Genomic DNA, 144179 nt, shown 5'->3' with positions numbered 1-144179 from the left:
TGTTGGACACATCTCGATCACTTCCCGAAGTTCAAATTATGCATGCAATGTCTCGTTTAAAAGCTTGGAAAGTCAGGAGTCCATAGATTCAAACGGTGCTTGATTTGGATTTGAAACGGAAAAGTTATGGCTATTTGAAGATGACTGTGCAAACCATGAGCGGAAATGCCGCACCTCCATTTCGCTACTGTTGGACACATTTTTGAAGCACTTCTTGGAGCTCAAATTATGCATACCATATCTCGTTTCAAATCTTGGGAAGTCAGGAGTCCAGCGCTTCAAACAGTATGTGATTTGGATGTGAAATGAAGAAGTTATGGTCGTTTGAAGACAAGCGCGCAAAGCTGAACTGGAATTTCGCAACCGAGACACCATTTGGAAGGGTGTTTCGCAGCTGCGAAACCACTTTTGGCACACGAGTGCCATTTTGCAGCATAGTTCCCCTCATTTTGAAGCTGCGATACACCTACGAAATCACTTTTGAGCTTTGAAATGGCTATGAAATGATCTCCAAGCTTCGAAATGGTTGCGAAATCACCTCCAAGCTTAGAAATGGCCTGCAAATTGCGAAATTGACTTGCGAAATGGAGGAAGGTTTGCAAAAACACCTTGCAAAGCCAAGGGAAGTTGCTAAAATGCCAATAGAGCCCTGCAACCATGCATCTGAAGAGGAGAGCCCCGTGCACCCTAGGATCACAGACACCATGCCTCTCACTCCATTTCTGACCTCCTAAAACCATCACAGCCCATAGCTTCAGCTGAGGAGACTATGCCATCTAAGGAGACTACCAGAACAGAGGCTAAAGTCCTGATCCAACCCACTCAAGAGGCCACCACAGACGCATCAGTTCCACATGACCCTACCATTACTTGATCATCTCTTTACTTGTTGTCTTTACATATTATATTAGTATAGATAATTCCATGTTTTGATGTCTTACATTTTGGGATTGGATGTATTACTGATGATGCATCATACATAGACATCATTTTTTGTTTAAACTTGACATTTTTTATTTCCTCTACTCACTAACTCTTATGTTTTCTTTGAAACATGTGGTTTCTCCTATACGACTCAAACTCCATGTCACTAAGGAGGTACCACTTCCTCCCTATTTTTTAATCGCTTTTGTCACATTGAGGACAATGTTCAGCTTGGTTGGGGGGAGAGTTGAGGAAGTAAGTATTGTTAATAATGATAAGTTATTTTGGTAATTTAGTTGCTTTTTGCTTAATTTTAAAAAATTTTGCTTTAAACTCCATGGATATTAAGGATTAACTCTCAAAATTAAATGATAGAAGTCGAGTTTCAACTTGATTACATGAGTCTTAGAGTTTGTATTATGCTTTTCTAAAAGTTGATGAATTGTTGAAACTCCAATTGCATGAAAACTTATCTCTTCCACCTTAAGCTATTCGCACACACATACATTAGATTCCGGTTATAAGATGTGAAACTATCTCACCCTCTAAGCTTGAGAAATCATAATTTGACACCTTTAACCTCTCTTTAATAGTGTTGGGACACCTCATAAAGATCAATGAGTCTTTGTAGAAAAAAAAAAAAAAAAAAAAATAGAATAAACTTCTTTACTTGCCTTGAAACCTGAGCATGGTCCGAAGGGGTGGCGAAAGCCTTTAAAGCCTGGTGCCCTAAGCCTTTATTGGTTGGGAGTCACTGATCCTCTACTTGTTACATGGGTGAATTGGTTAAGTTTAGTAAGTGAAAAGAATTGTGAATAAGAGGTGCGTTCCTAGCCTATAAAGAGATGGTTAATTTTGCTAAGCTTAAAGAAAGACTTAGGTTGGGGGGAGATGATAGTTATCCATACTATACTCGGAAGCTAATCACATTAACACTTAGCTTTTAGTGGAAGAATTTGATTTGGATCTTTTGAGAGTGGAAATTCTTTTGATGCTTAAACTTGCATAATATCCATTCTTTGTACTCTAAGATCAAGTGAATGCTTTGACAACTCTTATTATAGGTTGAGTTTCACATCTTTATTGATCCATGGATGTCCATCATGCCACTCATATCATTTTTTGGAGTGATTTGCATGATCCCTTTTATGTATATTATTATAGTTACTTAGTTTTTATCTCCTCCATTGCTAAGGGACTAGCAATATGTCGGTTGGGGGGAGTGATTACTACTCAAAAAGTGCTATTTGATAGAGTACTCAAGGAACCAAGGGTTACAAGGGATTTTACATGAACTAATGAAGCATGAAAACCACTTTGAAACTGCAAAAATGCATAGCTCTCCCAAATGTTGCCCTAACATTAAGGCCCATGGAGACATCATGAGGAACCACAAAAGATCCAAGAGCTAGGAGGAAAAGTGTAAAAAAGTGAACCTAGACACAAACAACTTTTCTAGCATGGAGCTAGGGTTCAAAATGAAAATGTGCAAGGATGAGGGCTCCAGGTTTGGTGCCACTCTTTGAGCAAAAGTTAAATCAAAGAGATAAATTTGTGCAGTATAGAGAAGAATCTTCAATGCAGAGGTGCCGTGGGCGTACTCGCACTACTAGGAGGAAGCTAACAGAGGAAGCACATTTCGCAATGTTCTACATAATGGAGGCAAGCATACAAACCAAGATTGACACGTTAACTGCTCGCATAGACTTTCTACCTTAACCACCAAATGGCTCTACAAGTAGGAGTTAACTGGGTTGAAGAGACCATGTAACTGGTCATTATCTGTCTATTGTCTTACTATGTATAAGACAAGAGTAAAAATATTAGTTTTTACCAAAATAGAGATGATTGGATTTCGTTTGTCTTACCATCGAAATTTGTTTAGATATGTAGAATTTAAGAAAAAGAAAGGTTGTTTTACATCCCAAAGTAAAGAATAGTTGAAAACAGAAGAATGGAGGATTTGCCAAAATAATAGAGGAATTTTGGTGCGTATTTCGATGCTTAAAAGTTCGTGTCGAAGTGTGAAGACAACAGAATCCATGCATCGAAGCTAAGTAATTGATGTTTAAGTAGATAGAATAAGAAGCTTTAATCAAAAAAACTATTCCGCTATAAGCTAGCGTTGTTGTTCCGACAAATGGATGAAGTTTCTACCTTGGAAGTTTTGTTTTTATTTCGATGCAATGCACAAGACAAGACTCGTGTCTCATGTATTGAATCCTTTCATTGATAATTTTGATATGGTGTTGAGTAGATAAGGAAATAAGTGTTTGGATTTGGCATATTTGTTTCTTCCTTGACATGTGGGAATGCTTCCTAACTAGTTAAATTCTTCATGATTCATATTAGATAAGTATAGGTGATCAATCATATGAGGGGACTATAGATGATCTAGGACTTGGATGGAAAGAGGATTCATTTTCTGAACAGTGCATAGCTGATCACTCTATTTTCGATCCTATCTTGTAGATGCTAATGCTTTAATATGAGTTTCTTTCCAAATGTATGATGGTACATTGTAGATTGTTGCTTTGTTTCATTCATTCGCCTTGAATCAAATCCATAATTCACATCACAACACTTGAATCAAATCAGTTTCATCAGTTTTTTGTGAAAGCTCATAGTAACTTTGTAATTTTCATAATTAAAGAGGAAACTCAAGTTCTCTTCACTGGATTCCAATGGAGACATGTTAGTTGCTATACTATCCATTTGAATTCTAATTTTAGTTTAATTGTAAATTAAATAACTCAAAATAGTTGAACTAATAAGGTAAGAAAAATAAAAAAAGATACAACTTATATAAAGTTCTTGATTCAATCAAAGCCCAAAAGTTTCTTATACTGCTTTTAAAAAAAATTAAAATGTTTATATTAATTATGTATCCTTTGAATTTGAATTTGACAAACAATTATAAAAATAAAAAAGATATAACTTAGACAAAAAAAAAATCCATAATTCACTTAGGCTATGTTTTGTTCTTGGAAAATACTAAGAAAAGAAAAAATGTGCTAAGGAAAATGGTTTTTTTTTATATATATTTGGTTTCACCATAAAAATATAAAAGAAAATTAAATATAATTAAAATTTGTCAAAATTTTATATGCTTTTAAATTATTTAATCTTTATATAATAGAGGGAAATAAGTATAAATGAGTTTGAAGAAGTATATAAAAATAATTTATTGAGTTTAAATCTTATTTTTATTTTTATTCATTTTTTCTTTCATTCTACTTTTTATCTCTTTTTTTTTTTCCTCACATTTTTTCTCAAATTTTTCAAGAACCAAGCATAACCTTAAAAGGAACAATTAATTATATTAATCAAAAGATTAAAAAAATAAAAAAATTATCATAGTAATTTTTTTCTCTTTCATTTTATACTAAATCAATCTTTCTAAGAACTTATTTGGTGTAATTTTAGTTAAAACCCTCTTATTTGTAGTGTTTTATTAATAGCTCTTTCATTAGAAGCACTTTTAATTATTTGGATACAAATAAAAAAAGTAATTTGATAATCTTTTTCATAATGTATCATATAATAAAATTAAAAAATGGAAGTCACTTGGATTTTGAAAAGTGATTTTTTTTAAATTTTTTTAAATAACTAAGTTTAATAAAATAAAATAAAAAGAATGTTTTCAAACATTAGAAAACACTTATCAAAATCACTTTCTAAGGAATTCTAAAAGCCTACTTAGGAATAACTCTAGTATTTTATAATATTATTTTATTAGAAATAATTTTAATAATTGCAAAAGGAGGGAATCTCTATAATCTTTTGAATTCCCTCCCTTTTTGGCTTTTTCTAAAATTCAAAACCTCCCTCTTGGTCCCTCTCTCCAATTTAAATTTGAGCTACGCCTCAAAATTCAAACCTAAAACCAAGTACCCACATGTGAAAACTGAAAACAGTTCTCCCCCTCCTATTCTCTCTAGACCCAAATGGGAAAATACTCAAAATTTAGGAAAAATGGAAGCATCACCTTTCAAATCATCCCTCCAATAGCATTACAAATACCTCAATCCCTAGCAGTCCCTTTTCATCAACTCTCCTTCTCCAAGCTCCAAACACAATCACCATAATCAGAAATGGAGACCATGGCTCTCTGTGAAGGCAAGAACAAGGAGAACATCCCTCCTTTCTCTTCAAAGCAAACCCACCCTGTTCCTGGACTCACCCCATCTTCCACCAAAACTATCAGGAGAAAATTTAGGAAGCCTCTTGCTGACATTACCAACCTCTTCAACTCCTCACCGCAATCAGCTTCAGCTTCAGCTTCCCACGATGGCCCTCAACTTCCCCCATCTGTTGCAGTTTCTGCACCAAGTTCCCGAAAGAGAAAAGCAGCTGGAGATACTGATTCGATGCAATCTACACTTTTCAAGGCATTGAGGAGGGACTTCAGATAGTTCTAACTGTTGAACCAATCAATCTCTCCTTTCTTTTCTGAAATTTCTTCCCCGTGTTTCCTATAAATTGTTATGTGAAATGGGTTCGAGGAGTTTATCTCTTGCTCTTCACCCATATACAATTGTACTAATTTATTGTATCGTCCAAGATTGGATTCCATCCAAAAAATACACAATTTATTTGTTTTACTCCATCTCTGGATCTATCTTTTAGTTTTCTTTTTTGGAATAGGAAATAGTTCTCTACTTGGAAGAACACTTGAGAATTTTGTTCTTTATAAAAATATATGTACTTTTATCATTTGTTCTAGGAATAAGTTATTTTAAAAAAAAAACAAATTTAAGTTGTTTTCAAATATTTTTTTTATAAGATATTATGATAAATAATTAAAAATATAAAGAATATTTAAAAAAAAAAATTGTATTTCTACTACTATTAAAACCATGTAGTGTTTGTTCATAATTTTCTTTCACAAATACTCAAATTGAATTGAACAATCCTAAAAATACCTTTACTCAATTGAATGATCCAAGTCCAAAAACTATCCAAAATCTAATAAACCCAACATAAATATAAATAAACAAACAAAGAACCCACCACTAGCTCCTATACTACAACTTTAGTCCAAAAACGATTTCAAGCCCAATAAACCCAATATACATATAATAAATCTAAATAAGAAATCCAAGACTAGTCCACACAATTACATATAATAAACTCTTTTGAGTGCTTCTTCATCTACTCTAAAAGGATAAAGTAGAGCAAGGAAGGGTGTTCCTAAGATTATCTCTTTATTCATGTCTTTGACAAGTAAAAGAGAAGTCTTGAAACAAATATGTTTATTACAAATATGAACATTTGAAACTTTGTAATATATCTGTAAAGATTTAGTGTTTGCACTTATAGCACCTTGAAAAGTTTTTTCAAAGTATACAGTAGGAATTAATTATTTCTGCACACAATTTATATCAACACCAAAATCAACTACTGCAACAAATTCTTTTGAAAAATCAGGGAGAGGCACCATCACCAATGAGAGCAACTTGTCATTACTGTATCTCTCTATTTTATGCTTCACTGCCACCAATCCAATTAGGACGTTAGCTTAGAAAAACAAGTCAAGCTTCCACCTCTTGGCTTAGTTTCTTAAATCATTGAGGTCAAGCTCCCTCCTTGAGAGAAGATTACTAAAAACCTCAATTTGCAAAGAGGTTACAATCCCCCATGAAGAAGTTGTAGAGGATCCCAAGAAAGAAGAATCACCTTTGGAACTACCTCCTCCTCAACAAGTGCAAGGTGAATCAAGCCAAGACCTCCCTAAAGATTGGAAGTTTGTCATCAACCACTCACAAGATCAAATTATAGGTAATCCATCTAATGGGGTAAGAACTAGATCATCTCTTAGAAATATTTGCAATAATCTTGCTTTTATCTCTCAAATTGAACCTAAAAATTTAAAAGATGCTCTAATTGATGAAAATTGGATGATTGCTATGCAAGAAGAGTTAAACCAATTTGAAAGAAGTGAAGCATGGGAATTAGTGTCAAGACCTCAAAATCAAAGTGTTATTGGAACTAGATGGGTTTTTAGAAACAAAATGGATGAAAATGGCATAATTATAAGGAATAAAGCAAGATTGGTTGCTCAAGGTTTTAATCAAGAAGAAGAGATAGATTATGAAGAAACCTTTGCTCCCGTAGCTAGATTGGAAGCCATTAGGATGCTACTTGCCTTTTCATTTTTTAAAGACTTTGTTTTATATCAAATGGATGTGAAAAGTGCTTTCTTAAATGACTTTATAAATGAAGAGGTATATGTTGAACAACCACCCGGTTTTCAAAGTTTTAACTTTCCTAATCATGTTTTTAGACTTTAAAAGACACTTTATGGTTTGAAACAAGCACCTAGAGCATGGTATGAAAGATTGAGTAAATTCCTTTTGAAAAAGGGTTTTAAAATGGGAAAAATTGACACAACTCTGTTCATAAAAACCAAAGAAAATGACATGCTCTTAGTACAAATATACGTTGATGATATCATTTTTAAAGCTACTAATGTCTCTCTTTGTGAAGAATTCTCTAAATGCATGCATAGTGAGTTCGAAATGAGCATGATGGGAAAACTTAACTTCTTCCTTGGACTTCAAATCAAGCAACTAAAGGAAAGAACCTTCATCAATCAAGCAAAGTATATAAGAGATCTCCTTAAAAGGTTCAATATGGAGGAAGCTAAAACAATGAAGACTCCAATGAGTTCATCCATCAAGCTTGACATGGATGAGAAAGGTAAGCCCGTCAACTCAACTATGTATAGAAGCATGATAGGTTATTTGCTATATTTGACCGCTAGTAGACCCGACATCATGTATAGTGTATGCTTGTGTGCTAGATTTCAATCTTGTCCTAAGGAATCTCATTTAAGTGTTGTAAAACGAATTCTTAGATATTTAAAAGGGACTATAGACATAGGCCTATGGTATCCTAAGGGTGATAACTTTGAATTAATTGGATATTCGGATGCCGACTTTGTCGGTTGTAAAGTTGAGAGGAAAAGCACTAGAGGCACTTGTCATTTCCTAGGACACTCACTTGTTTCATGGCAAAATTCGATAGCTTTGTTTACTGCAGAAGCCGAATACATAGCAGTCGGTTTATGTTGTGCACAAATCCTTTGGATGAAACAAACACTTAGTGATTTCAATTTTATTTTTGAGCATGTTCCTATAAAATGTGATAACACTAGTGCCATAAACATTTCAAAAAATCTGGTACAACACTCTAAGACTAAGCATATAGAGATAAGACATCATTTTCTTAGAGACCATGCACAAAAGGGTGACATTACACTTGAATTTGTAAGCACAAAAGATCAACTTGCCGATATTTTTACAAAACCCCTAAGTGAATAGCAATTTGTTGATATTAGAAGACAACTAAGGGTGATTTCTTTATGATCAATTGATTGCTTGATGAATTCTTGTTGATATTACACTTGAATATACCCTATGATTGCGTGAAATTCATATCATATGTATTATATAGAAATAATCCTAGGAAAAAACTCAAATTTTGACCAAACATCAAAATTCTTGTGGCATTGGACATAAAAAATTGGGGATTTCAATTGAAAAGGGCAGGTGGAGGATCACGAGACAAGAAAATGCAACAAAATTTGGAAAAATTGACTGTTGACCAGGCGGTCGACTGGTTAAGGAACCGGTTGACCGGTTCATCGGGGCTGGGAATTTAAAAAACGCCCCCCTCCCCCCTTCATTTCTCACCTATTCTCCTCCATAGATTGACACCCCTTCACATACCTGCTTCCAGAGGCCATTTTGGGTTGGATTTTGGACTGATTGAAGGCTTTGAGTGGATTTTGGGACGCATTTGAGCTAGGGTTTTGATTTGAAACCCAGGGTTTCAGCTTTTGGGAGCGTCTTCTCTCTACACCGCATGCCTCAGGGTCTGTTCAGCTTTATCTCCGTGTGCCTAGGGTTTCGGGTTGGTGGTTGCTCCTTCCTATTTGTTTTCATTCTCGTTTTAGCTCTCTTTCTCCCTTTAGTTCGTTGGATGGATCCTAGGCGAGAAACGGGCACCTCTAGGGCTCATGGAAAGCACCCTGCTGAGCCATCTCAGCCCGAGCAGACGGTGGCTCGCCAAAAGGCGAGGTATGACATGGCCCTCTTCAGTTTGATTAAAGACTATCGGCGCTACAAGCAAAAGTTCGCCCAGAGGAAAGTCGTCCCAGGGAGAAGTGTCAATTTCTCCCAACTTCAGCACTTCGGGTTTGAGGGACTATTCGGTCGGATGGGATGGCTGTCAGTTGTGACGATTTATGAGTCGATCTTCCTGACTCTGGCGCAAGCTTTTTATTCCCGGGCGACCTATGGGCTTGGAGGACCCGTATTGTCCACTGTGAGGAGAGTTGAGATCAGATTGAGTCCCGAGAGTATCTATCGCATTCTCGACATCCCTTCAGTTGGACTCCGAGTGTATGAGACCAAGGCGTGGCCCACTGTGCCGGGATTTGAGCCTAAAGAGGTTGTTCAGAGGTTGTGCGGACTCGTAGATGCCCAGGGGATGGGCAAACCATCGGCACACAATTTGACCGTGCCTAACCGAGTCATTCACCACATGATATGCTCCATTTTATTGCCATGTGGAGGACATCAAAACGAGGTCTCCTACCTTGAGGCATTTATTGTGAACTCAATCCTCACCGGGAGACAGATTCACGTGGGATATCTGATTATGATGCATATGATCTCCTGTGTTGAGAGCACGACATGAGTACTCCCCTACGGTCGTTTCCTTACCCGAGTATTCAAAGATGCCGAGGTCGACTTGAGTAGAGAGACGGATTTCGAGGCCCCCACTAGTTATGACATGTATGATGAGTAGTCTTTGGGGCGCATGAAGTTCGAGAAAGCACCCAATGGCTCCTGGGTTAGGAAAGCTAAGCGACAAGCCCGAGGACAGGATCAGATGCATCCCGGAGCAGAGAAGGAGGGCTAAGATCAGAGAGATGGAGGATGGGCTATACCCTCAAAGAGACTTTGAGCAGAGAGGGCTCGAGCTTGACATTTCGCCTCCACCTCAGTTAGAGGGCATTCATGTTGAGGCTACCTTCTCAGAGCCTATGATGACTGAGTCGTCTTTCATAGTAGGACCATCATCTCAGCCATCATTTACAGAGCTACCATCTCAGGCACCTCACGCTCCTGATCATGCGCCTTGGATGGATGTCTCCGCTCAGATCAGCTCCCTTGGGACTCGTATGGAGGAGCTTGCCTTAGTTCATGACTCTCACTTCTACTCTATGGAGGAGCACATGGATCAGTATCAGACTGGAGTCACTTCTCGGTTTGATCACTTCCAGCAACGATTTGAGCGCATAAAGGAGCATATGGAGCAGCAGCAGGCTACATTCGAGCATCTCCAGCAAAGCATTGATCATATTGAGAATCGTCAGGTGAGTCAACATCAGGAGATGATGGTCGGCTTACATCCACTCTGTGTTTCCTCCTCCACCCTCTCAGCCTTGAGACTATCTAGACATCCCCCTCCGTTTCTTTTTTATGTTGCCAAAGGGGGAGAAATTTATAGGATCTAGGAGACCCTCATGCATGTCATTGTCATCATTTTGTACATGTGAGGTTTCGTTTCCATATATATATGATATGATATTTTTATGATCCATTGTTCATTTTCGTGTTTTACATTGCTTTCTATTAAAAATTGTCATTGTCATCATAGTCATATCTATCTTGTTTGTACATGTGAGGTTTCGTTTCCATATATATATGATATGATATTTTTATGATCTATTGTTCATTTTCGTGGTTTACATTGTTTCCTATTAAAAATCGTTTGATTGATCCATGATTGGTTTGAGGGGGAGATTTTTTCTCTCCTAGATAACCAAGGTTTGTCATCATAAAAAAGGGGGAGATTGTTAGCCCAAGGGTTCTCCTAATCGGGTTTTGATGATAACAAACCATGGTTAAGTGACTAATTGGTTTAAATGTTTAAGAATCTCATGTATAAACTCGAAAATTCATCAAATGACCAAATGGATACAAGATCGAGACGCTTAGAAGACTTGTGATCATAGGAAACTAATGTAAGATGAATGCATGAGTGCACTTAGGATTTTCATACATTTCATGCATCTTAGAAAATTCGGTTTATTCTTTAAAACTTCGATTTCATTAAAACCTGAGTTTCTAACTAATGTACCTTAGGCAAAATGTTTTGTAATTGGCTTAATAATTTAACTAAAGACCTTGCCTAAGTGTTAGAAAAGAAAGGAATAAAAAAAATAGGTTTTCAAGGCCAAAAAAGCTCAACTGGTCGAGGCTATGGCCAACCGATTCAATCGGTTGAGGAACCGGTCAACCGGTTAAGGAACCAATCGATCGGTTGTGCTCGTCCGGTCAAGGACCAATCGAGAGAGGTCAAAAACCTTCTCTCTCTCCCAGTAGCCTTCTCTTCCCGATCGAGGTGTTTCTCTTACCGATCGAGGTCCAGTCGAGGACTGGTCGAGGTCCGATTGAGGCAACGATAACCTGTCATGCATTAAATGCTCCAACGACTAGTGAACCGGTCAACCCCTAGCTTGACCGGACGAGGTTACCTTTTGTTGTTTTTGACTCCCGAGCTTAGAAACCTATAAATTGAGAGCTCTACTTCATTTATTGACAAGAGAACACTTGCATTCAATAGCCTACCTACCTATTCTTGATCAAAAAGCTCTCATTTCTTTCATAGTGCATTAAATCACCACTTGCATATCCTTTAGTGCACTCTTGTGTGTCATCCTAGCCTTGTCTTGTATTTGAGCTCTCCTTAAGCTAGGTTGAGGGATTGTATCTTGTAAAAATCTGAGTGTTAAAGCCTTCAAGAGGGTTGAATCTTGAAGAGGTTGTCTAAGAGCCCATTGGAGCCGAAATCCAAGTGTAAGAAGATTGGAAGCTTGGTTGAAGCTTCAAGTTAGTGGAACCCTCACTCGGTTAGGAGGTTGAGGAGAGTGGATGTAGGCAAGGAAGTGTCGAACCACTATAAACCCGAGTTTAAATTCTCTAAACTCTATCTCTTTACTTTGCTTATATTTTGTTTGAATTTGTTGTGATTGAAAATATTTTAAAAACTCAATTCACCTCCCCCCCCCCCTCCCCCCCCCCCCCCCCCCCCTTTTTGGGTGTTTTTCTTAACTAAGCATAGCCTTTGTTTTCTCACAATGAATAGTCAAGTACAAGCTAAAACAGGTTTATTTTTTTACAATCTAGGAATGATTCTGAGTGCAGTGCCTTGAGTTGTCTATTATATGAGCTAAGGTTTATAGAGATTATGAAGTCATTCAACTTCCTCAATCTTGAAACCGGAAGTGCAACGATGAGACACACAAAAAGCCTTTTTAGAAAATGAACTGGTTTTAATCTCAGAATTATAAGGCCCTTAAGAAAACTGTTTCTTAACCCAAGAGTGTCCACAGATGCCTCAATGGTCTATCATGTTTTTAGATTTTTTTTTTTTAGTAAAGCAATGTCTTTCTCACAACAATCAACCTATAATGAGTCTAATAACTAAAGGGATAGCACAGTTGAAGATATGGGCAGAATTTAAAATGGAAAATTCAATGAAATGATTGGTCGTAGAAAACTCAGGAAACACATTTGAAGATGGGTCCCATCATTATTAGCTCATTTCTATCATTTCCCATGTGCATGATATTCACATGTATGGCCACTTCAGTCTACATGTGACGAAGTCTTATCTACTTTCAGCCTTGTCGCCCTTCATACCCACCACCATCAGCACCTACCCATCATCCTCCTTCCTAACCTGTGACAACCCGCACAATCACCACTTTCTCTTACCCATCCCACCATAGCTGTGGTTTCTCTTCGATAGCTCGATATACAGCCACCATGTGCTATATACCCCATTATTTTCCTATGCTCGCAAGTCTACGTGCCACTATCAACATCTCTAACTCCACCATTTTATTTCCAGGTCATCCTTCTTCCATCTTGATAGCCATCACCATAGTCGGTGATCGTCAACTCCTCCACAATGCACCATTGCAACGTTGTTCATCCACTCAAGACCGTTATGCTTCTCTCCCTCATCACCATCGTCCATCACCCACCATCACCACCTCCATCACCAAATCATTTCCATTATTCAAGAAAACACTTTCCACAGCCATGGAAATCCATGTGGTTGGTTTGCACCAGGTTGCCACAATGAGGTGTATGGTGAACCAGAGAAGAGTGAAAATGGTGGCCAAATAGATAAGAAGAGAGTTTTTCGACATGCTTCTCACCGACAAGGTTTTGCAGTTTTCTATTCTTCTAGAGGCGGCTCTCGGAGTCGATTACTATCTCTCCTCTCTCACCACTATCATCCATGTTGAAGTCTCCGCTAATTTGCAGGTGGTTAAATTTTATGTATCTATTTTTTTAGGATAGGAAAAGAAATGAGGTAGCCATTGCTGGTTCGAAGTCAAAGGTTGAATATATTCGAAGTGAGTTGAGGAGGCATATGAAGCTACGGCTAACTCAAGAGATACGCTTCATAGAGGATGAGTCTCTAGAGCAAGGAAGCTGGGTGATTGCAATATTGGATAGGATGAAGAATGAGAAAAAGATGGAAGAAAGCCAAGATCAATCGTCTAAATCATCTTATTTATCTCAAGATGATGACTGGGAGGGTGATGGTGATGACCCTAATGAGAACATTATTCATATAAAATAGTTGCCTTTCCAGCTGCTTAAATGATCATGCACCATATTGGAGTCCGCACGAAAGAACAGGAAGTGATACAATTCTAAAAGGAAGGATCATCTTCAGTACACAATCCCAGACCAAGCATTACTCTACTCCCTACATGTATAGTAGTGCATGGCCACCTTTTGGTGGGCCTTTTTTTAACTCAATGCCCTCATTTTTTCTTAATTCCCTATTCATGCTTGAAAATATTAATTTTCAAAACTTCGGTTTTCAAATAATTTTAATTCTACTACAAGCCACTTCCGCATGAGAATGCATGACCATCCTTCGGTACACCACCTAAAGGCCACGTGTCATCCCCTTTGATCCTTCATCCTCACATGTCTAGATTTAATTTTCAAAACTCCAATTTTCAAATAATTTTCAAAACTCCAATTTTCAAATTTTGATTTTCAAAACTCTAGTTTATCAAATAATTTTAATTCCACTCCGGTTTTCGAAATATTTTTCATACAACCCCGTTTTTCCAAATAATTTTAAGTCCTCAATTTTCCTTCCCTCCTTAAGGATTAGGGTCACCAAAATCCTCATTTCTTAATAAACTTGTTGTCGTTTTCTTTCAGGAAAGCATCTTCACAAATTTTCTTTAATCTTTAAATAATTTTCAATTTTCTCGATTTTTAATAAGCATGAATGCAATTTTCATAATTCCAAAATAATAGAATTTGTGGAATCAATTCATGCAAAATCAATTGGGTTTGGTGGTGCCCAACATCCATGATTTTATTTTCTTTAAAAATTATTTGAGTGTAGTGTTTAAATTGATATTGATCAGTTTCACTCCATTTTGTGACACATGTGATATATTTTATACTCATTATTGTGCACTAACTCTGTTTTATGATAGCGTATTATTGCTTGCTACAAAGGTATGCTCTCACACTCACTTTGTTTATTTATTTTCCATACATGACTTGTTTTCATCATGAGATTAATTGTTAGTATTCATTGATTTCCTTACCAATTGTCATGTTTACATCATCTTATTTAGTAGAGACCCATTTTTTTTAGGGACTTAAAGGGGTGTTACAATCTTTTACCATACCTTCCTAATAAGTAACCTGATCCCCGAACTCATTTCTATTTTCATAGACCGTATTTTCCAAATAAGGAGTTACACTTAGGGGTTTCTTTCTTATTTTATTTTCCCTTGAAAAAAAAAATAATAAGTGGTGATTTCAAGTTTTTTTCTAAAAAAATAAAATTTTTAAATAAATAAATAAGTGAATTCTCCATCGAGTGGGAACGCATGGAACAAAATACGAGGTCCACAATATGTGTGTGGATTTGAATAAATTTAATTTTATAAATATTAAATTAAATTAAAAAAAAAAACAAAAACAAACTAATATTTTATAAGTCTATTTATTATCCATACACTATACTTATCTAATTTTTTTTTAACACACAAAATTAGTTTTACTCTTTTTCTTTTTCTTTTTTTCCTTTTTCTCATAATCCAAAAGAGTTTCCTTCCATTTGGTTTTCCTCTTATTTTTCTTCTTAATTACATTTTTCCTTTTCATGACTCAAATGAGAAGTAAGGTGACTAATGCTATATTCTGAAAAGGCAAAAAAAAAAAAAATACTATTACGTGACAGCTTATTTGCTTATTATGATCTTTATTTATGTATCAAGTTCACATGACATCATGTGTCCCTGTGTGTCTAGATAAGTAGCTCAATAAGATACTTGGAAAAACAAATTATAATTTATTTTTTAAAATTTCTGCTCTCCTTTTCGGAAGCATTGAAGCTTCTAGGCCTAGTCTTGGAATAGTTCAAAACAAAAGCAATTTCCTTCCATGAATTTACCGACTCTTTGCAATGTTATTTTAAAAATAGGATGATTCATGCATGAAGTGACCTAACAACTAAGGATGGCAACTATTAGACAAACCACAAAAGTATCAATTATATTCCAATCTCTTATATGATCATTTCTCACAAGCAAAATTTAGGAATGCAATCTGTATTGTTTGGCTCGACCTAATTTGATCGTTAGGTGAATTTAAACAATCATTTTTAATATTTGGATTACACTTGCGTTAGACTTTTTCAACTTAAGCTTAATTTAGGTTAGACTCGAGTCAAGATTTGGATGATCCAAGCCCAATGCAAACTCAATTTAATGTTTTTATAATATTTATAATGTATTTTACTTTATATAATAATGTTTTTTTAGAATTTTTTTAAAAAATATTAAATTATATTATATCATATACTTTTTCCTTTTTAAAAAATATATGTAAATTTACTTTTACTTTTTTATTGCTATCTTAAAATTTTGTTATATTTATTTCTTAAATTTTCATATAATTATATATTAAAAAAAATTAAAAACATCATAAATGGATTTTGAATTAAGTAACCCAACTAACTTAAACTTAACCCGAATTTAGATAAATGAGATTGAATTAGGTTTGAATTGAGCACCTTGAGTTAGATGTCAAGTTATATTAGACTCGATTAATTGTTCCTTACTTTGAATTGAGTTTGGGTTAACCATCAAACCACCCAAATTACAACTCAATACAATGCTAAGCCTTCGTATAACTAACATTCAACATTGAATTCACATTGTTTGGGCACTACTTTGAATTTTTTTTAATTTTTTTCGGCATATCATAATTACTTTGTTTTTTAAAATAAAAAAAATCTAGTTACCTTTTAACCCTCTTGGATTATTATGTTTCTAAAGGTGACTAGGATGTTATTTAGTATTTGTGCAAGGAGGCACCAAAAGCAATCCCTCGGAAGGAAGGATGACCTAGGATTTTAGACACAATGCCAAGTTTTAGTATTTGAGAAATTTTTTACTAGCAACCGTATTTACCCATCCCAAATTTTTGGTTTTTTAGTCCTTAGGAGGCACTATATTTATCCATCTTGATTATTTACCCAAATTTGTGATTAATTGTTGGAATATTCTTTACACCAATTATCAACAAATTAATTGATAAGGTTTTGGGGCCCAAATATGCATCGAGCATTATCACCACCTCTAGGACCTAAGACATAATTCTCAGCAAGCTTCTAGGTTTTGGGCCCAAAAGGTTTTTGGGGCCCAAATATGCATCTTTTGTGAATGTTTGGCCCATTATCATGAGCTCAAGGCCCTAATACATATTGACCCAATGAAATTTTCCATCTCTTTAATATTAATTAATTAATTAACTAATTTTTTTATAAATTTTTGTTTTCTATTCTTTTACTACTTGTATTTCTATTTTACATGTGTTTTATAAATTTGCCATCCCTATCGCAAGGAGCCTTGCCTAAAACCCTTTTTAGATTTATCTTAAAAAAATAATAATTTTATTAATAAATTAAAATAAATTAAATGAGCTTAAAATAACATATAAAAATAATTTATCAAATTTAAATTTATTTTCATTTTTTCATATTTTCTCTTCTTCTACTTTTTTTCTCTATTTTCTTTCTCTTACTGTTTTTTTTTCTCAAATTTTCCATGAAACAAACACTAACCTTAATCTTTTTTTATCTTTGAAAAAGGGTTAGGGGCATGACATATAAAGGTAAAGACTAAAGAGATTGTGAGTGGTAAAGGTATGTTATTATGGTTTACATGAGGTAAGTGGTGGGCCAAGGACCCACACTCCCATTAACATCTGCCCTTTTAACTAAATCTAAGTATAGCAAATCCATGAAGGAGAGAGAGAGAGAGAGAGAGAGAGAGAGAGAGAGGTCAGTGATTCACCCTCCAATAGAGCCACAAGTTTTGAATCCATAGATGTTCACTCATCAATCAATGTATTGAATTGGTTGCAAAATATTTTTATTTTAATCCTGGTGGTTCTGACACCAACTAGTATCTTATTCATTGATCTACTGAAGATGCAAGTAAGAAAAGGACTATATGGATACTTGGGTTGGAATATTCTTGGATTATTTTATTTTATTTTATTTTATTTTATTTTATTGAATTTTTTTCATTAAAATTTTAATAGACTTTAATATTTATAATAATATTACCATAATCAAAAGAAGTCACTTTCAAATAAAAATAAAAATTAATAAAAATATTTTTATTAGACCTATTGACTGTCCACGACTATCCTTTTCTTTCCCCTTAATTTCGCATCAAAGCACTTTTATAAAAGGGATATTTTTTTTATACATTTGATGTATTCAACATTTGTTTTTTTTTTTTTTTTTTTGAACAAATTTTAATTTTTTTTCTTAAAAAATTTTAATTTTTTTCTTAAAATAATTGTTTCAAAAATTTTAATTGCATTAAAATATATATTTTTTTATTAAAATTAAAATATTATAATTTTTATAACTTATTTTATTGAAAAGTATTTTCTTATTATTATAATTATTTGTATATATTAAAAATAGGAAAATAAAAATTAAATTAAATTAAATTAATTTTATATATAATCCGGGTAGGACGAGGCAGGACAAAGCAATTACCGAACCCACCTCAAACTCATCTAAGGTTTTTAAAAAAATTTCAGACCCATCTCAAACCTATTTATTTAAATTTCAAACTCATCCTATTAAGGGTCGGGAGAGGTGAGTACTAAAAAAAAAATCATCCCATTGCCAATCTTAGACAAGTGCATTGAATGTTCGAGGATTATAAGCAATAACACTATCGATATTATAAGACTGTATTTGTCAATATTTTTATTCGAATTGTTTCTAATGGATTTTTTTTTTTTAAGAGAATTATATCACATGTTTCTTAAAAAAACACTACAAGTCATTCTAATACTATAAGTCATTTTTCAGATTTTTAAAAATGTTTCTTAAATTTTATCAAACACTTAATCTTTTTTTTCAAAAACACTTTTTAAACTAAAACCACATTCAATCTCAAAAAGTTTCTAAATTATCTATATGGTTATTATTATTATTCTTTCTAAATCATCCTTTTTTTAGTCTTTTATGTAAAATAAAAATTCAAGTGAAATGATGAAAAGAGAAAACTGATATTGCCTTCAGGTGGATGAAAAATGAAAAAGGGTGTGTGTATGATTTTAAGTTTGGTAACAAGTCTTGTAAAGGAAAAGTGCATTAGCCATGAAACCTTCTTTTCCTTGGATTTGGTCCATTGGTATCATAACTAGTATGTGGTCCTCTCATTCCCCATCATGTTTTTTCTTTTTTCTTCACTCTTTCGAATTTGAAGTTGTCTTGTCATATTTCTTTTACATGGCCTTGATTTTAACTTTACATGAAACTCAATCATGCATTTAACAAACTTTTCACATATACGTTAAAATTGGGATTCAGTGAAGTCTTCACTGATCTCAATCATATAGATATTAAAGAGTTCATACATATATAATATTAAGAACTTTTTTTCTTATACGATATGAGAATTTTTTCCCTTATCCCATATCTCATGACGTCACATAGGATTGCAAGATCAAATCAATAGGCATCCTTTATGGAACCAAACAAAATCCCACATCGGTACTAAGGATTGACTTAATATTATTTGTAACGATTGACTTCCAATCATATAAATATCATCTATTCTAAGGATAGACTCTCATAATTTTAAAACATGTTCATATGATTAAGAGAAATTCATACATATATAATACTAAAAACTGTTTCCCAACCCCCACAATTGTTGTTACTAAAGCTCCTCCCTTGAATCAATGAAGCATGCAACTTAAGGGTTTGCAGGTGATGTCCAACAATGAATGAAACTCCTGAGCACAGGTACTTTTTGCCCATTGGCAGCTAGAACACAAGAAACCACTCCCAAAAAAAAAAAAAATTACACCAGTGGGGTTTAGGAATTAGGTGTGAAACTATTCTCAACTCCTACCTAAAATTCAAACAACAAACAGAAATAATTGGCCAGTTTCTGCGTGAACCATCCTTCTGGATGTGTGATCCCTTTACTGATAAAATGGGTGAAAAATGTACATATAGATAGGTAGAATCAAATACGTGACTCACTTTTCCTTCAATTTACAAACTAACTATGAAGAAGGTTAAAAAGCACCCTCTCCCATCTTTAAACATACAAGATCTTCGCCCCATCTGATAATCAGAGGCGGTGAACCTAGGCTGCTCATAAACATTGAGAATATCACACATTCAATACAAGCTAATTATAACTCTTCAGAGAAATCACACTTCAAGCGGTACTGGAGATCTTGATGTTGGCCCTCCTTGCCGTCTTGATTCTGCGATCTTGGCAGCCACCTCGGCCACAACAAGCCTAGTTAAAAGTAGGCCTGCCACCAGAGCAGATGCCATCAACATTGTAAAAACTGCACTCCAGCTCTTGGCAGAGATGTAGCCGGTTAGTAATGGGCCTAGAGCAGCCCCAACAGAACCTGTGCCATCTATAATTGCTGTTACGGTTGCCAATGCCCTTGAATCTCCTTCCAGTGAACTGTGGGTACCCAGATCAGCCGAGACGGCTGTTGTTATAAGAGCATAGGGGCCATTCACAAACAATCCAGTGATGAACATGAGCACTACATTTACAGGCACGGAAATGCTTCCATAGCTTCGGTAGAAGAAGAGGGCAGGGATAGCACAGTACATAAAACTTGCTGCTGTTATGGCTCTGGCACCTAGGCGGTCTGAAATATGGCCAGCTAGAATTCCTCCAACCACCCCTCCAACATCAAAGACTGTAGATAAGTTTCCAGCTGCCTCACTGGATAAGTACTTGCCATCTATATCTGGAAGAAAATGAATGGCAATGGAACCAATCAGAATCTAGGGACTGCTTTACAGAAGGATTCAACTACACATTTCATAATTCAAAGGCATGTATGTACTGAAGGTAACAGGCGAAGAACGAAGTGATATAAAAACCGATATCAATGTGATACAATGAAATATTTTATTTAAAAGTTCACAGAGGACCTTTGGAAATACATGATCCACTAGTATGAAAAGCAACTTGAAAATTTTATTCAAGACTAATGATGCATTCTCACTTCCAATGTGATGGGATTGAAGGATAAAACATTATATGAACATAAAATCAGAATTATCCATTTTGAAAAGCTTCTGTTGTTTGACCATGAAAGACTTCATAAGAAGTAGATGAAGCCAAGACTCTTCAAAAGGTCAATCATGAGAGGAATTGGACACATGTATATAGAAACTCAAAGCTTGAATATCTTTTTAGTTGGTTTCTCGTAAATACATCAAAGAAAGATTTTAATTTATCCAATTTAAGAAAAATCATAAGTGATGAAGTTAAGGTACCTGTGTGGCTAATGTAGAAAGGAAGCCAATAAAGAAATGTATAAGCAACCAATTTGGCGAAGAAAAGGCAAAGAGCAAAAGGAGCAACTCCAGGAATTTTCCATGCTTCAATGAACCCTATGGCTTTCTTCTTAACCTCTGTATCCGACTGCAATAGAGGTTCAGTTACCTCCTCCCCATTTTTCCTGGGAGAGTGTACTTGATCTTCCTCTGCAACAGCTCCAACAGATTCAGGACTAACAGGCAATAAGAGGAAAACCACCAGACCAACAAAAGCAATCATGAGGCCGGGAACAACAAAGGACCATCCCCACCCATAGGCTAATAGGACTGAAGCAATCACAGAACCTGCAATGTTCCCCACCGAAGTGTGAGCATTCCATATCCCCATAATTAGTCCTCTCTTGCTCTTTCCAAACCAGTTGCCTACCACAGCAACTACTGAGGGCCATCCAGTTGATTGGAACAAACCAGCAAACATCTGATCTATCAAGAAATAGTAAAAAATATGGATATTTGCCCAGTAACCCACACCATACAGCGAAGTGAACAAACCAGTTCCTACCATTCCCACTGTCAAAAAGATTCTTAAGTTTAACCTATCGCCCAAGTGCCCGGAAAAGTACATTCCAATGGCATATACTCCAAGGAATGCAACATCGATATCACCAAGCAAAGCTGTACCATCTGCTCCATCAAATGGAGCCCATCCACTTCCCAGTGCCCATGAAACTGGTCTGCCAAGATTCTTTCTCCACCATGGGCTAAACTTCAAGCTTACATCAGATTCAGGATCAAGCGCACTTTTGACAACGCTTGTGGTTTTTCGAGTAGCATGGTAGCTTGCATATGCAAAAAATGTCACAATTAGGACAATGGCCTGGTAGGCTTTGTAGGACAGGGTTTTCTTCTTAATGTGCTCTAAGAATCTAATTCCCAGTGGCTTCCTATAATTTGTTGCTGGTAATGGTTCTAACATTGAACCCATGTATGTATGCCTAATCCAAATTAACGATCAACTAGAACGAAAAGCTTCAATTTCCTCCTCCAAAACTGATAACTGCAAACAGAAGAGAGGGGGGGAAAAGTGAGAAAGAAGACATGAGATTGCAATTAGGCAAGGAAGTCTACTCAGATTTATACTACTACAAGCAATAGATTCCAATGGAGGAATCATATATTGTTTCGTATAAGGATAATCTTCAATATAATAAGCTTTGATCATTGAGTCAAAAACTGTAAATTTGAAGGAATTGACGGAACACGTTTAATTCAAATTACTTATTTAACAATTCATTAGCTTGCCCAACAATTTTCCACCTCCTAAATTGTTCGCCAAATCAGTTTTGGAAGATCGAATCGAAAGTCTGATAAATCGAATCAGATTCCAATGGTTTAGAGAAAGCAAAATAGAATAAGTGCTTGAAAACAGTAAAAGAGATGCCACTATTCCCAGGAAAATCTTCCAGTTTTCCAGGAAAAATTATCCAATGCTCTAACTGCGTTTGTCAAACACAGAACAGCACAACACATAAATATGATCAGACCGCCCAAACAGCCGCAGAATCTCCCATAAAAGTTCGAAACTTCAATTCATTCGACAAAAACACAAAAATACAGAATCATCTATCATCGGAAAAATTAAAATATATATATACATATATATATATATATATATAAACAAGAAGTTCCTGCTTCATCAAAGAACTACGGAAAAGCTAAAAGTTTGAACAATCTGAGACAAACCCAGTATTTTTAACCCCATAATTGAAATTTCAACGAACACCCACCAAAAAAAAATTTCCTCTGAACGATCTTCAGCCAATGTTCTCAACCATAAGTTCTTTTACCCAAAAAAATAAACAAATAAACTTCAAAAAAAATTTAAAAATAAAAAACAAAATTGACGAATGAAAGAGACTAAATGCAAGATTCATGAAGACGAAGACTGAGAATCAGACCTCTCTTTGAACTGAATCAAACACCGTATGTGGAGACACTGCTCTGGTTTTTCCAGCAGCTAACCCAACGAGCAGGGAGGCTTTCAACCTTGAGTAGGAAACGGGCGGGTTGGATGCTTAATAAGATAGGAAAATATTATTTATAGAGTTATGAAATGACCTTAACGCCCTGCTTGCCCTTTTTGACTAAGATTGGGTTCTCTTAATCTTTTGACGAAAACACCCTTGGTACGATAATCAAGAAATTACTCAGGATAATAAATTATTATTTTTTTAAAAAAAAAAGAATAAATAAATTCTTGAATGCGCGACTTGATGGCTTAAAAAACCCGCCCCGTCCATTAAATTATTTCGCACGTGTTACGCGGTTCCGTGAAGAAATTGTAAGCTGAGGCCCAAATAATTGGTGATATTTAACTAATTTAACCTTCAGTACGACACCTTGTAATTTCCGAAAAAAGTATTTCTTGTTTTACAATTTATTTAATTTTTTTAACAAAAATAAATTTATTTTTATTATTAAAAAAATTATAAACACTTTTTAAAGTCATTATTAAATACACTTTAAATATATATATATATATATATATATATATATATATATATATATATATATATATAAACAATTATGATTCCTCCGGATTTCTAGTTTTCTAATGTATAAATGTATTATTTAATTAATGTATAGTGGAAGAAATTATTATTATTTCCTATTTATGAAATTCATCTCTTTTAACTTTTTTTTCCTTTAGGTTATGTTTGGTTCCCAGAAAATACTAAGGCTATGTTTGGTTCCCGGAAAGTACAAAGGAAAGAAAAAAAATGCTAAGGAAAATGATTTTCTCATGTTTGGTTGTCCTATGAAAAATATTAAAGAAAATCAAATATAATTAAAACTAATTAAAAACTTATGTATTTTTAAATTATTTAATCTTTATATTGATGAATTAAAATAAATAAAATGAGTTTGAAGTAACAAAAAAAAATTTTATCAACTTTTAATCTATTTTTTTATTTTCCTTCACTTTTTCTTTCCTTCTACTTTTCCTTTGTATTTTCTTTCCCTCGCATTTTCCCTCAAATTTTCCGGGAACCAAACATAGCCTAAAGAAAAAAAAAATGTAAAGGAAAATGATTTTTTTATGTTTGGTTGTCCTATGAAAAATATCAAAGAAAATCAAATATGATTAAAACTAATTAAAAATTTATGTATTTTTAAATTATTTAATCCTTATATTGATAAGTTAAAATAAATAAAATGAGTTTGAAGTAACAAAAAAAATAATTTATCAACTTTTAATCTATTTTTTTATTTTCCTTCACTTTTTCTTTCCCTCTGCTTTTCCTTTGTATTTTCTTTCCCTTGCATTTTCCTTCAAATTTTCTGGGAACCAAACATAAAATTTTGTTTGGAGGAAAAGTAGGGCTTGTTTAGAAACTGTTTTTGGAGAATAGTGTTTTGTTCTTCAAAATAAAAACATATTTGACAATCAAAAATTATTTTCTATTTTATGTTTTTAAAAACAAAAAATATAGTGTTATCAAAAAATATTTATTAGTTGTTTTTTATTATTTTCACTTATTTTTTAAGAGTTATTTTAATAAATAATTATATAAACACGTATTATTAAAAATAAAACACTAGATATAAAAATTATTTTTAAAATATTAAAAATAAGTTAAAAATATTTTAAGTTTCCCCAAACAGAATTTTATTCTACAAAAATTAGAGAATAGTTTTTAAAAATTCTCCTTTCCTTTAAAAGGGATAAATTAAAAACTCAAATTTTAAATAAAAATAATAATTAAACGTGCATTTATAGACTGTTTTAAAAATTATGTATAACTTTCAAAAAATGAAAAGGAAAAAACAAATAAATTTACAAGAAATTTTCCATATTTTGAAAAAAAAAATCCAAAAGATTTGGTTTGGTAGTAATTTTAGAAAGCGAATTAGGTGGAATTAGGTGTTTGAAAAAAAAATGGAAATTACTTTTTAAATTTTAAAAAATTACTTATAATATTGAAAAGACACTTAAAAAAATATTTCAAGTAAAAATTGTCAAACATAATCTAGAAGTTTCTTTAATAGTGATTTTAGAGTGTGTTTGACACCATTTCTACTTGAAATAATTTTAATGAAAGTGTTTTTAGCAAAATCATTTATCAAGTGTTTATCTATAAAACACTACAATTGATTTTCCAATATTATAAATGATTTTTTATATTTTTAAAAGTGTTTCTTAAATTTTGTCAAACATCTAATTTTTTTTTAACACACTTTGTAAAATCATTGTCAAACAAACTCTTAGTTTTTAACCTAAAAAATATTTTTTTAAAAAAATATAATGTGTTTAGTAAAATTTAGAAAACAATTTTAAAAATCTAAAAAATCGTTTATAATATTAGAAAATCACTTATAGTGTTTTTTGAAAAAACACTTTATAGGTGATTCTTATAAAACCACTTTACTAAAAAATACTTCGAGTAAAAAGTCATGTCAAACGTAATCTAAAGAGTCTTTTGTTGTAAAACAAGGATAAATACAATGCAAGTCAAAGTAGTAGAGATAAAATATATATTACTTTGATAATATATATAATGGGAAGAAGGAATCAGAGAAGAGTGTTGAGAGAATGAAAGAAAGAGAGAATTTATTTCTTGCTTAGGGATGCATATTACAAGAGATGGGAAGCCCTTTTATAGGCTTTCCAATTGGCTTCCATTAATATTCTCATTAATGAATATTAATGAAACTCATAAATAACATTAATGGTTTCCATTAATGAGTATTAATGGAAATCATAAATAATAATTAATATTTATTATAATTAATGTGGTGGCATTCATTACTTCATTTATAACACTCCCCATTGGATGTCCACCACATTGAAGAATATATCTCATTAAAACCTTGCAAGTAAAAAACCTTAAGGGAAAAACCTAGCAAAGAAAAAAAAGTACAATATTCTTATAATTCTTTAAGTTTCTCTTGGTATGTTAGGACTATCTCGTTAAAAACCTTGCCAGTAAAACCCAGTAGTACAAAACCCGGATAAAGGAAAAAAAGAATACAATACACTAACACCCTTTTACAAGCATACTCTCTCTCATGTTGATATCCTTGAGTTGACGCATTCCAATCATGTGTATTAACTTTTTGAATGTTGAGGTTGACAAAGATTTTGTGAATAAATCTGCTAGATTATCACTTGAGCGTATTTGTTGCACATCAATTTCACAACTCTTCTAGAGTTCATGTATATAAAAGAATTTTGGTGAAATGTGTTTAGTTCTATCTTCTTTAATATAACCCCCTATTATTTGTGCAATGCATGCAACATTATCTTCAAATAATATTGTTGGGTCACCTTTGATAAAGGAGAGTCCATATGATTCCCGAAGATGTTGGATCATAGATCTTAGCCATATAGATTCACGACTTGCTTTATGAATTGCCAGTATTTCTAAATGATTTGATGATGTGACCACCATTGTTTGTTTGACAGATCTCCATGAAATAGCAGTACCATCGCAATTAAACACATACCCTATTTGTGACTTACCTTTATGTGAATCTGATAGATATCCTGCATCTGCATATCCAAGCAATTGTTGTTTTGATTCTCTTGAGTAAAATAGACTCATATCAATAGTTCCGCGAAAATAACGCAATATATGTTTGACACCATTCCAATGTCTTCGAGTTGGAGCGGAACTATATTTTGCTAATAAATTGACAGAAAAAGCAATGTCTAGACGTGTACAATTGGCAAGATACATAAGTGCACCAATACCACTAAGATATGGTATTTTAGGACCAAGTAATTCTTCATTTTTTTCGCAAGAACGAAATGAGTCCTTTTTCATATCAAGTGATCGAACAACTATTGGAGAACTTAAAGGATGCACTTTATCCATATAAAAACACTTCAAAACTTTCTTAATGTATGTTGATTGATGTACTAAAACTCCATTTGGAAAATGCTCGATCTGCAGGCCAAGACAAAATTTTATTTTTCCAAGATATTTCACCTCAAATTCCTTTTTTCAAGAAATTTGTTGTTCTTGTGAGCTCTTTAGGAGTTCTAACAAGATTTAATTCATCAACATATACTACAATAATTGCAAATCCGGTTTCTGATTTCTTAATAAAAATGTATGGGCATATAGGGTTATTGACATACCCTTATTTTAGCAAGTATTCACTATGGCGATTGTACCACATGCGTCCAAATTGGTTTAATCCATACAAGGATCGTTGTAACTTAATTTAGTACATGTTACGTGGCTTTGTACTATTTGCTTCAAGCAATTTAAATCCTTCAGGGATTTTCATGTATATATCATTATCCATGGATCCATATAAATATGATGTAATAACATCCATGAGACGTATATCCAATTCTTCTGAGACTGCCAAACTAATTAAGAAACAAAATGTGATTGCGTCCATGATGGGAGAATATGTTTCCTCATGGTCAACACCAAGTTTCTACGAGAAACCTTGTGCTACTAATCGCGCTTTATATCTTATGATCTCATTATTCTCATTGCACTTTCATACAAATACCCATTTGTACCCAACAAGCTTTACATCTTCAGGTGTTTGGACTACAGGTCCAAAAACTTTTCGTTTTGTTAATGAGTTTAACTCTGCCTATATAGCTTCTTTCCATTTTGGCCAATCATTTCTATGTCGACATTCTTCCACATTTCGTGGTTCGGGATCTTCATCATTTCTCATGATATCGGAGGTCACTTGGAAAGCGAAAATATTGTTAATAACAATATTATTTCGATCCCATTTTTTTTCCGTGTGTACATAACTTACTGAGATCTCACAATTTTCAGGTATCTGTGTCTCTTTAAGGGTTTCTCGTTCAATATGTGCCTTTTCAGGGGCTTCTTGTTCAATATGTGCCTTTTCGGGGGCTTTCTGTATTATTTGTGTCTTTTCTAAGGTTATAGATTTATCAATTTTAAATTGATCAGTCGTTTTAATGGCCTCTTCTAGAGTGTCAAGTTTTTCTTGGGTTCTCCTCTTCCAAGGAGTTACATCCTTTGAGTCGACAGGTCTACCACGCTTCAGGCGTATTTTAGATTCATTTGTTAACTAACCTACAAGGACATCAATTCGTGTTGGAGTATTTGCAGCCAGGATATGTGACTTTGTCACTTTCTTTGTATCAATGAATGCATCTGGTAATTGACTTGCAAAATTTTGCAAATGAATGATTCTTTGAACTTCTAGTTCACATTGACTTGTACAAGGATCAAGATGGGTCATAGTAGATGTCTTCCAACTAATTTCTCATCATTCTTCAAGAATCGACTTTTCTCCCCCTAATGATGGAAAAACCACTCTCATTAAAATGACAATCCACAAAGCGGGCTGTAAAAACATTGTCTATCAAAGGTTCAAGATATCTTATGATAGATGGAGAATCAAAACTTATATAAATCCCAAGTCTTCGTTGGGGACCCATTTTAGTGTGTTGTGTAGGTGCAATTGGTACATATATTGCATAACCAAAGATTCGTAAGTGATAGATATTTGGTTGTTTTCCAAGCACAAGTTGTGAAGGGGAGTATTCATGGTAAGTTGTAGGTCAAATACGGACTAAAGTTCCAACATACATAATAGCACGTCCCCAAGTAGAAGTAGGTAATTTGGTTTTCATTAGTAATGGTCAAGCTATTAATTGGAGACGTTTGATGAAGGATTCTACTAAACCATTTTGGGTATGAGTATAAGAAATATGATGCTCAATATTTATCCCTACTGACATGGAATAGTCAATGAATGTTTGAGAAGTAAATTCGCCAACATTATCAAGATGTATTGTCTTAATTATATAATCTGAAAATTGTATTCGTAATCTGATTATTTGTGCAAGGAGTCTAGCAAAGGCAACGTTACGTGTAGAAATGAGACAAACATGTGACCACCTAGTAGAAGCATCTATTAAGATCATAAAAAAACAGAATGGTCCACATGGTGGATGGATAGGCCCACATATGTCCCCATGTATTCTTTCTAAAAAGACTAGTGACTCAAATATGACTTTAGTAAAAGATGGTTTGACTATCAATTTACCTTGTGAGCAGGCAGCACATGAGTATTCATTGGGCAAAAGAATCTTCTAGTTCTTTAGTGGATGCCCATGTGAGTGTTCAATTATTCGACGCATCATTGAAGACCCTGGGTAACCTAGCCTATCATGCCAAAGGACAAAAACTTTTGGGTTGTTGAACTTCTGGTTCACGACAACATATGATTTAATATGCTTTATAATTATATGATACAACTCATATGAGAAAGCTGGGAGTTTTTCCATTATAAGCTTCTGGTCAAATATAATGGAAGTAATGTAAAGATATTCTACATTATCTTCCTTCATAGTTTCAATATGATATCCATTTCTATGGATATCTTTAAAATTGAGCAAATTTCTTCTGGATTTGCTAGAATATAAAGCGTCATTTATATGGAATCTAATTCCATTTGGTAACGTTATGTTTGCTATTCCAGAGCCTTCAACTAAGTTTGTAGTACCAGATATGGTTACTTACATTAGCTTTTATTAATGTCAATTCGAGGAAATATCTTTTATCTCAAAGAATTGTGTGCGTGGTTGCACAGTTTGCGAGACATACATCATCCTCATTCATCTTAAGACCAAATAACACATGGATTTCAGATATGACTAATATTTAAAAAAACAAAACATAATGTAAATAACAAAAGAAAATCAAATGTAAATATAAGACATAATACTATATTATTGATATATAAAGTAACATCAATCAATGCTAATTTTCTTATCATTTATTAAATGGTCTGTTTTTTCACTAAGGCCTCCAAAGAAATCAATGTCATAGTAGGTTAGGTCAAATCCATCACTATCGGTAAAGTTGATCTCTATCTCTTTTCCTTTTGCTTTTATTGATGTTTGGTAAAGTTCGACCAAATGTTTGGGCGTACGACAGGTATGCGACCAATGCCCCTTCATACCACATCTATAACAATTATTCTCATGGTTTTTAAGAGGTTTATCTTGTAAACACTTCCCATTTTCTTGTTTTGCCTCGGTATTATTCCACTTCTAGTGGTGCAATGAAGCTTTCATTTTCTGAGAATTTGGTGAATTATTACTACAAGAACCATGGTATCGAGGATTTCTTCCACGACCACGACCATGTCCTCGTCATCGTCCACGAGTTTGGAACAATATTGCATTCACTTCAAGGAATGATTCAAATCTAGTTGGATGAGATTAGTGATTTTTCATCAAAAACTCATTTTTTGTTAAACCTTTATGGAAATGACGACGAAGGAAAATCAGTGTTTTTGCGCAATCCTATAGGGATGCTTGATTTCCTTCTTTGATCATAGCTCCAAGATTCATTGCATCAAGATGTATTTTAGCATCAAGGATCCAAGATAGATAGTTCTTTCCTGAAATGTCAAGTGTCATTAATTCGAGTTTTGTGAGATTCAACATTGTCAAATAATTTCAAATATATGACAAAACAATATTATTATAATCAATTATAATGAATTGATAGCATTGATATAACTTTGATTATAAACAAAATCAAATAATTTGTTTATAACTTTTAACAATATATAACAAAACAAATCAACTATAATATAAATATGTAAAATTTTACTCTATATAAATAACTTCAAGTTTAAGATACGAGAATTACCTTCAGAGCAATTTATGTTGATAACGTATTGTAAAACGGAGATAAATGCAATGCAAATCAAAGTAGTAGAGATAAAATATATATTACTTTGATAATATATATAATGGGAAGAAGGAATCAGAGAAGAGAATTGAGAGAATGAAAGACAGAAAAAATGAGAAAAAGAGAGAAATAGGGAATGGGAAACCCTTTTATAGGCTTTTCAATTGGCTTCCATTAATATTCTCTAATGAGAATATTAATGGAACTCATAAATAACATTAATGGTTTCCATTAATGAGTATTAATGAAAGTCATAGATAATACTTAATTAACATTTATTATAATTAATGTGGTGGTATTCATTACTTCATTTATAACATCTTTTTAATAGTGATTCTAGTTTTTTAACTAAAAATGTGTTTTTTTAAAAAATATAAGGTGTTTAGTAAAATTTAAAAAATAATTTTAAAATTTTGAAAAATCATAATATTAAAAAAATCACTTATAACGTTCTTTTAGAGATGTGATTCCCCTAAATATACTTTCACTAAATTTCATAAAAACATTTTATGTAAAAACTCTAACTACCTAAAATGTATTTGGTAGTGATCTTTAAAAAATATTTTAAATATTTTTTATTCTTGAAAAATAAAAAATTTTAAATATTAAAAAAGTTAAAAATACTTTTTAAAATTAGTATAAGATGCATGCGGAATCTAAAATTTACATAAATTTTATGTAGAAGTTAAAATTGAAATCAATGTACATAATTAAAAATTAAAAGTAGAGTGTTAAATATATGTGGGTAGGAATACAAGTCCTTTCATATTCACTGGGCCCAATATAGAGGACAATGGACGGTACAAAGAAACCGAGCAACTTTCCAAAGGACCAACAAAATTAAAGCATCTTCTACCTTTAATGTCATAGTCTAGAGCCTAGAGGGAGTGAACAAGGACCAATTAACCCTTCCTTAATGCTTGAAATATAAAGAAAATACATTTAGTTTGTGATGTATATTTTTGTAGCGGTCCATTTTACTCAATTTCCAACTACTCCTTAGAAAATTTAGTCCAAGTATTCATAAGTTGTTTTGTAGAGTAAACATATGCATCTGAAATTTGGAATATGCTTATATTTTGTGGCTCACGGGCTTTTGTTTGAAGCTTTGTGAAAACAGTCAAAGAATTTGGATAATTTGTCGCCTTTCACTTGTCTTTTTTAAGGATTTGTTTGTTATAAATGAATATGAATAAATGGGATTCGTTATGCTATGGATAGAGCACCAGAAGTCATAAATATGCCATGGTGTGTGCCTAAAGAGGTTTATTGATAGTTGAATGCTAGTGAGCAAGTTGTAGGGGTGGAGGGCTGCCTGTTCGGAAAGTCCAAGTTGATGGACGCTGGACTCCCACTGTGTGGCAATGGAGAGAACGTAGGCACATGTGAGCTTTGACTGGGACGCCACTTGTGTCTGCCCTTTATGAGAATCTCTTCTCTTCAACCTCAACCTTCCTTTCCTTCTGATGCTATCATGCTGTTTCTTCTTTTATGCTCTATCTTTCCATTTTTCACTTCTTTTGTGACCAGAAAACCTTTTTGTTGGATAGGATAGGACTTCTGTTGGTCTCCTTCTCTGACGGATATACATCACACACCAGTCCACGTATAGTACTAACTAAATAAGAAACATTAGTAAAGCAGTTCCCAGATAGATTCAATAATACTATTACTTTAATGTATAGTGTTTTTGTATTCAAACGCATTCACAATATACATATAGAATTCAGGTGGCATAAATAATATGGTTGGGTGGATGGAATCGCAATAGTCCAAATGGGTAATTATAAAATGGAAATGCAAGATCCAATGGACCACCAAGAGGACAATGGATGAAGAAGACCTTCCAATTTGCCTACTTGCTTACCTAAGAAGTAAGCAGTGAGGGGCTTCCAAATTGATGGCTTTATGTCTGCCACAACTTATAGTAAAGTTATATAGGATAAGTTGGTGGGCCGCCCACATCATATCCCCTTTAACCTTCCTCTTCAATCCTCCTCCCCTCCCATTTCCTTTCTCTTTCTCTTTTTCTCTTTTCACTTTCTACCATATACACCAAAATCTATATATTCTCCTTTCTTTCTTTATGCCATTCTCTTTTGCTTCCTCCACTTAATAACATAAAATTAAAGCTATTTATTCTTTTTAATTTCATATTATTATATAGAGAAAAAAAATATATTTTTCCTTAAAATAAAGGCAAAAAAGAAAAAAGAAAAAAAATCAAGGCAATGTCGTTAATGGTAATATTCAACTTATTATTTATTATTCTCATAAATAATTCTGTAAATATAGAAAACTCTGGCTTTGGCACGCAACCTTGCGCTTTTTGAGGATTCACTACGGGTCCCACCATAGCCCATTCAATACAACCCCACGATTACAGCCGTCGGATCCATCAAATAATAAAGAAGGGCAATCTCGGCAAGTGAATAAAAACACCCAAAAATACAATCGCGACGCTGGGGGGCATTACGGTCAGGCCACTGACCGGCTCTAATGGGCATTTGGAAGAGGATGGGCGGATATAATAAAGGATATTCGAATATCCGAAAGGAATGATTCGCGGCGTTCACGGGTATATTCGCACAATTTGACAGCGCCGCAGTATGCCACCTGGTTAAAATCAGTGACGTGGGAAAAACATTGGCGCAATTAGATTATTCAAGGGATCAAATGATCCGATGACAGGTCAGCAGTATGGAAGGGGCTGAGTTTTAAGCGAGAGTCGGTGTCAGCCAGATTCGAGAGAGTCGGGAAGCCATACAGAAGGTTCTCGCTTTGGCGTTTTTGGGGTTAAGGTATTGGGCATCCGGTGTCGGACGCACATTATTGCTCTTTGTTTTAGAGCTCAAGAGTTGACGTGTCATTGGGAATGATGAATTCTTTGGCCTTTATTTGCCAGCGGTGTGCGGCAATGACACGTGGCTAAAAATGTTTATAAAAGATAAAACTCTACATCGGTTTGATATCTTTTCGTTATTTGTTTAGTAAGAAAATTAGTCAAAGACAAAGCTACATTTTCACGTGCACGCGTATATCAATGTCAAGTAGCTTCTTGTATAAGTTCAAATCAAACTTCTATCACAAGTTTTATTTTTCCAATCCACTTTATATATATATATTGAAAATTAAAATATTATTTTAAATTCATGAGAAAAAGAGAAATTGAAAGGAATAGGAAACATGGCCACAAAAAAATAATAAAAAAATAAAAAATAAAATAAAATTAAAATTGAAAATTAAAAATAAATAAATAAAAGGGGATTTCAAACCCAAAAAGGAGTGGATGTTTTGAAACTTAGGTCCACCCTTGCATTGGATTGTTCATTAGGGACATGCGTCTAAATTGCTGACATTTGGATTGAAAATGAAGCGGATGACCAATGGACCCCACTATTCTAAATTGATGGGACAAGTAAAGAGATCGTAGCCGAAAAAAAGTGTGAAAGTTGAGGCCTTTTGCTCGTTGTTTTGGATAACAAATTTTTCTTGTATAAAATAAAATAGAAAAAACACTTTATTAATTAATTTTTTTTTAAAATTTTAATATTAATAATTAAAAAATATATTTTTAATTAATTTTTATTATTTTTATTTATTTTTTAAAATTATTTAAAAAAATAATTATATAAGTACACTAAAATGATTAAAGATAAAATATTAAATATAAAAATTATTTTAAAAATATATTTAAATATATTAAAAATATTTCAAATTCTTAAATAAATTTTTATTTTATAAAATATTATATAATAGTTTTCAAAAACTATTTTTAATTTTTTAAAAATAATTACCAAATAAAATCTAAGTTGGGACATGCTTCTGTTTTTTTTAATATTTTTTTATATAAAAATTTAAATTTATTTTTTATTTTCAATATTTAAAATTTTAGAAAATAATTTTTTTAATATTTTAATTTTTATACCGTTTTTAAAACTTTAGATTTACTTCATATTCTTAAAATCTATTTTCAAAAATTTTTAAATTTTAGGTAATAAATTTTTTAATATTCAATTTTTACACAATTTTTAAAACTTTTTTTTTTTTTCAAATCCACTAAAAATATGGTCAAACGGGGTCCTTAATACCCATGATTTTTTTATATATAAAAAAAAAATTACTATTTTTGAAGATAAGCCTCTACTATTTCTAATAAAAAAAAATTCATTTTTTTATTATATACTTAAATTTTGTAGAAAATTTCCCATTTGAAAATAAATCCTTGGATCCTTTTTTCCAACTTGGAATTCAAAAATATGACTCAAGAAAGTTTTGTTGGTTGATCAACTTTCCTACTACACACCCAAATGTGAAAGGATGAAATTTGTTGTGTGTACTTATCGATAAATGGTGATAAGTTGGCATTTGTCAAGTCTAAAGGAACTTGCCCTAACCCCACCTAATTTTATTTTTTTCACACGGTTGACAACTTATAAAAATGATAATGATATAACTTTAATTTATTTGATCTTATATCATTTAATGAAAATATATTTTTTTTTCTTTTTTAAAGGTAAGGTTTATTAAAAATGACAAAAGAAAAAAAAAAAAAACTTACACTATAGATTTTATTTTAAGGTGGTGCGTAGGCAATTAAGGATGTAGTCCGTGGAAGGATTTTTTGGTCACACCCATAATTTTTTAGACCGTATAATTAAAAAGAGAAAGAAAAAAAATATCAACGAAAGGGAATGAGTTCAAAACCCAATAAGAAATATTAATATAATATCACGGATCAAATATTTTCAATTATGATTACAAATCTACACACAAGTTAATCGAGAAGAATATCTGGCAATGATAGTATGCTCCATGATAATTAAAATAATATACAACCAAATGAATCAATCATGTCAAAGTGAATGAGATAAGCAACAAGAATAATGTACATGTCAAGGTGAGCAGAGTGATCATACAACAAGGAGAATCAATATGTGAGGATAATCGAAAGGATCAATCAATATAATCGACATGCCAATGCCTCAAACAAATACAATAACCAAGCATGCATCAAGGATAATGATACCAAGAGGTCTCAATGTGTAATCAACAGTCAAGCAAACACACGCACAAAGAAAGGTGGGTACCCACTGATCGACCAATCAAACGCCACATTTGCCCTATCTTAAGTTCAAGCTTGACCCTCTAGTGATCCCCAATGGAGTTGCCATTTTGTGGACCCCGCATTTCCGCTCATGCGTTTTCACTCGATGGCGAACTCGATTTTTATTGAAAAATGATTTATTGTTTAGAAAATGACTTGGAGTCGCCACTTATTTTTGTTTTATTTTTAAAGGGTAAACAAAATAAGAAAGAAAACCCTAAGTGTGACTCCTTATTTGGAAAAATGGATTTTTGGTGACCTAAAATTCTGAGGAATGAGAGTTGTGAATTGGATCATTTGAAAACCGGATTTTTTTTTCAAAAATTAGTTTTGAAGACATGCATGCAAGTATGGGCTGTGAAGATGGGTCTTGCTTTAGGGTTCTGGTTCAAGCAATAGTATACCAAACTGCATAGTTTCTATGCTACCCTTACAGAAGGCTGATTCTCCAATCTAGGGTTTACTATTTGAAGCAACTTTCATGGTTATTCAGTCTAGACCAAACCCCAAATCAACCAAGCTCTACTCCTTATTAAGCTGGGTCTTGTTGATTACTACCAAAAAGTGTTATTTTGTAGACCTAATTATAATGGTTTTAAGCACCTTTGAGTAGTAATCATATTCATTTAACCCAATTAATTCATTAAGGTCCTTAGCAATTGGTTTTAACCATTTTGTGGCAAGTTTACATGTTTTTATCAGCTTATGAATCAATTCAAGCATGCCAAATGATGGAGGAGCTACTTGGACAAGTTATGGCAAAGCTTTTGGAAGCTCAAATTCATGAAGAACCAAGCTTTGGAGCTCCATAGCCCTTTGCCAAAGTCGTTCAAAGTATGCAAGGAAAGAACAATAGAGAAGCAAAGAGGAAAAGCAAGCAAAGTGAAGAGAAGCAAAGAGGACAGCAGCTGCAGTCTTCTTTTGCACTTTTGGAGCACTTCCTGAAGTCCATTTTTTACATTCTATATACCATTTCAAAGCTCTGGAAGTCAAGAATCCAACGCTTTAAACCGTGTACGATTTGGAGCTGAAATGAGGAAGATATGGCCTTCGTAAGCCAACTGCTCCAGGTTGTGCGAAAATTTCGCACGACACAAGGTGTTATGCGAAATTCGCATAACACCTTCAAAATTCGCATAACCCATGCGTGGTGCGAATTTTCCTCTGTTTTTGCCGACTCCACTTTAGATATTTTCCTTTGTATTTTGTGATGTAATTTCCTTTCTTGTCCTTGTAACTAACCAATCACAAGCTTTTGCTTTTGTAAAGACTATATAAGGGGTGGAAATCAACTCTTGGACATGAGATGTGTTACGTTTTACACTTAGAAATATATAAAGCTCCATTCTTCTCTCTTCTCCTGTTCTTCCCCATTTCTATTTTCTTAGTAGCCAAACAGCCTCTGAGGGCTTTTTCTCAGAGGATGATTGGCTAAAACTTTTAGTTTCTCAAAGTATGGATGTTATGTGATGGCTTGGATGCAATCCCATGGAAATTTCTCGCACTTGGAAGGTAAGGTAGTCGTTTTTCATTAAAGGTTCATTAATGCAAAGTTTGGTTTTTATTTCCTTTGGACAACTTCCAACGGCCAATACTTGATAAGCTTTTGGATTTCTATCCATTAGTTATCTCCTACGAGCTATTGGAAGGTGAGGTTTTCAATTCCAAGTTTTGCATTAATCCGTTAAAACCAATTTCAATGGCCATTGAAAGGTGAGTTTATCACCTGGAATGACTTTGAGTTGCCAATATTTGGTAAGCTTTTGGCTTTAGACCATTAGTTATCTCTTACGAGTCATTCAAAGGAAGTCTAAGGTGAATAACCATTGATGAAATTCACTATCATCTGTTTTGCCATTTTAAAGGATTAAAACTTGATTTGCTAAATCCATACCGGTTCGGGAAGTAAGCATCACCATAGTTGCAACCCCAACGCGAGGAGCCTATCCTGAGATTTCCAATTTGCATAAGAGCCAGAGCATAGCTATCCTATCTTTGAGAAACTTGTTTTTACACCCTTTTATTTTAGTCTTTAATGTTAGCTTAGATTAGTTTAAATCTTTCTAAAACATTTACATCTTCTTTTAAAGCTAACATCCATAAGAAAATCACATATTTTCCTAATTTGAATATCACTTGTGTTTGCGAAAACCCTTCCCAGTGAACGATCCTAGAACCACTATGCTATAGTAGCTTGGCTACTTTAGTAATAGTATTTAAGGTATAAATTTTGTTGATACGCCTTTAAAGCTAAGCTACCATGAGTCGAATCACTTGTCAACTGATCTCCTTCACGTCAACAACTCTAGAATGACAACTCCAAAGCTGTACACGTTGCTCCCGGCAGTCAGACGACCAATCATTCCATATTAGGGTGCGACATAACCATAGGTATACACAGGCTACCAGCCATTTGTTCATTATTTTAACTCAGGTACTCATTCAACCCATGTCAATTATCCACTTTCTTATGAAATGATGAGTAATCTAGTCAATCAATAGCATTGAAAAATGCATGGCTCCCATGGCACAAACAAAGTAGAAGAAGTTGTAACCATAAGAAACATCATCTTTAGCTTGTGAGTCATCCTTCCTAGACTGAAAGCATTTGGAATCAATGTCTGTTGAAAGTATTACAATGATCACAGCAAGCAGCGCAACAACAAAGCTTATGATGGTAAGCCAATCTGCTTTGGTCGCTGATTCCGCCTCTTGATTGCATCTGTTTTCTTGTTGTTCACTTCTAATGGCACACCAGCAGAGGAACACAACATACATGCCCATAAGCTCTGGAGTCAAGAGACTTTCATCTATCTTTGGATGGAGAGAGACATTAGTCATGAGCTGAAAGAGCACTAATGTCCAAGCGATGAAGAAAATGTCAAGAAGGTATGACGGTTCTGGTACACACCAAATATACATTAAAATGATTCCCATTATGCATGTGACATATGTTGTAGTTACAAATAACATCACATGGACATGGCCTCTCCCTGCATATTTGTCGGAGCGACAACAATCATTCAACCATTTAACGAAGTTGATTATGATTATTAGCTGAATTAAGAGAAAGATCCCAATACCGAAACGTGCAATATCCCCATAGAAATGAATAAAAACATAAGGAACTAAGAAAGGGAGTATCATTACGGCTACCCACAAGATAATCTCTGGAGACCATCAACCAAAATGCCACAATTCTCTAAGCTTGAGCAACTTGGATGTACTGGCTATTGAAAGAAACATTATGGAAAAGAGAGTAAAACATCCCAAGCTATCATACTGATTCATTCCCAGCAGCGGCACGACAACGACACCATTTGATTCGGGTTCGATCCCTGGCAACGGCGCCATTTGATTCATGCCCAGTCGGTGTATCAGCTGATTCATGTCCAGCTGGTGTCCCTTGATTTTGGTCCTCAGGGAGTAATCAACAAAATTTATAACCTATTACACCATGAACTAAGGTAGCAAAGACAAAGCTACTATAGAATAATGGCTCTAGGATTGTTCACTAGGATGAGTTTTCACTTCATAATTGATATTAATTCAAAGATGAATTGGTGCCTTTTCATTTCCAGGTTAGCTTTAAAAGAAAACATAAACTTTAGTTGAAAAAGTTTGGTTTTAAGCTAACAAAAAATAATAACTGATTTTAATTATAAAGAAAAGTGTTTCTTGGAGTTTAGATCATTGGGTTTAGATTCCTTGAACAAAAAGGGAGTTCCAGTCACTTATTTCTTTTCCTCGCATTGGAGAATTAACATATAGTTAATTTTCTAACCGGTTTTGTACAGATGCTTCCCATTAATGGGTTCAAACACTAAATCCCTCTCACTGATGCACCTTGCAATGGCTCATACCTCTCACCTAGCACTTGCCATTCAAGGTGATCTTTAACCTTGGATTTCCCGTCAAAAGCTCGCAAGAGATAACTAATGGATGTCTCCGTGGAGTCCAAAAGCTTACCAAGTGTTGGTTATTCTAGAAAATCCTACCTTCAAAACACCTCCCAAAGGCTCGCAAGAGATAAACTAGTGCATCTCTATGGATGGAGATCACTTGCCTTACCAAGTGTTGGCCCAGGTGATTTAAAGGCGTTTTAAGTTAACTAAAAAGATAAAAACCATTAACGGGTCACACTTTCTCTTCATTAAAAACTAAAACAACAAAACTTCCAATTTATGCATGTGGAAACTTTACTCGGTTTTCTTCACTTCAAGAGACAAAGAGCCTAACCTCTCATCCTCTGAGGAAAAATCCTTAGAGTTTGATTAGGTAGAAAGAAAATAACAAGAAAACAAAAGCAGAGCAAGTGCTCTGTATTTTACTTCCTTCCCAAAACTGTACAAAGGATGCGTCTCTGAGAACAAGCTCCTAGATCCTCTTCTGAGAACAAGCTCCCGAGAGAGCATTCTGATCGATCTATCATTGATATCTTCTGTAAAGGAAATTACAAACTATTTATAAGAGGTTATTCACCCCTTTGTTTTTACTTAAGGACTAAGGAATCCTATAATAGGTGGGTTACAAGGAGAGTTTGGGGATTTAGACATCAAATATCTAAAGCAAAATATCTAAAGAAAACTATCTAAAGATAAAGATCTAAAAAAAAATATCTAAAGATGTCGGTCGCACATATCGGGAAGCTTCAGGAGAACACCGCAGCATTGTGCAAAAAATGGCTGCGAAATTCTCCGGGTGAACGCTATCAGCACTGTGCAAAATGGCTGCGAAACTCTCTGGGTGAGCGCTATTAGAGGATCCGAATATGTATATCCGGAGAAGTTGAAACGCCCTCCTCTCCCATCCGGCTCATGAATTCAGAATGTAAGACATCCGGATGGAATGGCGGCGACAACAGAATTCCGGATGTCATCCGGGTGGAATGGCGGCAGCCGGATGTAAAGTAGCGGTAGCCGGATGGAATGAGCAGGATCCCATACTCCTTGTATTATGGATTTGCTTATGGATTCCAAAGAACTCTCCTCAATCTCGGATTGCTTTGGTGATCAAAAAGCTATCAAAACACCAAAACTTAACACAATTTGATTAGAATTGATTGCAAGGATCTTTAACATGCCAATTGGGTTAAAAGGTAATAACTACTACTCAAAAGTGTTTAAAAGAGTTTATTACAAGCTATGAAATAACACTTTTTGAGTAGTAATCACATACAGAATTCCTTTTACTCCCGAACAGTCTCGCACGCCCTTATGCTCCAAGCAAAAGCTTTCATTAATTACTTAAATTCAACAATTTGTTGTTTACTAAGTCATGCCGCATCGACAGAATCAACCAGTCCTTCTCACGCCATCTCAATGAATTCCGACTGATTAATCTGATCAATGTTAACATAGGACGAGTAAAACTTGCGGCCGAACCCATCACCAACAAGATTATTCACCGACTTCACAAACATAGGCTTCTCTGGCGATCCAAGAATCTCTGGAACTAAGTTTTGGTGGTGGCGTTGTCCTTCTCCATCCCGAAGAAATCGAGTTCCATGGCGATTCTCGACATTTCTGATTTTTCACGTGAGGAATGGGTGAGCTTGAAAAGTGGAGATGGGGAAGAATCTTGTTGCATGCATGAGATTAAGAAAATAGGTATGAATGGAAGAGAGATTGTAAAGATAGATGGAGATATTGGTATGTGGTGGGTATGGAAAAATGATTTAGAGAGAGAAACGGGTTTAAGGGTTGGTTAAATGGGTATATGCATGAGAGGTATAAAATATGTGTAAGATCATGGGTATGAGGATGTAGAGAGATGAGGAGAGATAGGTGGTTTAATGGGTATGGAAAATGGGTGTATACATGGGTATTATGGAGGATGTGGGAAGTCGTGAGATGGATAACGAGATGAAGTTGAAAGTGGTGGATATAAGGGTAGAAGAAGCAGTTAGCCGTGGATACCATGAGCATGAAGAATGGTAAAATGGGTATGAAGATAAAGAGAAATGAGATGAAGATGGCTATGTGTATGAGACTTCATGCACGTGGAAAATGATAGAGATGAAATGAAGGTGGATCGGATGGATGGTGGGGATGATAGGAGGGATATGTACATGAAGGGTACATGATGTAGAGAGATAAATGGGTATGATGAGTATGAAGAAGAAGATTTCAAGGGTGATAGATATGTTGGAGTATGAAGAATAGGTTAGGTTAGTTAAGGTGAGCATAGATGAGATTGAATGTAGAGAGAAAAATGGGTATGAAATATGCCGTGTATGTATGAGGATTGATGAATGGGTATCGGTTGTGGGCAATGGGTTTGGGAAGATGAGTAAAAGAAATGATGAGAGAAGTGGGTTAGTGAGTAAGAAAAATGTGATATACATGGGCGTATGTAGGAAGAATAAGGAATGGGATGCATGCACTTTTGAGATGGCCATGCAAGGCCTATGAAGAAAGACACGTGGGAATGGGATGGTTAAATGCTAGAAGTGAATACTGGGGGTTTAATTGAATGTAGATTTCTAATCTCGACACTGATCCCGTCATTTGCAAGGATATTAGTAGCCTTGAGCGCGAGGTCTCCCATTCTCTTGAGAAGGCTACTATAGTCACATACTTTTCTTCTCTCTCAATCTCGGATTTCTCTATTCAGATGAATATATGGACCACCTTTTAACCTGGAACAGGAGCCATACCAGACTGTATAACTCATGGAATGTTGAGCGTCAACTCTAGCCATAGCATCACTTAGTTTTCTGAAAACGATAGGTACAGACATCTCATCAGCGGGCATGTAGCTTGATTTTTGCAGTAGAATCATGTTTGCTCCCAACTTTCTAGGTTAGAGCTCTTCTCCGAGGCAGGGGTATATTCAATAACAACCTCATATGCTTTATGCTGGATAGAAAGGCAGAGTTTTTCCTTCCACTTAAACCTCATTTTGAAATAATATTACTGGTAACTAACTAGGTTCAAGGTGTGTCAATATCAAACCTACTAAGCATTAATTGGAGGAAGAGCTATGGAAGATATTGACCCCACTACCAGATTAGAAATCAATGACATCCACAACTCATCATATTTTCTGGCAGACCCGATGATCCATTACAGACCATAAGCTTAAAACAATCATACAAAAAAAAAAAAACGGAAATATGGACATGAACAACATGTATGAGCATGGGGTGAGGCAAATGCAAATACCACCATTTGCTAAATCATGATGATACCATATAACTTCTAATCATCCGTGTAGATTAGGCAGGAATTAATAAACCCTTCTTCTCCATGCTATCAGAAATATCATTGAGAGCTTGTCAGATGCCAACAAACTGTTGATCCTACTATTGTAACTCCTCAGTGTCATCCTTAAAATATACAACAGATTCCACCTTATCAATAAATATAGAAGGCATGGACTCTTCTCAACATTCCAAATCTCATATTCTATTTGGGAATCAGCCGAACTAGTAAGTATCAATCCTGTAACATCGGACTAGTCGGTGGTAGGATTTATATAAAAAAAAAACCGTGTGGCTAGCTATGCTGTCTTCCTCACATAGTTGGGACACTTCTCCATTTTGAGACGAGCAAATTGAAGAGCTGATTGTCCACTTCTCCCAATGCCTTAATCAACTTCTTGATCTTCCAGATCTCAATGCTTTATCAGTTTCATGAGTATCTTCCATTACAAGGTACTTTCCCCAAAACATTTGCCCTATTACTCCACTACTTGTAGTCTGATATTTAAACGTCCTGGAGTTGGCCTCCCACTACCCAATTCAATGATCCAGAAATCTCCTCCATTGTTCATCCTTTCATTGACCAACTCTGGTTAGGAGTCCATACGTCGAATCTGAATACCACTTCTGGTCCAAAGGCCGCTTGGATGGATGTACAAAACATCACTCAAAAGTCCACCTCTCTTCTCGCTATTATAAGCCAAACAAGCTCCCAAACTTGGTGGAGAGAACACAGTCAAAATCATGATGGGTGATGATGAGACTCGGGTCAGAATGGTATTGAGGGAAGCTTCAGCATAGAACCACCATTCTCAGGGAACATCATTCCCATGAAGCCACCAGTGCTGCTGGTCTCAAGTGGTAATACACGGATCAAAGCTTTCCACAACTAGTTCCATGGGAGCAAAAAGGTGTGGATAACGAAGTTGCTTAAAAACAAAGCCAAAATGAGAGACCTAAGAAGTTATTAGGCAAAGCCTAGTTTCATGAAAATTAAATAGGCTCCAAACTGGTGGGATAAACTGTAAGGCCTCGATATAACTATCAAACATCAAACTCAAAGAAGAATCCGCCTATTTATAGAAAAAGAAAAATAAAAACAAGAGTATCAAAGACAACCAAAACAGGGCATTATATGTAAATAATCATGTTCAACCAAAACAACCCTGTGGCCCTTGATGTCCACAACAAACAATAAAACCATGTTCATAGATCAGCAGAGAATGAAGCAGGACATTAAGAGACGAAAACATACCAAACTCAAGGTGGTTTTACCTGAAAGTCCACAGAACCACCTTCCTCTACTTCTCCTTTTTCACTGGCAAGCTTTCTTTCCCAAGCTAGCTTCGCTCTTTGCTCTTCCTCAAGCAGCTCTCAAAATCTCTCTCTAACCAGCTGAAAATATCTCTCTTCAAGCCAAAGAACACACTCAAAATCTCTTTTTTCCCCCCAAAACTGAATACGTTCCTCCCCTCTACCCCTCTAGCTTGCTCCCCAAGTTAAAAACTCAAAAAATATATCCGAAACCCAGCAAAAAAATCACCCCCATCTCACTAACGGCCTGCAGCTTTTCATAACAGGCACGCTCCTCCTGAATATTCCTTGACAGGTGTCAAATTCCCATTGTATCTCCAATCCACTACCTGATTATCCACCAGCCAATCGGGAGGCAGCACGTGGGCTACTAAGAGCCCTCCACCTGGCAAAAAAAAAAATATGTGCAAGAATGCACCCCAAAATGGGGGTCTACAAATCTGAAAAGTGATATAGAGATCATTGGCTTGTTTCATGTTGTCCTCATTGCATACTGGGGTATAGCCACATAGTTGGATGTTTTGAAATCGAGACTTGACTTTCTGTTTGTGATTGTTGCTTTCGATGGATTATGGAGCTATTGACACCTTGGGTTTAGTCTTCTCGGCATACTTAGATGATCTCAGATACCTACATACCTTTCAGTTCGTACTCAGACATTTTACCTTTGATACTTTCATGCTTTCTATTTTTCCAGAGCCTGATCATCACCTTCTGTTATCCTAGACATCTTACCATGACACATGACCTCACACATCACTCTTGATTAGGAGGAGATGTAGATCAGTCCTTGATTACTTTGGTTGTGCTTTCATACATCTTTTGGACTTTAGGTTCGACATCTTCCATGATGACAGGGCCTTACAGATTGCTGATTTATTAATGACGATGTTTTCACTTTGATAGTTGGCATGTTGAGTGTTGATTTGCTTGCTCTTTGTATTTCAAGCACTGGTCATCACTGTTTTTATTCATTAGTTAGTTTTGTTTTGTCAACATGGTATCACGATACATGGTCCTGTTTGGCATTACTTATTTGAGGTTGGACATTTTCATTACATAATGGATGAGCATATTTTAGAGCACAGTAGTTTTGAGGCATTGTGTATCCCAGTTTGTTCACCTTCACATACTGGGGTATACCCTTATTCCTTGGGATCATCGTACCTTCCACAGGTTACATTTCACCTCTTGATCTAGTTGTTGACCTCCGCGAGTTGCATACTAGGGCATACCTCATTACCAGAGAGCGCCAAACCTTTCAGCAGGTTTCATTCACCTCTTGATCTAGTTGTTGACCCTTGCGAGTTGCATACTGGGGCATACCCTCCTTCCCTGGGATCATCAGACCTTTCACAGGCTTTATTATCTTTGGACCTAGTTGTCGATCCTCATGAGTTGTCATACTGGGGTATATCCCCTCCGACCGAGTTTGTTTGCATCATTATCTTAGCATTTCTCTGGCTTTGGGCCACTCGATCGGTCATTCATCATGTCAGTTCAGTTTGAGTCAAGGTCGCACCCATATTGATGGTCATATTCCTATCAGTTCATTTTCAGTTTGAGTTAAGGTCGCACCTATATCGATTGGTCATCTTCCGTGTCTGTTTGAGTTTTCGAGGCCGCACATATATTAATCGACCATCTTCCTTGTCAATTTGCATTTCGGGACCACACCTATATCGATTGGTCATCTTCTGTGTCTGTTTGAGTTTTCGAGGCCGCACCTATATTAATCGACCATCTTCCTTGTCAGTTTGAGTTTGAGTCTTGGCATTCATACCTATATCGATCGACCATCTTCCATGTCAGTTTGTGTTCAGTTTGAGTCAGGGTCGCACCCATATCGATCGACCATATTCCTATCAGTTCATTTTTAGTTTGAGTTAGGGCTGCACCTATATCGATCGATCATCTTCCGTGTTTGTTTGATTTTTCGAGGCCGCACCTATATTGATTGATCATCATCTTGTCAGTTTGAGTTTGAGTCTTGGGGGTCGCACCTATATCGATCAACCATCTTCCATGTCAGTTTGTGTTCAGTTTGAGTCAGGGTCACACCCATATCGATCGGTCATATTCCTATCAGTTCATTTTTAGTTTGAGTTAGGGTCGCACCTATATCGATTAACCATTTTCCCATCAGTTTAGTTTGAGTTTTCTGGGCCGCACCTATATCGATCGGTCATTCATTCGTATTGTCAGTTCAATTTGAGTTTTTGGGGCCGCACCTATATCGATCGACCATTTTCCCATCAATTTAGTTTGAGTTTTCAGGACTGCACCTATATCGATCGGTCATCATTCATCTTGTTGGTTTGTGTTTGAGTTTTTGGGGTCGCACCTATATCGATCGACCATCTTCCATGTCAGTTTGAGTTGAGTTTGAGTTTTTGAGACTACACCTATATCGATCAGTCATTCATCTTATTAGTTTAGTTTTCGATGTCGCACCTATATCAATATACCATCTTCCTTGTCAATTTGAGTTTTCGAGTCGCACCTATATTGATTGGTCATCTTTCATATTAGTTTGTGTTCAGTTTGAGTCAAGTCGCACCCATATCGATCGGTCATATTCCTATCAATTCATTTTCAGTTTGAGTTAAGGTCGTACCTATATCGATTGGTCATTTTCCCATCAGTTCAGTTCAATTTAGTTTGAGTTTCCGGAACCACACCTATATTAATCGATCATCATTCATCTTGTTGGTTTGTGTTTGAGTTTTTGGGGTCGCACCTATATCGATCGACCATCTTCCATGTCAGTTTGAGTTGAGTTTGAGTTTTTGAGACTACACCTATATCGATCAGTCATTCATCTTATTAGTTTAGTTTTCGATGTCGCACCTATATTAATCGACCATCTTCCTTGTCAGTTTGAGTTTTCGAGTCGCACCTATATTGATTGGTCATCTTTCATATTAGTTTGTGTTCAGTTTGAGTCAGGGTCGCACCCATATCGATCGGTCATATTCCTATCAATTCATTTTCAGTTTGAGTTAAGGTCGTACCTATATCGATTGGTCATTTTCCCATCAGTTCAGTTCAATTTAGTTTGAGTTTCCGGAACCACACCTATATTAATCGGTCATCATTCATCTTGTTGGTTTGTGTTTGAGTTTTTGGGGTCGCACCTATATCGATCTGCCATTTTCCCATCAGTTTAGTTTGAGTTTCCGGGACCGCACCTATATCAATTGGTCATTCATTCGTTTTATCGGTTTGAGTTTGCATTTAGGGACCGCACCCATATCGATCGGTCATTTTCCATGTCAGTTTGAGTTTGAGTTTTTTTAGGACCGCGCCTATATCAATCGGTCATTCATCTTGTCAGTTTAGTTTGAGTCAGGGCCACACCTATATCGATCGACCATCTTCCTATCAGTTTAATTTTGGCGTTCAGGGCCGTTGTGCATAGTCATCCAAGCATTTTGAGTCACCCTTGTTCCTCCATTTTGGGTGTTCAGAGTCATTCTCCTCACTTGCTTACCTGGTGCTTATTGCTTGTTCATCATGCTCTTCTAAACTTCCCCTTCCACTACACATGACACAGTCCTTTGAGTTCACGAAACATATTTCGGTCATGTTGTTGGGCACCCTACGCCTAGCATTCTCAGGTAGTACACGTATAGTCGTTCTCTTCGGGCGCATTCTTTCCTGTACTCTAAGGTGGTTTGACTATTACTCATCTTTGACATTGATCTACGAGTCACTTTTAGAGACGTCTTAGAGGGAGCCTGAGTCCTAGGTGCAGCTTTAGAGGCACTTTGAGATATGTTTTTCTTTTAGGATTAGAACATTTTTGTTCATCTATTGGCCTAAGTGAGTTCGTGTTTTACTAGTGTCCCTTTGGGGGTCTCATTTGTTCTTTGGTAGAGTTCACTTCATTCCACTCATCATTCACACTTTCTTTTCACTTTAGTGTTCACATTCCTTGCACTTGTGAGCTCTACCGAAGAGGGGCATATTTGAAGACCCCCATTTTGGGGTGCATTCTTGCACATATTTTTTTTGCTAGGTGGAGGGCTCTTAGTAGCCCACGTGCTGCCTCCCGATTGGCTGGTGGAAAATCAAGTAGTGGATTGGAGATACAATGGGAATTTGACACCTGGCAAGGAATATTCAGGAGGAGTGTGTCGTTATGAAAAGCTGCAGGCTGTTAGTGAGATGGGGTGATTTTGTTGCTGGGTTTTGGAGATATTTTTTGAGTTTTTAACTTGGGGAGCAAGCCAGAGGGGTAGAGGAGAGGAGCGTATTTAGTTTTGGGGGGAGGGGAGAGATTTTGAGTGTGTTCTTTGGCTTGAGGAGAGATATTTGCAGCTGGTTAGAGAGAGATTTTGAGAGCTGCTTAAGGAAAACCAGAGAGCGAAGCTAGCTTGGGAGAGAGCTTGCTGGTGAAGAAAGAGAAGCAGAGGAAGGTCGTGCTGTGGACTTTCAGGTAAAACCACCTTGAGCTTGGTATGTTTTCATCTCTTAATGTCATGCTTCATTCTCTACTGATCTATGAACATGGTTTTATTGTTTGTTGTGGACATCAAGGGCCACAAGGTTGTTTTGATTGAACATGATTATTTACATATAATGCCATGTTTTGGTTATCTTTGATACTCTTGTTTTTTTTTTTCTATAAATGGGCGGATTCTTCTTTGAGTTTAATGTTTGATAGTTATATCGAGGCCTTCCAGTTTATCCCACCAGTTTGGAGCCTGTTTAATTTTCATGAAACTAGGCTTTGCCTAATAACTTCTTGGGTCTCTCATTCTGGCTCTGTTTTTAAGTAACTTTGTTATCCACACCTCTCTACTCCCATGGAACTAGTTGTGGAAAGCTTTGATCCGTGTATTACCACCTAAGACTAGCAGCACCGATGGCTTCATGGGAATGATGTTCCCTGAGAATGGTGGTTCTATGCTGAAGCTTCGCTCAATACCATTCTAACCTGAGTCTCATCATCACCCATTCTGATTCTGACTGTGTTCTCTCCATCGAGTTTGGGAGATTGTTTGGCTTATAATAGAGAGAAGAGAGGTGGCTTCTGAGTGATGTTTTGTACATCCATCCAAGCGGCCTTTAAACCAGAAGTGGTATTCATATTCGACGTATGGACTCCTAACCAGAGTTAGTCAATGAAATGATGAACAATGGAGGAGATTTCTGAATCATTGAATTGGGTGGTGAGAGGCCAACTCCAAGACGTTTAAATATCATACTACAAGTGGTGGAGTAATAGGGCAAATGTTTTGGGGAAAGTACCTTGCAATGGAAGATACTCATGAAACTGATAAAGCATTGAGATCTGGAAGATCAAGAAGTTGATTAAGGCATTAGGAGGGGTGGACAATCAACGCTTCAATTTGCTCGTCTCAAAATGGAGAAGGGTCCCAACTATGTGAGGAAGACAGCAAAGCTAGCCACATAGTTTTTTTTTTATATAAATCCTACCACCAACTAGTCTGATGTTGTAGAATTGATACTTACTAGTTCGGCTGATTCCCAAACAGAATATGAGATTTGAAATGTTGAGAAGAGTCCATGCCTTCTAAATCTATTGATAAGGTGGAATCTGTTGTATATTTTGAGGATGACACTAAGGAGTTACAATAATAGGATCAACAGTTTGTTGGCCTCTAACAAGCTCTCAATGATATTTCTAATAGCATGGAGAAGAAGGGCTTATTAATTCCGACCAGATCTATGCGGATGATCAGAAGTTATATGGAATCATCATGATTTAGCAAATGGTGACATTTGCATTTGCCTCACCCCATGCTCGTACAATTTATGTCTATATTTCCATTTTTTTTGTATGATTGTTTTAAGCTTATGGTTTGTAAGGGCTCATCGAGTCTACCAGAAAATATGATGAGTTGTGGATGTCACTGATTTCTAATCTGGTAGCGGGGTCAATATCTTCCATAGCTCTTCCTCCAATTGATGCTCAGTAGGTTTGATATTGACACACCTTGAACCCGGTTAGTTACCAGTAATATTATTTCAAAATGAGGTTCAAGTGGAAGGAAAAACTTTGTCTTCCTATCCAGCATGAAGCATATGAGGCTGTTGCTGAATATACCCCTGCCTCGGTGAAGACCTCTAACCTAGAAAGCTGGGAGCAAACATGATTCTGCTACAAAAATCAAGCTACATGCCCGCTGATGAGATGTCTGTACGTATCGTTTTCAGAAAACTAAGTGATGCTACGGCTAGAGTTGACGCTCAACATTCCATGAGTTATACAGTCTGGTATGGCTTCTGTTCCAGGTTAAAAGGTTGTCCATATATTCATCTGAAGAGAGAAAACCGAGATTGAGATAGAAGAAAAGTATGTGACTATAGCAACCTTCTCAAGAGAATGGGAGACCTCACGCTCAAGGTTGCTGATATTCTTGCAAAGGACGGAGTCGATGCCGAGATTAGAAATCCGCATCAATTAAACCCTTAGTATTCACTTCTAGCATTTGACCATTGATTACTACTCAAAAAGTGCTATTTTATAGCTTGTAATTAACTCTTTTAAACACTTTTGAGTAGTAGTTATTACCTTTTAACTCAATTGGCATGTTAAGGACCCTTGCAATCGTTTCTAATCAAATTGTGTTAAGTTTTGGTGTTTTTGATAGCTTTTTTATCACTAAAGCAAGCTAAGAATGAGGGAGAGCTTTGTATAGTCCATGGAAAACCAAGTTGAAGCTCAAATACATGAAGAATCCAAGCTTTGGAGCTTCGTAACCCTTTGCCAAAGCCAAATCAAGAATGCAAGGAGGAAATCAGAGAAAGGAATCTAACATGAACCAAGGAGAGCAGTCGTAGGACACATTTAGAGTACTTTCTAGAGTCCATTTTATACATACCATATATCGTTTCAAAGCTTGGGAAGTCAGAAGTCCAACGCTTCAAACGGTGTGCAAATCGGAGCTGAAATGAAGAAGTTATGGCCATTGGAAGACAACCGCACCAAGCTAAAAGACAATTTCGCAAGTTGCGAAATCACAAATTCAACTTGCGAAATCAAAGTTCAACTTGCGAAATGGACAATTTCAACTTGCGAAATTTTTGCAAGTCATGTTTGAACTTGCGAAATCCACCTGTTTAATCTCAGATATTTGCGACCGACTCTGTTAGATTTTTTATCTTCAGATATTTTTGTATAAATCTCTATTTTCTCCTTGGAATCCACCAATCATAGGTTTTCTTGGTTATGAAGTTAGAAGGAGGGGTAAATAGCCTCTCTAGAAATATCTTTTTGTAATATATAAGATCTGGGGAGTTTTTCTCAGAGACGACACTTTATATAGTTTTGGAAGAAAGTAATACACAAAGCTTTGCTCTACCTTACCTACTCATTTTGTTTTCTCTTTTATTTTTATTTCTAGCAAATCAAACTCTGAGGATGTTTTCCCAGAGGATGAGTGGCTAGGCTTTTTGTTTTCTTGGAGTGAAAGAAGCTGGGTAAGGTTCCGAATGCAAAATTGGAAGTTTTGTTGTTTCAGTTTTTAATGAAGAGAAAGTGTGACCCGTTAATGGTTTTTATCATTTTAGTTAACTTAAAATTCCTTAAAATCACCTGAGCCAACACTTGGTAAGGCAAGTGGTCTCTGTCCATTGAGATACACTAGGTTATCTCTTGCGAGCCTCTAGGAGGTGGTTTAAAGGTATGATTTTCTAGAATAGCCAACACTTGGTAAGCTTTTGGACTCCCAAGAGACATCCATTAGTTATCTCTTGCGAGCTTTTGACGGGTAATCCAAGGTTAAGGATCACCCTGAATGGCCAATACTAGGTGAGAGGTATGAACCATTGCAAGATGATTCAGTAACAGAGATTTAGTGTTTGAACCCATTAAGGGAAAGCATCTGTATCATACCGGTTCGGGAAATAACTATATGTTAAATCCCCAATGCGAGGAAAAGATTCAAGTGACCGGAACTCCCTTTTTGTATGACGAACCTGAGCCTAGTGATCTAAAACTCTAAGAAGCACTTTTCTTTGTAAGTAATTTCAGTTACTTTATTTTTGGTTTCATTTAAAACCAACCTTTTTTTCATACAAATTTATGTTTTCTTTTAAAGCTAACCCTAAAAAGAAAAAGCACCAATTCAGTTCTTTAACTAATATCAATTGTGAAGTGAAAACCCATCCTAGTGAACAATCCTAGAGCCACTATGCTATGCATCCCATTCCCACGTGTCTTTCTTCATAGGCCTTGCATGGCCACCTCAAAAGTGCATGCATCCCATTCCTTATTCTTCCTACATACCCTCATGTATATCACCTTTTTCTTACTCACTAACCCACTTCTCTCATCATTTCTTTTACTCATCTTCCGAAACCCATTACCCACAACCAATACCCATTCATCAATCCTCATACATACACGACCATATTTCATACCCATTTCTCTCTCTATATTCAATCTCATCTATGCTCACCTTAACTAACTTAACCTATTCTTCATACTCCAACATATCTATCACCCTTCAAATCTTCTTCTTCATACTCATCATACCCATTTATCTCTCTACATCATGTACCCTTCATGTACATATCCCACCTATCATCCCCACCATCCATCTGATCCACCTTCATTTCATCTCTATCATTTTCCATGTGCATGAAGTCTCATACACATAGCCATCTCCATCTCATTTCTCTTTATCTTCATACCCATTTTACCATTCTTCATGCTCATGGTATCCACGGCTAACTACTTCTTCTACCCTCATATCCACCACTTTCAACTTCATCCCGTTATCCATCTCGCGACTCCCCACATCCTCCATAATACCGATGCATACACCCATTTTCCATACCCATTAAACCACCTATCTCTCATCATCTCTCTACATCCTCATACCCATGATCTTACACATATTTTATACCTCTCATGCATATACCCATTTAACCAACCCTTAAACTCGTTTCTCTCTCTAAATCATTTTTCCATACCCACCACATACCAATATCTCCATCTATCTTTACAATCTCTCTTCCATTCATACCCATTTTCTTAATCCCATGCATGCAACCCTCACTTCTTCCCCACCTCCATTTTTCAAGCTCACCCATTCTTCACGTGAAAAATCAGAAAATGTCGAGAATCACCATGGAACTCAATTTCTTCGGGATGGAGAAGGACAGCGCCACCACCAAAACTCAGTTCCAAAGATTCTTGGATCACCATAGAAGCCTATGTTTGTGAAGTCGGTGAATAATCTCATTGGTAATGGGTTCGGTCGCAAGTTTTACTCGTTTTATGTTAACACTGATCAGATTAATCAGTCGGAATTGACTGAGATGGCGTGAGAAGGACTAGTTGATTCTATTGATGCGGCATGACTTAGTAAACAACAAATTGTTGAATCTGAGTAATTAATGAAAGCTCTTTATTGGAGCATAAGGGCGTGCGAGACTATTTGGGAGCAAAAGGAATTATGTATGATAGCTTGGGATGTTTTACTCTCTTTTCCATAATGTTTCTTTCAATAGCCGGTATATCTAAGTTGCTCAAGCTTAGAGAATTGTGGCATTCTTGTTGATGGTCTGCAGAGATTATCTTGTGGGTAGCCGTAATGATACTCCCTTTCTTGGTTCCTTTTGTTTTTCTTCATTTCTATGGGGAGGTTGCACATTTTGGTATCGGGATCTTTCTCTTAATTCAGCTAATAATCATAATCAACTTCATTAAATGGATGAATGATTGTTGTCACTTAGGCAAATATGCAGGCAGAGGCCATGTCCATGTGATGTTACTTGTAACTACAACATATGTCACATGCATAATGGGAATCATTTTAATGTATATTTGGTGTGTACCAGAACCGTCATACCTTCTTGACATTTTCTTCATCGCTTGGACATTAGTGCTCTTTCAGCTCATGACTAATGTCTCTCTCCATCCAAAGATAGATGAAGGTCTCTTGACTCCAGAGCTTATGGGCCTGTATGTTGTGTTTCTCTGTTGGTGTGCCATTCGAAGTGAACCACCAGAAAACAGATGCAATCAAGAGGCGGAGTCAATGACCAAAGCTGATTGGCTTACCATCATAAGATTTATTATTGCACTGCTTGCCGTGATCAATGTAATACTTTCAACAGACATTGATTCCAGATGCTTTCAGTTCAGGAAGGATGACTCACAAGCTGAAGATGATGTTTCCTATGGTTATGACTTCTTCTACTTTGTTTGTGCCATGGGAGCCATGCATTTTTCAATGCTATTGATTGACTAGATTACTCATCATTTCATAAGAAAGTTGATAATTGACGTGGGTTGAATGAGTACCTAGGTTAAAATAATGAACGAATGGCTAGTAGCCTATGTATACCTATGGTTTTGTCACACCCTAATATGGAATGACTGGTCGTCTGACTACCGGGAGCAACGTGTACAGTTTTGGAGTTATCATTCTGGAGTTGTTGACGTGAAGGAGATCAGTTGACAAGACCCGACTTAACAAGGAGTAGAGCTTGGTTGATTTGGGGTCTGGTCTAAACTTAATAACCAATGAAAGTTGCTTCAAATAGTAAACCCTAGATTGGAGAATCAGCCTTCTGTAAGGGGAGCAAAGAAAGCATGCAATTTGGTATACTATTGTTTGAACCAGAACCCTAAAGCAAGGCCTATCTTCACAGCCCATACCTACATGCATGTCTTCAAAACTGATTTTTGAAAAAAATCCGGTTTTCAAATGATTCAATTCACAACTCTCATTCCTCTTTAGAATTTTAGGTCACCAAAAATCCATTTTTAATAAAATTGGTTGCAATTTTCTCTTCGGAAAGCCATGTTCACATCTTCCATGCTTTTAAAAATGTTTTACAATAAGTGTGAATTTATTTTTGTAATTCCAAGTAATGGAATTTACGGAATTGATTCACGCAAAAATAAATTGGGATATGGTGGGGACCTAACATCAGTGAACGTTTCCCCTGAAAATAAATTTGAGTGAAGTGTTATGTGATGTCTGATGATTTATTACTCGGTTTAGTGACATGTGTGCTATATTTTATATTCATTCTTGTGTACTAATCCCATTTTTTGATAGCGCATTGTCGTTCGCTGCCAAAGTACACATCCTCTCTCACTTTGATCGCTCTCAATGCATGTTTTAGCTCCCAATGTATGATCATGTCTTGGTATCCATGTTTAATCAATTAATTGTCACACGTGCTTCATTTTATTAGCAGAGACCCGTCTTTTAGGGACTTAGAGGGGTGTTACGGTCTTTACCGTACCTTCCTAATAAGTAACCTGACCCCCGAGCTCGATCCGGTTTTTCACATACCACATTTTCCAAATAAGAGGTCACACTTAGGGTTTTCTTTCTTAGTTTGTTTACCCTTTAAAAATAAAACAAAAATAAGTGGCGACTTCAAGTCATTTTTTAAACAATAAATCATTTTTCAAATAAAAATCGAGCTCGTCATTGAGTGGAAATGCATAAGCGGAAATGCGGGGTCCAAGAATTCAAAACCCAATAAGAAATATTAATATAATATCATAAATCAGACATTTTCAATTATGATTACAAATAGAAGATATAATTTATAATCATTTTCATAAAAACTTTTAAGTTCAAACATATTAAAACGTTCAAAACTTTTCAACCAAATATTTTCATATTTGTGTCAAAATAATTTCATATCAAATCAAATTAAATGCGTTCAAAATATTTTTACTTTGATTATCGAATAATAAATCATGTCTAGTTAAGTGGGACTTTACAAATGGATGTTTAACGTTAAATTTATTTCTTTTAAAGTGGACAGAATTAAACCTTACTAGTATTTGTAACCTTTAACCAAACCCCTAAAAGCTAAGGTTCAAAGCAATTACATTCCCCATCAAGAAATGTGAAGGTCAGTTATTATATCTCATAAACTAAGGTCAAATAAACTAGAATCAAACACTTTGTTTCATTTATTCAAACTTACAAAACATATTTTTCTATTATGAATTAAAAAAATGTTCTAATGTATTTTCATGTCAAATATCTCTCTCTCTCTCTCCTAGTGGTCACACAATTACCATTCCCGACCTTTAATTTTTTTTTTTCTCATCATGTAGTTGTGATATGGCTATCAACCTCAATCCTTTTTTTTCTTTTTAATAGCTTAAGTTCAAGCATAACAATTTTTTTTTTTCATGTCCAAAATTTAAGATTTATTTTTATTTTCTTGTTTGGATCTACTCAATGAATATTCACAATTTTTTTCAACTTTCATTAATATTTAAGTTCATAAATTTTCAATCTTTTTTTATCTAAAAATTAAATAAACAAACTCTAATCTAGATTAAAATCTTCCAAAAATTTTTTAAAGTATTCCAAATTATTTAAGGAATCTAAAATACTAATTTAAGGGTTAAGATCTTACATAAAAAATTGATCTTTAAACCCTAAACTTCTAAATATTTAGTCTCATATTGTTTTACATTCTCTATTGATCCTTTTATAAAAAGACTTTCCATATAGAAAAGTAAAAAAAAAAAATACAATTTATATTTAGGTTTTTAATACAAAAAGACTTGTCTACCCTTTTTAATTTATTTTTTATTTCTAATTTATTATTTTACCCCTAAAATTGAGCTTGGATGTTACATGTCGTGTTATAAAAATTAAAGTTTGAAAAGATAAAAGAGAAAAAGTAGGCTTTTTTTTATTATTAAAACAAAAGTAAAAGAATTGAACTTTTTGGTGAAGACAAAACTGTCTCGAAATAAGGGATAATTAAAAAAAAAATTTAAATCATTTTAAGCCACAAATTGTAAGTTTTGAAAAAAAAAATTAAAACAAAGCCTTTGTTGAATTTTTTTCTTTTTTTCTTTTTTTTTTTTACACTTTTTAAGGTATGTTAGTAAGAAAGTTTGTTTAGCTACATCTAAAGTTCTTTTGTTATTTATATTATGTCAATTATACTAGTAATATCACTAATAAGCTTTAAATCTTATGATCATTTTATTATATTATATTTACCCTTTAATTAGTTTAATGACCCACCCCATTAATGCATTTCATTCCTAATGCAATTGTTTAGTGAGTACAATATCTAATTATTCCCTATAAAATGGCCGGGAAAAAAAGCATATGGATTCTTTGTTCATTACATTTTTGAAAAAAGTTGATTTGTTTTCTCATCTTAAAAACCATAGTTTAATTTGGATATCATGCTATAAACCCTTTTGATTGTTTGATATAAGTGACCAATATTCCATCATTACTCACATCACTTGAGGATAATTATTTCGTTGATGACAAATTTAATCATACCTAAGGAAGAAAGAAATGTCCTTTCAATCTAGTTGAGAATAATTTATGAAATATGATGTAGTTGCATACATAAAAGCTACATACTATCCTTTTGTAACACTAAAAGATTTCTCAACCTTTAGTCGAGTATTCAAACATGACTAAAAATATTACTATAACTAGAAGTTGTTATTAGTGTCTATCTTAAAGTGCAAAATGACTAAAACAACTAATTAAAGATTGACATTCATGTTACCCTATAATATTTTGAACATCCCCTAACTCTTGATTAGAACAACGTCACATCCTATTTATAAATTATCATTGAAGTTTGCCATTAGAAATAAAACGAATATCACACAAAATTGAAGTACTATTTTTGAATCTCCCTTACCAAATCCACCCACATTAGGATTACTCGTTAATGGTTGATCAACTTCAATAGATTCACCCTCTGAAACAAGAAGTTTTGGTCTTAGAGGGGTAATATCAACCGCTTGATGTCCATCCGATGCATCTACTATGGTTATTTCATACTCCCTTTTTCTTTTCGTATGAGGTCATAACTAATGTACTAATATTATATCATCGCACACACGGAGGAAAAACAAGATAATAATTCTATAAAATAAAAATGCCCTATAGATAGGTCAAGCTTCGATCATCATGTGTTTCAAAGGCTTGTGTTATAAATTGCTATGGTGAATATTAGTGTGATCGGGAAAAAAAATATTTTGGTTAAACTTGATAGAAAAATAAATGTCTAGTAGAGGATAACAAATCATGAATATTCTTCGGACATTGAAATGTCGTTTCAAGTTTATATAATATGTAGTAATACTTCTTAATTTCCTCTCTGATTTGAAGTGAGAAGACAAATAGAAAATACCGATTTTCTTCGATGTGGGCTCTACAGAAGTGAAGTTTTCTACGTGGACAAATTTCCCTCTTGTCTTCCTTGAATTTGAAGTCGTGAAATATACTTTTTGTCCTTTGAGATGTAGGTGGGTCATAGGGTGCCATTTGACAAATTATTGAATTAATGTGCTTATGTAACCTACGGGGCGGTTTTAGTTAGTGGATTGTAACTCTTTTTAAGTGTCTCAAGTGACTTTTTAAAAGCAAAAATATTATTTTTCAAGTTAAATAAGAGTTTATCCACGTGTTTAAATAATTTTATTAATTAAAAAAAAAACTTTTGACTTAATGAAGAGTTTATTAGGAAAAAAAAATATTTTCAAATGCTATTTTGTTTTTAAAATTTAGGTAACAACCTCATTTATATTTAATAATTTTTTATAACATTAAAATTATCCTTTTTAAACAATGTCTTAAATTGACAAAGGAATTTTTTTTTTTTTTAAATGGTAATAAGTTTTTTTCTTCTCTCAACAAGGAAATGAGTAATTTTATGACATGATCCTATTTTTTTCTTTTCTTTTTTTTTCCTGTTTTTCCAACATACATTTGGGGTAACCCACATTGAAATTTAAATATGATTTTTCAGAAATATTTTTATTTTTTGAAAATAAAAATAATGAATATACACTTTTTTTTTCATGGGTGAACTGCTCATACATTAAAAAATAATATTTTAAAATAAAATTTAATTTAATTAAAATAAGTATTGAGTTTGAGGTAATATATCAAAATAATTTAGTAACTTTAAATTTATTTATTTTTTTAAAAATCTAAATATTAATTGATTTTGTATTTTAAAAAATACATTTTAGATGGAGGTTTTTCAAACAAAATTGGGATATATTAAAAGTACTTTTTTCTATAATTTCTTTCAAAACACATCTTGGGGAAATTTAAAATAATTATTGAATAATTTAGTTTGGAGTTTTCATTATATTTGAAAACTTCAAACCCTTCAGCAACATATTTAATATAGGGATGTAGATTCAGCCCGTAAGCCCAAAGGCCCCAGCCCAGCCCATTTCAAAATTTCTAGCATAGCTAGGCCTGGCCCGTATCCTATAGCCGGGCTCGGGGTGACTTGTTGATCATCTAAGCCTATTACCAATATTAAAGCCCAAAAGTATAAGGCTATGTTTGTTTTTGGAAAATTTAAGGGAAAATATTAGAAAAAAAAATAGAGAGGAAAATAAGAAGAAAAGATCAACGGGTTTAAGAGATGACATATTAGCTGTCAAGAACAATAGGTTCTTTAACCCACTGATTAAGGGTGATTCAAGAATAGTTATAAATTGTTATAATAAAAATAATAATATTTCTAATTCTATTATGTTATTAATGTAGGATATTTGAAAGTTATCTCACGATCTAAATATTTATGATTCTCTTTATATTTATAGATAAACAAATAGAATAGCAGATTGTTTAGCTAAGAAAGACATTTGTAATTTAGAATCAATCATTTGATATTCAAATTTCCCTAAAGATGTTAGAAAGTTTAGTTTTAAAGATTATTGTAACTTATCTTTCAATTATATTTGTAGGTATTATGCTTTGTAGTCTCCTTTAATCAAAAGAAAAAAAAAAGTGAAAAAAATATAAATTAGATTTAAAATCAATAAATTATTTTTATATGTTATTTCGAATTCGTTTCACATTTTTTTCTCTTATATGTAAAATTAAATAATTAAAAAAATGTATACATTTCTAACTAATTCTAATCATATTTATTTTATTTTATTTATAAATAAACTAAACATGAGAAAATTACCTTAATATTTTTTCTTTCCTTATTGTTTTCCAAGAATCAAACATGACCTAACGGTTACGTTCCTAAGGATCAAAAAAATGTGTCATATCACGTTAATAGAGCAAATCTTTGCTTCTCTCTATTATTATCAATAAAAATTATTATTATTATTATTATTATTATTATTATCATTATTTTCTATTCTAAAAAACAAAAATATAGGTTTTTTTAATTTATTTTGAAAATTTATTGTTTTTATAACAAATTTTGATATCTTCAATTGTATTTTTAAAGAGTGCTTTAAGTAATAACAAAAAATAAAAACATTTTAAAACTTTTATATTGTACTTAAGTGTATGTCACGAAAAATGAGTCGTGAAAATCAGTTTTTCATGTGTTTTATCAAACAAAATTTTGTTTCTTAAAAAAAAAAAAAAAATCATTTTTACTAACTATTTAAAAAAATTTGTCAATCAAACCCAAATTTCTAATTTGACCCCGGCATGAGCCTGGCTAGGGGTGGCCTATGCTAGGCCCAAACCCATACCAAGAGGGGCCGGCCCTAGCGCTAGGCCCAGCCTGACCGACTCGTTTACATGCCCACATTTATGTACATGCAGCTTTCAATTTGCTTGCACTGAAAGGAGGGCTGTGTTTTCATATGTTATATTATGAGAGAAACAAAGCTGACTGAACAAGTGGCGTGAATCATTGGAGAGAAATTGCTACCATTAGACAACATTTTCACCTCAAAATTACACAGCATTTAAGACTCATTAATATCAACTTATTTAAAAATTAAATTATTCAAGCTGTGTTTGTTTTTTTATTTAATTATAAATATAACTTAAAGCTAATTAATATTTAATAATATTAAGTATTAAATTGTTTGTCTTTCAATATTTTATTTCTAAAAAGTTACTAAAAAGTAAAGAAAAATAATATTTTTAGCATTAAAAAAAGTCAAAGTATTTGACTTTTTCTATTTAGTAAAATTATTTAAGAAATAAATAATAAATTAACAAAAAGTTAAAAACCAAACTATCTAAAACCTAAAAACAAGTTATTTTCAACAAAAAGTTAAAAAATAAACAATACTTAAAAACTCGTTTGTGTTATAAAATATGAGATTCTGTACCACTATGGTAACTTATGGATGATCATTCACAAATATCTTTTGTAACTCCCTATAAAAGGGAGAGACCCCTAATAAAATTCAATAGAGTTTTCCCATGTATTATATCTTCTTCTCTCACTTTGTTTTACAATACGTTATCAGCACGAATAGTCTCTACAAAAGAAATATAAAGATTTTTCTCTATTTAAAGAAATAAGAAAGTGTAGACCCCCTTTGCGGACGACCTAGGGAATGGAATTTTTTTCCATTTCTTTGAAGTAGGGGGGGACCTCTTTCTGGAAAAAAAAGAGAGAAACCGGCTGCATGGAACATGTGGCAAAGATGGCATGGTGGTAGTAGGGAGCAGGTGAAGACTTGTGGGAGAAGAAAACCAGGAGGGGAGAGGTATCTGGATGGGAGGAGGGAGCAAGCTGACTGTGGAGGAGCAGAGAAAAATGAGAGAAGCCACTGCGGAATCGTTTTGAAAGAAGGTGACACGGGTATTGTTTCTGTAAGTTGTGGATTCTTTTGTGTTCATGGCATTTTGCGGTATTTTCTGGCTGTTATGAGATTCTATCTTGACGTCTGAATGTGAGCCAGGGTTCAAAAAATCGGCCGAGTCGTAGCCGCCTCGAAGCTAACCATGATGAGTCCGATACCAGATACCTAGACTAGGCCTGAATCAATTGGACTCGGATGAGTCGACTGATATTCCGAGTTAACTCGATCAACTCGAGGAAAAAATTCAATAGATTCTCTATAAAAAAGCCCCATCACAACAAGTCTTGATTTTTTAGAGAAATCAAAGATTCCTCTACAAAAGAAAACCTATGAAAATTTGAAACAAACCCGTGACTCTTTCAAAAGCCTTTAAAAAGAGCCTTGGTTGAAGAATAACTTACCTAACCCTAAATCACTACTACAAAAATAGTTTATGGTGTCACTATTTATGGTGTCACTTTTAAAATAATGACACCATAGGGTTTATAATTAATAAAGGTGACACATCATATAAAAAATCTTCAATTGAAGTAGTTAGATGATATTAGTTTTATATTTATAGTGTCATTTTTTGGGAAGTGACATCATATAAAATAAATTTTTTTAAAGTATTATAACTTAATGAGCCCACTTTTAGAATTAATAATGATGGATAATATATAAAAAGCCCATTGTTTCCATATCTCACCCATAATCCAAAAAATCTCAATATATAAACCCTATATATAAAATCATGGTCTTCTTCTACCTTTTCTCTCACCCATAGTCAACACGCTCACAATCGACATTCTTCACTTTGTGGACTCATAGGTAACCCAAAATCTCTTAAATCTATCATTTTTTTTTTCTTTTAGTAATGTTATTATATTAATTGTTTCAACATCTTTGTATTATGATTTTTGTGAATTGTGTTTTCTTAAGTTGTAGGGAAGAAAAACTTAGGTTTAATCTTCTAGCATAGAAGAAAAAACTATAGATTAATTGATTTTTTAATCTAAATCAAACACATGATCAAGTCCTTAAAAGAAAGTGAAAAACTGGAAAAAGTGAATAATTTTTAATAAGTAATTGTGTGAAAATCGAAACCCTCTTAGATTCGTCGGATCCGAATTCAAACTCGTTGGTGTTGGGATTATTGGTATCCGACACAGGTTCGTTTTGCAGCCTCTTGATTCAGCCTTCGTGAAGGTCATGGATCTTGATTTCTTGATTTCGTGATTTGTTGATTTGTTGATTTTGTGATTTCGTAATAAGAATGAAAGGTAAAGGTATGAAAATTATTACATCATCCCAAATCAAAGCAATGTCCTTGGATGAGCGATCTTTTACCCTTTCGATATCAAGAATTGAACCCAAGGGCTTTGGTTGCAACGGCGTGAACCCAGAAGCGAAACCTAAGGTCCGGCAGAACCCAAGTGAACCCCATTTTGGAAAATCACTTGGAATACCTTGTTGTTGCAGTTTCCGAAAATTTGGTTACATAGATAGGGTACCAAACTTCTGGGTGGATGAAGCATGGGCGAGGAGACTTGCCACTGAAGAGGTTATGATCCTAGACACTCTTCCTGATACTCGTTGCATTGTATGAGTCCAAAAAATCTGAACACGTGGGAAGGGGATTCACAAAATTTCACCTTTCTGATGCTTCACTGCTAGAAAGTGAGTGAACCCAGATGACACGGTCTACTCACTCCTTCAACCCGCTCTTTTTGGGTTTACATAAATGGGCTTCTGTTTGGAGCCCTGGCCTTTGATTGGTATGGGCTTCCCTTGAGTCCTACAAAGGTTTCGGCCCACTTTTGAGAGTCAAGTGGATCCATTGAGAGCCCTTATTCCATCCAATCAAACCAAGTATTTTGATCATTTGGCACAGTATAATGTCTCGAAGAGGCAGCATGTACTTGCAGCTCATGTACTATTAAGACTGGTAGAGAGGTGCTCAACGGATGCGGGAGATGTCCCTACTTTAGAGCAGAGGCTCCATTACCATAAGTAATGCAGTTCTGCAGGCAGAGAATGCAAGCAATAGTGACAGCCTAGTAGGTCCTGTCCGGGGAACCTCAGACAATAGACGGCTGGATTTGCTTGAAGGGAAGCTTGTTGTTCTCCAATTTCAAATATAGATCAAAGGGGAACTGGAGGCTATAACTTCTAGGTTAGAATCTTCCAACGTTACATCTGAATCTGTCTAGAATGAACCATGCTCTGAGAGCAACCTGAATAATGATACCAATTTAGCAAACACTGTACGGGAAAAGGTCAGAGGGGTATCATTGGTTTTGAAGAGTATTACTCAATTATATAATGAGTATGCTGTTCCATTTGAGCTTTGGGAGATACACCTGGAAATGCTGTATTTTGCTGACTATTCTGGTGATGCTGATAGTAGCATTATAGGAGAGACCTGAGCTAAACTTATTGATCAAGCTCTTTCAAACGGCGGTGTTGCTGAAGCTTGTCCAGTTCCGAAGAGGGTTGGTTCTTGCATTTATCCTGGAAATGCTGCATTCAACACTAAAAAGGTCATGTCTTTCCTTGCTTCAAACTGAAAATCGGGGAAAATCGCCTAAAAAAAAAATAGTGTCTCTGGAATGGGTTCAATCTCTCCTGAATATGCATCAGGTGGTAATGAGTATCTTACCCTTGCAAAAGGTCTGATTTCCAGTTTATTAAAGGTTGGGCAAGTTGCCAAAGTCTCAAGGATATTGATTGTTACATTGGTGAGCATCAGCCTGAAATTTGAAGTACTTGTCAAGTGAGTTTTGTTAAATTTTTAGTATCACATGATGTGTTTGGATGGGTTGAATTTATCTACGTGTTTATCATATAGATTTCTCCATTCAATTTTAATGAAAAATCTTAAACCCAATGAGATTGGTGGACTACTCAATCACAAAGGAAGATGACCAATCCTTGGCCCTTGAACTGGTGCATGTCCAATGCTTTTAGGCTTGTAGCCAACATCGTACACACCATAGTGCTTTACCGTGACATGCTAGGAAGCTAGTTCAAATGTTCTCACTAGAAAGATACGAGACTCCCAAGCACATCGTACTTTGCCTAAGAGGAATTTTATTATTTGGGGGTGGTGACTACTTCTTCAAAAACAAAATTAGACCGTTATTATTGGGAATTAGGTTGTTTCAACATGCTTACACGTCAAACCAAGACATTCAGTTAAGTGCTCATTACCAGAAGGTGAGAGATTTTGGCCGTGGGTATAAAGTTTTGATTTCTAGATGAATGTGCTTTTGTGTAAACTGCTAGTTCAGTAAGCTCAAACCCCAATATTTGTAGTGGATTGAATGGGTTCCCACGCTACACCCTGCCACATCTGCCCCAATAGAGTCTTCCACCGCCCTATCCAAGAAAGAGATATTCAAGAGTTGAATACTAAACTGGCCTCTCTTTCTGCTGCATGGAGGCCACCACCACCATGGGTGGGCCTCTCTGGCATGCGGTGCCTTCTCTTCATAGTGATTTATGTCTTCATATCTTAAACACGAACATGTAAATATAAATGTCAGAAAATGAAACAAAACAAATGACTGCCGTTGCTTCAATGCATAGGAGCAACTCTATTTTATGTTGCTTGATTTTATGGCAAAGAATAGCGTATATATATAGTAATTGAATGATTACCTTCCATCAAGGAGAGCTTCTTTCAACCAGGTATCAAATTGATCATATGCCCAAGGCACAACCGATTCACTATTGGGATTGAGGGCCCTCAGATTGTGAGTGGCACTTCCAGAACCAATGATGAGGACGCCTTTTTTAAAGTCTTCCAGACCTACTTGTCCTCCTTATCCACCCCAACATCTTTTGCTAAAATGCTTGATACGAAATCTATAACCAGCTTAAGCTCCTAGCAACAGAACCTTGCAAGAAACCTTAGGTTTCAATGACCTCTCCCTCCATCTGAACCACAAAAAAACCCCACTTCTCTGGCTACTGCCACGCTAAAGAAGACCTAAAAATGATCCTTTGAATGACACTTCCCATGCCTAACATCAAACCAAACTTGGTTCTAAGCCCCTCTTTTGTCGTTTGTGGTACAAGTAAGACAATAAAATACATTCTCTCCATTTCTGATTGCTTTTGAAATATCATTTCCCATCAATCCACCCCAACCTTCACCCACCCAAAAAAGGGGAAAAATCTCCACCTCTAGACCCTCTAGATCAGTTCCCTAGCAAAGCCTTATTAAGGAAGAGCAAGCTTTGGATTCCAAGATTCCCTCACAAAGCACACAATCAACCATAAAATTCTTCCCACTTCCTCCACTATCATCATGAAAAAGGATTCCAAACCCATGCTTATAGATACACATGTAATATATATTTAAACTACTGGGGAGCATATTTAAACTACTTTTACATAATTTAAGTGCTTCTATTTATCAAGAATTGTTTTAAATAAAAAAAAAGGTATATATATGATTCTTGGGGGTTTGATGTATATAGTGGATTAAGGAATACATTGATTAGCATGGGTGACATAAGAATATGCTTATAGATACACATGTAATATATATTTGTAAGTCATATGAATGACTTGAAGCATGTAATATATATAAATACACATGTTCATACTTGAAATATTGCATTTTTTTGGATTATTAGTTTAATTTAATGGAGATGAATATTTAGTTGAAAAGTTACAATGTATTATTGAAAATATGACTTGATAGTTGATTATGGATATGTGTCATTTCTAGTATAAAAAAAAAGAATAATTTAAATCTGTAACATTTTATATTGATAATCTATTATTCTTGTAACAGGTTCAAAGAGTAAACAAGTCAGTATCAAAGAAGTTATTACAAGTGTAAGTGTATGTTTATTTATTGCATACTCTTATATAGTATCAATTGTAAGGAAGATAAAATTACCTCGTAAAGGTAATTAAATCTTTATATATTTTAAACTTTTTTTCTATATATTATGCTTTTGAAGCTTGTTTAATTAAACATATGTTATTTGACAAACTTTTCACAAATGTTTTGTATACTTATGTGTTTTATTTTGTTCCAAAGTTTTATTGCATAATACTGATGTATATTATCTCACAAACTTTTGACAACTATGTTGTGTACTAATGCATATTAAGTTTTGTTCTTGCCTATTTAAGTTTATACATTTAGTTATTTAAATATATCCAATATTATGTTGAAAAAAGATGTACTTAAATTTTTTTGTTCTTAATATTAACAAGTTTTGCAGTTCTCTTGTATAGGATATATATTCCATTATTTTAATTGAAATGGAAAATCGAGATTGGATGTCAAAAGATAGAAGGTCAGTTGAGTATGATGAAGGAGTTGAAAACTTTATCAATTTCGCATTAGCACATTCAACCAACCATACCTCTATAAAATGCCCATGCTTACGTTGTGGAAATCTGTTATGTCAAACTCCTCAAGTCATTAGAGAGCATTTGTTCTTTAATGGAATAGATATGAGTTATCTAAGAGGGAGCCATCTTGGCAACTAGTGCAGGTGACATCCAAAAAACTTTCTTTACACATTAGCTTATGCATTTGCACCATTTATATATATGAGTACTAATGTTATTTTATAATTGATCGATTAGTGTCCAAGGCAAGAAGGAGGGTTCGAATGTGGCTACTTTGTTATGAGATTCATAAAAGAGATAATTTTTTATCCTACAATTATTGCTTCAAAGGTATTACAAATTTAATGAATTGTACATAGTTTTAGGCTTCCAAATGTTATGCATTTTAATGTTATTTTCTTATTTGATTTCAGTTTGGTGGTAAAAAAACATATTCTCAAGTAGAGTTCGATGAAATTAGAGGAGAATGGGCTACTTTTGTGCTACAACTAATCATGAATCATGTTGATGCATCATGATCACCATGCATGGTGAGTCCTTTAGCTACTACATGAATTTTTCCATAGGTACTCTTTGAATAATGTTTCTATTTGAAAAAAAAAAAAATAGTTCTTAGATTTGTTCATTTATGATAACATCGATCCATGTTTATTTTCTTCAATACAAATCTATAAAACTCATTAAACTATGTAATGCAGGTATACACTTTTGGGATGGTGGAATGGAGAATAAAAAGAAAGAAGAAGGCAACAAGATTTTGGGTTTTTAAATGCAACTCTTATGTCATACGTTGTAGGACATAAATGTTACTTTAATTAGTACTGAGAAATTTAGATTTTTAGATGGGACTTTTATGTCATTTTATAGTTAGCCGGTTTTATGCTTATGAAATGGAGGTATACATGAATCTTGGGATCTTTAACATTTGTAAATCATGTTTTGGTATGTATTCACTCTTCTTTTTTTAGTTTTGATGGGTTTGATATGTTGGATGTACTATCTTTTTGTGAACATTTGATATACAAATATTATTAGATGATCAATGTATTATGAGTTATTCCAGAAACATTACAGAAAAATGAGTTAAATATAATATGATTGTTATATTTATGGACAAAATATAAACAGGTTAATCTTACTTATTAATTCATAAGCATTACAAAAATCTATAACTAAAAGCAATCATATCTTCCACAATAATTTACAATGATGTGACACCATTACTCAAAGGTGATGCATTTAATATGACATCATAACTCAAAGATGATGCATTTAATGCGACACCCTATCATCACTAGAAATATATGGTGTCACTTCCGAATGGGTCACCATTTATCTACTTTGGTGTCACTTCCAAATACGTCACCAATTGGTACCCTCTATGGTGTCAGTGGAGAAGGTGACGCTATGTTGTAATGACACCTTATGTTTATGGTGACTCGTTATAAATGACACCATATATCTTTTTCCTTGTAGTGAATCCACCATTGCCAGAGTCTAGAATCTTCATCTTTGGTGCGGTGCCTGGTGGGAAGGTAGCAGATCATGGTCCAATAGTCTGAGAGTGAGAGGCTGCGTCTTCCTGGTGTTGGGGAAGAAGACAGAGGGTTGCATCTTCGTGATGTTGCTGTGTTGGGGAAGAAGAAGAAGACAAAGGGCAAAATTTCTTCGTGGTGTTGCTGTGTTGGGGAAAAAGAAGAAGACAGAGGGCAAAACGTCTTCATGGTGTTGCTATGTTGGGGAAGAAGAAGAAGACGGATTGATAGAGGGCAAGGGGTTTGAAAGTAACCGGCATGTAATAAATTAATAAAGGAATTCATTTTCAAATATTGTTGCTATATATAATATGTTATTCCTTTTCAATTTAATATATGTATTCTTTGTATATGGTTTAATATTGTTGCTATATATAATATGTTATTCCTTTTCAAATATTGTTGCTATATGTCTTATAAACTAAATAAGACATAATTAATAATTTTAAATTATTTCATGAATTTTTTAATTTTTAAAAATAATTTTGAATTCAAAAAACCAATCTAATTAATTACATATAAAATAAAAAATTTTATAATATTATGTTCATAATTCAATTCTAAATAAGTACATGAAATGAAAATTTTGACTCATATTTAAAAAGTTAAACTTTATTAATTATTCAATTTAAATAAAATATTATGAAAAATTATTACTTTAAATATTTATTATTAATTTTTAACCCAAAAAATGATGAAGATGTTAATATTTTTATGTTTCTAACATATACTAAAATAATATTTTTTTTTTATAAAAATAAAATAAAATTAACCTATGATTTTATTATAATATCATATATATAATCTGTTATTCATTTTTAAATTAATATATATACTCTCTGTATATGGTTTAATATTGTTGCTATATATAATCTGTGATTCCTTTTCAAATATTGTTGTTATATGTCTTATAAACTAAATAAGACGTAATTAATAATTTTAAATTATTTCATGAATTTTTTAATTTTTAAAAATAATTTTGAATTCAAAAAACCAATCTAATTAATTACATATAAAATCAAAAATTTTATAATATTATGTTCATAATTCAATTCTAAATGAGTACATGGAATGAAAATTTTGACTCTTATTTAAAAAGTCAAACTTTATTAATTATTCAATTTAAATAAAATATTATGAAAAATTATTACTTTAAATATTTATTATTAATTTTTAACCCAAAAAATGATGAAGATGTTAATATTTTTATGTTTCTAACATATACTAAAATAGTATTTTTTTTATAAAAATAAAATAAAATTAAGCTATGATTTTATTATAATATCATATATAAGTAAAAAAATTATAAATACTTTTTTGTAATAGATATTAAACCTTCGTTTAGGTTATATTTGATTCCCAAAAAATTATTAAGAAAATTTATTTATTTATTTATTTTTCACTATTTTTATCATAAAAAATATAAAAGAGAATCAACTACAATTAAAAATTAGCTAAACATTTATATATTTTTAAATTATATAATCTTTATATAGAAAAATAAATAAATAAAATGAATTACAAGAGCCATAAAAAAATAATTTATTAACCTTAAATTTGTTTAGTTTTCTTTTTTTTTTTTCCTCTAATATTCATAAACCAAATATAGCATTAGTAAATGACTTATTTAATTAAAAAGGTTATTGAAAACCCAATTTTGTAAATCTAACCCTTCATTATTTTTTTGGCATCATTTTAAAAAAACACTCTCATTTTTTCCTTATAAAAATAATTATTTCTTTTAAAGCATTCATGTAAATACTTAAAATAATTAAGGGTATTTATATATATGAAAAAAATGAGTTACTCTTCAAATATAAGGATTATTTTCACCATTTTTAACTAATTAGGTTTTAATAAATTGAGTTACTCTTCAAGTATAAGGATTATATAAAATTTTGTATAATGGTACAAAATATAATGTACAAGAAATTGTCTTGAATACTTTAAAAATATCACTCAATTTTCTATTAGTATAAATAAATTTACATTATATTAGTGACAAAAAATTTCCCTATTACTCAATTACATTGATACTATATTGCAAAATTAAATTACTATAGAAAATTAATAATTATTGAATTTTTTTTTTTCAAATAATCATAAATGATTTAATAATACGGAATGAAGGGTATGTATTTACATGGTCAATTACATTTATTTTAATTAAAAAAACATATAAATAAGTGGAAAACAAAAAATGATGAACTTAGGTGAGATCGTGTTTATTGTTTTTTTAGTACAATTTATTTTTATATGGTAACAATATGAAACATATAAGTGAGTGGAAAATTGAATATTATAATTCTTATATAAATGTGTTTATATATATATTTAATTTGAAAAGTAAATTGTTTTCCTTTTATACATGGTTAGGTTAAAATTTCAAAATGGCTTCAAAACATGATATTGGTTGGGAACATGCAGAACCTGTTGGTGGTAGTAGAAGAACCACAAAGTGTAAATATTGTGGGAAAGTTATACATGGCGGTATAACAAGATTAAAGCAACACATCGCACATATATCTGGACAAGTGGAAGGATGTCCATGTGTACTGGTAGAAGTGTCACATAGTGTTAGACAACATATGTTTAATACTTCGAAAGAAAAAGCACAGTTAAAGAAAAAAAAATGACTTTTGAATTCCTTAAATAGAGAAAATTTCTATGAAATCGATGAGGGTGATTCTGATGATGAAATTGAGGAAGTTGCTATGGTTGATTTTGAAAGAAGACAAATGAAACAAGCAATGAAAGAAAGTCGTCGAATTTTTGAAGAAGGTGAACAAGAGCATCAAAAGGGTGGTAGTTCCTCACAACCTTCTAATGCTAGGATTAAGCACGGACTGACACGTAACTTCAATGTAAGAGAAGGAGCTAGCATACCTCCAAAAGGAATTGATCCCTACATGTTCCCATCAAAGCATAAATCAATAAAAAGTTTGTTTTCTACTGAAGGCGTGAAGAAAGTGGGTAAAACTATTTTTAAATTATTTCTCTTTAATGCAATACCCTTTAATGCAGCTGACAGTGGGCCTTACCATCAATCAATGATTGATACCATAATAGAAGCAGGTCCAGGCATCAAGGGTCCCATAGGATACCAAATTGGAAATACATATTTGGAAAAGGAAGTGCAAGAGCTTGAGGTATACATAACAACATTGAAGGCTAAATGGCCTATATATGGGTGCACATCATTTGTGATGGTTGGAGTTCTAGGACTAGAAAGCCTATCATCAATTTCATGATTTATTGTGATAGAAGTATGATATACCATTCTTTAGTTGACATTACCAACATACCTAAGACAGCAGACTACATCTTTTCCCTTATGGATAAAGTTGTAGAGGAGGTTGGGAAGGAAAATGTTGTTCAAGTAGTCACTGATAATGAGGCAAGTTTGAAAGCAGCCGGTATGTTGTTGATGGAGAAGCGGAAGCATTTGTTTTGGTCTCCTTGTGCAGCCCACTGTATTGATTTAATGCTTGAAGATATTGGAAGCATGAAGCAGATTAAGGAGACATTAGATCAAGCTAAGATGATCACATGATTTATTTATAATAGCTTGAAAGTAGTGAATTTGATGAAAGTGTTCACCAAGGATAGAGATCTGTTAAGGCCAGGAATAACCCGTTTTGCCACTGAATTCATTTCACTTGAGAGTCTTATACGTTATGAGGCTGATTTGAAGAGAATGTGCACAACAAATGAGTGGCGTGGATTCAATAAAGATAGGAGCAGAAAAAGTGTAAGAGAAAAGGTATCCAACCTTATCTTAACTGATCGATTTTGGAAGAAGGCAGGGGAAGTTCAAACGATCATGGAACCTCTCGTCAAAGAATTGAAATTGGTTGATCAAGATAAAAAGCCCACACTATCAATCATTTATGAAGCAATGGATAGAGCTAAATTGGCTATCAAGGCATCGGTCAAGCAATGGGAAAAGTATTGGGAAGTCATTGATAAAAGGTGGGAAGGTTAATTGCATAGACATTTGCATGCTGCAGGTAATAAAAAAATTCTTTATATATTTTTTATTATTTTTTTTAACTACAAATTATTATAAACTGATCATTATTTAACTTATGACAACATATTTTTTAAATCCAATGTTCCAATATTCAAAGCATTTCTCCAACCATTAGGAAATTAAAGTTGGATTAAAGGAGGTTATTAAGAGATTAGAGCCAGATTTTGATAGACAAGCAAAAGCTATTAACGAGGTATAATAATAGTTTGTGACCTTTATATAATGCATTTTGTATATGTAATGTGCATTAACAAAAAAAAAATGTTAATGATGTAGGTGAAATTATTTGTTGACGGTTAAGGAGAATTTGGAAGTGCACTTACAAAGAAAGCAATAAATCAATCTCTTCCAGGTACTCAATACATTTATGTCTATTACAAATAAGAAATTATCATCATTTTTTGTTAAATATATCATAATGATTAATAGGTATGCATTTTCTTTATTATAGCTGAATGGTGGAACAACTATGGCGACGAAGGTAAACATCTACAAAAGATTGCTGTTAAAATTTTAAGCCAAACTTGTTCTTCATCAGGTTGTGAAAGAAATTGGAGCACATGGTCATTGATTCACACAAAGTTGCTCAACCGTTTGGCAATGAAAAAGTTGCATAAGTTAGTTTATGTGCACTACAATATGCGACTTCGAGTTAAAAATTTGATGCAAGAGCGAAGCAATGAAGATTTATACAATCCAATTGATCTAAATCATATCTTTAATGATGATGATATATTAGATGAGTGGATACGAGAAGGAGAGGAGCCTATTTTATCATCTGATAATTTGGATTGGTTGGATAAATGTCTTCCCACTAATGAAGAAGGTAGAGAAAGATATGTTGATTCCTATCGTAAAGGTAAGGTTTCTAGAACAATTTCTTCAAGTTCTACTAGTGATGATGGTGACAATAGGGGCAGTAGGCGGGGTGGTGGCACTAGCGGGGGCAATAGAGTGGTTGGTGGCACTAGTGAGGGTACTGGAGGAGATGGTAGCACTAGGCGCGGTTATGTTAATCAAGTAGATCCCGACATGTCATGAACACAAGGAGGTGAAAATTACTATGCCACACAATATACAAATCACGGATATCGACCAGGGATATGGGAACAACGAAAGCATTTGGAAAGACTAACTACATTTCCCAGCGATGATGATTATTCTAGTGGGCATGATTATCATAAATCAAATCATCATCGTATTGATGAGCACTTACAAAATTTGGGTATAGAATTAAGGTCGTATTTTAGAGGGGTAGATGATAGATCATATCACAGCTTTAGAGACCGTGATAGCTCTTCTAATACTTTTAGTAGAAATGATTTTAATCGATTTCCAATGATGCATCCAGAGGGATATTCAAATACTGGAACACGAGCTAGTGACTCATATGGATATGATCAATCTTCTAGTAGCAGTAGCATTGCTTATCGAGGTTTTGGATACTATCAATCTGGTGTTGATCCCGAACAGCCTTCGAAACCATATTTTCCTGATTATGGATCATCAAGCCAATCATCTCACCCAACATATTCGAGTTATGAACAACTCTTTCAACCATATCCTCACTACGGGAATTGCCACCCCAATTTGTATGCTCGCCGTAGGACTGATGATGATGATTTTGAACCCCCTCTTCATTCAACATGGAATTGATTATTGTATTGTATGTGTTGTTAGTAAAAATGTTATTATATTTGAAATAAAATAACTTTCTTTTATTAGCATTATCATAAATAATTTTGAGCAGATACTTTTATAACTATTTAAATAATGTTAAATGTGAGACAATTTTATTTTATTAATTTTTTGAGCTTATTTAATTGTATATATTTTTCTGATGATTTACATAATATTTTTATATTTTTTTTGAATTTTCTAATTAGCTTATTTTACGTATCTCCCGATACCAAACCGATACGCCTCGAGACCCTCCGAGTCAGTGACCGATACCGCGACTTTGAACCATGATGTGAGCATATAAGGCTCTTACGATTTTTTTTTTTTTTTTTTTTTATGGTATTTGAGTTTGCTCATCCTCATTTGGTCTTGGATTTCTAACCCGTCTTCTAGACCCTGTTTTGAGACTTTTATATGAGATAATAGCATTCATGTCTTGATTTTTTTCTTTTTTCTTTTTTCCTTTAAAACCTATTTGAAATCTATTTTGGCTCACTTCTTTATTAGAGCTCATCGATTGATGCATGAAATGAGGCTCGTATGGGGTTCATTTTGGTTCTTTTTTTTGTGCCCTGTTTTGTCTTTCCCCTGTTCTTGGTACTCCGTCCATGGTGCGTATCAGTTTTTTTTTTTTTTTTTTACCTCCGCCTGAGGGGGTGGGGAATTACAAGGGTTGTATTCTCATTCCGAGGGAAATTGGTTCAATGGTTTGTAAGAGGGAATAGCTAGTGCTGGGAGGCATGTCCTTCGTGCTTTTTCGGTATATCTTGAACCTATTGTGATTGAAGAAGCTGTAAGGCGGGAACAGATTAAAGAATCTGATAGGACGGATGTGGACAATGAAGCTCAGAAAGAGTCTCAACCGATAGAGATGCCCCACAGCCCCTCGATATCGTTTCGAATGAAATCATTTTATCATCTCTCTGGAACTCTGGAAAAGTAGCAATCATGGCTTTAGAAGAAGATGATTTTCCGGTTTGGATAAGTGATGATGGCCCATTTGTGGTGGTCACAGATCCTCTTGATGGTTCCCGAAATATTGATGCATCCATTCCTACTGGAACAATTTTTAGGATCCATAACCGCCTTGTTGAACTAGATCATTTGCCCTAGGGAGAGAAGACAATGCTGAATTCATTTCAGAGTGGATTGAAGCTTGTAGCTGCGGTCCATGTTCTCTATTCATCGGCCTCAATACTATGCACCAGTTTTGGTTCAGGGACTCACGCATTCACCCTTGATCATTCAACAGGAGACTTTGTTCTCACGCATCCAAACATTAAAATTCCTCCATGAGGGCAAATCTATTTTGTAAATGATGCACGACCTTATTTTTGCATGACCTCCTTTGGGCCAATCCCAACTGCCACCCTTTTTTTTTTTATTCATTTATTTAGGTAGTCATTCATTCATTTATCTATCTTTGCTGTACTTCATACTTCAGTATCCAAGATCAATTTCCCGAAATTCCAGTTCCCCAATTTTTTATTTTTTTAAAAAAATACCATTCTCATGTAATTCTTCCAAATCCCGGTTCTCAAATTTAATTTCTAATTTCAAAATTTTGTAATATCCACGTTCATATCTTTAATTATTATGTTCATTATTATTATCATGTTGATTTATTTATTTAATTATTTTAAATTTCCATCTTCAAACAATTTTTCAAAATCCTGACTTCTGAATTTAATTTCCCATTACAAAAAATTCTAATATTCACGTTCTTTTCTTTAATTATTATTTTCGTTATTGTTATTATTATATTTATTTATTCATTTTTAAAATTCCATCTTTAAACAGGTTTTCAAAATCCCGACTTCCGAATTTAATTTCCCGTTACAAAAAATTATAATATTCACGTTCTTTTCTTTAATTATTTATTTTCGTTATTATTATTCTATTTATTTTAAAATTTCATCTTTAAACAATTTTTCAAAATCCCGACTTTCGAATTTAATTTCCCGTTTAAAAAATTCTAATATTCATGTTCTTTTCTTTAATTACTTATTTTTGTTATTATTATTCTATTTATTTATTCACTTATTTATTTTTAAATTCCATCTTTAAACAATTTTTCAAAATTTCGACCTCCGAATTTAATTTCCTATTTCAAAATTTCAATATTTACGTTCATTTCTTTAATTATTTATTTTTGTTATTATTATTCTATTTATTTATTCATTTATTTATTTTAAAATTCTATCCTTAAACAATTTTTCAAAATCTCGACTCCCGAATTTAATTTCCCCTTTAAAAAATTCTAATATTCATGTTAATTCATTTAAATATTATTTTCGTTATTATTATTATTATTTCGTATTTATTTATTTATTTCTTTTAAAAATTTCAATCATTAAAGTTCAATTCTTCAAAAATCTAAGTTCCAAATTTAATTTTCAATCTCAAAAGTTCCACTATTCACGTTCATTTGTTTAAATATTATTTTTGTTATCATTATTATTATTCCATATTTATTTATTTATTCATTTTAAAAATTCAATCATTAAAGTTCAATTCTTCAAAAATCTGACTTTCAAATTTAGTTTTCAATATAAAAAATTCAATTATTCACGTTCATTCGTTTAAATATTATTTTCGTTATTATTATTATTATTATTATTATTCTGTATTTATTTATTTATTTCTTTTAAAAATTTCAATCATTAAAGTTCAATTCTTCAAAAATCTAAGTTCCAAATTTAATTTTCAATCTAAAAAATTCCACTATTCACGTTCATTCGTTTAAATATTATTTTCGTTATCATTATTATTATTCCATATTTATTTATTTATTTTAAAATTTTCAATCATTAAAGTTCAATTCTTCAAAAATCTAACTCCCAAATTTAGTTTTCAATCTCAAAAATTCCACTATTCACGTTCATTCATTTAAATATTATTTTCATTATTATTATCATTATTTCATTTGGTTATTTCCTTTAAAAATTTCAATCATTAAAGTTCAATTTTTCAAAATCCCGTTTTCTAAATTTAATTTTCAATATAAAAAATCTCTATTCACGGTTCATTCGTTTAAGTATTATTTTCGTTATTATTATTATTATCCATTTATTTATTTACTTATTTCTTCTAAAAAAATTCCGCCTTTAAACAATGCTTCAAAAATCTGACTTCCAAATCTAATTTCTAATCTCAAAAAATTCCATTATTCACATTCATTTATTTAATGATTATTTTCGTTATTATTATTATTTCATTCATTTATTTATTCACTTATTCATTTATTTAAAATTATGTCTTTAAATAATTCTTCAAAATTCCGATTTCCAAATTTAGTTCTCTGAAATTCTAATTTTCCTATCTCTGAATTTAATTTTCAGTTTCCAATATTCCAATTCTCGCATTTATTCAGTTACTAATTTATTATTATCATTATTATTATTATTATTATCATTTTATTTATTTATTTCTAAAAATTCCGCCTTCAAATGATTTTCAAGTTTTCTATTTTCATAATTTAATTTTCAAAACTCCAATTCTCAAATAATTTGCTAATTTCTTTCAAATTTAATTTTCAAAACTCTAATTCTCAAATGATTTTTAAAAATTCCAATTTCTTTCAAATTTAATTTTCAAAATTCCAATTCTTAAATTTAATTCCCAAGACTCCAATTTTCAAAAAAATTTCAAAAATCCAATTTTCTCTCGAACGATTTTAATTCCACTCCAGTTCTCACATAATCTTCTGTTCCTCTTAATTTTACATAAGCTAGAATGAATTCTTCATAATTCTAAAACAACGGAATTTGTGAGACTAATTCATGAAAGATAAATTAGGCTTTGGTGGGGGCCCTACATATGATCTCTTTTGATTGTCAACTGTTATGTTTAATGTATATTGCTTGATATTTGTTTTGCACTTTGATATGCATGTGATGTATTTTGTATTCATTATTGTGCACTAACTCTATTTCATGATAGCGCTTCATTACCTGCTGTTGAAGTACGCTCTCACTCTCTCTTTGTTCATTTATTCATTATCATGACTTGCTTTTAATCTATGATCTCTTTGGTATCCATTGATCTCCTAGTTAATTATCATGCATGCCTCACCTTATTTAGTAGAGACCCATTTTTAGGGGCTTAGAGGGGTGTTTTCGGTCTTTTATTGTACCTTCCCAATAAGTAACCTGACCCCCGGACCCAAACTTGGTTTTGCACAAACCTGTTTTTCCTTCAAAAGTCACACTTAGGGTTTTTCTTTCTTATTTTGTTTTCCCTTTAAAAATAAAACAAAAATAAGTGGCGACTCCAAGTCATTTTCTAAAGAAATAAATCATTTTCAAATAAAAATCGAGCTTGCCATTGAGTGGAAGTGCATGAGCCGAAATGCGGGGTCCATAGAAAGACGTTCTTCTCTTTAAAGAAATAGAAAGATGTTCTTCGCTTCAGAGAAATAAAAAGACTCTTCTCTCTTCTTTCTCACAAAAAGGTATGTGATAAACTTATATCATGATTTTCTACTTTATTCTTTGTCTCTCTATTTTCACTTATTTTATTCGAATGCATAAATATGTACAATCCCTATAACTAGAAGTTATGAGATAAATTATAAATTATAAGGTAAATTCATAACCAGAAGTTATGAAAAATATGTACAATCCCTATAACCAGAAGTTATGGGATAAATTATAAATTATAGGGTAAATTCATAACCAAAAGTTATGAAAAATATGTGCAATCCATATAACCAAAAGTTATAGGAAAAATTATAAAATTACAAATGCATGACTAGAAGTTATGTATATGATCCTTAATTATTTATTTTTAATTATACGGTATAATTGGAAGTTATACCGAATAATATTATATAGCTAGAGACCATAAAATAAATAAATAAATAAATGTTCATAGCTTGAAGTTATATACAAATCTACATAATGAAAGTTCATAACTAGAAGCTATGCACAAATTTACATAAAATAATTCATAGCCTAAAGCTATGTATTAATTTGCACATTTTTGTTATGATAAAATAATCATAGCCCAAAGCTATGAAAAGGAACATATATACATATATATATATATATATATATATATATATATATATATATATATATATATATATATATTAAAATTACTTATCTTGGGTTATGGATGTTGAAATTCATCTAGATTCGATGACTCTTAGAAATACCATTAAAGAAGGAAATGACACATCCCTACAAGATCGCGCCAGAGCTTTGATATTCTTTCGCCATCACATTGATGAAGGATTAAAAGGTGAATAGCTTACGGTTAAAGATCCTTCATCCTTTGGAATAATCTAAGGGAAAGATATGACCACCAAAAAATCGTAATCCTTCCAAAGGCATACTATGATTGGATGCACTTGAGATTACAAGATTTCAAGTCTGTTAGTGACTACAACCCGACCTTATTCAAAATTAGCTCACAATTAAAATTATGTGGAGAAAAAGTCACTGAAGAAGATATGTTTGAAAAAACATTTACGACTTTTTATGCCTCGAATGTGCTCCTGCGACAACAATATCAAGAGCATCGTTTCACTAAATATTCATAATTAATCTCATATCTTCTTGTGGTTGAAAAAAATAATGAGCTTTTATTGAAAAACCATCAATCTCGTCCTATTGGGTCTATGTCATTGCCTGAAGCCAATGCTACATCTGTTCAAACCCTTGGACATGAACAAGGACAAGGCCGAGGTAGAGGACGTGGTCGTGGTCGAGGTCATGGTAAACACAATTCTTCTCATCATAGTGGTTCTCAAAGTAAATAGAACAACTCAAACCACCAGAAGTGGAATAATTCAAAGGCACAACCTAGAAAAGGGATAGAACCACAAAGTAAACATGCTGATGAGAATAAGTGTCATAGATGTGGCATGAAAGGACATTGGTCATGTACTTGTCGTACTTCAAAACATTTTGTTGATCTTTATCAAGCCTCAATAAAAGCAAAAGGAAAGGAAGTTGAAATGAACTTCATTGATAGTAATGGCCAAATGGATCTAACCCATTTAGATGTTTTAGATTTCTTTGAGAATCCTAATGGGAAAATTGACCATCTAATTGGTGATGGAAATGTTTGTTATGATTAAACGTTATGTTTTTATTTAGTTCTTTGCAAATAGGTTTATTTTGTTATCATCTTTGAACACATTGTTTATTATTCATCTTTTATAGTTTATTTCAGATTTTTATTATTTATCATTTAAATTCTTTTCTTTATTTATACTTGAAAATACATGAATCTCTCTCATACGTTGATCCATCACTACAATTAGTTTGATTATTGAAATACTTCGTAGTTATTTCATGTATAAATTTCTCCACACTTACAAAATCAAATGTGTGAGATATTTAAGAAATATATAACTTTAAATTATCTTTTCATTTTTTTTTATTATGTTATATATGCTCTCATTGCTTTTACACAACTTATTAAGTTAAGTCATCATCGATGACTAATATTTTTCCATTGATTTAAAATCTTTTTCTATGATAATATTTCTTCAACTCTATAAAGACGAGGTCTTTATAACAATGTTTTATGACTTTTTATTTTGATGAAACTATTGTCTCATTAATTGCACAACATTGATGACAGATAATGTTAATACTATATCAGGTGATAAAAACCTGATTAAACACTCCAGAAGAGCTTATACTATGTCACTAGTAGTATTTGATTCCATGTGAATGACACTTTATACGATACTAGATCCAAAAGAATCTTGTAAGACCAACTTGGTCCCCAGGGGTAAAAGGTCATATAGATGTACATTACAAAACTAGAAGTTTTTATTTAGTGACTAGTCTACCTATACACTTAAAAGGTAGAATGATATGTTGTGCAGATTATCATTTTAATGAGATAATTTTCTCGTTGTTAGGAAGAGAAGAGCCAATTCTAGAAGAATGGTGTGAAATTATTTGGAATGCATTGACTTTGACTCATCTTGATTCTCATACAAATCAATGTGAACTAGAAGTTCAAAGAATCATTCATTTGAAAAATCTTGCAAATCAATTACCAGATGCTTTTATTGATACAAAGAAAGTGACAAAGTCATATATCTTGGCTGCAAATACTCCAACACGGATTAATGTCCCTGTAGAACAGTTAACAAATGAATCTAAGATACGCCTGAAGTGTGGTAGACCTATCGACTCAAAGGATGTAACTCCCCGGAAGAGGAGAACCGAAGAAAAACTTGACACTCTAAAAGAGGCCATCAAAATGACTGATCAGTTTTAAATTCATAAATCTATAGCCCCAGAAGAGGCACAAATAATGCTTAAAGCCCTTGAAGAGGCACATATTGAGCAAGAAGCCCATGAAGAGGCACATATTGAACAAGAAACCCCTAAAAAGGCACAAGTACCTGAAAATTGTGAGATCTCAATAAGTTATGTATACACGGGAGAAAAATGGGATCGAAATAATATTATTATTAACAATATTTTCGCTTTCCAAGTGGACTCTGATATCATAAGAAATGATGAAGATCCTGAACCACGAAATGTGGAAGAATGCCAACATAGAAATGATTAGCCAAAATGTAAAGAAGTTATACAGGCAAAGTTAAACTCATTAACAAAATGAGAAGTTTTTGGACTTATAGTCCAAACACTTGAAGATGTAAAGCCTGTTGTGTACAAATGGGTATTTGTACGAAAATACAATGAGAATAATGAAATCATAAGATATAAAGTGTGATTAGTAGCACAAGGTTTTTCGTAGAGACCTAGTATTGACTACAAGGAAACATACTCTCTTATCATGGACACAATCACATTTCGTTTCTTAATTAGTTTGACAGTCCCATAAGGACTAGATATGTGTCTCATGGATGTTATTTTTATACGGATCCATGGATAATGATCTATACATGAAAGTCCCTAAAGGATTTAAATTGCCTGAAGCAAATTGTACAAAGCCTCGTAGCATGTACTCAATCAAGTTATAATGATCCTTGTATGGATTAAAGCAATCTGAACGCATGTGGTATAATCACCTTAGCGAATATTTGCTAAAAGAAGGGTATATGAATAACCTTATATGCCCATGCATCTTCATTAAGAAAACAGAAACCGGATTTGCAATTATTGCAGTGTATGTTGATGACTTAAATTTTGTTGGAACTCGTGAAGAGCTCACAAGAACAAATTATTTGAAAAAAGAAATTTGAGATGAAAGATTTTGGAAAAACAAAATTTTGTTTCGACCTACAGATTGAGCCTTTTCCAAATGGAGTTTTAGTACATCAATCAACATACATTAAGAAATTTTTGAAGCATTTTTATATGGATAAAGCGCATCATTTAAGTTCTCCAATGGTTGTCCGATCACTTGATGTGAAAAATGACTCATTTAGTCCTTGCGAAAAAGATGAAGAATTACTTGGTCCTAAAGTATCATATCTTAGTGTTATTGGTGCACTTATGTATCTTGCCAATTGTACACGTTTAGACATTGTTTTTTTTGTCAATTTATTAGCAAGATACAATTCTGCTCCAACTCAAAGGCGTTGGAATGGTATCAAACATATATTGCGTTATCTTCGTGGAACTACTGATATGGGTCTATTTTACTCAAGGGAATCAAAACAACAATTGCTTGGATCTGCAAATGTAGGATATCTTTCAGATCCACATAAAGGTAGGTCACAAATAGGGTGTGTGTTTAATTGCAATGGTACTGCTATTTCATGGAGATCTGTCAAACAAATAATGGTGGCCACATCATCAAATCATTCAGAAATACTGGCAATTCATGAAGCAAGTTGTGAATGTATATGGCTAAGATCTATGATCCAGAATATTCGGGAATCATGTGGACTCTCCTCTATCAAAGGTGACCTGACAATATTATTTGAAGATAATGTTGCATGCATTACACAAATACCAAGGGGTTATATTAAAGGGCATATAACTAAACACATTTCACCAAAATTCTTTTATACACATGAACTCCAGAAAAGTGATGAAATTGATGTGCAACAAATATGCTCAAATGATAATCTAGCAGATTTATTCACAAAATCATTGTTAACCTCAACATTCAAGAAGTTAATACACAAGATTGGAATGCATCAACTCAAGGATATTGACATGAGGGGAAGTAGGCTTGTAAAAGGGTGTTAGTGTACTGTACTCTTTTTCCATTCGTCCAAGTTTTGTCTTACTGGGTTTTAATGGCAAGGTTTTTAATGAGACAATCCTAATATACTAAGAGCAACTTAAAGAATTATAAGAATATTGTACTCTTTTTCCTTCACTAGGGTTTTTCCTATAGGGTTTTTCTTAGTAAGGTTTTAATGAGGCATATTCTTATGATCATCCAAGGGTGAGTGTTATAAAATATGAGATTCTGTACCACTATGGTAACTTGTGGATGATCATCCACAAATATCTTTTGTAACTCCCTATAAAAGGGAGAGACCCTTAATAAAATTCAATAAAGTTTTCCCATGCATTCTATTATATCTTTCTTGTTTTCTTCTTTTCTCACTCTGTTTTACAATAGTTTGTGCATATTTTTTGTTTTCTATTTCTAAAAAAAATATATAATAATACTTTGACAACTCTTAGACAATTACTTTTAATATTATGAAAAATTAAATATTTTAACTTTTTCCATTTAGTAAAAAAAATATAATAAATTAACAAAAAGTTAAGAACCAAACAATCTGAAACCTAAAAGCAAGTTGTTTTCAATAAAAATTTTTAAAAACAAACATCATCTAAAAGCTTGTTTGTACACATTTTTTATTTTCTATTTCTAAAAACAAAAAATAATAATACTTTGACAACTCGTAGATACTTATTTTAAAAGAATTGATTCTTAAAAACTGTTTAAACAAGTTATTGTATAACTTAAATTTTAAAATTTCAAAAGTGAGTTTTAAAAACAAAAGATGAGTATCAGACTTTCTATATTTAACATTAAAGTTACTATTAGTTTTGAAAAACAAAATGTATTTAAATGAGCATATTAACAAAAATGTATTTAAAATTTGTTGTGTTGTAGTAGTTAAAGAGAAAATATAGTCCTTCAAATTTGATATCTCAAAAAATTTTGAAATAATCTCTCCCAAATTATTTGTTTTACACAAGGATGAAAAAAAATCAAATTATTTCTTCAAGCCACAAATACTAATAGACCGATTTTTGCTGATTTTCTTTTAGCATTTTTCTTCAATATTTCAATATTTATTGGTTTTCTTCCAACTCCTCTTACTTGTTTAAAGCCTTAAAATTTTAATTGGTTTGTAGAGTGGAAATCTAAGTGAATCATTGGTAGCCAATACGGGCAAGTTTGCCCACAAGCATATGTATGCATGTGTGTATACTATTATTAGAGACATGGGAGACATCGGTCTCATTATTTTTTATCAATACTTTTGTTTTAAAAATTTTAGTTATATCAATACTTTTAATAGAAGCTATTTTGATCAATTTCTAAGGATTCATCTCAAGGAAAATATAGATACTGAAATGCAAACTACCAACTATCATGTATATGATTAATCTTCTAGTAGTTGCTACATTACATATCGATGGTTTAGATACCATCACAATGATGTTGAGTTTGATTCATCCTTGAATTCATATATATATTTTTTTATTATGGATCACCATATCAATCTTCTCAACCTAAATATTAGAGTTATAGGCAATTATTTTGGCTATTTTCTTACTATGGAACTACCATCCCGATTTATATACTCCTAGTTAGAGTAATGAAGATGAGTTTGAGCCCTATATTGTTTGACATGAAATTGACTATTAATTTATAAATCCTTTAGCACGAATACTATTTGTAGGACCTCAGGCGCTACCAACTCTCCTAAAAGCAATTGCTGTTAGGAAAGGTGCATACCCTAACCTTATAGTACATTCACCCAAGCGCCCACGATGAACACAAGGGGATTTGATGGATGCGACCAACCCTCTGATTTGCTAACAATCTCCCCTCCCAGCGACACCTCTGGGGTTCGAACCCGTGACCTCGACTCTGATACCAATTGAGAAAATAAAGGCTAAACTTAAATGAGAAAAACACCCAAGAGAGGGTGAATTGGGTTTTTCAAATTCTTTTTCAACACAACAAATTCAAGTACAATAGAAGCAAAAAATAAAGAGATAGAGTTAGAGAAAGCAAACTCAGATTTTATAGTGGTTCGACACTTCCTTGCCTACGTCCACTCTTCTCAATCTCCTAACCGAGTGAGGGTTCTACTAACTTGATTCGTCTTCAACCAAGCTTCCAATCTTTTTTACACTTGAATTTCGTCTCCAATGGGCTCTTACACAATCTCTTCAAGATTCAACTCACTTGAAGGCTTTAACACTCAATTTTTACAAGAATGAATCCCTCAACCTAGCTCAATGTTAGCTTAAATAGAAATCAAAGCTAGGATGAAACACAAAGGTGCACTAAAGGATATGCAAGTGTAGATTTAATGCACCAAGAAAGAAATGAGAGTTTTTAAGGCAAGAACAAGTGGGTAGACAATTGAATGCAAGTGTTCTCTATATCATAAATGAAGTGGAGCTCTTAATTTATAGGTTTCTAAGCTCGGGAGCCAAGGAAAAACAAAAAGTAGCCTCAACCGGTCGAGCTAGGGGTTGACTGGTTCACTAGCCGTTGGAGCATTTAATGCTTTGGTAGGTTACCGTTGCTTCAACTGGACCTCGACCAAAGGTTGACCAGGAAGGAGGATGCCTCAATCAGGAAAGGAAAGCTACTGGAAGAAAGAGAGTGTTTTTAACACTCCTCGATCGGACCTCGACTAGACAAGGGCAATCGGTCGATCGGTTCCCTGGCCGGTTGAGCCGGTTGGCCAGTGTCTCGATCGGTTCAGCCTTTTGGCCTCAAAAACCTATATTTTTTAATTCTTTTCTTTTCTAACACTTAGGCAAGGTCTTTAGGTAAATTAATATGTCAAATTTGAAATGTTTTGCCTAAGGTACATTTGATAAAACTCGGGTTTTAATGAAATTGTAACTTTAAAGAATAAACTAACTTTTCCAAAGATGCATAAAAAGATATGTAAAACCTAAGTGCACCCATTCATTCATCTTACATTTGTTTCCTATGATTAAAAGTCTTCCAAATGTCTTGATCTTGTATCTATTTGGTCATTTGATGAATTTCCAAATGTATACCTGAGATTCTTTACCATGGTTTGTTATCATCAAAACCTGGTTAGGAGAACCCTTGGGCTAACAATCTCTCCCTTTTTTATGATGACAAACCTTAGTTATCTAGGAGAAGAAAAATCTCTCCCTCAAACCAATCATGGATCAATCAGTCAAAATTTATAAAGTTAAAACAAAGATAATCAAGACATGCGAATTTTCAGTAGGAAACGGTGTAAGTCATGAAACATATAACATATCATATATATAAGTAAAAAGTACACAAAAACATATAAGTCTATCATATATATGATCCAAACAAAAGATATGACAATGATATGCATGTAAGTCTCCTAGATCCTAAATATCTCTCCCTCTTTTGGCAACATAAAAAATAAACGAATGGGGTCTCTATGAAATCAAGGTTGAGAAGGTGGAGGTGGAAACAAGGAGCGTAGGTAAGACATCATCTCTTCATGTCGACTCTCCTAGCGACTCTCAATACGCTCAATCCTTTGCTGGAGATGCTCAAACGCAGCCTGCTGCTGATCCATGTGATCCTCCATACGCTCAAATCTCTACTGCAGATACTCAAAATGGGAGATGAATCCAGTCTGATATTGATCCATGTGATCCTCCATGGAATAGAATCGAGTATCATTGACTACTGCAAGCTCCTCTATGCGAGTGCCAAGAGAGCTAATTTGAGTTGATAAATTCATCCAAGGCGCATGATCAGGAGTGTGAGGTGCCTAATGAGGTGATGTCTCTGTGTGAGGAGACTTAGTGAATGATGGCTGAGAAGATGGTCCTGTTGTGTAAGTCGACTCAGGAAATGTGGCCTCAAACTGAACACCCTCTAACTGGAGTGGATGAATGTCAAGCTCGGGCTCTATTTGCTCAAAGCCTCTCTGAGGGTCTACTCCACCCTCCATATCTCATATCTCGGACTCCTCCTCTATTCCGAGATGCACTTGTCCCTATCCCCGAGCTTGTGCTGGTGTTCTCTCTACTCTCTTGAACCAAGAACCATCGGGGGTCTTCTCAAATTTCATTCGCCCCAAGGACTACTCATCACATGTATCGTAAATGCTGGGAGCCTCAAAATCTGTCTCTCTGCTTAAATCGACCTCGACATCCTTGAACATTCTAGTGAGAAAACAGTTGTAGGGGAGTACGCGGCTCGTGCTCTCGCAGCATGAGATCATGTGCATCATCATCAAATACTCCACGTGAATTCGTCTTCCCGTCATAATAGAGTCTATGAGAAAAGCCTCAAGGTAGGAGACCTCATCTCGGTGTCCGCCTCGTGGTAGCATGATGGAGCAAATCATGTGATGAAGTACTCTACTGATCACGGTCGGGCTATAGGCCGATGGTTTGCCCATCCCCTGGGCGTCTGCAAGTCCGCACATCCTTTAAATGGCCTCTCTAGGCTCGAAACCTGGCATAGTGAGCCAAACCTTGGACTCAACACCCTGAGTCTAGTTAGAGGAATATCTAAAATGCGACAAATGCTCTCTGGGTCCAGCTAAATCTCAACTCCTGTAACGGTGGAAATAATCGGGCCACTAAGTCCATATGTCACCCTTGAATAGAACGCTATCACCAATGTTGCAAAAATAGGCTCCGAAATAGCCACTAAAGGCAGTCATCCTATTTGACTGAAAAGTCCCTCAAACCTGAAATGTTGGAGTTGGGAGAAATTCATACTTCTCCTTGGAACTACTTTCCTCTGAGCAAAATTTTGCTTGTACCTCTGATAATCCTCCATGGTGCTGAATAGAGTAGTGTCAAACCTCGCCTTTTGGCAAGCCTCCGTCTGAGCAGGCTGAGACGACTCAGTTGGGTGCTTGCCTTGTGCCCTAGATGCAGTTGACTCTCTCCTAGAAGCCATGAAAAAAGCAAAAACAAAAGAGACGAGGCTGGTAGAGAGAGAAGCACAAACACCTGAAACCCTAGGTGCGCGGGAAAGAAGAAAACCCTGACTGTGACGCACAGACGGAGGAGAGGTCAGCCTAGATCCAAACCCTAGCCTCTAAAAATCAATTTGAAGCCCTCAATTTGCTGCAATGGCCTCAAAAACCACTCCTTGGCAGTTGAATCAATAGAAATCTTGAAGAACCATAGGGAACGGGTGAGAAAATGAAGCGTGAGAGGGTATTTAAATCGCCAGCCTTGATGAACCGGTTGACCGGTCTTGGTCCGATCAACCGCCTAGTCAACGCGGTCAACTTTTCAACTTTTGTGCATTTTCTCGTATCATGATCCTCCTCATGCCCTTTTCAGTTGAAATCCCCAATTTTTTATGCCCAATGCCAAGGGAATTTTGATTTTTGGTCAAAAAATTAACCATTTATCTAAGTATGTTTCTATATGATGCATATGATATGAAATTCATACAATCAGAAGGTATATTCATCAAGAATTTATTAAGCAATCATTAAATCATAAAGAAATTACCTCTAGTTGTCTTCTAATATAAACAAACAGTTCTTCACTTAGAGGTTTTGTAAAAATATTGATAAGTTGATCTTTTGTGCTTACAAATTCAAGTTTTATGTCACCCTTTTGTGCATGGTCTCTAAGAAAATGATGTCTAATCTCTATATGATTAGTCCTAGAGTGTTGAATGTGATTTTTTGAAATATTTATGGCACTAGTATTATCACATTTAATAGGAACATCCTCAAAAGATAAATCAAAATCACTAAGTGTTTGTTTCATCCAAAGAATTTGTGCACAACATAAACCAGTTGCTATGTATTTGGCTTCCGTCGTTGACAAAGCTATCGAATTTTGCTTCTTCCTATGCCATGAAACAAGTAAGTGTCCTAGGAAATGACAAGTGCCACTAGTGCTTTTTCTTTCAACCCAACAACCGGCAAAATCGGCATCCGAGAATCCAATTAATTCAAAGTTATCACTCTTAGGATACCATAAGCCTATGTCCATTGTCCATTTCAAATATCTAAGAATTCATTTTACGACACTTAAGTGAGATTCTTTAGGACAAGATTGAAATCTAGCACACAAGCATACACTGTACATGATGTCAGGTCTACTAGCAGTCAAGTATAGCAAGGAACCTATCATGCCTCTATACATAGTTGAGTCAATGGATGTACCTTTCTCATCCTTATCAAGCTTGATGGATAAGCTCATTGGAGTCTTCATTGTTTTGGCTTCTTCCATGTTGAACCTTTTGAGAAGATCTCTTATATACTTTGCTTGATTGATGAAGGTTCCTTTCTTTGGTTGCTTGATTTGAAGTCCAAGGAAGAAGTTGAGTTCTCCCATCATGCTCATTTCAAATTCACTATGCATGCACTTAGAAAATTCTTCACAAAGAGAGACATTAGTAGCTCCAAAAATAATATCATCAACATATATTTGAACTAGGAGCATATCCTTTTCTTTGGTCTTTATGAAAAGAGTTGTGTCAATTTTTGCCATTTTAAAACCCTTTTTCAAAAGAAATTTACTCAATCTTTCATACCATGCTCTAGGTGCTTGTTTCAAACCATAAAGTGCCTTTTTAAGTTTAAAAACATGGTTAGGAAAGTTAAAACTTTGAAAATTGGGTGGTTGTTCAACATATACTTCTTCATTTATAAAGCCATTTAAAAAAACACTTTTCACATCCATTTGATATAAAACAAAGTCTTTAAAACATGCAAAGGCAAGTAGCATCCTAATGGCTTCCAACCTAGCTACGGAGGCAAAGGTTTCTTCATAATCTATCCCTTCTTCTTGATTAAAACATTTGGCTACCAATCTTGCTTTATTTCTAACAATTATGTCATTTTCATTCATTTTATTTCTAAAGACCCATCTAGTTCCAATAACACTTTGATTTGAAGGTCTTGGCATTAATTCCCATACTTCACTTCTTTCAAATTGATTTAACTCTTCTTGCATAGCAATCATCCAATTTTCATCAACTAAAACATCATTTATATTTTTGGGCTCAATTTGAGAGATAAAAGTAAGAATATTGCAAATATTTCTAAGAGAAGATCAAGTTCTTACCCCACTAGATGGATTACCTATAATTTGATCTTGTGGGTAGCTGATGACAAACTTCCAATCTTTAGGAAGGTCTTGACTTGATTCACTTTGCACTTGTTGAGGAAGGGGTAGTGCCACTGGTGATTCTTCTTTTTTGGGATCCTCTCCAATTTCTTCTTGTTGCCTTCTATCTTCAATTTGCAATTTTCCTATGGAGGTCTCCAAACCTAAATCATCATCAAAACTCTCTCTTTCTTGGAGAGAATTGTTAGGTTCATAAAAAAATAACATGGATGGACTCTTCTACAACCATGGTTCTTTTGTTGAAAACAATGATTTAAAAATCGGACCGGACTGGTCGGTTCAATCGGTTGAACCATCAACAGAACCCTGATTTGGTCCGGTTCAGCTTTTGAACCGTAAGGGGCTTTGGACCGACGTCGAACTGGACGAACCGTCCGATTCTCTATGAGCTGGTCAACATGTGGGTTGACCAAAACACATGTGGGCTTTGTCTTCTGCATTGGGCCTACAACAACCTACCCACCACCAGCCAGCCAAGCCCACAAGTAGCCCATTGAGTAGCTCGCTTGTTCCTTCAGCGTGTGGGCTATTTATGGAACTCATTATATTTGTGAGTTTCCGATGTGAGATTTGGTTATTTGGTTATAAAGAATAATAAATGCAAGTGTTGCATTGTGAGGATTTGAACCTTGGATCAAAGGTTTACAAAAGAATGATGCCAACCATCATGTTGCATGACTCCTTTGATACATATGTATGGGTAACAATGTTTTATATTAATGTTGTTTGCAAATTTTTATAATATAAAACATTTAAACAAATATAAGTATTTGTATTCATGTTTATTTTTGTAATAATTATTAACAATAAATATGAAAATATAAATTAAATAATATAAATTAATTAATATAAATTTTAAAATTTTAAAATAATAAAATACATAGATATGTAGATAAAATTAAATGTTATAATTTTATTCTCATATGTAAATATTATACATATTTTATTTAATAAAATTTGATATATTAATACATATATATTTATGTTTATCATTTAATAGACATATCAAATAAAAAAAAATGAAATGCTATAATTTTAATATTATATAAATTTCTTAAAATTATTTTAATTTTAGTAAAATATAAATTATATATTTATGACATTATCGGTTTAACCACTGGTTTGACCAGTGAACCGTGAACCGGTAATTTTTCCGGTTCAATGACCGGTTTGGTTTTGAAAACATTGGTTGAAAACTCTAAAAGCTTTACTTGAAGTTGAATAACCAAGGAAAATTCCAACATCCAATTTTGCATCAAATTTTCCAAGATTGTCTTCGGTGTTTAATATAAAACATTTGCACTCAAAGACTTTGAAATAGCTAATGTTGGGTTTCTTGTTTTTCCAAATCTCATAGGGAGTTTTCTTAAGAATGGGCCTCAATAAAATTCTATTTAAGACATAATAAGAATGGTTAACCGCTTCGACCCAAAAATATTTTGGTAAATTGTTTTCATTTAGTATAGTTCTAACCATTTCTTGAAGAGTTCTATTTTTCCTTTCAACTACCCCATTTTGTTGAGGAGTTCTAGGAGCTAAAAAATTGTGGTTAATACCATGCTCATTGCAATATTCTTCAAAATCAATATTTTCAATTTCTCTCTCATGATCACTTCTTATACAAGTAATTGTAAAACCTTTTTCATTTTGAATCTTATTGTAAAACTTTGAAAACTCATAAAAGACTTCATTCTTTTGACTTAAAAACAAGACCCATGTATATCTAGAAAAGTCATCCACAATAACATATGCATAAGACTTTCTCCCAAGACTTGGTGTCCTAGAGGGACCAAATAAATCCATATGCAACAACTCAAGTGGTCTAGATGTGGAAATGAAGTTTTTGGTTTTGAATGATTTTTTGATTTGCTTTCCCACTTGACAAGCTTCACAAACTTTGTCTTTTTGAAAATTAATTTTGGGAAGGCCTCTAACAAGTTCATGTTTGTTGAGTTGGGAAATGAGGTCCATGTTAGCATGTCTCAACCTCCTATGCCACAACCAACTTTGATCATGCATGCTTGAAAAGCATCTATCATGGCCATCATATTTTGAAATATTTATAGCGTAAACATTATCACATCTATGGCCCATGAAGATGGTTTTATCATTTTGAATATCCTTGATGATGCAATGAGATGCTTCAAAAATCACTTTAAAACCTTTGTCACAAAGTTGACTAATGCTTAAAAGGTTATGTTTTAAACCGTCCACTAATAAAACACTTTCAATAAGAGAGGATGTGTCATTACCAATGTTGCCTTGACCAATGATTCTTCATTTTGCATTGTCACCAATGGTAACATATCCTATATTTCTCTTTGTAAGGAAAGAAAACTTGGAATCATCTCCGATCATGTGTCTTGAGCATCCACTATCCAAGAACCACTTATCCTTCTTTGAACCCTACAAAATATAACTCAAGTTGATTTAGGTACCCATATCTTTCTGAGTCCTTGAGGGTTAGTGACTTTGGATTTTTCAATCCAAACCTTTTTAGTTTTTGCATTTGAATTCTTTTGAGAACCATTTCTTAAAGGACATGTACTACTAATGTGGATTTTTTTATAAAATAGTTTTAAAAATACTTTTGATTTTTTGAAGATTTGAATCCTAGTCCTTGTTTATCAAAAACACATTTTTGGCTAGCTAGAATCATTTCAAAAGATTTTTGTCCACAAGAAAATATTGAAAGAGAGGAGGTCAACTGATTACTACTCAAAAAGTGCTATTTCATAGCTGGTAATTAACTCTTTTAAACACTTTTGAGTAGTAGTTATTACCTTTTAACCCAATGGCATGTTAAGGACCCTTGCAATCATTTCTAATAAAATTGTGTTAAGTTTTGGTGTTTTGATAGCTTTTTGATCACCAAAGCAATCCAAGATTGAGAAGAGTTCTTTGGAATCCATAAACAAAACCAGAATGCAAGGAGTATGGGCAGGTTGTCGGAATAACGTAGCAAGGCTTGTGCACTTTAGCCATTCCACCCGGATGACATCCGGAATTCTGCTCCGCCGCCATTTCACCCGGATGTCTCACATCCCGAATTCAGGAGCCGGATGGGAGAGGAGGGCGTTTCAACTTCTCCGGATATACATATCCGGATCCTTTAATAGCGCTCACCCGGATGTCTCGCAGCCATCATTCTTTCTGGCCGAAGTTCTACCTTACCCGAATGTCTCACAGCCGTCATTCCATTCGGCAAACATATCCGGATGGAAAAGGAGGGCGTTTCAACTTCCTCGGTCAGATATATCTGGATCCGATGATAACGCTTACCCGGAAAGTTTTGCAGCCATCTTGTACAGTGCCGCGGGGTTCTCCTGAAGCTTCCCGATATTTGCGACCGACATTTTGAGATATTTTGCTTTAGATATTTGATGTCTAAGTCCCCAAACTCTCCTTGTAACCCACCAATTACAGGATTCCTTAGTTATTAAGTTTGGAAAAAGAGTGAATAACCTGAAGATATTTTGTTTTGTAATTTTCTATATATATCTCTCGGGAGCCTGTTCTCGGGAGGATGACGCATCTTTTGTATAGTTTTCAAAGGAAGAAAAATACAGAGTTTTTCTCTGCTTTTACCTTCTCATTTTGATTGTATTTTCTTACTAGCCAAACAAGCTTTGAGGATGTTTCCTCAGAGAATGAGTGGCTAGACTTTTAGTTCCTTGGAGTTAAGGTTACCGGGAAAGGTTCCAAGTGCAAGAATTAGTAGCTTTGTGGTTTCAGCCATTAATGAAGAGAAAGTGTGATCCTTTAATGATTTCTATGTTTTTAGTTAACTTAAAACACCTTCAATTCACTTGAGCCAACACTTGGTAAGGCAAGTGATCTCCGTCCATGGAGATGTACTAGTTTACCTCTTGCGAGCTTTTGAGAAGTGACTTGAAGGTAGGATTTTCTAGAATTGCCAACACTTGGTAAGCTTTTGGACTCCAAGGAGACATCCATTACTTATCTCTTGCGAGCTTGAGAAGGGAAGTCCAAAGTTAAAGATCACCTTGAATGGCAAATGATAGGTGAGAGGCACGAGTCATTGCAAGTTGTATCAATGAGAGGGAATTAGAGCTGAAATCCATTTAAAGGAAGCATATGTACAGCACCAGTTAGAAAATTGACTATATGTTAATTCTCTAATGCGAGGAAATGAACCAAATGACCGGAGCTCTGTTTTTGCACGAGGAACCTCCCCTGTGAACCTAAACCTCCAAGGAATGTTTTTCTTCATAAGTAATTTCCATTACTTCCTTTGCCGTTAGCTTAAACCTAAACCTTTTTCAATCAAAGTTTGTGTTTTATTTCTTAAGCTAACCTTGAAATGAAAAGGCACCAATTCATCTTTGAATTGGTATCATTTATGAATTGAAAACCCTTCCCAGTGAACGATCCTAGAGCCACTATGTTATAGTAGCTTTGTCTTTGCTACCCTAGTTCATGGTGTAATAGGTTATAAATTTTGTTGATTACTCCCTCAGCCAAGGAGCACCAACTGGACATGAATCAGCTGATACACTGACTGGGCATGAATCATCAACCATTCATTTTTCTTTCTCAAAATCTCATTTTCTTTTTCAAGATGAGTTTTAGAAATTTCAACAATTGAAAATTTTTCTTTTACTTCTTCAAGTTCTTGAATTTTCTTTTTAAGAGAATTTTTTTTAAACTAAGTTTTTCAAAATCCTCATACAATTCTTCAAAGACATCATGCATATCTTCATCACTAAAGTTAGAGTTTACCTCATCAAGTTCATCTATTGCCATGAAGCACATGTTTGTCACTTCTTTCTTCTTTTCTTCTTCAGAGGATTCTTCACTTTCACTCCAAGTGGCCATCATTGCCTTCTTTATTCTCCTCTTGGCTTTACTTTTGTAGAAAGGACAATCATATTTAATGTGTCCCAGTTTCTTGCATTTGAAACACACTAAATCTCTTTTCTCTTCTCATTTCTCCTTGTCACCATGAGATCAAGATTCTTTTTTAGAAAGGTCTCTTCTAGAGGTGAACCTTCTTCCTCTAAACCTTTCACTCCTCATGTATTTGTTGTGCTTTCTTGTGATGAGGGCTAAATCATCCTCTTCTTCACTTAGTTTTTCTTCTTCAACATCTTCTTCTTCCTTAGTTGTAGCTTTGAGAGCTACGCTTTTCTTCTTTTTGTCTTCACCTTCTTGTAGCTTCTTTACCAAATTGATCTCATATGTCATTAATGACCCTATGAACTCCTCCATAGGTAGCTTGGTCAAGTCTTTTGCTTCTTGAATTGCGGTGACCTTTGTATGCCACTTTGATGGGAGTGACTTCAATATCTTCATCACTTTTTCAGATTCCTTGTAGGTCTTTCCCAAAGCTTCAAGACCATTGACAATGTCAGTGAACCTAGTGATCATCTCGACAATAGTCTCATTTTCTTTCATAAAAAACTATGAATGAGTAAATTTATTTTTGACTCTTTCACTTGATTTGTTCATTCATGAGTTATTTCAAGTAATCTCCAAATTTCTTTAACCAATTTGTATTGACATATTCTATTATATTCATTTCTATCCATAGCACATTGCAAAGTAAAAACAACCTTAACATTTAATTGAAAATTTCTTCTATCAAGCTCATTCCATTCTTGCTTGGGTTTTGGAACCATGACTCCATCAACTAGTTTTGTAGGAAAAGTTGGGTCATCTTCAATGACGTCTCATACATCTAAATCGATTGATTGTAAATACCAAGTCATTTTAGTTTTCCAATAGGGATAGTCGGTTCTCGTAAAAAATGGAGCTTTATTTTTTGCAAAACTTTCAGTTTAAGATGAGCTTGATGGAATAACCATTTCCTCTTAAACTATTAAGTCTTAAACAAGAGGCCTAGCTCTGATACCAATTCTAGGACCTCAGGTACTACCAACTCTCCTAAAAGCAATTGTTGTTAGGAAAGGCGCATACCCTAACCTTATAGTGTCTTCACCCAAGTGCTCACAACAAACATAAGGGGAGTTGATGGACGCAACCAACCCTCCGATCTGCCAACACGATTGTATTTTTAATATAATAATTGAATTGGTACAAATACTTTTATATTTGAGTCAATTCTAACATTGCCATAAATTATTTTGAGTACATGCTTCTTTAACTAGTGTCTGGATGAGAGGAAAGTACAAGCCTCTTGTTTTTCTATTCAAAATATTTACTTAGGTTGTGTTTGGTTCTTGGAAAATAGTAAGGAAAGAAAAAAAAATACAAAAGAAAATGATTTTTTTTATGTTTGGTTGTCCTATGAAAATATAAAAGAAAATAAATTTTAATTAAAATTAATTAAAATTTTATATATGTTTAAATTATTTAATCTTTATATCGATAAGTTAAATAAATAAAATGAGTTTGAAGGAATAAATAAAAATAATTTATCGACTTTTAATCTATTTTTTTATTTTTCTTCACTTTTTCTTTCCTTCTACTTTTCCTTTGTATATTCTTTCCCTTGCATTTTCCCTTAGATTTTCCGGGAAATAGCTTTAGTGTTTGGATGAGAGGAAAGTGGAGGAATAAAAAAGTAGGGATCCCTATATATATATTTTTTAAGAAGAAAAGAAGTATGAAATATTTTTCCCAAACAAGTTTTCAACTTCTAAGATAGTTAAAATGGAAAATATTATCATGAGACTATCTTGTGAATTTCCAAAAAATTAGGGCGTGAATAAGGATTTGATATCATAGACGATTAATTATTATGTTTAAAAAATATTTAAATTTCTTAGTTGTGCGATCCAAATGAAAGGAATCTGATTTGGGTTAAGACTCATTGTACTTAAAACATTTTTATTTGTAACATTTTTATTAATAATATTTTCATTAGAAATATTTTTTTTTTTAAATGATAATATTTGGATATAAATTTACAAATTTTAATAGGATTTTATAATTTTAATAAAAATTAGCTTTTGATTATTAAAAATTTTAAATTAGTTTTCAACAATTTATCAAACAAGTATTAATTTTTTGAAAAAAAAAATCAAGTACTTAATTCATTAAGCGCTTTTAACTCAATTCCCAAATAAGTTATGCCTACAGAATAAAAGTAAAAGAAAGGAAATATAATCTAACGTGGAGTTTGGTTTTTTTATGAAATGGTTAAAATATTTAGCTTTTATGATTTAGTTAAAAGTACCCTATTCATAACAACCAACATAACTAAACTCAATCCATTAAAAACAAATTCATTTTAATTATATTGGTTGATATCAACGTATTATTTTTATAGAAATAAAAATAAATAAATATTTTGACTTTTTCTATTCAATAAAAAAAACCATGTAAGTGTCTTTTTTTTTAAATATTTTGACTTTTTATATTCAGTCAAAAAATAAACACAATGTAAGTGTCTTTCTTCTATTATTGATAAAAATAAATAAATAAATAAAAATAGAAAGAAAAGAAATAAGAGAAAGGCAAACCCTGCAAACCTTTTATTATTTTTGAGAAAAAAAATCCATATACAGAGAATGACATAGCAATAAGCATTTTTAATTTTTGTATTGCCTTTATTTATAAATTTAAATTTGCTAGATTTATATAATTTTTAGAGCAAAATATGCATATTCAAGTTTTTCTAATAAACTTTTTTTTATTAGTTTTATTGGATCCGTATTATTGATTTTTTTTTTTTCAATTTTGTTGTTTGTGAATTGGATTTATATTATTTTGCAAAAAGGTATTTGTATTATGATTCGTTTTATTTTTGAGTGGTTTCTGAGGATGATTTAGTGATTACGTCCATTAATTATGATAAATTCAAATTACTAGTTATAAATAAATAAAAATTTAAATTTAAATTTATATTATTAAAATCATGATTTTTAAATTAGTGAGTAATATGATTATACTCAACAAAAAACGTATAAATTATATGCTTGAGAAATATCATTTTTTATATATATATAAAAAAATAAAACATAAATAATAACTAAAATATATATAGTTAGGGAAAGGGATATTGACAATAAAATAATGAAATAACTGAAAACCAAAACATTAAGGAAAAAATCAAGCAAAATACCGTTGCAACCAACTAGCCTTTTGAATCATACCATTTCTTTTCTTGTTTTCTCTTTCTATCTGTTGAATCTTGGGTGTAATATTATAGAAACTTTTAGTGTAATGACAAGCATCAATAATTTTTTTATTCATTTTTTAAAATCTCCAAATTCATTATGATATCAGAGTTTGCCTCTTCAAAGACCTTGTCTATTGAAGAACCCAAACTCTCCATTCAATCTTTTCATTAATTTCCATTCAGTTGTCAACCACAAACTTCCTTCTCTAGAAGGCACAAATTCTACCATTGATTTGAAGTCTTGGTCTGAAACATCATATAAAAAAAATTTTACAATCAGTCGATGAAGTCCTTACATCCTGATTGCTTGCAAACATGAAGGAAGAGACTATTAGTTTGATCTATAGAGGGGATACAACACGTTCAATATGGATGGCAATTCACGACCAACTGATGCCCAACACTACTAAAAAATAGCCTCTAGCTTGACAAAAAGGAACTCTATCACTAGATGAATACATTTGGAAATTCAAGGTAGTTTGTGGCAAACTAGCAACCATTGGAAAACCTTTTTCATAAGTGGATAAAATACTTCAAGTTTCAAAAGGACTTTCAAATTGGTGTTTTATCAAAACCACCTTATCCCTCATTTAATCGGTTTATCATGCCTTTACAAAATTTTGAACAGGTTTATTTTGTAGGAGAAAAACCATCAATTGATCATATTCAGACCTTTGAACAACGAGGAAGAGGAAGAAATATGCATGGGGTAAGAGGAAAGGTCCTAGCTTGAGTCATCCTCTCTTCAATGATGGTAACAATAAAACCTCAAACCCGGGATTTCACTCAAAGTTCAACAATGATTTGAAATGACAAATTAAGTATATTTGGTAAAATAATTTTAAGTAATAAGTAAAAATAATTAACTTATTTTTAAGTTTATATATTCGTTTTACCTTTTTACCCCTATTTGTCCTAATTACATTTATAATTTTCTATGCTACTCCACGACCTTTATTATTATTCAACTTCCTTTATCCTGGTATAATGTATAAGGGTAAATATGTCAATTTGATGATTTAAAATTAAATTTTAAATTAATTTTATCAAATAACCTTAATATTTAAAATAAATATTAAATAATAAATTTTATATAATTTAATTTAAAATCAATTTAAATCATTAACTAATAAGTTTTAAGTCAACCCCATAGTTTTAAGCCAAACCACTAAAGGATTTCAAATCACAGCCAACTCAAAGGGCCTTTTACACTGATTTTCCTTCACTTTGAAAGGTAAATTTTAGGTTATTAATTTGCTTTCTATGCCAAAATAGTATTGGAAGTTGATATAGACATGTAAAGTAAGGAAATGTTTTAAAACAATTTTCAAGAATATATTTTTAAAAATAAGAACAAAAATAATTTTAGAATTTACTGTTATATCGTATTTATGTAATATATGATTTCAACTATTCACAAAATAAAACAAAAATAGTGGTCGAGCTGTTGAGAAATTATAGTTAAGTCTATTTCTTGTTCACTTGAATGGAAAAATTATAATAATATAAACAAGTTATTATAATCTGTTTAGGAGTATATTGTCACAAAACGACAAGCATCCAAACAGACATGGAATGGGAAAATTGGGATAGAGCCATTGCACAAGTCCAGCGCTTTCCACTTTCGCTACATGCTCCGCCACCGCACGGGATAAAAACTTCTTGTCGGCTTCAGTTCTATGGAAATGATTCAAGCAGTCCAAAATCGAAAGAAAAACAACTATAAACATCAAGCAATATCAAGAATTTGGTTGTCAGATTTTCACATTTTCATTATTAACACTACAACCCGATGAAACTTTTACTCGGTTCCCAAAACTCAGTAGGACTCGGCAAGCCTCGAAGACCCTAAGCTAAAACCAAGCCCAGACACGAAGACACTGAAAGCGCACAAGCACTTGACACTACTCAACCTTGACATTGATGACGTCAGTCCTCTCCTCTTCCTTCAGCTTTGGCACCACAATCTTCAGCACACCTTTGTTCATCTCAGCCTTTATCTCACCAGTCTTGTACAGCTTCTCCGGCAAATCAATTCTGCTGCTGTATCTCCTCCGGCTCTCTTCGTCCTCCGTTTCGTTCTTTTCTTCGCCTTGGATGGTCAGAGTGTTCTGCTCCACGCTTACCTTCACGTCCTCTTTACTCAGTCCAGGCATGTCCACTCTCAGATGCAAAGCGTCGTCGGTTTCTTTCACGTCCCATGATCGCCGAATTCCAGTTCCCATACCTCGAGATGTCGAGAGGAATGGATTGTCCATGAAATGGTCCATCAGGTTCAGGACCTGGCTCAGACTCCGAGTCGGTGAAAAAGGATCGAACACATCTGTATCGAACACAGAACCACCAAAGGCAAAGTTAGATCTGGAATTGGCCAACAGGTTCTATGCTGGAAAATTTTGCAACGCATTAGTTTTTTATTTAAGCATCCTGTTTTAGTTTCTTGAGAAACTAGAATTTTCAGCAGAGAGAGCTTGAACTGATGTGCTGAGAGCAAAGGAACGTAATACCGAATTTAGTAAAAGGCTTCAAACAGAAAAACAATTCTGGATCAGTTTCTCTCTCTCAAAAAATTTTCCCAAGAAATGAATTAAGACCAAATTTCTGAGCTGGAGGAAGCAAAGGAAAAGCCAGATATATGTTTTCTCTAAAGGAATTTCGCTTTTCCTTTCCTCTGTTTTCACATCAATAAAACAGAGCAAAGGAAAATCCAGTACAGCGAAAACTGCCAAACCTAAAATCTATCAACTCGTGTTAGCACTCGGTCGAATGCTTTCATCTCCAGATATTTTACTCTATTTTCTCATACACCAAACAGCAGAAGGAATAAAGAAAAACAAAAGCAAAAACAAAAAGAAGCCACATAACCAGTACCTGAGAAGGAGCTAGGAGCAAAATCGCCTCTTCGAGAGAAGGAGCGATCAGAGAGGCGATCAACATCGAGACGACGCTCATCATCATCGTAATCGCGGATGGCGTTGGTGTTGAAGGATCGAGAGACCGAGGGAGCTGTGGCTAGAGCACGGAAATTGGGGCGAAGAGACTTGGAGAGAAGTGACCTGAGAGCAAGGGATGAAGCCATTGAAATGAAGCTTGAAGAGCACGAAACACACAGAAAGATTGATTATGCTTACTGTTAGAGATGTGAGACGCGAAGGTGGGTTTATAGGAAAGGGGAAGAGGAGTGTGGAAGGTTCCAGAGTGTGGTGGGAGAAGGTTCTCGAATGTGGAGCATGTTCTCGGTCCGTCGAGACGATTTTGGTTGGCCCTTCACCGCTTCGGTGGGTTAAATTATCTTTTCCTTTTTCTTTGAAGGATGAGGTTGTTTTAGCCCAAAACTCTTTTTATTTTATTCCTAACGAGTGATCCCTTTTAAAAAATTAAAGGCTGTCGGAGGTCCAACCCACTTGCATTTAGAGCCCTTTACTACTTTGAAGTGACTAGAAGACCCGTGACCCAAATATATGATATAATATAATATAATATCATATTTTATTTTGTCTTCTAAGATATTTTAAAAAATAATAAATATATATAATTTTTTTATTTTGTCTCACAATTACCTTTCCTCTTTTTTTTTTCTTCATTAGATAATTTCCTTATTTATATAGAATTATAGATAAAAGCATGCCTAGATAATCAATTTTTAATTAATTGTTTTACCATTGTGAATGATTATAAAATTCACATAAAAAAATTCAATTTTTTTTTTCTCAAAATTGGAATTTTCCCTTTTGAAGAGTGGAAAATAAAAAAATTATATGGTACAAAAATATTTGTACTTATTTGGATAGAAATAATATTAAAAAAAATCTCAATCATATATTTTTTTTATCATTTTTATTTTTGATAAAAAAAAAAATTCATCACAACAAATACTAATAATCATAAAATTAATATTTACCAAATATATAAAATTAAGATATAAACTTTTCTTAACTAGATTGATATTTTTATTTTAAAAGAAATTTTTCTTCTTTATGAAATCAAATATATATATATATTTGAATTTAAAATTTAAGTTTTTTTTTTAATTTAAAACATATTTATTTTTGAATTATGATATGTGTCATAAAATTAATACTTGCTTTTTTTTTCAATATATATAAATGTTCCCACTTTCATTCTAACGTTTCATGGGTTATGGAAGAAAATTATGATTAAAGTATGCTTTCCTTTTGTTTTAGTTTTATAAGAGTTAAAAATCTTATTTGAATAGAATTATTATTTTAGTTTTTAAAATTCAACAAATAATAAAATATGCTTGTTTTATTAAATAATAAGAATAAGTTACATTAAGTATAGTTATATTCATTATGATTAATTAATTTAATAAAAACATGATGATTACTTTTTATTTAATATCTAAATTTTTTATTCAAAATATTAATATTAGAACATATGCATAGACATGTCATAATCCTTCTAATTTCAATATTTTTAATCAATCATTTTATATTTGAGTTCATATTTAAATTTACAAGCTAGAAAAAAAAATTAATAAGAACAAATAAACAATAAATTTATTAAATTATTATAAGACTTAATTTCAGTTTTGAATAAAATTAAATATTAATAAAAATAAACAATTTATTAATCTATTATAAAACTTATTTCTAATTTTAATATAGATTGTACATCATTAAATTATATAACTTATTTCCAATTTTGATATAGATGGTATACATCATTAAATTATAATTAAAATATTATTATTTTTAAATAATGAATAAAATTTAATCTTATCTTCTCTTCAGGAAAATAGATATTATTTTACCTATTAATATAATCATTTAATAAATATAAATATTTCTAAAAAAAAAAAACATGTTGAAATACAATCATAAAATAGATGAAAATCAATTAATTTTTTTTTATAATTTTTATCAAATAATTAAATTTAAATTTAAATATAATACACTATTACCTAATGGTTTATGTGCCTTGCACTAGGATCAAATCTAGTCATATAAAAGTCGGAATATGAGGTTTTTGTTGTAACTTTTTTTTTTTTACCATTTTTACCCTATTTTCTTTGATTATTTAACGAACTACCCACACCAACTTTTTGATGGGATGGATGGAGTATAATGTTGTGCACACGCTTTGCTATCTTAGTGCATGATAAGGGCACTTATGGAAATCTAGGGTTTCGTGGTGCCTACATGGATTCAGAGACTCATCCTGACAAGTTTGAGAATCACCGAGTCTCTACAACCCACTATTGCTTCTGTTGCTGTGTCATCTTCGTCAAAGGATCTGAATAAGAAGATCCATAAGACACACACCATCATTGTTGTTGCACAATTCGAGCGAGTTGTCTCATTTAGCTACTACGAGCGGGATGAAAGAGCCGACCAACAATTCCGTCCAAGTTCCTCAAGATGTAAATGACTATAATCCCTATACAAAGGTTGTCTGGATGGTTTGTTCGGGCACACTCTTCCAATGCTAAAGTCAATAAGTGGCTTAAGCAGGTCAAAGTCTTTTGCAAAAAGAAAGCTCTCTTACCATTTGTAGAGTCCGCATGATTATTTATACCTTTTACGGTGTAATGTCTCTCCAGGTGTCTTAATAGCACCTTAATTACACTTGATTGTGCGATCTGATGACATCAATTGTTGATGCATAATGGTTGTCTTGTCATGATGAGTCACTAAGAATGAAATGTTTTCCATAACGACCATAGTTAATATGGAGTGTGCCAAGCGCACAATCTGCGCATTAATGGGTGTGTAAATGCATGATAGATAGTCAAGCCTTAGCTATGTTGTATCCATGTAGGATTTATCCATTTAACCTACTTTAAGACGGATCAATCACTCAGTCTAAGGGTCGTAGGGCCATCCGACTGAGGATGGTTTCCCAGACGGCTTCTCTAGCCAAATGGTCGTGAGAGAGTGGTGGACTTTAGGACGATCTTGTATAGAGGGTCCCATAATGCCCCCTAAGTCTTGCAGTTGGGCCTAGGTAGACGTCAGACAACCAAATGCAAGAGTTGTAACTTTTGGAGATTTTGAAATCATGGTGCCAAAATCCACATGTTACATGCTCACTCATCGAGAGCTCACATCAATCGAGGCGTGGTGTTAGGCGGCTCACCCCTTTGGACACTGTGTTTTTTTACAACCATACCCTATATAGGTTGGTTGCTTTTAAGCAGATGGTTCATTTCCCCTCTACTGTTACTTTTTGGTCATTTTTCTTCTCTCCATCGGGGACGCTTTAGACCTTCAAAATCTCCATCATCAACGGTCCATTATCGACAAGGCAACTTCGGTTCCACCACAACGTAGTTTACTAGGTATTGAGTTCCTCTTCGATCTTTATTTTTATGGCTTTTCCATCACTGATGAATGCACTTTCTTCATGGTTTTTGCTTGTGTGTTCTATATGTTTTTGTCGAAATCTATTCTTGTATCAATCTGGTTGTGGATTTGGAGTATATGTTTGCCTTTTACTGGCATTCTGAGAGTTATGCAGCATTTCTAGGCTCAGGCGAGGCCATGGTCTGAGACCACTGATGCTGTTTGGATATGACTTGCCCAACAAGTTTCGTGTCAAGCCATTTAGGGTAGGATTCATGTGATGAGCATAGTTTTCAATTAAGTATCTTTGTAGGGCATCCTTGTGCTGACTAGTTAGCGTTTCTGCTGCCCAAGTGTTTATTTGGCCATTTTTCCATTTGCAAATATGGACAGAAATGGGGTCGCATCTACAAGTGGTAGAACTCAGAGTGGTGGGGCTAAGTCATCCCGATCTAGACATTTCCTAATGGGGTGTCTGATTGGATAGTTGTTCGAGCAGGAGTTTCGTGCTCGCTACTACATCTCGGAGTCTATCAACTATCAAATAAAGAGGCTTCGTCTACAAACGGGCTTCCTAACAACATGATCTATTCACCAAAGAACAATTTGCAGCAAGACTTCGCCTGCCCATTTGCTCTTTGGTGAAGCAATTCTTGCATTTCTCTTAAATCCCTCATGCCTTAATTCATCCCAACATCATCCTGATTTTGATAGGATGTAGTGTGCTAGACACCCTATACCAGTTGGACTTGTCCTTACTGGAAGTGCTTTTCATCTACACAATAAAGATGAGCCCTAAGAAACGCTTTAGTCTGTCAGCTCACATTCTCTCTTTGTAGTTCGTAATCGGATTGTCGAACTCCAATAAAGGTTAGACGAAAGGACATATGCTAGTGTCCAATTCATAGAGTGGATCAACTGAGGGTTCAGATAGGCTATTTAAGCCTACACATTCTCTAAAAATACCAAGTATTAAACGTTTTCATGACTTGTGTATGACTTGTCTTACTTTCACTTTCTTTTGACTTTCATTAATATGTGCTTTATTCGCCCAGGAAAAGATAAATGGGGCCACTTGGTTGAGTGGTAAAGAAATCATCATTCATTTGCCTTAACAAACTGTTTGAGATTGACCAGTCCGAACGGAGTCATAATGTGTTGCTCACCGAGAAGAACCTGAGGGTGGTACTTACTCAAGCAAAGTCGTTTGTAATCCCTTTCCTTCTGTAGTTAGCACCACCAACCCTTGTGTTGGGTGAGCACTTCTTGTTGAAGGCTTTGTCTTTCTTCGAGGTTGCTCGTCTTGCTGACATCAAGGTGAGACAAGCATCTTTACACGTTAGTGAGAAAAAACGCTAAGAGGGGACTTTACACCAAGCCCATGGTTCCACTTCCCAGGTGGCTTCAAATCCTGCCCTCCATCCAGCAAAAAAGAAGAAGATTGTAGTTCGACGTCAAATTTAAGAGACCATGATCGAGCTGGATGAAACGTTCGGAGTAGAACAAACTAAGTGGTGTGAGAACGCCGAGTCAGTTATGCCACTTTTAATTGAAAAAGCTAAAAAAAAATGGTTGCCAATCTGCCAATCAAATTCCGCGAGCGGCAACATAAATGGTTGAATGAGGCCATTGAAGTCGAGTCTTCATCAAATAAACAAAGGACAAGCAAAAAAGACTCATCCTCTAGGCTGGCTGCGAATGCTTCATCGATATCGATTCCTTCGTCTTCATATGCTCCTAAGGCACAAGACATGGAAAACATTCCTTTCCATGGGCTAGGGGAGACGGTCACCATATTTGGTGATGACTCTACACCCAGTGCACATACTCCATTGGTTGCTCCCACCGATGTGTCCCGTTGGGAAGAAATGGACGTCTTTTTGGAGTACTTTCCCACATATACCAACATAGAGCCTCCAACTTCCCATATAAATGAGCTTTTCCTTATAATGGAAAGGGTTCCAGTGGATGTGATTACGGATCCTCAGCAAAACTTCATGACTCGTGTCCCATATGGGACCTCAAACAAGACCATCAAAGCAATCATGCGCTTAAAGGATTATTTGGCCATGCAGACGGCGGAAGTGGTATGATACTTTTTACACATAATGCATGTGATCTCCATATCATTTTTTCTTACTTTCTCTCCATGGTTCTTCATGATAGATTGTAGCTAGAGTCTGAAACTTGATGAGACAACGCTCTCATTTTTTTGAATGGCTAAAAGCAACCAAAAAAATCAAAGCATACATGGCTCATGGCATGGACTACCAAAAGGAGTTGCCAGCCAAGCTGGAGATGACTAAAGCAGTTGAAGCCATCGCATAGAAGGTGACAATTGAGGGCGTGAGTCTACTTAGGGAGGCATATATGAAGAATGATACGCTCCAGGCCGAGATCCACTAGTTGAAATCGATATGGCTACCATTGAATTGTCTAAGGCCAAAGTTGAGGAAAAAGGTACTTGGTTGAAGTGGGAGCTCAAGCAGACCATGTCCGATTTTGCCAAGAAGAAGAGGAAGTTGGAGGTGACATATTAACAACAAGTGGATGACACGTTCTTTTACGACTACCAATGTTGTATGAAGAAATATGAAATTACTGATGATATACCCAACATTCCATCATACGGGAAGGATGAAGCTGAGCTAGATGATGGTGTAGGGCAAGGAGAAAGCTCAAGAGCGGGAAACAAATCTATAGCAACCAGTCGTGAAGATTAAGATGCAACTGCTTTTACTCTCCTTTTTTTTGGTCGCTTAGGCCTTTTGATTATATAAACATTGGCCTTTTAGCCTAATCACCCCCCTCCTCCTCACTTTTTTTTTGATGCTACAAATGAACATAATTTTCAATGAGTTTTCATGTTTTGTGAAATTTTCCTGTGTATTTGATTTTGCACCATCATATTCACTGCTTGGCTCAAGTTATTCCCTTGGCTTTGAGTGACATTAACTATCTTAGGCCTTTTGACATTTCTCATGTGGGAGCTTTAAGGCTAGTGTCACTTAGGCTATACATTGATGTTCTTTAGATTTATGGTTTGGGTCATATTGGCCATGCCATTTACAACCTGACTTGTTTAGCCATTCAAAAATGAAGTACAAACATGGTTTATGCACAACTCTTTATTAATATTATTTCTTCAAATTTGCTACATTCCAAGGACGGAACAATGGTGTTTTGTCTAGTGTCTGTAAATGGTACGCCCCTACTCTTCCTATTTTGTGTACAATATAAGGCTCTTCTCAATTAGGCTGGAGCTTGTCAGTTCCCCTTTCGGCTGTGCTCTCAAAAAATCTTCTCAGGACCATGTCTTCTTGTCGGAACAACCGTGGGTGCACTCTCTTATTGTAATGAGTCATTGTTCTTTGCTGATAAGAGGTTAATCGGACAATTGCGACCTTACGCTCATCCACCCAATCTAAGTGCACTTTAAGATTTCCTTCATTAGCTTTTGATTCTTGCATTGTTGTCTTAACCATGAGTAGCCCTATTTCGATTGGAATGACAACTTCCATTCTGAAAGTAAAGGCAAATGGGGTGACCCTAGTAGGCCATCTACTGGTGGTTTTGTAAGCCTATAGTATGCTAGGCGATTCATCTACCCATTTACCTTTTGCCCTTTCTAGTCGTTTCTTCAAAGAATTCAATAACATTTTATTCATAATTTTTGCTTGCCCACTGCTTTATGGATACCAAGGCGTCAAATAAACGTTTTTTATATTCAATTCTAAAAAAAAAAACATGTGGAAGGTACTATTATCAAACTACGACCTATTTTCTATAACAATTGTATGAGGAATTCCAAATCGACATATAATGTTTTTCCAGATGAACTTTATTACGTCTTTGTCTTAGATACTAGCATAGGCCTTAGCTTCTACCCATTTGCTGAAGTAGTTTGTGGTTATGAGCAAGAGTTTTTTTTCTGAGCTACGCCAGTTAGTAATGGGTTGACTATATCCATCCCCTATTGAGCAAACAACCAAGGATTGACTATGGGTTAAGGCAGTCAGACGAAAATCGGGGGACATGTGCATGCTTTTGACATTGATCACATATGTGGACGTAATTCTCAGCATCCCGTTTCATTGTAGGCCAATAATAGCCTTGTGAATAGGCTCGATACACTAAGGTCCATCCTCCTAGGTGGTTGTCGCATACACTTTCATGCAATTTAGCCAAAACATATTGAGCTTCTGAATCAATCGGACATTTCAGATAAAGCCATCTAAACAACTGTCTGTACAAATGATCGTTGCTAAAAGTAAGCCGGACAATCTAAATACGGAGATTATATAATTGTTTCCCGTTCTCTGAAACTTCATTAGTGTTGAGGTAGTTGGAAATTGGATGCATCCATCCTAAACCTGCATAGGACACATCATGGACTCGTTCTAAAGCAATAGAAGGCATGGGTTGGATGTAAACTAACAGCATGATCATTCAATGATGGGTAAGACGACAATAACTCTGGCCAATGCATTTTCTTTTCCATTCTCTTCAAGAGGAATATGTTTGACTTGACAATCAGGCATCTCAGCTAAACGGGATTCCACACCACTGAGGTAGTGAGCCATACGTTCGTCTCTGGCCTCGTACTCTTGCTAGATTTGCTTGACCACTAATTAGGAGTCACTTCGTATTTCTACATTTGATGTTGCAAGTGCCAAGGCGAGTTTGAGGCCAACTACAATATCCTCATATTCAGCCTCATTATTAGATGTGAGAAAATCGAGGTGAACGAACTACTCAATCTACTCCCCAGTAGGGGAGAGTAGTACGACCCCTACTCCAGTCCCTAATGTTTGTTATGCTCCATCTACATGCAAGATCCACCAATGGTTGGTGGTGTCAATCTACACCTGTTTTTGGGGTAGCTTGACTATAAAGTCTATGAGGACCTAGCCTTTTAGTGACAAGCGAGGCTTGTATTGTATGCCATACTCGCTCAACTCAATAGCCTACTTCATCATTCGTAGAGATGGATCCGACTTGTGAAAGGTAATCCTCAATGGTTGATTTATCAAGATTGTCACTTGATGTGCCTAGAAGTATGGATAGAGCTTTTTAGCAGCAACATGCAATGCTAGTGTCGTCTGCTCTACTTGAGAGTAATGGGTCTTAGCGTCCACCAGTGCCTTACTCATGTAGTAAATAGGTTTTTCCCCGTCCTCTTGGGCTTGTCGGAATAGGATGACAATGACTGCATAGTCTGAGACAACAAGATACATGTATAGTTCATCTCTTTCCTTTGGAGTACTTAAGATGGAAGGTTCTGTGAGACAATGCTTAATAGTGTCAAAAACACTTTTGCAATCCTCTATTTAGCTAAACTTTTGGGCTCTATGCAAAGTAGTGAAAAACAGACACAGCTTATTAGTAAATCGGACTATAAATCGACCCAAGGCAGCAAGACAACCCGTTAGTCATTGCATTTCCTTCTTAGTGGATGGAACAGGTGTCTCAAGCATGACCTTCACTTGGTTTGGGTTTATTTTGATTCCTTGTTGAGTCACCAAAAAGCCAAGAAACCTCTTCTGCGCTAATGCCAAACACACACTTAAGTGGGTTAAGTTTCATATTATACTTCCGCATTAGGGCGAATGCTTCTTCCAAGTGTTGCATGTGTTTCATGTGGGTTTTACTTTTGATGACTATGTCGTCAATGTATACCTTCACTATTTGTCCCATCAAAGGTTTGAAGATTTTTTTCATTAACCTCTAATACGTTGCGCTTGCATTTTTGAGCTCAAAAGGCATGACGTTTTAGTAATACAGTCCATGAGGTGTGATAAAGGCCGTTTTTTCTTGATCAAGACAAAACATTGGGATTTAGAGGTAACCAGAGAAAGCGTCTAGAAAGGAGAGCATTCCATTCCTAGATGTAGGATCAACAATATGATCAATTTAGGGCAAATGGAAACTATCATTTGAGCAAGCGTCGTTTAAGTTCATATAATCCTCGCATACTCGCCACGTTCCTCCCTTTTTTTGTACCACTACGACGTTGGCCAACCAATCTGGATATGCAACTTCCCGGATAAAGCCAGTGGCTAGCAGTTTATCAATTTCCGTTTGTATTACTTTCTGAAGATCCAAGTGGAAGCTTTGGATTTTCTATCTCATCGGACGCATGTTGGGGAAAATATTCAATTTATAAGTGGCCACAGATGGGTCGATTCCTGACACATTCGAATAACTCCATACAAAGATATCCACATTTCGGTGGAGTAAGGCTTCTATGTTGCTACGTTCCTTCGTCGTTAGCAAAGAGCTAGCATTGGTCGTATGACCTTCCTCATCTGATAAGGTTAAGGGGCGCAACTGATCAGCAACCGGTGGATCTCTCTCTGTCTGCTACTGTAATTGCTATTGACTTTTTGCACTTGATGATTCAAGTTCATCTCCAGCTAGGTCTATTTGCCCGACTTCTACAATCACCTGATAGCATTGTCAAGCAACCAATTGGCTACCAAGCAAGTCCACTTGCCCAACTTCAATGAGGTCACTCACCATTTGATGATATGTGGATCAGATGACTTTCATTTTATGCAATCATACCCATCCTATAATAGTGTTGTATGGTGATAAGTCCTCCACTACTAAGAATCAAACATTTAAGGTGACCAGGCCGACCTAGACGGGAATGATGATATTGTTCAGGAAGACTATTGACGCTCCATTGAAATCGATAAAAATGCGACCAGGATTTTCCAAAGCAGATGGGAAATACCTTATTTGCCTATAGAGTGACATTTGCAGGAGGTCGGCGGAGCTTCTTGGATCAACTAGAATTCTATGCACATCAAAGTCATTAACTACAAGTGTTAGGACCAAGGCACCCTCGTGCGAAAGGATTATCCCGTTGGAGTTAATAGGAGAGAAGGTAATGGGCATGTCTATCGGTCGAACACTGTCATCAGTGAACGTGCACTGAATGGTATGTACTCTCTCTTTGATAGAAACTGCATGAACTAGCCTTCGCCTTCGTCTTTGGGAGTGGTACTTGTCATCTACGAGCCCTCCATGTATATAATTGATGATTACTCTAGGTGTTTGGGAGACGGAGGGGCCCATTCAATTGCTCCTTTTTCGTCTCGTCCGTTGGGGGCATGGACATATTGCTTTAGGTGTTTGACTTTAATGAGCTCTTCTACCAGGTAGTGCAGGTTTTTGCATTGCTCCGTGTTATATCCATGTTCTTTATGATAAAAGCATCGTTGTTTTCGGTCTCACCAGGGTGTATCATTCTTAATTAGTTTTTGCCATCTAAACTTAGGCAGCTCTTGAATCAACAGAAAGAGTTGCTCATAAGAGACAATCAATGGGGTGAGCCTAAGGGGCTACTATAGTTGTGAAAAGCACATCTAGGCTTCGGGCGGCACGACACCACCCTTCAGTACCTCGCCTGAAGGTAGGCGATGCCCCTTCACAAAAGCGCCGCTTAGGCTTGCAAGGCACTTGCCTCCGACAAGGCGCAACGTGGTCCACAAGTGCGCCTCGATCCCCTACCTTTTATTTATTTATTATTCTTCTTCTTCTTTGGCGTCGGGTTGCAGAGGGTAGAAAGAAGCCCTAATTTTTTTATTTTTTTTTAGGACCAAAAAAACGTTGTTTGGACATTTTTATTTTAAAAAAGAACAGGTTAAAACAACGTCATTTTGGAGTATGTTTCTTTAAAAAAAAAGGTCAAAACGATGTTGTTTTGGCCTTGTTTTCCTTTCCAACCCCTTTTTCTAGTTGTTTTCAACCTGACAACCCTCTCATAACCTCAACTATATAATGGAGAAGTGAAGAAGATGAAGAAGATGAGGAAAAATAGGATAAAAATAGAGGAAAAATAGTCACGTACATTTCCGAGACCTCGATATTTTTCTCTTTTCTTCACTTTTCTGCATTTTTTTCCATTATTGTCTCATAACTCTCATTGGCTTTTTTTTTGTTATAAAAAAAATATAAATATTGTATTTTGACAAAAAAATTTTACTAAATAAAAATAAACAAACAAAAAATACTCATGTGCATATTTTTTGTTAATGTGATATGCATATATTTTTTTATATTTTTTTCTTAATTTAATTATAATTATTTTATTGTAGTATAGATAATTTGTTTACACGATGGATAATGAGAGTGAAACTCAAATGGACTCTAGTATAAGTGGAAGAAGAGATCTTGGATGAAAGTATGCTCGTTTGGTTAATGAAAAAATTTTGACCATCATCATATGCATTTTTTGTGATAAAGTAACCAAATAAGGCACATACAGACACAAACAGCATCTTGTTGGTGGATATAGAAATGCTAAAAAGTGTAGAAAATGTCTGAAACATGTTAAAGAATAAATGAAAGAGTATATAAGTTCCAAGAAAAATCAAAAATAGCAAATGAATATGGGGAGCGAAGATGTTAATGAAGATTTGTTTGGTTTGGAAGATGAAGATTTTGGTGAGGAAATTAATAGTAGAATGAATGTCACCAACATTTCTAGTGGAGGTAGTAACCAAGGAGGAAGCGGTGGTAGAATGTTTTCTTCAAAAAAACGAAGACAAAAATGTCCTATGGATCATTTTTTTCACTCCTAATGCAGATATGGTTGTTCAAAATCAAAGGAGTGGGAAAATGAATCAAACTACCATCAATGATGCCTACAAAAAGGAAGCAAGAGAAAGAACTTATATGTTTATCACAAGGTGGATGTATGAGACTGTTATTCTATTTAATGCAGTCACATATCCGAGTTTCCAACCAATGATTGAGGCTATTGGCCAATATGGTGTGGGTGTGAAGGGACCAACTCTTCATGAGGTAAGAGTTACTAACCTTAAGAAAGAATTGGCTCTCACAAAAGATTTGATGAAACATCATATGGTGGAATGAAAAAAAAATGGATGTTCAATTATGTCGAATGGATGGACTAATAGGAAGAGAGAACTTTGGTGAACTTTTTGGTTAATTGTTCAAAGGGAACCATGTTCATGCAATTTATTGATGCTTCTTCAATGATTAAGACAGGAGAAAAGATGTTTGAGTTACTTTTTTTTTTTTTTTTATGAATAAAGAGAAATATATTAATAAAAAGAGGCACTTCAAGGAAGCACCCCAACGTATACAGGAGGTATACAAAGAAAAAACCTTTACCCATAGCCTAACCAATCAACAAAATCTACAACGGAAGTGGGACCAGAAACAAAAAAACCCCTGGTCCACGCCCACAGATTACAAAGTAAAACCGATTTACACCCCTGAATCGAATGCTCTATATTTTCAAAAGCCCTACTGTTTTTTTCCTTCCAAACAATCCAAAAAAGGCACAAGGGTGTTGACCGCCACACTTTCCTCCTTTCCTTTCCCACACAAGGCCCTAACCACCCCAATAACGCCTCTCTTATTGAAGAGAGGAGCACCCACGAAACTCCAAAGAGAGAGAAAAGTAAGCTCCATAAACTTCTGGCCAACCCACAATGCAAGAGGATGTGATCAATAGATTCTTCCTCTACCAAACACAAATAGCATCTATTAGCCAAGGAGAACCCTCTTTTCTGAAGACGATCCAATGTTACAGACTTTTTCCATGTGGCCTCCCAAGCAAAAAAACTTACCCTCGGAGGCACCAAAGAATTCCAAATGATGTTTGCAGGAAATTCTTCTCGTCTTTCCGGATCCAAATCCTTGTAAAGAGACTTAACTGAGAATCTTCCGTCCTTTGCCTTAGTCCAAATTACTTCATCTTTCACATCACTGTAAACCCTCCTCCCTTGCAACCTCAAGAGAAGATGTTCCACCTCGATCACCTCCCAATCATTAATTCTCCTAGAGAACCTAGGAGCCCACACTCCCCCTCCATAATGACTCCATACATCTGCTACCCAAGCCTCCTTATCCAGGGATATAGCATATAAAGAAGGAAAAAGAGAACACAACTTATCATCTCCACACCACTTTTCCTCCCAAAATCTAATCCTCCTACCATTTCCCACAGAATAAACCAAATTGTTACCTACCGCTTCCCACCCTCTCCTAATCGCTTTCCACAACCCAACCCCATAACTTCCTCTCACAACACAGGACCTCCAACCACCCTCTTCTTCCCCGTACTTTGCACTTATGACTTGCCTCCATAAAGCTTCCCTTTCCATCGCAAAACGCCAACTCCACTTACAAAGGAGAGCCTTATTTAGAAACGCCAAGCTCCTCACACCCAAACCACCCTTTCGTTTATCTGAGCAAATAATATACCATTCCACTAAATGAGGCTTCCTTTCTAAGGCCCCACCACCCCAAAGAAAATCCCTTTGGATTCGCTCCAATCTCGAACTCACGCTTCTTGGCATCTGGAACAGGGACATACCATAGATAGGCATGCTGGACAGAGTGCTCCGGATGAAGGTCATTCTGCCCCTCTTGTAGATATAGTGCATTTTCCAAATAGAAAGCCTCTTCCTCAACCTTTCCTCAACTCCGTCCCAAGTAGCCACCTCCTTGAAGCGAGCCCCCAAAGGAAGACCTAAATAAGTAAAAGGAAGCTTGCTGACCTTGCATCCAAACTCAAGGGCCACCTCCTCTACATTCTCCACTCTTCCCACTGCGATGATCTCACTTTTGTATAAATTCACCTTCAACCCTGACATTGCTTCAAACCACATAAGAAGCCAACTCAAATAGGACACCTGATCAATGGAAAGCTCACAAAAAACTAAGGTGTCATCTGCAAACAAAAAATGAGTGATCTCCACTCCTCCCCCCCCCCCCACTGAGTTGCCACCCCGACAAAAACCCCCCCTCATTTGCTCTCTTCAACAAGCAACTAAGTGCCTCCATGACAATCACGAACAAGTAGGGGGAAAGGGGATCCCTCTATCTCAAACCCCTAGAACTTTTGAAAAAACCTAAGGAAGTTCCATTAATAAGGACAGAGAAATTGACAACCCCAATACACCATTGAATCCAGCTGATCCACTTAGCTCCAAAGCCCATCATTTCCATCAACCAAAAGAGAAAACTCCAATTCACATGGTCGTATTCTTTTTCAATATCTAGCTTGCAAAGAATGCCCCATCCCCCACTTTTCTACATTGAATGCATCGCCTCATTCGCAATCAACGAGGCATCCAGGATTTGTCTTCCCTTCACAAAAGCATTTTGGGACTTGGACACTAACTTACCCATCACCTTTTTAAGCCTATTAGCTAACACCTTTGCTAACAACTTATAAAGACTTCCCACCAAGCTTATAGATCTAAAGTCCTTGAGGTCTTCAGCTCCTCCTTTCTTAGGAATTAAAACCAGAAAAAATGCATTTATGTTCTTGACGAACTTGCCCTGATCATGAAAATCCTTGAAAAACCCCATCACTTCCTCCTTCAAAAAGCTCCAATTGAATTGACAAAACGCCATTGTGAAACCATCAGGACCAGGAGCTTTATCCCCATTGAGATCTGATAGAGCACCAAAAACCTCTTCCTCAGAAAAAGGAGCTTCTAACATAGTTGCAGTTTCCTCTTCCAAGACCCCAACCTACTGCCCATTGCATCTAGGCCTCTACTCAGCTGTTTCTGTCAGCAGAGAGTGGAAAGCTTGAACCACACCTTCCTTGATGTCCCTCTTTTCAGAAACCCACGTCCCATTTATCTTGATCTTCACCATGGAGTTGACCCTCTTGTGAGCATTGGCCATTTTATGAAAGTATCCCGTGTTTTTGTCTCCCTCCCTCAGCCATAACTCTCTCGACTTTTGCCTCCAAGATGTCTCTTCCATTACCACCCACTTCTCATACTCCTCCAAAGCTTGCTTTCTGGAATTTTGCTCTTCCGTATTCAACACCCTATCCCCTTCTATTGAATCCCAAAACATCATCCGCTTCAAAGCTGATTCTTTTCTGGCATTCACGTTCCCAAACACTTCTCTATTCCACACCTTCAAGCAGGCCTTAAGCGCTTTCAGTTTTTCAGACAGCGTGAAACTAAAGGAACCTCTGAATTTGAATCCCACCCACCAATTCCTAAGTAAATCCTTAAAACCTTCTTCCTTCAGCCACATATTCTCAAACCTAAAAGGGGAAGGCCCCTTCCTCGTTCCTCCACAGTCCAGCAGAATTAGGCAGTGGTCAGAAACAATTCTGGGTAAAAGACTTTGAATTGCCCCACTGAAATAACGTTCCCAATCCTTTGAAACTATAAATCTATCCAGCTTTGACTGAGTCTGATTGTTCAACCCACCCCTCCATGTGAAAGACCCCCCTTGCAAAGGGAAATCCCTTAATTCCAAATCGTCAATGATCTCTAAAAATCTTCTTATTGCTGACGACAGTCTTGAGATCCTGTTCCTTTCTCCCAAAAATCTAATAACATTAAAATCACCCCCTAAACACCAAGGGTCCTGCCACAATCCCCTGATTGTCCCCAATTCCTCCCAGAAATCCTCCCTCAACCTCCCAATAGCAGGGTCATACACCCCTGTAAAGACCCAACAAAAACCATTCTCCACATTTTTAAATCGGCAAGAAACCGAAAAATTCACAATTTCCATTTCCAACAGCTCTAGAACTCTAGTATCCCAAAAAACTAACACCCCCCCTGCCATACCTCGAGAATAAAGAGCTCCCCACTCCAATGATCTTCCCACCCCCAAGGACCGAACCAGACTAGACGACATTCTTTGGATTTTGGTCTCCTGCAAACAAACCAAATCCGCTTTCTGAGTCTTGATTAGAGATTTGATGAGCCTTCTTTTATCTCTATCATTTTCCTCTCTCATGTTCCAAGAGATAATTCTTAACTTCATTTACCCACAGAGACTGACCCCCCACTCTCTCTAAATAGAGCTCTTCCATGCCCTGAACTTTTAAAATTAATGGAGCACTCCAACCTTTTAAGTTCCCTTACAGACTTTGAGGTTTCAACCTTGACCCTTTTAGCCCCATTCCTCTAATTCTTCTGGTATTTCCTCATGATCCATTTCTTGAGCATATTTAAAATTTCCTCTTCACATCCCGTGGTTGGCATGCCCAAAAAATCACTAAACTGAGCAAGACAAGAGGAGTTCCATTCCTCAACTGACTCTGTTCCATCCACAGTCTACCTCAAAGAGTTTCTTTCATCAATACTCGTCTCTCCGACCAAAACCATGGCCATTTCCTCCCCGGAACAGGCCGCCTCATCCCTTCTGTCAACCAATACCATATTCAAGGGGCTAATGTCCCCATCCACTCCAACCATTTCCGTCACCGATCCACAGTCGCATCTTCAAGACCCATTCGTCGCTCTTTTCCGACAGGAAAGAGAAGAAGAAGAGAAGGCCCGCACCCCCCGAGACCCATTTGCCGCTCTTTTCAGACAAGAAATAGAAGAAGAAGAGAAGGCCCGCACCCCTCGAAACACCAAAGGAGAGAGAGAAGAGGAATACCTTGACGCTTCAGCCTGGAGAACTTCATCGGCGCCTGAGTTCCAAGCTTTCGGCGGCTCGAACCACTCCAGCGGGACAATCGCTGTTGCGCGATCGTCCCCCACGATGAGCCCTAGCGGGTTCTCCACCCCCATGCTGCCCCCCTCACTTAAAAAAGAAGGGCCCCCGAAATGGGCCCGGCCCAATCCTCCCCTCACTTCAAACACAGGCCCAGTTCCCCTCTTATCCTATTGCCTCTCAACTAGGCTTTCCCCCACCGGCTCGCTTGCCCCCTTAGAGTCCCTTGTCATCTCCAAACAGACCCTCCTGCCACCGCCTCCAAAAACGTCCTCGCCTGCAACTACCTTTTGGAGATGGCTGTCCAATCCTTCACCTAAACAGCCACTCTTCCCTCCAGAGCTTGACACGTCTTCTCTACTAGTCTACTCCTGGCCAAGGTCTTTCTCCACTCCCTTGCTCGCGCATGGATCACCACCATCGTCATCTCTAACCTTCGACTCAGGCGACCCTTCACTGTAACTTCTCGGAACAACCATTGAAAATTTTGGGAAGACTTCCCACCACAACTGGATTGAGTAGCACATAGACTCGATCACTAGCTGCAAGGAGCCGGGAAGTCTTCTCCCGCTCGATCTCACTAGGATCCTAGCCCACTGCATTTGGACCAAATTCTCCGAACCTTCATCCACTTCTACGAATTCCCCACAACAGTCCCCGATTTTAATGAGGACTTCACGGCTCCACAAATGCAAAGGGAGACCCAATACTCTCACCCACGACTCCTTATTAGCCTCCTCCTGTACCAAGCACCCAGTCTCATGATGCCATCTTTCCAAACTGATGAGTCTCCCCCTGAATCTTCTAGATCCTCTCATCACCACCCTTTCTGCCTCCAAGACATCCTTAAACTCAAAGAGGATTAAAGACCCCCCAAAAATATGCACCTGCATGCCACATCTCAACTGCCAAGTGCTCCTAGCCCACAACTCCAACACCTGAACCTCTGAAACTAAAAAAGGTCCCTTCTCAATCTTCCCAACCAAGCACCTCCTAAACTTCTCTTCTTTACCTTGCACAACCCCTTCTCCAATCTGCAACCAAATAGTCTCCTCCTCCAAACATTCATTCTTTTTTACTACACTCGCATACGACATCCTCTCACTTCCATTCTTCCCACTTTCAGCCTTTCGGCTGTTCCCAAACACAGCCTGTGGCTCCACCTTTTTCTTAGAAAAAGGAACCACCCCGAGCGCCCTTAAATTCTCAGCCAATATGAACCATCCCCCATGGATTCCTTCTCCTTCTGGGAACACCAGAGATAAACTTTTTTTTTCTACCGTGACCACCTTGCAGAAGATGAACCTTCCAGCCCCATTCTCCCGGCATTCCAGCCTAAAAACCTTCCATTCTCCTTCCACCCTTTGCTCCACCTCGGCAACTCAACATCTCTGCAACAAGCTTCCACTCCTGCCAGAAGGCAGCTTAGACTAAGCTCCCCAAATCTGACCCACCTGGAGTAACCTCTTCCACGCTCCACTATGACCCCTCTCAGACTCCCTCCAAGCCCCTTAATAGAGATCTCAAAGGACTTGGACTCCACTGCAAACCACTGTTTTCCTTCTTCTCTCACTTCCATCCTTCCGACTCCCCTAAGATGTTTGAGTTACTTAACAAATGGGTAGATGTGGACCCTCAATTTTGTCCTCCTAGCACATGTTCTATTAAGTATTTGTTTGGTACTCTATGACAATTCCCTAGTGGCCCATTACTACTCATGTAGTCTATTTTTTCTAAGCCACCTTAAGGACTTTGTTTGAGAGATTTATCTAACCCCGTTGTGACTCTTGGCAGCCCTAATTTAGACTTAGGCTCACTTAGACTTAAGCCCACTTAGGTACCTTAAGCCCATCTAAGTCACTTAGGTCCACTTAGGCACACTTAGCCCATTAGGCATTTTTAGCATGACTTGTTTGATTTGCATAGTTGCATAACTAGTGTGACTTGTATGTTTTTCTTTATTATTTTTATTTTATTTTATCTTGTTTTATTTTATTTTATTATATTACAAGTTTCCTAATTAATATTTTTGGCTTTTTAGGCATGAGCAAATGGGCTACCACCTATTTGGAAGGAATATCACCAAAATTTCAAAGAAAGGAAAGTGGCAGATTTTTTTGGTAGGAGAAAGGAAAGTTTCCTTTTGGAAAAAGGGAGATAGAATAAAAGAAAATATTGGGGGGAATTTTTAAAAGGGGGGACTTTCAACATGCATGGGGAATGGGAGGAGAAAGAAAAGATTTTTCATTGCTTTCGGTGAGAAGACAAAAAACTGGTGTCCATCGGTCTTTGGGGGTTTTTGGAGAAATAAAACCTATCCCGCTTGAAGCTGAGCAATACTTCTCAAAGGTAGGTTCTTCCAAGTACGGTCACATGAAATTCGCATCTTCTCATCTCTATATGATTCTACATTTTATTCTGCAAGTCCCAATGTTATCTTGTTGATTGTTGTGGACATTTAGGACTGATCGTTTCTCTTGTTGAATGTATTTAAACATGAACATGCTCTGTTTTGGCTTCTATTTTTGGTCCTTTTAATCTCTATTGTTAATGGCTGATGTATGGGATTGTCACCGATATTGATATCCAAAAATCGTTCTCTTTTTCTTTGATATCCCCACCTGTTTTTCAAGCCCATTGACAAAACAATGGAATGTGGCTTGGCTTGATTATTCATTCTTTTTTTTATCTCTACGGGGTTCCTTTTTTCTTTGTGATCGTTTCTTCTTTTTTCTTTTTATTTTTCTTGTTTCTTTTTTCGGGTACCCTTTCTGCGTTAGGCGGTAATTTATGGGATTCTTGGAATGGGAGAATTGAGACTGTCTTGGGTAGTAAAAAAATTGGAATGTCGAGATGCATCGTTGATGTCTTAACTAGGGTTTTGCTGGGTTCGGTTGTGTGGTAGAGTACCTACTGGTTTATGGTACAGGTATAAAATCTAGTTTCGATTTTATTTGTTTGAAGATATCTAATAATGATCACTGCAAACAACCTCCTCTTAAAGGCTGAGATACCTCATTGTCCAATTGGAGACGCACGACAATTTAACAAGGACAATGGGCATCCTTGAGGAAGACCCTGTGTTTCATCCAATAGAAATCAATTCAGAAACGTCCTTGTAATGATCGGAAATCGATTCTGAAACCGAAGTAGTCGTGAGTGGCTTTCTCAAGACATCGTTCCTAATTCCCAAAAACATTTCAGATCAGTACAAGACTTCAGGATGGAAATTAACGAATTTCCCATGGCTGCCAAATTCAATACTTTGTTTTGAATAGAATGGTGTCTCGAGAGTTCTGGTATCATGACTCTATGATGTATTTCTTGTCAACAAATCCTCAGGTTATATTGAACAAAGTTCAAAGAAATATCGAGTTTTCGAAACTTGGTGGGACAACATTGATCCAGAAACTTTGCAAATTGTTACAGGAATAAAGAAGATGGAATTCAGTTTCATGCTCTGTCTGACCAATTCTATCATATGCCTGAGCACTACAAACCTGCCAGAGAATAATTCTTTAAGAAGCCTCAATTTAATCCGAGAATTTATGAAGGTTATTTTCTAATAACAATCTTCTGAATCACTTTGGCACAGAGTATGACCCCTTGCCCAATGAACAGAATGCTAACAGTCTTTACTACGATCTTTAAGCCAGTCCTTTGTGTGAAATGACCAGCCTAAATTCAAGACTTATTATTGAATTGATTTGGTCATGAAAGACGAAGTATTGCACTACACATAGGAAACTTCTAGATGGAGATAAGTGGCACAAGTTTGATGATGGTCACATAACAACTAAATGAAGAGAACATCAAATTCGCTACTGCTTATGTGCTCTTCTGGGAGGGTGAGATTCGATAATGTTTCTATAAGCAATGGAGCACAGTTCTATGCAGATTATGAAAATATTTCGCCCCCAGACGTAGATCTTAGGCATGTTCTATACTTCAGAAAGAGGAGCTGTATATTCTGGAATGCATGGCTTGTTTGAAGAAAGGAGTTTGCTGAAGGAAAACTATGCAAGACAATATTCCTGCTTATGCTCCGATCGCTTGTAAAATAGGTGATTACTTAGAACTTGTATTCCCATGATAGAAACTGTTAGTAGGATCAATGACACTGCTGAATTTGTGGTATTACCTGTTTATGTGGGGCAAATTTCATAGACCAGACGATGCCTCGTAGCTTGACTTCGGAGGTGGAAACTAACATGAGAAGTTGCTGAATCCTATTGACTGAGGGTTAATTTCTTATTCTGGGCAATATCCAGATTCCATCCTTTAGTTCGATCATGGTTCCATCTTCTTTGGATGATCAAGAAGAAAATGATTCTGTATCCCAACCTTATGTTCCTAGTCAACAATTCTCCAGTTGAAAGTCCCTGAAAACTGGAAAATTTTGTGGAAGGTTTGAAATGCAATCCTTCTAATTCCTTGTCTGATTCTGTCCATATTACTCTGTTGCCAATTTTGAGAAAGCATTTGGAGTTTCTATATGATGAAGGCCCCCAATTTGCTTCCGATTGCTTAAGATATCTCAATAGATGTTCGCCAGATTTAGTTATGCGGTCAGTTTTCACGATTGAGTATTTACTGATACATGGGTCAGGTTTGAAACCTAGTCTTGAGTTTAGTTGATTCAAACCCTTTTAAAAATAAAATGACTACTGCAGACAACCAACTGCTATGAAGGTTGAGATGTTTGGTGATATGAAAGTTTTATATTAATCCGTATGGCTACAGTTACATGCAATTCAGCAACATTGAGAATGCTTCTACTACATGGCATAACAGTCGCCCCTCTCTTAGTAGTACAATAAGAAAACAGATATAATTGATCAATTTGCCAATAAGAATGAGACACCAAATGTGCATGATGGCATAGAAATTAGTGATGAATGGTTGATTATATTTTTGTATCTTTCATATGTCAGTTCTGGTTCACAGAATATAGAAAATCCCTGAATTTGTTGATTATTTATGGAGTCTGAAGCTGAAGCCCTGTTGAAGCTTCTGCCTTGGCCTAATTTTGCTCAGTTTTCTGAAATGATACTTACTGCTCCACACAATTTGCATCTGATCTACCTTCTACATTGTATTCTCCTCAGAAATTGTTTTCCAGTAATAGCATATTTTAATTCGGAGTTCGACTTGAAGAATTACCACATCCCTGATTATATTCTTGTTCCAGAATCAAAGGTCGAAGCTGTTTCTTATGTACTCGAGTGTCCAGTGATAGTGTTCATCAACTCCAAAAGCAGAGGATCCAACTAGCGAGGGCAATATATAATGATTCAGATGTGTATTTTCTAGATGATCCCTTTAGTGCAGTAGATGCACATACAACTGCAATTCTTTTCTATGAATGCGTCATGGCTGCCCTTGCTCATAAAATCGTCATTCTAGTGACTCATCAAGTGGAATTTCTCTCTGAAGTCAATAAAATTCTGGTTGTGGAAGCTGGACAGATAACTCAATCAGGAAGCTATGAGGAGCTCTTGACATCCGGGACAACATTTGAGCAGCTTGTAAATGCATATAAGAATGCAATAACAATACTGGAATTTCCAAATGATGTACAAGTAGAACCTCAAAAATTGAATCAGAATCTACTAGAGAAGTCTCATGGATTTCTCTCCACCAAAGAAAACAGCGAATGAGAGATTTCTATGAAGGGATTGCCTGGGGTTCAGCTCACCGAAGAAGAAAAAACATAGATTGGTGATGTTCGGTAGAAGCCACAATCTTGAATCATTATTGTATAGGGAATAGAATCTTGTTGCTGATACATTTTCAATTTTAACTGTTACAACAGCATCTGAAGCTATTATATCTTGTGTTCTTAAGTTTATTGAGAACCTGTTGAACCTTGATAACGAATTGGATGATGAAGACATCACTATCAAAAAGTTTCTACTTCCAAACATTGAGACTCTCATCTGCAGCTTGCATTGTCTTTTCCAAAGTTGTAATGTAACAAAAAGGAAATTAGTCAAATATCCTAGAGAAACAGAGCTTAGAATTTTCAAATTGTTTTCAAAATATATAAAGGATCCATTGCAAGCAAGGAAATTCATTGATAACTTGCTCCCCTTTTTAGGAAAGAAAGCTTAGAATTCTGATGCTTGTGTAGAAGCTTTGCAAGTTATTCGAGATATTATACCAGTTTCAGGGAGTGAAACTTCTCCAAAAATCTTGAATGTTGTTTCTCCTCTGCTAATTTTTGTTGGACTAGATATACGTTTGGTTATTTGTGGTCTTCTTGGTGTTCTTGCTGAAACTGACCCTTAGGTTATTGGTCTCTTCTGTTGAATTCTCCGTCCAAATTCCTAAACTTGAAGTGAATAGTGACAATGAAACGCCTGAAGCAATGGCAACATTCATAGTTGATGGTTGTTGGACTAAAGCATGCATTCAGCGCATGATAAACAAATTCCTTTTGAAGCATATGGTAGATGCAATGGGCAAGGAAACTTTTGTTCAGAAGGAATGGGTTGATTTACTGAGAGAAATGGTGAAGAGAATTGATAATGAGAAGAATATTATTTCTTGATTTACTTTACTTTCAGTACAGGTTACAACTCTTATACACAATGGATACCAATCCGATCCACAATTGGAGAACTAACTATAGTAATGCAAATCAATTAATTATCCTATAATAATACATAATCTTGTCAAGTGATTCGGACTCCTAATTATATGCGATTTCATTCCTCAATACTCCCCCTCAAGTTGGTGTGTATGTTGATTACACCCAACTTGCTCAATAGTGTAGAAAATTGCTTTGAACTCAAAGGCTTAGTGAACAAGTCGGCTGGCTGTTCCTGTGTTCGAATGTGCATAGTCTTAACTAGACCTCTCTGTACCTTCTCACGTACAACATGACAGTCCATCTCAATATGTTTTGTACGTTCATGAAAAACGGGATTTGATGCTATGTGGATGGCAGCTTGATTATCACAGAAAAGCTTAACTGCATGTGCATGGTTAACATTTAAATCTGCTAATAGACTTCGCAGCCATGTTATCTCACAATATGTGGTGGCCATAGACCTGTACTCTGCTTCGGCACTTGAGCGCGACACCGTTCCTTGCTTTTTAGTTTTCCATGAGATGGGTGCATTGCCAAAGAAAATACAGTAACCAGTGGTTGATCTCCTTGTGTCTTTGCAACGAGCCCAGTCTGCATCACAATACGCCGTAAGCTCCAACTGTCTTGTGGAAGGCAAAAATATTCCTTGCCCTGGTGTTTGCTTAACGTACCGTAAAACCTTATATGCTGCATCTAGATGAGGCTGCCTCGGTGTATCCATAAATTGACTTAGAATATGCACGGCATAAACGAGGTCTGGTCTCGTGATTGTAAGGTATATGAGGCGCCCAACCAATCTTTGATACTGAGAAGCATCCTTTAACTCAGCTCCATCACCTCGTGTTAATGTCAAGCTCTGCTCAACTGGGAACCGTGAGGGTTTAGCACCTAAGAAACCTGCATCTTCAAGAACCTCTAGAGCATACTTTCGTTGACACAAGACAATGCCCTGCTTGGACCTTGCCACTTCTATGCCAAGAAAGTACCTTAGCTGACCCATGTCTTTTAGTTTAAAGTGACTTGCAAGAAATTGTTTGGTCTCAATGATATCTTGCAAACTGTTTCCTGCTAGTATGACATCGTCAACATAAACTAGTAGGGTTGTGAATCTACCTTGTGTGTTTCGGACGAAGAGTGAATAGTCAGACCAAGACTGTTTAAAACCGGCAGCCTTGAGAGCACTAGAGAGCTTCAAAAACCATTGCCTTGATGCCTGCTTGAGACCATACAATGACTTGTGCAACTTACAAACCCGATGCTCCCTCTTTCGTCCGAAACCAGGAGGCAACTGCATGTACACGTCTTCGTAGAGATCACCGTTAACGAAAGCATTGTTGACATCTAATTGGTGGAGATGCCAACCTTGAATGGATGCAAGACTGAGTAACACACGGACTGTGGTCAACTTGGCTACCGGAGCAAAAGTTTCTCGATAGTCAATCCCTTCAACTTGGCTAAACCCCTTTGCAACCAAACGTGCCTTGTACCGTTCTATGGTGCCATCAGGATTATATTTGATCTTGTAAACCCATTTACAGCCAATGGGTTTCTTATGTGAAGGAAGCGGCACCAAACTCCATGTTTTGTTTGCTTGGAGAGCCTGAATCTCGGTGTTCATTGCTTCTCTCCAACGAGAGTCAAGGACAGCCTGTGAAAAAGACCTAGGTTCTTTTGCTAAGGTAATTTTAACAGTGAAAGCTTTATGCATGGGAGAAAGGCGATCATAAGATAAAACCTGAGACAAGGAGTGAATGGTACCTGAATGAGCAACCTCGCTCGTGGAAGATGGAGGAACGGGCCGTGAAGGGAGGGCTGCCTCAATGTGAAAGTCCTGCAATGTAGTCAGAGTTTTAGTCGGTCGAGATGACCTTTGTGGCTGTGATGGTGAAGGCTGCGAGATGACAGGTGGTGACGTGTTTAGTGAAGGAGGACTGGACGGTGGATCTACATGAGAGGAGGAATGAGAATTATCAAGAGTTGGTTGGGGATGGATATCAACGGAAGAAGTAGCGGAAGGCTGTAGGTTTGAACCCGAGTGATTAAAAGAGATGTGATCATCATCAATATCAGGTGTTTGTGGCAGAGAAGGAAAGAAAGTATCCAAGGATGGAGAAGTGGTGGAGAGACTGTTTTGATAAGGGAACTCTGTTTCAAAAAATGTGACATCACGTGAAATTAACACTTTCTTGTCTTTCAAGCTATAAACCTTGTATCCCTTTTGACCATGAGGATAGCCAATAAAAACACTTTCAATAGAACGTGGATCAAATTTGCTAGGCCGTAATGGATGAGTGGAAACAAAACAGCGACAACCAAATACGCGCAAATGAGAATAATTTGGTGATTTGTGGAATAATTTTTCAAAAGGTGTTTTCCCTTGCAAAAGAGGTGTTGGTGTCCTATTGATTAGATAGGCAGCAGTGAGTATGGCATCTCCCCAGAATGGCTTAGGCAAATGAGATTGAAAGAGGAGAGCACGGGCAACATTTAGCAAGTGTCTGTGTTTACGTTCAACAACCCCATTTTGTTGAGGCGTGTTAATGCAACTAGTTTGATGCAAAATGCCTCTGGAAGAGTAAAATTGTGTGTGTTTAAATTCTGGACCATTGTCACTTCTAACAATTTTTACTTGGCTACCAAATTGGTTCGCAACTAGGTTAACAAAATGAACAAGCAAGGAACGTGCCTTTGATTTGTGATGCATAAGATAGACCCAAGTGCTTCGTGAATGATCATCAACAATAGTCAAGAAATATTGTGCTCCAGAAAGAGATGGGACATGGTAACCACCCCATATGTCCACATGGATTAAATCAAAACAAGAATCACTAGAAGAAACGCTTAAGGGAAAAGGTGTCCGAGTGTGTTTAGCCAAAGGGCAAATAGAACAAGTGCTCGCATCAAGAGTTTTATTTTGCAAGAAGGGAAATAATACAGATACTTTGTTGGATGGATGTCCAAGCCTTTGGTGCCACAGGTCTTGTGTCTTGGTGTTCACCACATTGCATGTTCCTTTCCTTGGCAAATTGAGGCAGTAGAGCCCCTCACTTTCAGTTCCCATCCCAATCATCTTCCCCGATTGAAGGTCCTGTATGAAACAAACTTGTCTGAGAAATATGGTGACATAGAATGAGTCAAAAGCAAGTTTGCTAATGGAAATGAGGTTGAGATAAAACAAGGGAACACAAAGAACATTATGAAGGACAAATTGGGTAGAAAATGACACAGTGCCAATATGAGAAACATGCACGGAAGTTCCATCAGGTAATTTCACTATGCGATTGTGCACAGGCTGAAATGATGTAAGGAAAGAAGAATCACAAACTATATGATCACTAGCCCCACTGTCTAGGATCCACATTGTATCCTTAATATCACGTGAAAGAGCAAATACTCTACCTGATAGCTCCTCATAGTTAGGAACATTACCAACAAGATTAGCTGAGGCCTGCTTGGTTGCATGCAACATCTCTAGCATCTGGTGACCATCACTGTGGCTGGTAGCTGCTGTTTTGATTTTGCTTAGGAGCCCCATCATTTGTTGACATTCACTTTGAGACAATGGAAAATTGGTCACATCCTCCTTGCCCTCATTTAACGTAGCAGCATGATTGACTTTTGATCGTCCTTGACCTCCTCCCATTGTATTCTTCCTCCTACGGCAATAGTCATAAGTATGACCTTTACCACCACAGTAGGTACATTTGAGATGTGCCCGGCAATTCTTTGTACTATGATTGGTCATGTTGCACTTTTCACATTTGACTTCCCTTTCTGTAGTATTAGGATCTTGATCAAGTTTCCTGACCGAAAATGCAGACGCCTCATTTGGTACGGCAACCTTTCCATTGGAAGCTTCTGCTTGTTTCCCATGACGCAAGGCCATGGCATATGCTTTGTTCACAGTAGGGAGTGGATCCATTCCGATTATATTGCTCCGAACGGTGGCGTAATTGTCACCGAGTCCCATCAAGAATTTCATGGTCTTCTGTGTCTCCATATAAGTCTTAACCTCAGCTGCTGTAGCACAAGTGCAAGGAGGAAAACCACAAAGTGCATCTTTTTCATCCCAAAGTCCCTTAAGTTTGGTGAAAAAGGACGTAACAGTACCTGTTCCTTGTGCACACTCATGAATAGCATTCTCTATGTTGAACAATTGCACTATGTTAGTATGTGAAAATCGCTCCTGTAGTTCAAGCCACATAGTTCTTGCATCTTTGCAGTGGATAACACTGTTGGAGATTTCTTTCGATATGGCTCCCAGCAGCCATGTTTTGACAAGGATGTTGCAGCGATCCCATTGCTGTTGTTCATTAGGGTTGTGGGTTGGCCTGTTGAGGGTGCCATCTACAAACCCCTTCTTATTCTTGATAGTGAGTGCCATGTCCATTGACTGAACCCATGTTGTATAATTATCTTCCATTAATGGTTGTGAAACGAGGACGGCGCCTGGTTGATCCGAGTGATGGAGGAAAAGTGGATGATTAGAATTCTCCCATGGTTCTGTGGTCCTTGATGGGTTCGAGTGCTTGCCATGCTCAACAAGCTTTTGTGCATCGTCACCAGCCATGAGGTATTGTGTTGATATGGAATTCTAGGTTCTCAAGATCGATTGCTCTAATACCATGAAGAGAATTGATAATGAGAAGAATATTATTTCTTGATTTACTTTACTTTCAGTACAGGTTACAACTCTTATACACAATGGATACCAATCCGATCCACAATTGGAGGACTAACTATAGTAATGCAGATCAATTAATTATCCTATAATAATACATAATCTTGTCAAGTGATTCGGACTCCTAATTATATGGGATTTCATTCCTCAATAAATGGTGCTAAAGCTTCCAGAGGTGCTAAATCTTCACTCCTTCAGGATCTTGTATTATCTGAAGGTATTAATAAAGTTGGACCAATGGAAGATGTTGTGAAGGCTCTATTTGCCTAGGGGCTCCATCTAACTAGTTGATATAGGTTTTCTGAATCAGATGATCATGGGAATGGCCAAATTTGGGATTTCCGTAAAGTAAGATTACAATTATTGCAGTTTAGAGACATGCTAGAACATTTCTTGGGATAAATATGGGTAGGTTCTCTGTGAAGGAATACAACAAATTTCGCATTATGCTTATCAATGAAGCTGCTGCTGCACTTCAATTATTGCAGTTTAGAGACATGCTAGAACATTTCTTGGGATAAATATGGGTAGGTTCTCTGTGAAGGAATACAACAAATTTTGCATTATGCTTATCAATGAAGCTGCTGCTGCACTTGCTGAAAGTGGAAAATTTGGGGCCTTAAACCTCCTTTTCAAGCGTCATCCTTATACACTCATTTCTTCCATGTTGGAAATTTTAGCTGTTGTGGACCCCGCATTTTTAATGATGTGTTCCCACTCGATCGGCGAGACTCGCTTTTCGATTATTTAGGTGAAAAATATGATTTTTAGAAAAGACTTGGAGTCGCCACTTACTTTTATTTATTTTTGAAGGGGAAAACAAGTAAGAATAAAACCCCTAAATGGACTCCTGATTTTTTTGGAAAAGCTGTCTGCGAAAAACCTGAGTCTGGGTTCGAGGATCAGGTTACTTATTGGGAAGGTACAGTAAAGACCGTAGCACCCCTCTAAGCCCCTAAAAAAAATGGGTCTCTACTAAATAAGGTGAACCAGACATGACAATTAACTAGAAGATCAACGGATACCAAAACGATCATAGTTCAAAAATAAGTCATGATGACGAAATGATAAATGAAGTGAGAGTGAGAGTGTACCTTAGTAGTAGGTAATAAAGCGCTGTCATGAAAACAAGGTTAGTGTACAATGACAAGTGTAAAAAAAAATCTCACTCAAAACCAAATCAAAATCAAACAAAATGGAGAGCACAACTTACTTGAATTATTTTTCAAAAAAAAAAAAAAAAATGTTATGAATGTCAGGCCCCCACCAAAGCCCAATTAATTTTTTCCATGAATTAATTCTCATAAATTCCATCATTTTGGAATTATGAAAGCTTATTCACTTTTATAAAAAAATTTGAAAAAAGGAATTTTGAAAATTAAATTTGAAATTTCGGAAGTGTGGAATTTGATTTTTTTTTTTAAAAAAAGTGAGCTTGAAAATTTTGGAAGTCTCTTTGAGAATGGTATTTCAAAATAAATAAATAAATAAATAATTTAAAATAAAATTAAATAATAAAAAAAAACAATAAATAAATAATAAATAAAATAAAATTTGGAATTTTGGAAAATGGGAATTTTGAGAATGGAATTTTGAAAAATTAAATTAAAAAAAATTTGAAAATTTGGAAGGATTATTTTTGAAAAATGAAATTTCGGAAAATTAAATTTTAAAAATTGTAAATTTGGAAAATTAAGACTTCGAGAATGGAATTTCGGAAAATTAAACTAAAAAAAATGAAATTTTGGAAAATTATTTCGAAAATATAAATTTATGGAAAATTGGAATTTTTGAAAATCGAAACGTGAAGATCAACGTTTTAAAAATTATATTTTTTTGATGTATGAGAATAAAAATAAAAATAATAAATAAACAGATGGTACGTAGTCGGTGAGAATGGGGGTCAATCTTCACTATTTTTCGATAGCCTCCGGAAAGTAAATTTTACTAGAGACTACCAAAGCAATAAACTATTCAAACTTAGATCAAATAAGCTAACCAGATACCCACCAAGAATTAATGTCAAATATTCAAGAAACACATCTATTAAGAATAACAATCAAGAATTAGCATGAAATCAATTAAACACACAAACACATCTAGACTGATTAAAATGAGTCAAATTAAATCAAAGCAAACAATAATTTTCAAACATAGAATTAACTTTATTAATGAACTAATATTATATAAAATACCTAAATCGAATAGATGTGCGAAACTAAATCAAAGTAAACTAAAGGCATGAATTTTCAAAAATAGAATTGATTTTATTAATGACCTAAAATTATACAAACTCCTAAAATAATTAAAATGAATCAATTTAAACGAAAGGAAATTAAAACAAAATATGAATTCAGGGAATCTAATTTTGAAATAAACTTACATTATTAAAATAAAATCTAGGCTTAAAAACAATTAAACATTAATTAAAGTCAATCTAAACTTAAATTCTTAACACACATGATCAATTATTTTAACAAACTAAAATTTTACCTTAACCACAAATTAAATAAAAAAAAAAAAAAAAAAAACCACCTGAGACTAAATTTCTAACCTACAAAATTAAACTCATGATCAAATGGATAAGTTGATGACACAAACAAATAAATATGAATGCAATAAAATATGAATGAAACGAAATACGAACTCAAGGAATTAAATAATTTTTATTTTTATTTTTATTTTTAATAAACTTACATCAGTAAAATAAATTTGAGCTTAACAAACATTTTTATCACTAATCAAGGCAAGTTTAGAATATAATACTTAACACATAAAAATCAATCATTTCGACATACTATAATTTTAACTAAACCTAAAGCCAATTCAAACCACCTTCACTAGATTTTTTTTTTTTTTTTTAAACTAAATTTTTAATCCATAGGTTCAATCTCATAAATAAATAAATAAGTTACAAAGCATTAAATTAGTAGCAAATAAATAAATAAACAACTAATAATTAAATGAATCAAAACTAAATTAAATAAAAATCAAACCATATATTTTTTTTCTTAAAGTAAAACTACATAAAAAAATTATATTTTCCGAATTTAATATAATAAACCAAAAACTAACCCTAAACACAATTCCCGTATTGTCATATTAAAATGAAACAAGTATATGCCGGCACTAGTAATAAAGTTCAATCCACTTACCTATTATAATAATAATTCCACTAAAGAAAAATATCCAAACTTGACGTGTAAAAAAAAAGGGTAAAAATAGCAATAAGAAAAATAATAATAAAATCCACCACATGAGACCACAACTGGGCCACGCAACAGTCACTAATTTATTCAAAAAGAAAACTTGAAGTGCCTGCCACTTATGGGAAATACCATGCCACCATTGACTTTTCATCATAGTTTATTTAAACTTTCTTATGTCCTTAGTGAGTGGCCTCTTCTGGAAGACGGAGAACGAAGCTCCATTTCTCCACTAAAGCAACAGCCCGCAGCCCATGTACACCTGGCAGCACACAAATCACCATGTAGAGCCTCATTCCTCTTCCTAAAAGGCAGCAAGAGACTCGCGACATGCTTAAAAACATCATGACTGGGTGTCACATGGCATTTGCATGGAGCTTCGTTTACATGGGTATGAATATGGATGGGAAGAAACGGACACGAAATGGGCATGAGCGTGGGATGAGAAAGATGTAGCCATGCATGGAAACATCCAAACCCACTTTCCACCTCTAGGAACATCAAATTTGAAGGTCAAACAACGTGCACTCATTATGCTGAAACTCTACGTGCCGTCCTGGTATTTTAAAATCTCACGGGTTGTCCTGACTTGACTCACCAGGCCTTACATTCTTCCACAACACGAATTCAGCGGGATTTCGCTTCCTTGAATCAACATCAACCCGTTCACCAGCCTTATTATTTTCCAACGGGTATGAGTCATGAGAAGTTGGAGCTAGGTATAGGGGGGGGGGGGGGGGGGGGGGGTATCATATAAGCATGGACCGTTCATGGGACTCCTTGGCAATATGTCACGAAGCGCCGCTTTTACCAAGACTTGAAAAGAAAGCTTTCAACCATCAAGCTGGGGAGGGTTCCTCCTTCAACGTATGGTCAGAATGGAAATGACATCAAAATGGCTTTCTTCATTTGGACTCTGTTATTCCCAGCATAACAGTCAAGAGGAGCAACATCATGTCCCGTTAAAAATAGGCCTCCTGGATCGAAAATTCTCCGAATGACAAAATAAAAATAAAGAAACGAAGTAGAGTTGTTCCCAGAAAATTACACGAAGAACAGCCTCCAAACTGACCCGACCATGAACCCCCACAAACCCTAGCCCTAACAAAAGAGACCCAATTGAAGCTAAACAAATCTACAATACGTATAAAACAATGTCAGAAACCCTAGAAAATGCTTCAGAAGAATCCAATTTAAAACCTGGATCTCGATCAGAGCCGTTGGAGGGGCGCTTGGAACCCTAGAAAATCCTTCTTCGCACGGAGAAAAAAATCTAGAGAGAGAAAAAGGAACTAAAAAAAAAACTTGCTAACCAAAGCCTCACCAATTCTCTAAGCAACAGCCAATTTCTGGAAAATGGAAAATCCTCAGACTCGGATAGAGCAACAAATGAAAATCTCAAAGAATCCAATGCTAGAACCATCAATTCTCCCAAACATAGAAAAACAGAGGACTCCCCCAAGAAAGTATACAGAGAGATAGAGAGCATAGAAAAAAGCAGAGTAAAAAAAATAGAAGAAGGCCAACAGAATATCAAGCAACAACTAAATATAAAAAATAATCCATAAATCAACAAAGTTCAGCATGTAACCCATCTTACCCGCACCCAAATCAACAAGCAATGCAAAGCAAAATAAATGAGAAAAAAAGGACAAGTATATTAATCAAAGTAAGCAAGAAAACTCACAATCAGCTTACCTACGGCCGCTCCTTTTCTTTGTTATGCTTTCTCCTATCCTTCGTTTTTTCCACTGGTTTTTCAGTTTTCTCTTCCTCTGCAACTCCTTCCTTCCAAGCATGGACAACTCCCTCTTAACTCCCCATTTTTCTTTTCTAACCGATCATTTCTTCCTCTTCAAGACTTCCCTTCTCTGCATTTTCCCGGGCCAAACTCTTCGAAAACTCCCCCTCACCGTTTTCCCAAGCTCCTCTTCATTCCATGCAGCCTGCTAACCCTTCCTTTCTTTTTTTTCACCATTTTATTATTATTATTATTATTATTATTATTTTTTATGTGGCTGCCCCAACTCCCAGACCTTTCCATTTGCTTATTATTATTATTATTATTTCTTTTTTTTTCTTTTTTAGTTAATAAAATAAGAAAATAAAAATAAAGATAAAGATAAATAAAGATAAATAAATATTAAAAAAAATGAAGCTAAAATAAGATGAATAACATAATGATAAAAAGAACATACAATAGATGAATACTAATAATAATAATAATGATAATGATACTAACAATAATCATAATACTAATAATAACAATAATAATACTAATAATGTTAGTAATAATAATAATAATAATATAAGATCCCCAATCACCTGCAATTTTTTTTTAGAATAAATAAGTAGATGGATAAGTGAATAAAGCAAGAAAAATAAATAAGTGCCCAATGCACGCAACAATAATCTAAAAATTAAACTATAACACAGATAAAAATAAAAAATAAAAATAGAAATGAAAATAGACAAGATGTCAAATTAACACAATCAAAATAATTGAAAATTCAACTCAAGCAATCCAAAAAATAAAAAATAAATAAAAAATAAAAATGTGCTAAGTGACCTAGGAGTGTACCTACCGGGCCAGGTGTATCTAAATGGGCCTAGGGTGCAAAAGTGGGCCTAAGGTGGTGCCCAATGGGTCATCAGAGAATTATTATAAAGTATCAAAAGGACACGTAATAGAACATGTGCTAGTATGACAAAATAGAGGGTCTACAGCTGCTGTCCCTGAAATAATTCAAGTTCAAACATATGGGCAACTCCCTCCTGGGAGGTCTCTTCCTACCAGTTTTGCTCTGAGGGAAAAAGATTGGGTTGAATGTGAAAAGATTGTAAGCTTTATCAACAGATTACCTGAGGATAAATAGGGCAGCATTTACATCAGAACTGAACCCATTGCGAGACAGATCTTGGGATTCTCTTGGCCATCAGCTGATGAACTTTCTAGTTGATACAAGTGCTGAAATTTTTATTAGTTGGACTATGAACCTCAAAGAACAATCGAATGCTTTTGAAATCAGCCAGGAACACATCAAAATCGTTGCACTACTGGAGGATTACATTGCCCTAAATCCATCCAAGCATTTCGCCTTTGTTTCCCATAGTTCTGGAACGCTCAAATAATTTAAATTAGAGGATTTCTAATGCTTCAATAACACCCATCCTATGACGAAGACTCGGTTTATGATGAAAGAATGGAGTTTCTGGCATTCACCTATATACACCGAATGCAAAATCAATATTTGCTCCTCTCATAGAAACAAACAGTTTTCATAGCAAATCTAGTGATCAAGATGATGCAGGCTATGAGAATTTCTTGAAAACATTGCAAATGGCCAGGCCAGATGATGAAGCTATTCTCCAAAAACTGAAACAAGTGCCATTGGAAATGGAAAATCGAAACGGAATTTATAATGCTCTCCCTCTCTCATGTTCAAAGGCTGATTTGAACAGTACTGGAGTCACCTATGCAACCATGCTGGACATTGGAAACCTTGTTGTGGACCCGCATTTTTCACGTGCGTCCCCACTCGATCAGCGAGACTCGCTTTTTTTATTTGTAAAAAATTAATTTTGGAAAAAGTCGGAGTCGCCACTTATTTTATTTTTATTTTAAAAGGAAAATAAAACAAGAAAGAAAAACCCTAAAATGTGACTCCATAATTTTTGGAAAAAGCATGTCTTTGAAAAACCCGAGTCTAGGTCCAGGGATTAGGTTACTTACTGGGAAGGTACCTCTAGGAGGTAGCACCCCTCTAAGCCCTAAAGAGATCTCTACTGACTAAGTTGAGGGAAACGTGGCTAAATGGTTGATCATGGATACCTAGGTAGGCTAGGTGATTTAAAAAAATAACATGCCAAATAAGAAAGTTTGATCATAAGAGAGAATAAAAGTGCGTACCTGAACGGCTTCTCAAGCGCTATCATGAAACATAAAAGTTAGTATAGAAATATATCACAACATGTGTTTTTGTCAAAGATAATCAAACAAGCATCAAATATATATCAAGGCAATCAAATAGGATAGCAAGCATGGGCATAGTACGCAATGACAATCATGTTCACGGGGTTTAGAAAGTGGGTATTAGGAAACGTACCTGGATAGCATATATAACTCATAGCGTGCTTCCACAGGACAGGGAAAGGTTAGATAATAAATAGTAAAATAAGAAACCCTAACATGCTTATCTACTTGGCATAGCAAAAATGATCAAAGAATACGAAATCATCAATTATCACACACATCATATGTACAATTCCAAAAAAATAGATATGATTGTAACAACCAACAAAGGTGGTAGCAAAAATAAGTTTTGAAATGATTTTTTTTTAATTATTTTTTTATGTAGGGGTTTCACCAATTCCCCAATTGATATACACAAATCTAACCTGGAATTATCCCATTTATATGGGACCATAAGCTTGGATTCGTTTCTGATTTTAAATCAAAATTTTCATTAAAAAACTAAGAAAGATGCAAACCGATCAAAAAATGGTTGCATATTATTTTAAGAAAATGGGGTTTTTGATTCTAAAGACTCTAAATGAATTTTTTTAAAAATAGAATTTTTTAAAGGGGTCTTCAAAGAAAAAGGTTTTGATTTTAAAATAAAAGGAATTAATTTTTAAAATAATAAAACATAGAAAACAAAATACCAATCAAAATAAAAGAAAGCGAAAATCACAAAATAAAGATTTAGAAAATCATGTCAATTAAAGTGGTGAGGGTAAGACCAACCTTCATGAGTTTCCAGTGGCCTTCAAAAAATAAGAATGTAACTAACAATCACTAAGGCATCAAGTTTATGACTTCCTAATCAAACAAATTAACAAAATATTACCCAAGACTAACATTTAGATTTCAAGAGACACATGAATTAAAATAAAAATAACCAATCAAATATTAAAGCCAACAAACATAGCATATGGAGATAATAATATGGAATCAATTAAGGTAAATTAGCACTTTAACAAAATATGATGAATCAAAGACCAAACTTCAACAATCTTGAAGGTATGAAAACAATGACATGCAATTAAATGGATTGATTATCTAAAATTCCTAAAGCTCATACTAAATGTCAATAGATCAAAGCCAAAATTACCATACTTAAAATAGGAAAATAATTACATGTGATTGACTTAATTAATTAAACAAAATTATAATCAACTGCAAAATTGGATATAAACGGATTAAATTCAAAGTTAGAAATCAAAAACTCACAAACACATTCAATACTAAAAATAATTAATACTAGATTAAATTAAGAACATCATCATCATCTAATAAGATTGGCTAAACTATCAAATTGAAATCACAAATATATTTAAACTAAAGCAAATAAATAAATTAACAAAATAAAATTAAACTAAGATCGAAATTAAAAATATGGAATTTGTCTAAGAGGGTTAATCAAACAATTGAATTAAAATCATGAATGCATTTAGATTATAAAATAAATTAAAATCAAACTAAATTGAAATTAAATTCTACTTAACAAAACTATTGGAATATTAAAAACTCAAACTTTATTTGATATAATCATTTAAATTAAAGAATTAAGATCCATGAATGCCTTTAAGTTAAAAACGAATTAAAATTAAAGTAATTGGAATTAAAAACACAAACTTTATTTAGCGTGATTATTTAAACTAAAAAAACGAATTAAAATCAAACTAATTAGGATCACTAACACATTCAAATTAAATCATAAACTCAAACTTAGTTAATCCGAAATTTAAAAAATAAACTTTATCTCACAACTTATTTAAACTAAGGAATTGAAATGATTAACGCATTCAAATTAAATTATAAACTAAAACTAAATTAATCCGAAAAAAATAAACTTTATCTCTTAAATTGTTTAAACTAAGGAATTAAAATCACAAACATATTTAAACTAATAGCTAAATTAAAATTTAAACTAATTTAGGATTTTTAAAATATGAACTTTATCTATTAGGAATACTTAAACTAATGAATTAACATCTCAAACACATCTAAACATATAGGATAGATTAAAATTGAACTAAAATGAAATTAAAAATAAGAATTTTTCTAATATGAATAATTAAACTAGCGAATTAAAATCACAAACATATGGGATAGATTAAAATTGAACTAAATTGAAATTAAAAATAAGAACTTTTCTAATATGAACAATTAAACTAATGAATTAAAATCACAAACATATGGGATAGATTAAAATTGAACTAAATTGAAATTAAAAATAAGAACTTTTCTAATATGAACAATTAAACTAATGAATTAAAACGAAAAACACTAAACATAAAAGGTAGATTAACAGTGAACTAAATCAAAATTAAAAATAAGGACTTTTATAATAGAAACAATCAAATTAAAGAAAACTACAAACACATCTAAACATAAAAGATAAATTAAAACTAAATCGAATTGGAATAAAAAAAAAAAGAACTTTACCTAATGGGATAAATTAAACTAAAGAATTAAAACCACAAACACATCCAAACTAAAAAAGAAAAATAAATTAAAACTAGATTGAAATTAAAACAAGAAATTTATTATATGGGATTAATTAAATCAAAGAACTAAAATCATTAAAACACTCAAGACTAAAAGGATGAATCAAAACGAAATCAAAGATAAGTTTGAAAGTGTAAACTTACCTATAAACCGTTATTTGTGGAGATTTTGTGGGTTGCTCCTCTTTTTTTTATGGTTATGTGTCAGCTCCTCAAAGTTCTTCGTGCGTCATCTCAAAAGAATTGCTCTCGTGTCCTCTCTACCCTCCAAAAGAAAAGTCTCAGTGTGAAAATTCTTTCCGCCTCCTCCCCCTCCGAAAAAAAAAGTCTTCTTATGCTTGATTCTCTCCTTTATTTATAAGGCAGCCCACTCCTTATGGAATATCTTATTTCCATTTTTTCCTACGTGCGCGTGGATATGGGAAGTCCATTATGTGTGGCTCACTTGGAGATTTCCCCAATGATGCAGTCGTATCTTGTTTGGTAAGTGATCAAATCCCCTTTAATCTTATTTCCATATGCTCCCGAATGTGCCTCAACCGTGATCTGCCCACTTTCTATATGCAGCTCGGATTCTTTCTTCAAGCAAATCATATACAACCCGAATTCCTTCTTAAAGTCGTGATCTGCCCACTTTCTATATGCAGCCCAGATTGCTTCTTAAAGCAAATCATGTGCAGTCCAGATTCGTTCTTAAAGTCATGATCTGCCCACTTTCTATATGCAGCCCAGATTCCTTCTAAGTTTCCCTATTTGGCTGTGATTTCCTCTCCTTGATGGCTCCAAGTCTCATGCAAAATTAAAAATAAAGTTGAAATAAGAAATCATGTAATTAGAAATAGAATAAAATAAAATAAAATAGAAAATCAAATCATATAGGCACAAAAATCCAAAATGTCAATTCATGGAATTAAATAATAAATGAATAAGTGAGTAAATAAACAAATAAATTGATAAGGGTATGAAAATAAATATCAGACGTATGCAATTAGAAAAAATCAAGAAATTAAAGTAATGCAACGGATTATAATAATTTAAATGTCAAACTCAAACCCTCAAAAATAAAAAATAAAAAATAAAAATTCATTTCATGCAATAAATAGTCAAGCCAATACTCATCCTATCTTGGAAAAGGAAGTAACCAAAATCAAGAACATGACTAAGTGGCCTATGCCAAAAGAAGTGTTCAAGTGACATATTCTAAAAGATTGTCTAAGTAACCTAGGGTGAATGTGTGCAAGCTAGAAGGTGTCAAGTGCATCTAAATGGGCCTAAGGTGATGCCTAATGGGCCAAATGTATCTAAATGGCTCTAGGGTGCATAAGTGGGCCTAAGTCTAAATTAGGGCTGCCAAGAGTCACAACGGGGTTAGATAAATCTGTCAACCAAAGTCTTCGAGGTGGCTGGAAAAAAAATAAGTAGTATGAGTAGCTATGGGCCACCAAGGAACTACTGTAAAGTATCGAACAAGTATCTAATAGGACATGTGATAGGATGACAAAATTTAGGGTCTACACTTGTGCTTATGGGCCACGATTCCACCTATTTGTGGCAGAGTTTTAATCATCCAACAGACACAATACTACCCACTCAAATACTGAATCAAGGCAGCAAACTTGTTGTTCGTTTCTTGGAAGTGAATCGCTCGAGTGGAAGATCCATGATTATATTGCATACTAACCTGAATCTTGTGCCTTACACCATTGATTTCTTAATGGATTTACAAATTCATACTCCAAATCGTATAAAACAAGAAAGTTTTGATGCTCCTTCAAAATCTCGTCCAAAAGAATTTTCAAGTGAACCTTTAGTCTTGGAGTTCGCATTGTAGTAAGCTAGAAAGAAATTAGAGAGTCCTAAACCAGCAGTAGATCCCTCATAGCCAAGTTTAGTTTAGAGGGGCCTGATCATGGCTTATTAACTTCAGAGGGAGAAATGGTGTTGCTTGGTTTGAATATATTCTTACCCATACAAACTATTGAAAATGTGACTTTAAGACATGCCCCTCCTCCTGCTCCTATATCATTAGATGGACAACTAATCCCATCTCTAAATTACTTAGTTCCATAACCAGATTTAGAATATAAGAAGTTTCAACATCCTCGCCAAAATTTGGAAGAGGAAATTGTGAACTCACCTGAAACATTTGTATGAACTATAGAAGATACAACTTCAAGACATGGTCCTGCATCCTTACAAAGAGAACTGATCCAACCTCCGGACCACTTAGCATTGGAACCTGCTTTAGAAGAAAATAAGCTTTAAAGCACTTGCCAAAATTCAGAAGGGGCACCACACACATATAGCTTGGAGACATTGTAACAGTCCGCATAGTTATTTGAAAAGCTACATCAGTGAACTTCCCCATGCGAGCTAAAGATGATCAGTTAGTACTACTAAAAAGGCAAAAGATGAAGTTCATGATGAGCTGGAAAACTCAGATTCTGAACTATAGAAAAATCCAGAAGTGAACTATGAGAAAATTGACGAATCAGATGAACTTCTGAGTGAAGATTTGAAACTTGAGAATGAGTGGCAGCAAGTGAGCACGTGCTCTGAAATGAATATGGTCAGTTCTTCTCCAAACATGCCAACAATGTACAAAGGTTTCTTCACACAACCATCAGTAATCCAACTACAGCTAAACCTCCCAAACTCCACTCCATCATATCTATCTTGCTACACACACCTCCTCATCATTTTGCTTATTTGATTGCGAATTTACTATTTTAAATTGAATTTTTAAATCATTTTTCAACTAAACATTTCCGGCTTTGAAAAATCCATCTTTAGAGCCCTTCTAGTCACTAAAATCCAGATTTTAATAAATATGTTGCCACTTTCCTCCAGGCATGCATTTTCACTATTTTATTTTATTTTCAACTAATTTTCACGGTTTTCTCGTTTTTTTTTCCAACAAGCACGAATCATGGTTCCAAATAATGAGACTAATTGAATCAATTCGTGCAAAAGCAATTTGGATCTTGGTGGGAGATCCAACATTCTAGACACCATCTCTAATATTAATTCAAATAGGATGTTTGTTTGATAATTGATTGTGTTTCCTCTTTATGGTATATATGAGATTATTTTGAATCTGTTATTTGGCTAACTTTGTTTCCCATAGAGGAGTACTAGCTTGCTATCCAGGTACACTCCTCCACGCCTACCCTTGAGAATTCTATGGACACGTATGTCATTGATAACTATATACATACTTGATGTGATTCTTAGGTGCTTAGGTGTACACTTGATTTGCTTGGATAAAACACATGTTGCATGATATATTTCTATAACTAACTTTTATGTTTCATGATAGAGCTTAAGAAGTCGTTCAGGTATGCACTTTGACTCTCTCTTATGATCAGACTTTCTTGCTTGACATACTATTTTTTTAAATCACCTAGCTTACCTAGGTATCCATGATCAACCATTTAATTGCCACATTTCCCTCAACTTAGTCAGTAGAGACCTTTATAAGGTTTAGAGGGATGCTACCTTTTAGAGGTACCTTCCCAATAGGTAACCTGATCCCCGGACTTAGACTTGGGTTTTTCAAAGACACATTTTTCCAAAAATTATGGAGTCATCTTTTTTAGGGTTTTATTTCTTGTTTTATTTTCCCTTTAAAATAAAATAAAATAAATGGCAACTCCGACTTTTCCAAAACTAATTTCTCACCAATAAAAGCGAGTCTCGTCGATTGAGTGGGGACGCACGTGAAAAATGCGGGTTCACAGTAGAGCAAGTTGGTGAGGAGAATGTTATTCAAGTTATAGCAAATAATCACTCAAGTTATGTGATGGCAAGTAATAAATACTATATCTTGAATTTTTATTTACTTTTAAAATTTGAATTATTTATCTTGAGAACTTATGTAAATTTATTATCTACAATGTCACATAGGGAGGTTGTTAGAATTAAAGCGCCCGTATTTGTATTGGACACCATGTGCTACACATTGTCTTGACTTGATATTGGAAAGCTACCAAACATCAAGAGGACATTAGAGGGGGCTATCACTAAATAGGTATATTTATAATCGCTTAGGGCTACTCAACATGATGAGGCGATTTAATGGACAAAATGAATTGCTTAGGCCTACTAAGACTCAGTTTGCAACTGCTTTTATCACATTATCACGATTGCATGAACAAAGAAACAACTTAAAGAAGACGTTTCGGATTTGTCAGATAGTAAATGGGCAAAAGAGTAGAAGGGGAAGACTATAGCCAACATAGTTCTAATGCCTTCATTTTGGAACACTATTGTGTTTTGCTTAAAGGTTTCGGGTCCCCTAGTTCGTGGGCTTCGTTTGATTGATGGTGAAAAAAAAGCTCCTATGGGATACATCTATGAGGCCATGAATAGAGCTAAGGATATGATTGTGAGAAGTTTTAATGGAAATGAAGAGAAGTACAAAGAAATCTTAAACATCATTGATAAGAGGTGGGAGATTCAACTTCATCCCCTTTTGTATGCAACAGAGTATTTTTCAATCTGAAATTCTTCTATGATAAACCAGAAATAGAGCATGATGTAAAGATTATGAGTGATTTGTATAAATGCATCTTAAGGATAACAAGAAACCCTGCTAAGCCGAAAAAGTTGTGGTCGAAGTGAGTTTGTTCACAAATGCCCAAGGACTATTCGAGAATGAGTTAGCTTTTAGGACAAGGAAGACTATAGCACCAAGCTAGTTATTTAGTTTTGTTTATTTAAATGATTAGATTG

The 144179-nt window shown here is 34.7% G+C and overlaps 3 protein-coding genes, 2 long non-coding RNA genes and 4 pseudogenes across 5 annotated transcripts; 5 read left to right on the top strand and 4 right to left on the bottom strand.

The window, feature by feature from the left end:
- Positions 1–4831: 4831 nt before the first annotated feature.
- Positions 4832–5533, top strand: LOC104882115 (hypothetical protein). The gene has a single exon (XM_010664123.3). The coding sequence runs from the start codon at positions 5019–5021 to the stop codon at positions 5337–5339; it is 321 nt and encodes a 106-aa protein (XP_010662425.1). The 5' UTR covers positions 4832–5018; the 3' UTR covers positions 5340–5533.
- Positions 5534–19483: 13950 nt separating this feature from the next.
- Positions 19484–22932, bottom strand: LOC100258691 (putative glycerol-3-phosphate transporter 1). Its single transcript, XM_002266641.5, has 3 exons — positions 22815–22932; positions 20854–21913; positions 19484–20318 (listed from the first exon to the last, which is right to left on the bottom strand). Exons 2-3 carry the CDS (start codon positions 21839–21841, stop codon positions 19756–19758), a joined length of 1551 nt encoding a protein of 516 aa, XP_002266677.1. The 5' UTR covers positions 21842–21913; positions 22815–22932; the 3' UTR covers positions 19484–19755.
- Positions 22933–37956: 15024 nt separating this feature from the next.
- On the bottom strand, positions 37957–39033 carry LOC100267222 (membrane protein PB1A10.07c-like; annotated as a pseudogene).
- A 2465-nt stretch (positions 39034–41498) lies between these two features.
- LOC100262059 (membrane protein PB1A10.07c-like) lies at positions 41499–57643 on the top strand (annotated as a pseudogene).
- Positions 57644–67187: 9544 nt separating this feature from the next.
- Positions 67188–68137, top strand: LOC132252706 (uncharacterized). The gene is made up of 2 exons (XR_009464474.1): positions 67188–67624; positions 67793–68137. It is a non-coding gene; the product is annotated as an uncharacterized LOC132252706 (long non-coding RNA).
- A 5866-nt stretch (positions 68138–74003) lies between these two features.
- LOC132255296 (fructose-1,6-bisphosphatase, cytosolic-like) lies at positions 74004–76171 on the top strand (annotated as a pseudogene).
- A 3816-nt stretch (positions 76172–79987) lies between these two features.
- LOC132255295 (uncharacterized) lies at positions 79988–92776 on the bottom strand (annotated as a pseudogene).
- A 7639-nt stretch (positions 92777–100415) lies between these two features.
- On the bottom strand, positions 100416–101988 carry LOC100253548 (23.6 kDa heat shock protein, mitochondrial). The gene is made up of 2 exons (XM_002267296.4): positions 101550–101988; positions 100416–101001 (listed from the first exon to the last, which is right to left on the bottom strand). The coding sequence occupies exons 1-2, from the start codon at positions 101755–101757 to the stop codon at positions 100583–100585; spliced, it is 627 nt and encodes a 208-aa protein (XP_002267332.1). The 5' UTR covers positions 101758–101988; the 3' UTR covers positions 100416–100582.
- An 18539-nt stretch (positions 101989–120527) lies between these two features.
- LOC104882116 (uncharacterized) lies at positions 120528–124376 on the top strand. Its single transcript, XR_787887.3, has 2 exons — positions 120528–120799; positions 123642–124376. It is a non-coding gene; the product is annotated as an uncharacterized LOC104882116 (long non-coding RNA).
- The last annotated feature ends 19803 nt before the right edge of the window (positions 124377–144179 follow it).

Source organism: Vitis vinifera, chromosome 16 (assembly GCF_030704535.1).
Source record: "Vitis vinifera cultivar Pinot Noir 40024 chromosome 16, ASM3070453v1".
Taxonomy (NCBI): domain Eukaryota; kingdom Viridiplantae; phylum Streptophyta; class Magnoliopsida; order Vitales; family Vitaceae; genus Vitis; species Vitis vinifera.
Note: the sequence above shows the minus strand (reverse complement) of the source record. Positions and strands in the feature narration are given on the sequence as shown.

What these genes read in the sequence shown, in the direction of transcription:
- LOC104882115 (XM_010664123.3), top strand. Translation starts at nt 5,019, where the DNA reads ATGGAGACCATGGCTCTCTGTGAAGGCAAGAACAAGGAGAACATCCCT.
- LOC100258691 (XM_002266641.5), bottom strand. Translation starts at nt 21,841, where the DNA reads ATGGGTTCAATGTTAGAACCATTACCAGCAACAAATTATAGGAAGCCA. An exon ending in TTTCTACATTAGCCACACAG is followed by an intron (nt 20,319 to 20,853) that starts GTACCTTAACTT and finishes ATTTTCTTCCAG; the next exon opens with ATATAGATGGCAAGTACTTA.
- LOC100253548 (XM_002267296.4), bottom strand. Translation starts at nt 101,757, where the DNA reads ATGGCTTCATCCCTTGCTCTCAGGTCACTTCTCTCCAAGTCTCTTCGC. An exon ending in TGCTCCTAGCTCCTTCTCAG is followed by an intron (nt 101,002 to 101,549) that starts GTACTGGTTATG and finishes TGTTCGATACAG; the next exon opens with ATGTGTTCGATCCTTTTTCA.